At 40.4% G+C, this 144,179-nt stretch overlaps 4 protein-coding genes across 8 annotated transcripts; 2 read left to right on the top strand and 2 right to left on the bottom strand.

Moving 5' to 3' along the window:
* Window positions 1-44,608: 44,608 nt before the first annotated feature.
* gpm6ab (glycoprotein M6Ab) lies at window positions 44,609-98,301 on the bottom strand. 3 transcript variants are annotated; one of them, XM_079461888.1, is made up of 7 exons: window positions 98,226-98,301; window positions 51,430-51,622; window positions 49,660-49,816; window positions 48,966-49,119; window positions 48,803-48,879; window positions 48,577-48,642; window positions 44,609-46,708 (listed from the first exon to the last, which is right to left on the bottom strand). In XM_079461888.1, the coding sequence occupies exons 1-7, from the start codon at window positions 98,227-98,229 to the stop codon at window positions 46,556-46,558; spliced, it is 804 nt and encodes a 267-aa protein (XP_079318014.1). In that variant the 5' UTR covers window positions 98,230-98,301; the 3' UTR covers window positions 44,609-46,555. The 3 variants fall into 3 exon arrangements, with proteins under 3 accessions (XP_079318014.1, XP_079318015.1, XP_079318013.1); XM_079461889.1 differs by having other exon boundaries at window positions 44,609-47,242; window positions 98,226-98,294; XM_079461887.1 differs by lacking the exon at window positions 98,226-98,301 and adding an exon at window positions 70,561-70,968.
* A 994-nt stretch (window positions 98,302-99,295) lies between these two features.
* On the top strand, window positions 99,296-117,792 carry wdr17 (WD repeat domain 17). The gene is made up of 29 exons (XM_079462689.1): window positions 99,296-99,335; window positions 104,100-104,228; window positions 104,318-104,501; window positions 104,580-104,810; window positions 104,890-105,141; window positions 105,545-105,667; window positions 105,776-105,963; window positions 106,874-107,042; window positions 107,133-107,224; window positions 107,345-107,427; window positions 107,509-107,595; window positions 107,686-107,850; window positions 107,944-108,146; window positions 108,351-108,500; window positions 108,618-108,748; window positions 108,832-108,957; window positions 110,138-110,293; window positions 110,398-110,462; window positions 110,549-110,681; window positions 110,775-110,866; window positions 110,954-111,053; window positions 111,332-111,471; window positions 112,456-112,591; window positions 112,850-112,991; window positions 113,289-113,391; window positions 113,639-113,740; window positions 114,232-114,327; window positions 115,766-115,949; window positions 116,037-117,792. The coding sequence occupies exons 2-29, from the start codon at window positions 104,106-104,108 to the stop codon at window positions 116,154-116,156; spliced, it is 3,876 nt and encodes a 1,291-aa protein (XP_079318815.1). The 5' UTR covers window positions 99,296-99,335; window positions 104,100-104,105; the 3' UTR covers window positions 116,157-117,792.
* asb5b (ankyrin repeat and SOCS box containing 5b) lies at window positions 117,111-124,694 on the bottom strand. Of its 3 annotated transcripts, none has more exons than XM_079462691.1 (7): window positions 123,101-123,431; window positions 120,093-120,172; window positions 119,881-119,988; window positions 119,174-119,324; window positions 118,955-119,089; window positions 118,619-118,810; window positions 117,111-118,208 (listed from the first exon to the last, which is right to left on the bottom strand). In XM_079462691.1, the coding sequence occupies exons 1-7, from the start codon at window positions 123,222-123,224 to the stop codon at window positions 118,081-118,083; spliced, it is 918 nt and encodes a 305-aa protein (XP_079318817.1). In that variant the 5' UTR covers window positions 123,225-123,431; the 3' UTR covers window positions 117,111-118,080. The 3 variants fall into 3 exon arrangements, with proteins under 3 accessions (XP_079318817.1, XP_079318816.1, XP_079318818.1); XM_079462690.1 differs by lacking the exon at window positions 123,101-123,431 and adding an exon at window positions 124,356-124,694 and having other exon boundaries at window positions 117,581-118,208; XM_079462692.1 differs by lacking the exon at window positions 123,101-123,431 and adding an exon at window positions 121,612-121,807 and having other exon boundaries at window positions 117,581-118,208.
* A 759-nt stretch (window positions 124,695-125,453) lies between these two features.
* On the top strand, window positions 125,454-127,541 carry spcs3 (signal peptidase complex subunit 3). Its single transcript, XM_079462567.1, has 5 exons — window positions 125,454-125,702; window positions 126,001-126,076; window positions 126,162-126,236; window positions 126,830-126,945; window positions 127,309-127,541. Exons 1-5 carry the CDS (start codon window positions 125,560-125,562, stop codon window positions 127,439-127,441), a joined length of 543 nt encoding a protein of 180 aa, XP_079318693.1. The 5' UTR covers window positions 125,454-125,559; the 3' UTR covers window positions 127,442-127,541.
* Window positions 127,542-144,179: the final 16,638 nt, after the last annotated feature.

The raw sequence follows: 144,179 nt of genomic DNA, 5'->3' as shown, positions 1-144,179 counted from the left end.
GTACCCGCCAGATCCCTACGCTCTGCAAACGAACAAAGTCTTGTGGTGCCATACTAAAAATGTATAAAATCGCTCTCATGTACCTTCTCTGGATCACATTTGTGATGTTGGGTTCCGCCGATCGTCATCTGCTGGTTTCTGTGGGTAACCGATACGAGTCAACGCTTTAGCCTAATGCATATGGAGACCAAGCTCACCCTTTCCTTCTTTTTCCGCTTATATCGGGTTGGCGTTATGGGAATCAGGTGCTGACGATTGGCAGGTGTGCCGGGCTGATTCCTCAGTTTCCATGGCGATACTGATTGAGCATTGGGAGACTCGCCACAGTGCCTAGTCCGGTCGCAGTGAACGAGAGATAGTATGCTGGCTGAGATTATTGCTCACTTCACTCCACCTGTCTGCTGCAAGTGCTGCTGGTCTACACGCTATAGAGATTGCCTTTGCCTCCTGATTTTCTTCCAGCTCTGCACCAGCCTGCTCTGACCGAAAGGCAGACTGCCTTGGTTTCCTTTCAATAAACTGTTGCATTCATCTGCTGTTGCTTTTGGGTTCTCCTTTATTAAATTATTCACATGTATAGAAATACATGTTATAAAATATTCACTCTATTTCCAGAATGACTCTTCAATGTCTAAGCTAATGTCTTGGTGTCTGACAGTTCAACCATCAAGTAAGTACGATGTATCAGAGTCAGGTAAAATAGAAGTGGCCTACTCTGGGACTCTATAAGTGTTGAGCTGTTATTAGAGATTTAGACTCATTAGTCAAGATGAGGTGCCTTGTGATTTGGATGTGTTCTTTCTCCATCCTCAACCATCCAGATACCCCCAATCTATATAATCAATACTTTTTCTCTCAATGGCTCGACTCATTGGTGGGTGCCCTTTGTGGGTTCTGAATTGGTTAGGTCACAAAATAAATGTAAATGAAATGTTCAGATATTTATTAAAAACAATCCAAAGCTTTGTAATGCTTTTTTGATCAAACATGCATTATACAATAAACATGCATTGTAACTGTTCTACTTTTAGATGGAACATTTAAAATTAAAGATCATGATTAAATGCATGATTAAACAGACCCATCATGGTTTACTTTAAGCTATTTAAATAATTTCACATTCTATTAACAGTTTTTTTCAGCAAAATCTAACATTCTGAGACATAAAGTGTGGCATTTCTTCCTGAACAGAATGCTCCATTCATCGCTGTGAGAGATAAAAAATCCAGCAAAAATCCTGGCTCATGCAGGCAATCTGTACAAGAAACAACAGGTTTTGTCAGCCCGGTAAAATAAGATTGGCAGCCAACTGGGCCCCTGATATTTCAAAGGGAAGTAGGTCGAGGAAAAACAGGTGAGAATAAGAGATCGTGGGGCAGTTGTTTATCATATATGTTCATAGATATACTAAAGATGAGCTGTGGAAGTAAAGCTGTAACAGTTTCAAGTCGCACGCTGGCAGCCAGGCTAAAAGGGATACTGATAGCAACAAATGCTTGATGATCACCAATAATTGCTGGTGCTTTGGCAGTGGGGGACAACAACATCAGAATGGATTGGCTCTAAGCAGCCTGTTACCTTGGGGTCATCGTGGCTGCTCAGATCTGTCATGGCAATTTATGGCCTCTTCTGATTACCAGCATCTGCCTCCCAGCTCATCGTAGCTCCCACCAGTAGCCCAATCAATCTCAACCCCCACCTGCACTCAGATCAGCTAGACTTTAGGAGAAAATGGGAGTATGTTGTGAAATCGTGGAGGTGCCAGGAGCATTGAGGCTGTAATTGAAGGTCTGAAGCTTTTCAATGCTGTAATTTGAGAGAAAAGGTTTTCAATGTGATTTCACAGGCATGCAAGGGAGGTCCGGGGTAGTCCTTACAATGGCTTAATACACTGAACAATAAATCTTCAAGACACTGGGAGACTTTATGGGGAAACTGGGAATCATATTAATGGGAATCTTATTAATATTTTGTGTGTTTGTGTGTGTGTGTGTGTGTGTGTGTGTAGGTGTGTGTGTCAGTCTCTCATCTATGCTGATGACTGCATAATTCTAGCACATAGTCCAGAATCCATGCAGCACGCCCTCAACACAATAACCTGTCTCTACCAATTCTTTGGTCTTCAGGTTAACATTAAAAAAACTGAATTTATTTCCCAAGTCTTCTCTCAAACCTCTTCACCCCCCAGCTTCCATATAAACGGCATTCCACTTAAAAATGTAGATCAGTTCACCTATCTCGGTTCAACTCTGTCCTCTTGCTGCTCCCTTGATATGGAAATACATACCCGTGTCAAAAAAGCCTCTTCATCATTCGGTCGCCTTCGTAGTAGGGTTTTTGAAAATCGAAATCTGAGGGTCAGCACCAAGGTTGCTGTTTATAATGCTGTGTGTTTCTCCACCCTGCTTTATGGGGCAAAAACATGGACTCCATACAGCCGACACATCACCCTCTTGCAATCCTTCCACATCAGAAGATCCTCGGCCTCTCCTGGATGCACCGAGTCCAAAATGCGGAAATCCTACAGAGCACCAATTCTATCTGCTTGGAAGCCGCAGTGGCTAAGAAACACCTAAGATGGATAGGGCATACCATCCGTATGCCGGACCACCGCTTGCCCCGCCAAGTCCTCTATGGCCAACTACAAGGCGCCAAACGAGCAGCTGGCGGACAAAAGAAGCGCTATAAGGACTACACCAAGGGACTTTTAAAGTATTCCAACATCAATCGCATGCAGCTTGAAGCTCAGGCACATGACAGATCAGCCTGGCAGGTTACCTGTACCGAGTAGTTTCACAAATCCACGACAAAGACCAACAGCAGAGAGCCGCGAGACGCAGACGAAGATACCAGAGAGCAGCTGGGGCTCCTCTGTCCTTCGGTTTCCCCTGTTCCACCTGTGGACGAGTGTGCGGCCTCAACGCCCACGAGAAGTGGCACCAACGGCAATGTCGTTGATCCCCTCCCCAACCCCGAAGCAAGCGTCATCATCGGAAACGATGGACAGCTATGATGTGTGTGTAATTGTGTCACTGACTGCCATGGGCTAAAAGGTCTGTTGTTTCATTTGGAATGGTGGACATCCCATCTTCTAAGGTTCATCAGGCTTTGGGACAGTCTGTTTGAAGATACTGGCATCAGACTAATTCACTCCGATATAGTATACTGGAGGATGCGCTCTGTGACTTGGCTGTGGGTGAGAATGTCAAGATTAATCTTTTACATGGTGGAATGAATACTTCACTTTTATTTTTACGCACAGTGCTACTTGCTTCAAATACAGCGTCCCTTTTCAGGTAGGTTCATTATAACCATGTGATGTGCTGCCCTGTACCAAAGATAATATATATTGACAAGATGCGCCACTTCAATTACAATGAATGGAGATGAATGCAATGCTCAATGCGGCCATATTTCAGAAATATTAAATTAAATTAAATTTTATTTATATAGCGCTTTTCACAATTTGCATTGTTCCAAAGCAGCTTTACAGCTGAAAATAAGAAAAACACAAAAAAGGTAAAACACAGTACATGAATAGTTTAACTTGTTATATAAACACCTAGTAAATAATATCTAATGTCAGCGGTCTCCCGGTGGTTTATTTAGCATATTTTGCATTAAGTGAATGGTTGGCTGAAAAGATGCGTCTTTAATCTAGATTTAAATTGGGCGAGTGTGTCTGATCCTGGAAAAGTATCAGGAAGGCTATTCCAGAGTTTAGGTGCTACTTATGAGAAAGCTCGACCCCCTTTGGTGGATTTAGTTATTCTAGGTATTATCAAAAGTCCTGAGTTTTGAGATTTTAGAGAGCGTGAGGGTGTGTGGTGTGATAGAAGCTCTGTTAGCTAGTAATGGGCTAAACCCTTTAAGGCTTTATAAGTGATTAAAAGAACTTTAAAGTCAATACGATACTTAATGGGTAGCCAGTGAAGGGTTGATAAAATCGGGGTTATGTGATCATATTTTCTGGTCCTGGTTAGAACTCTGGCAGCTGCATTCTGAACTAACTGTAGTTAGTTTTTTAATGATGCAGGACAACCACTAAGTAGTGCATAACAGTAGTCAAGTCTTGAGGTCATAAATGCATGAATAAGCTTCTCCGCGTCAGCAACACATAGAATGTTTTGTAATTTAGCAACATTTCTAAGGTGGAAAAAGGCTGTTTTTGTGACATTTGAGATGTGATTTCGAAATGACAGGTTGCTGTCTAATATAACACCTAAGTCTTTTACAGTATTTGTTGGAGTAACAGTACATCCTTCAACTTGCAGTTTATAATCAGAAATTTTCGAGTTGCGTGTCTTTGGTCCTATAAGTAATATTTCTGTTTTATTACAATTTAAAAGAAGAAAATTACAGGTCATCCAATGTTTTATATCTTCAATGCACTCTGCCAATTTGGATAGCTGGGAGGAATCATCTGGTCTTGATGAGATATATAGCTGAGTATCATCTGCATAGCAATGGAAGCTATTTTCATGTTTTTAATAATGTTTCCGAGGGCCAACATGTATATGGAGAACAGCACGGGCCTCAGAACCGATCCATTGTAAGATCTGAACCATTGTAGTGCCTGTCCCTCAATACCGGTATAATTGTGTAAGCGATCTAGAAGTATGTTATGGTCTACAGTATCGAACGCAGCACTAAGGTCAAGCAGGACTAGGAGTTAGATGTTACCTTTATCTGATGCTAAAAGCAGGTCGTTTGTAATTTTAATGAGCGCAGTTTCAGTGCAATGATGTATGTCATTATTTTGTAAGTAAGAGCACAACTAAGTGGACACTACTTTTTCTAGTATTTTAGACAGGTATGGGAGATTTGAAATCGGTCTTAGTTCATTTGGATCTAAGTTTGCTTTCTTGATTATGGGCTTAATGACGGCCATCTTAAAGGGTCCTGGGACATGGCCTAGATTAATTGATAAGTTGATAATGTAATAAATGGGCTCAATTGCAACAGGTAGTAACTCTTTTAATAATTTAGTTGGTTTTGGGTCTAATAAGTTGTAGGTTTAGATGTTGCAATAAGTTTAATTAAATCTTACTGTTTAATAGGTGAAAAACGCTGTAGCCTTTCTTTTGGAGCGATGGTTGGTTCTAATTCATAGGACAGACTTGGAGGTTGAGTTTTTACTATTTTGTCGCAAATGTTTTCGATTTTCTCTGTAAAAAATATCATGAATTTATTGCTACCGAGGTGCGGCGGAATAGCCAGGTCAGTTGATGTCTGTTTATTTGTTAATTTAGCAACTGTGCTAAATAAATACCTTGGATTGTTTTTGTTGGTTTCTATCAGGTTACGGAGGTGCTCAGCCTTTGCAGCTTTTAGTGCCTTTTTATAACAATTTGCACTCTCTTTCCACGCCATTTTAAAGACCTCTAATTGCGCGGGTGGTGCTATTGTACCATTATGCTATATTTTTCTCATTCATCTTTTTTGACTTCATAGGTGCGACAGCTTCTAATGTATTAGAGAAAATAGTACCCAATTTGCTGGTCATGTCATCGAGCGATTCTTTATTTATTGGTATGGTTATTAACGGAGTCAGATCTGGCAAGCTCTTTGCGAAACTAGTAGTCGAGGTAATTTTTCTACCCTGTCGATAACAAGTTAAAGGGCTGATTCCTGCTGTGCGCAATGAGTGATCGGTGACATCGTCGCTTTGAGGCATAATATCTATATTGGTTAGATCGGCTCCGTGAGATATAATCAGGTCTAGTGTATGATTAAATCGATGAGTGGGTAATGTGTTTTATTACTTTAATGTGTTGTATTACTCCAAAAGAGTGTAGTAGTTCTGTAAACGCCACAGCTAATGCATCGTTAGCGCTATCTAAGTGGATATTAAAATCTCCGACAATAAGTACTTTATCAATGTTAACCAATAGGTCCGATAGGAAGTCCGCGAAATCTTTCAGAAAATCAGTATAGGGAACAGGGGTCTATACACCGTAGCCAATGTAAAAGAAAGCAATGGTTTTTTACTTTTGTTAGGAATAATTATGTTCAACGCAAGCACTTCAAATTATTTAAATTTATGCTCTGTTCGCTGAGTTACAGTAAGAAAGTTTCTAAATATTGTAGCGACACAGTCCCCCCAAACAACAGGACGTGGCCCATGCATATAACAGTAACTTGGTGGGGTACACTCATTTAGACCGAAATAATCATTTGGTTTAAGCCATGTCTCGGTAAAACAGAGTATATAAAAACTGTTGTCCATGATCATTTCATTTTCAATAACTGCCTTTGAATTTAGTGATCATATATTAAGTAGGCCGAACTTTATGAATTGGTTTTGGTTGTTTATTACATTGTCTTCAGGTTTCATCACGATCAGATTTTTTCTCTGACTTTTGCCAAAATAATTACTTTGTAGTATTATTACGGGGACACATACGGTTTCTATATATTTGGAAACAGTAACATTTATAGCAGTGGAGGAGCACAGACTATGGTTACATTTTTGACTTACCTGAGGAAGACTTACCAGAGGGAGACATAGTCAACAGGTGCGTAGCGCATTCGAGATGTTGTCGGACAGGAGAGCCGCTCCGATGCTGCTGGGTTGCAGGCCGTCGGGGCGGATGAGCCTAGGTCGCTCCCAGAACAGATCAAAATTATTAACAAAGAGCAGCTCCTGTTCAATACACCATGACATCAACCATTGATTAAGCGAAAAAAGTCTACTGAACTTTTCATTCCCTGGTAGGTAGGTAGGAAGCGGTCCTGATACGACGATCCTCGCTGCGGGTGTTACCCACTTCAGGGCTAGGAAGCCTGTAAGGGTGACGTGAATTAATCAATTTTGCCGGATCTGTAGAAAGATGAATAAAATGCTGTGAGACAGAAATACTGGCTGCTGCAAGCTCGGGCAAAGTTTAATTAACTCTCCAGCTCCTGTTGTATTCACAACATTACCATGTATAACTTTACAGAACAACAATTATTTGTTTCTTTGTAACACATTATAATCAATCACAACACATTGACCTGCGACTGGTTTCACATGTTTTCACATCCTCATGAACACTAATTCCATTCTCACAGTCACATAAATTAATCTTGCCATTCGCTTCACATTAACCTCATGTTCCCCTTCAGTCGGTCTCTCGACGTTGTGAGAGACTGACTGGGGTTTGATCTTGAGAACCTACCTTCTCCGAGATAATCAATTACAAAACGCCAATGGGCTTGGCGAATGGCACGCGCACGCCAGTCTCCGCCCCGTACATACGGGTATAAAGGAAGATGGCGGCGGTCATTCACTCATCCTTTGTTCTTCGGAACCTGTGTGTGCTACATGCTACACGCGATACTCGACTTCGAGATTGATTTTAAACCTGCTGGATTTACAACGCGGAGCAGCGGACTTCTCCTTTCGTGGACTTCCCCTGGGCGTTTCGGCAGAAGGCTACAGACCTTAAGAGGTAAGTCCCTCCGGCTACGAGCATGTCTCGTAGCTGTGTCCTCAGATGAGACAGACTCATCCCGGAGTCTGACGGCCATGATACCTGCGTCACTTGCTTGGGGCTCAAGCATGCTGAGGCAGGTTTCACTGATTCGGCATGTCCCGTGTGTGCGGACATGGCAATCAGGGTGTTGCGGTCACGGTTGGCTACGTTCTTTTCGAGCGCTGCCACCACCCCGTCTGCTTCCCAGGCGTCTTCAGCTGCTGTTTCGGCGCGGTTGATCGCTTTGGTCGAGCGGCGGGGGTGATTCGGGGACTCCTATAGATTTCGCTCCGTCAGCTACATGCTCGCGGACCATCCATACCCCTGCACGCTCACCTGGTTCGTCCCCTACGAGCGGCAGACAGCCGTCTCATAGTGGAAAGACTGCGTATAGGGATGATGACACCATTTCTGTTGCTGCATCGGACAGCTGCCTGCTGGCATCTGATGTGGAAGACTCCTCTGATCTCCTGTCGTCAGGCAGTCGAGTGCCAGATGAGACGGACGCAGAGATGTCGGCTATGCTCTCTCGGGCAGCCGCGTGCATCGGGTTGCAGTGTGTGGCTCCACCCTCCCCGAAACGCTCGCAGCTGGATGCATGGTTTCTGGGGGGGGCGTGGCCAAAAACTGCGCCCGCCCCGGTGCCATTCTTCCCGGAGGTGCATGAAGAGCTCTCCAAGTCCTGTAATGCGCCCTTTTCGACGCGTATCAGGCAGGAGGGTTCGGCGGCTGTGGCTTCCCTGGATGGAGGAGCGGCTAGAGGCTACGTTGACGTTCCCCGGGTGGAGTGTGCGGTCGCGGGCCACTTGTGCCCGCAGACAGCTGCCACTTGGATGGGTCGACCTAGACTCCCGTCCAGAGCATGTAAGCTCTCTTCGACACTAGTGTCGAAGGCTTACAGTGCTGCTGGACATGCCGCTTCTGCTCTCGATGCTATGGCGGTCCTCCAGGTCCTGAAGGATTTGGACGGCGGGAAGCCCGACCCAACTCGCATGAGTGAGTTGCGCACTGCCACAGACCTCGCGCTACGGGCGATGAAGGCCACGGCGGGTGCCCTGGGTCGGTCGATGTCCACAATGGTGGTCCAGGAAAGGCATCTGTGGCTTAACCTTGCGCAGATGAGCGACGCCCAGAAGGCTCGCCTTCTAGACGCGCCCATCTCGCAAGCCGGGCTGTTTGGTGATACCGTGGAGGACATAGCTGATTGTCCCTCTGGTCCCGTTGTCGCGGTTCTTGGGCGCTTGGCAGCGCACCAGCCCGTCACACTCGATAGAGAGGACAGTCCGTCTCGGTTACTCGATCCAATTCGCCAGCCCCCCCCCAAGTTTCGGGGCATTCTGTACACCTCGGTGCGAGGAGAGAATGCTTCCGTGCTTCGGCAGGAGGTCGCCGCCCTTCTGGCGAAGGGTGCGGTCGAACCCGTCCCTATAACCGAGATGTCGTCCGGGTTTTACAGCCCGTACTTCATCGTGCCCAAAAAGGGCGGGGGGCTGCGGCCCATTTTGGATCTGCATCCTGGGCTTGGTACGTCACCAGGATTGGTTCGTGGCAATCGACCTGAAGGACGCGTACTTTCATGTCTCTATTCTCCCCCGACACCGGCCGTTCCTACTGTTCGCGTTCGAGGGAAGGGCTTATCAGTACAGGGTCCTGCCATTCGGTCTGGCCCTGTCTCCACGGGTTTTTTTCCAAACTAGTGGAGGCTGCCTCAGCTCCTGTCAGGGAGCAAGGCTTGCGAGTGCTAAACTATCTCGACAACTGGCTTATCTTGGCACACTCGCGAGATGTGTTGTGCACGCACAGGGACCTTGTGCTTCGGCACCTAGACCGTCTAGGCCTCCGGGTCAACCAGGAGAAGAGCAAGCTCTCCCCCACGCAGAGCACCTCTTACCTGGGGATGGAACTAGGCTCTGTCCGTATGACAGCACGTCTCACCAACGAGCGTGCACAGTCAGTGCTGCGCTGTCTGAGGTTGATCAGTCAGAATCCCTCGACGCCGCTGAAGAACTTTCAGAGGCTCCTGGGGCACATGGCGTCCTTGACGGGGGTAATCCCTCTCGGGTTGATGCACATGCGGCCGCTTTAGCACTGGCTACAGAGTCGGGTTCCCTGGACGGCGTGGCACGCCGGCACCAGGCGGATTACGATAACGCCTCAGTGCCTTCGCACTCTTTCACCCTGGTCACACTTGACCTTTCTCCGACCGGGGGTTCCACTCGGACAGGTTTCGAGGCATGTTGTGGAAACGACAGACGCCTCCCTGCAAGGGTGGGGTGCGGTGTGCAACGGGCACGCAGTCTCGGGTCACTGGACGGGTCCCCGACTGCGGTGTCATATCAACTGCCTAGAGTTGCTAGCAGTCCATCTGGCACTGAGGAGGCTCCAGCCCCTCGTGCGGGACAAACACGCGCTAGTCCGGTCGGACAGCACGACTGCTGTGGCGTACATCAATCACCAGGGCGGCATTCGCTCACGGCAGTTGTCGCAACTCGCCCGACGCCTCCTCCTCTGGAGTCAGCAGGTGACAAAGTCCCTGCGGGCCACGTTTCTCCCGGGCTACCTGAACCAGACAGCCGATGCGCTCTCTCGTCAAGGCACTCCCCGCAGAGAGTGGTGGCTCCATCCCCGCGCAGTCCAGCTCATATGGGAGCAGTTCGGTCAAGCACAGGTGGACCTGTTTGCCTGCCCGTACTCCACCCATTGCCCGCTCTGGTACTCCCTGACCGAGGGTCCCCTCTGCACGGATGCCCTAGCACACAGCTGGCCGCGGGACAAGCGGAAGTACGCCTTCCCCCCAGTGAGCCTCCTTGCACAGGTCCTGTGCAAAGTCAGGGAAGAGGGGCATCAGGTTCTGGTAGTGGCGCCATACTGGCCCAACCAGACCTGGCTCTCGGATCTGGTAGATCTGACGACGGCCCCCCCCTGGCCCATTCCCCTGTCGAAGGACCTGTTGTCGCAGGGGAAGGGCACGGTTTGGCACCCCAACCCAGGCCTCTGGAAACTCCATGACTGGCCCCTGGACGGGACGAGGAGACCCTAAGGGGCTTGTCGGTAGAGGTCCGGGAGACCGTTCTGCAGGCTAGAGCCCCTGCCACTAGGCGGTTGTACGCCTATAAGTGGCGCCTCTTTTCGTCCTGGTGTTCTCCCCGGGAGGAGAACCCACGGAATTGCCCGATCGGGTCGGTGCTGGCCTTTTTACAGCAGAGACTTGAGAGTAATCTCTCCCCTTCCACTCTGAGAGTGTATGTTGCGGCCATTGCCACACATCACGATCTCGTGGAGGGTAAGTCTCTCGGTCAGCACGACTTGGTCACCAGGTTCCTCAAGGGCGCAAGAAGGGTGAATCCACGTCGACCGCGCTCTGTACCCTCTTGGGACCTTAACGTGGTCCTACAGGGCCTTGGTACGGCCCCGTTTGAGCCCCTCGGATTTGCCAGTCTCCCTCATCTGTCGATGAAAGCTGCACTCCTGACGGCGCTCGCCTCTATCAAGAGGGTGGGGGACCTACAGGCATTTTCCGTGTCCCAAGGGTGCCTAGAGTTCGGGCCCGGCGATTCTCACCTTGTCTTGAGACCCCGGCCCGGTTACGTGCCCAAGGTTCCCACCACTCCCTTCGGGGACCAGGTGGTGAGCCTGCAGGCGCTCCCCTCAGGGGAGAAAGACCCAACCTCTAATGTGTTGTGTCCAGTACGCGCGCTGCGCCTCTATCTGGACCGCACACGGAGCCTAAGAAGCTCCGAGCAGCTCTTTGTCTGTTACGGAGGACAGCACCCGGGGGAGCCTGTCTCCTAACAGAGATTGGCGCACTGGATTGTGGATGCCATCACGGTGGCATACCAGTCCCAAGATCGCCCGTGCCCGCTTGCAGTGAGGGCCCACTCCACTCGGAGTGTGGCCTCCTCGTGGGCACTGGCACAAGGCGCCTCTCTGGCAGACATCTGCAGTGCTGCGGGTTGGGCTACGCCCAGTACCTTCGCAAGGTTTTACAATCTTCGCGTGGAACCAGTGGCAGCCCATGTCCTCAATGCCCCCGGCGTGTAGGACGGACTCCTGTTCTGGGCGTACGCCTGCGAAAGCGCCTTCTCCCCTTACCAGGTGAGACTAGTGCGTTATTGTAGCCTCCCTACTTTCCCCTCTCGGGCGAGGTATAGGCATTCCATCCATCACTAAGCATTGCACTTGGTAACAGACTGAGCCGAGCCGTCTGTTAGAACCAGGTCCGTTATAGGTAGAGTCATCCCTGCTCAGGCAGACCCCTGTAGTAGGACTAGTGCCCCATACGTAGTGACTCCCCTCTGGGTCGTCCCGTGTGTTGAATTCCTCACTCAGGATTTTCCGATTGGTGAATCTGTGACCTCCCCGCCGGTGGTATCCCACCTGGATTATCCCCCTATTCGGGCTAACACCTTTCCGCATGATGTTCTCCCCGCCGGGGAGACCATGTTAGTGTCTTCACATGTAGGATGTGGCCTCCGTAACACACTCTTCTAAGAGGAGAGCAGTGTTTCCCAGTGTTCGGCTCCGGACAGCTCCTCGCTACTAGAGGCTTACGCCACTGTCCGTGAGGCAGTCAGTTGAGGCTTCTCAGTATGACCAATACTATGTGGCTGGAAGATTACGTCTCGCGGTAGCACTCTTGTGACTCGCTAGCCCAGTCAGGGTCGCTCCGCTAGAGGTCGTGATATTGGTGCAAGCGCTGTGGCGTTTAAGATTGATCCCCAGTCAGTCTCTCACAACGTCGAGAGACCGACTGAAGGGGAACGTCTCGGTTACGTCTGTAACTGAGTGACTTCAGTTACTGATGGTGACTTCATGCCACAACGCTGCACCGAATCACTGCAGTGAACGGGAGTGCCCTCTCAGGTTCCTCAGTACAAAGGGTGAGTGAATAACCGCCGCCATCTTCCTTTATACCCGTATGTACGGGGCGGAGACTGGCGTGCGCGTGCCATTCGCCAAGCCCATTGGCGTTTTGTAATTGATTATCTCGGAGAAGGTAGGTTCTCAAGATCAAACCCCAGTCAGTCTCTCACAACGTCTCGTTCCCTCCATCAGGGAACGGAGGTTACAGACGTAACCGAGACGTTTTACATGCAAGACGCCGTTTTGGCTCTAGTTCACTCGTACAGGCACCGCCATTTTGGATCGAAATAACTCCAGTAACAAATGTACATTTAACTCGCTAAAACTTCATCATCAAATTACAATCAACATATAAAACACGTTGGAAACATTCCTTAACTCTTTTCACATTAGCATCTTCTCTCATTTCACCTCAAATTCACATATTTGTCAATCGAGTGTAATCTGATAATTTGACTCATTACTACTGCATGTGTATTAACAACACTAAAATTCTCAGTAATTTACCAACAATCAACATATACATGTTTGAAACACAGTTTTTAACATTAGTTTGACCATATTTAAATCGTCTTGCTCACCTGTAGAAAGATGAATAAAACGCTGTGAGACAGAAATACTGGCTGCTGCAAGCTCGGGCAAAGTTTAATTAACTCTCAAGCTCCCGGCGCAGGAACTTCGTTCAACAGCGTTAAACCCCCTCTACAGGCGACAATAACAACAGCAACATTTTCTGTACCCACAACAAAGATGTCCTGATGAATTTACCCCTCAATAGACAAAGGTCAAAGGCACATGAATTTATGAATAATACAAAATTTTAAAGGGGTATCCTATTTTCCTATTTTATTTTAAGATTTATATCTACATATTTTCCAACCTACTACACAGGCGATGTGTTGCGTACCGTCTCGATCAGACTCCTGAAGTCCCTCTTCAGGATCTCTGACTGCCGCATCCTGACGTCGTTCACTCCCACGTGCAGCACGACAGCTCCGACGTTAGCATCGTCCTTCAGGATCGCAGGTACCTGTGCAGACACATCAAGAACACGAGCGCCAGGAAAACAATGAGTGCGCACCTTACCTTTATTGGAGGAGGCGCGTACATTACGGACGATCGAGTCTTCGATGATCACAGCGTTGCATTCGGTCTCGCAGAGGGCGGCAAAGCGGTTCCTGGTCGGGATCTCGAAGACCGGTGGCGGCAGCTGAGTCATCTCACTGGTCCTGGTTTGCGCCTTTCGTGGGTGTGCCGGTGCAGGAGTGAAGTTCATTCGGGCTGATCGTGTTCTCGAAACCTGGGCTCTGTGCAGAGAAATACACAGAGTAGAAGTGGTAGAAGTATTATAATCGCGATGAAAACTTACCGCGTATTTGCGTGCTTCAGCAAGGGATGTTTCCAGCGCCGTTTTACATTCCAGTCAGCATTGTCTGCTTCTTAAGTAAATCATGGATCTGCTTCTCCACAGCCTCCACTTCCGAGTGAAATGCAAGCGTTTCCTCATCTGCACTCAAATGTATGCAGTGAGAGCAGTGAGTTAAGCAGTATCCAGGCTGGTAATGCTAACAGCCTTAGGGCTAACACAGAAGGATCCGATACAAATTATTTATCAGTACGTTTAACAAAGATTTTTGTTTATGATATACTTAAGGATAGGTTTCACCCTCGATGAATAACAATTTAAAACACAATTCTTCAAGATTTAACAAGAATAGACGATGTATTAGATTTGAAAGAGCTCCCGCTCAAACCACGCGCTCTCAGTAAACTCTCAGCAAACAGGCCTTCCTGTATCTGCGTTCCACCATTCAAATACATAGGACTGTTGACTTGCTATGACGTAATTATCTGCCCAGAGCCATTGCAAACATGGCCACTGAATGGCACGACTTCTTTAAACAGACTTTGCCTCTTCGTTATACTCAATTTACATATTTCTTTACTTTTTTAATCATTTGCCATGATTATTAACTCAATTACTCAGCTAATGGTCCGTCTAGTAGACAATGTAGTAAGGTCATTAAAGAACACTACACTCATGACTCACTCCCTGCTCTTTGTTTATTTATTAGAAAATAATGGAGTTTACAAGTACAAATGTTGCTTTAAAATGTCTACGTGGTTACTCAGTGGTTGTATGTTTCACAACACTTAAATGAACATGGCTTCATTTTCAATTAATCTTTATGCTTAGCACATTTCAAATTTTCTTTTAATTTTCATCCATTGATGACAGCAATAATTCACATAGTATAGGCAAACGCACCTGATTGTACTCAACGATAAGTTTAGCTTAGCCTAAATCATATCTGTTTATGTTTCATGACATTGCCCATCTGCACTCCCCATATATATTCAGACTGCCAGAGCCATTTAAATTTACCCATGATTCCATTCTTTTCCCATCACCTAGCATGCACCCGATTATACCAGAAGGTTGGAGAATGTTTTTCGCTGACAGCAAGCTTAATCTGTAAAAAGAGGTCAGTAGAGACAAATCATCTCCCTGGAATGTCGACAATGACAAAAGTTTCAGTCTCTGAGATACAATATACAACCACCACTGCAGATATCTGGATTGCTCTAGAGAGGATTACAGTGCAGCATCTGCTAAAATTATGGATCCATGTGGGAAAGTTACAGTATATGCCTATAGTGTGAATGTCAGCAGAAAGAAATGTTCAGTATTATTTGTGCAAAAATATGCTAAATATGTTTGGGTGAAGAACAATACAACGAAACAGCAGTGCAGTCTAAACATATTTTGAAGTAATGCCACAAATGCAGGAATGTGTTTTACGATCAAACATAAAATATTTTGCTATGTTCTTTCAATTTTGGTACGTTCTTTTCGCATTTTAAAAAAAACTGTTTTAGACACAAGTATCATAAATGTTTAAAAGTTCAGCTCTCCTGTTGTCTAACACAATTTTGAATGACAAACAATGCTAATAATTAAAATTCTTAATCCATGTATAACATGACCTCAAGCCTCCTTCCCATTCACATAGCTTATCCAAAACACTCGTTACTAGCCTGGAAAAGCACAAACCTCCATTGCAAATACATAATGTATTATGTAATATTATCAGAACATTTGGAACAATTTATGAAAATGTATAATGTCAGATTATGAGAAAAGTCTAAATCGAATAGTCATTTTGTTGAACTATATATCGTGTAATTACTTTTTTATAATACCCTGAAGAAACAGATGTTTCAGTTTAATCAAATTGCTAAAGCGGTTTGCTCCAAAAGTCCTAATTTTCACATTACCACTAAACAACCAGAGTGATATACTGTATTTATTACAGTATATGATAGCAAATATTATTAACCTTTGTCTAAGGTTATTTAGCATAATAAGGCTCATAAAAATCATCGAAATCATCAAATACATCTTAATCCTCTCAGATATTCACATTATCAATCTAAGATGCGTTCCATTTCCAAAATCACATGCAATTTATAACATATCACACAGATTAGTGCAAATAGAGGAGAGATACAGCCAAACTCTGCTTTCTACAGCCACGGAGATTGTCAGGGTACATATCATAGATATTCCAAAATAATGTGCTTTTATATTGCAAGGCAGTGTTTTGTGTTGAATTAATAGTCTTGCAGTCAATACAAATACAAGAGGTGTTTCATTTACACCTGTAATGTAATTTTATAGTGTGGATTTACCAAACACAAAACAGAATAGCTTGACTAGAGCTATTATGAACTCAGATCTTGACACAAACCCTGTTAACAACAAACCTGTTAAAGGAGAAGTTCACTTTAAAATAAGCCACTATTGACTTTCCATATAGTCATTTTTATTCCTACTATGGAAAGTCAATGGGGGTTATTTTAAAGTTAACTACTTCTTTAATAAATAAAATCCACCTACCTTCCAGGAATCAAGAGACTTTACAAAATACTATGCAAATCTAAATAAAGACATGATGAACATAACTACAGGTATGCCATAGTTTACCCTAACTTTGCAGCCATCACATTACGTTTCTAGAATCTAGGATATCACACCAGCTGTCGGGAGTTAATTTGGTAATACAACTATGCAAAAATGAGTCATCATGTCATGGGTCTTTGACAAACATCAAAGACCCATGACACCTATAGAGCAGAGGAGTTTCATTAGGAGCTTTAGTTCAAAGTTCTCACAAATGCCTCAGGCGGTGCAAATGGGAAGAACAACTATGTGTTCTCATTCCTGTGTTCTATTTTTACTTTCGCTTCCATCTCCTGTGAACAACTCCAGAACTTCTGTGTCGTCTATGAATTTTAATAGCTCTTGTTTAGTATGCTAAAGCTGGTAATATGAAGAGAGTGATCTTTATGATGCCCAACCAATAGGGCGTGAATAAATATGCCTTTTCTTTATTAATACCAACAGTGCAACAACAGTCACCTAATTGTGGGTGGATGAATTCAGATTAACACATTGCGTGCCATTTCAGAGTGCAACAAATGGAGTGAACACTCCTTTTCATCACCTAAAATAGTCTTCATGCCAGCCATTCCATAAAATGGTTAAACATATACAAGTTCCCTTTAATTATACGTGCCTGGAGAGGAAATTAAGCAGTTTAATGAAGATCAATCTATTTCACTTTTATTATCAGCCGAGCCCCTTATGTGGCCTCAACCACAGAGCGTGGCTACAAACAATGAAAGCTCATGAAAAAAGTATGAGATTTCTTGCAATCAAGCTCATGTTTGTGAGCATGTGAGAATTCATGAAGGTTTCTTTTTCGTAAAAAAAATACTGTGGTGGTATACTAGACAGATGCTATACCTTGAAAATGTGTGTTTTTAGTTATTAACCAGGAACCTTTAGAATAACATGCTACATTGCATAGTGCTGTCATGGTTTTTTAGACCAAATTTTATTCCAACTGAATTTGTATCCAAAGCGACTGTATGATAAAACTAATATAATGATACAATGTATGAACTGTGTGTGTGTTGCAGGTGGTCTTTACCGCACAATTGCTCCTTAAAAAGACGCTCTTAAAAAGTGAGATGAAAAATAAAAGGGAAAACAATCTCATGACCTGGTTATCTACTGTATATAGGTTGGAACCTAAGTTATCCTATTGGTTCCACGGATTTAAGAGGCCTTATTCTTTTGTTTGCAGCATTTTGGACAGAAAACGTCTCGGTTACGTATGTAACCTCTGTTCCCTGATGGAGGGAACAAGACGTTGTGTCGAAGCCGACAGATGGGGTTCGCCCTTGAGAACCAATCATCTCTGACTATTTTGAAAAGGCCAATGAAATTGGCGAATGAAATTTGCATGCCGGGCTCCGCCCCCGGATATCCGGGTATTAAAGGGGAGCCGGCGTGCTCATTCATTCACCTTTTGTGCTGAGGAGCCTGAGAGCATCTCGTGACTGCTGCAGCGGACGGCTATTGTCGTGGCATGAAGGACACAACGTCTTGTTCCCTCCATCAGGGAACAGAGGTTACATACGTAACCGAGACGTTCCCTTTCTGTCGGTCTCTCGACGTTGTGTCGAAGCCGACAGATGGGGTTCCTATTGAAAACGCCACGGCACTAGCCGCGTCACAATCTCCAGCGAAGCGACGTTGACCGGCCTAGGCGAGTCAGACGTAAGCGCTCTGGCGAAATTGTAACCTTCCAGTGGGCAGGCCACCACAGACGGAGGCCTTGTTCTCTAAACGAGAAGCCGTCCGGTACCGTAGGGCTACTGGGTAAGCGCTGTTCCCTCAATGTGGACGTGCGCTACGGAGACCACTTCCCACCATAGGGGGGAATACAGTGGAGACACCAACATGGTCTCACCAAATAGGGGAGACCTCATGAGAGGTATGTGCGGAATGCCGCAAGGTGGATGTCCACCTGGGGGAGGTCATGGGTTGCCACGCGGGGAACCATCTCATGACGACATCTCAGACGGAACCACCCTAGTGGGGGGTTACTACGTGTGGGGCACTAGGTCCGGTTAGAGCTATATGTAATAACTCAGCTTGATACCCGGCCATAGGCGGCAGGGCTGCTCCGCCGAGCTCGCCGCCCTGAGTGCTTATTGATGGATGGACGGACTGCCTATTCTTCACCCTTGGGGAAAGAAGGGAGGCAGCCCATAGCGCACTGATCCACCTAAGAAGGGGAATGGCGCTATGCGCAGGCGTACGCCCCACGACTGCTGGTCTCACCTGTTGGCAAGACTCGAGCTGCCGACTCCCCACGGAGGTTGCAAGCCTCTGCGAGGTATAGCGTAGCCCAACCCGCAACTCTACAGATGTCTGCCAGAGAGGCGCACTGAGCCGATGCCCACGAGGAGGCCACACCCCGAGCGGAGTGTACCGTCACTCAAATGGGCACGGGCTAGGATCGGCAAGCCGTAGTGACGGCGTGTGCGATCCAGCGCGACAACTCTCCTCGGAGACAGCACTCCCGTTGCTGACCTCCATAACAGACAAGAGCTGCTCAGGGCCTTGAAGCCCTCCGTGTGGTTCGAGTAGAGGCGCAATGCGCTTACTGGACACCCCACGTACAGGTTGGGTCTTTCTCCCGGTGTGGGAGCGCCTGCAAGTTCACCACCTAGTTCCCAAAGGGGGGCGGCGGAACTTTGGGCACGTAAGTCGGCCGGGGTCTCAGGATCACGTGAGAGTCACCGGGCCTGAATTTTGGCAATCGGTGGATACGGAATGCTTGCAGGTGCCTCACCCTCTGGATGGACTCGAGCCCCAGCAGGAGAGCCAACCCCCCTCGCAGAACGAGGAAGGGGGCTCTCCGCAGGGCCCGAAAAAAGGGGACCCAAAGGTCCACCTTAAGGTCTCAAGAGGGTATGGGGCGCGGACGAGGCCTTAGCCCCTCGCGCCCTAGAGGAACCTAATAATCAGGTCATGCCGTCCCAGAGGCTCACCAGCAACTGGTACGTGATAACCGCGACAGCGGGTACCCACGCTCCAATGTGGAAGGGGAGATTACTCCCCAGCCTCTCCTGCAATAGGACAGCACGTTCCTGAGCGAGCAATTCCGCAGGTCTTCTCCTCGAGAAGAGCACCAGGACGAGAAGGGGCGCCACTCAAAGGCATCCAGCCTTGTGGGCATGGCCCTTGCCTGAGTGACAGTCTCCACCACTGTGGGGGGTAGATCATACAGGAACTCCTCGTCCCATCCAGGAGCCAGACCCATGGGGCCAGTATGCTGGCTCTGCACGAGAGGCCGGAGCCTCATCAGTGCAAGCAGGACAGCTAGCAACTTGAAGGCAGTGATCTGCCAACGCAGGCGGGGGCCCGTCCAGCGACCCGACACTGCGCGCCCGTTGCACACCGCACCCGCACCCCGTAGGGGGGCGTCGGCCTCACGACCTGCTCGGGGTTAGGATGCGACGGCAGCCGGCGTAATGACGATACGCCTACTGCCAGTGCGCCACGCTCTCCAGGGAACTCATCTCTGTAGTCAGTGCTGTCGCGGTCCCATGTGCGTCTACCCGAGGGGGACAGGCCACCCCCGAGGACACCATGCCCAGGAGCCTCTGAAACTGATTTCAGGGGACCGCTGGCTGCTGCCTGAAAGTTCAAGCAGCTCAGCACTGACTGTGCGTGCTCGTGAGTGAGCACGCCGTCATGGAGACAGTGTTGAGTTCTCTATCAGGAAAAAGGGGAGCTCCGCGCCAGGTAGAGCTGCCCTCTTTTTCCCAGCTGACCCGTTACTGACATGCCAGCCCCTCGACAGCGCCGAGGGAACTGTACATGAGAGTATGCGGTCAGTTGTCATGAACCACTCCTGGCGTCTGACAGACACCGGAGGGCCAGTCGGCGGCGGCACTACTTGGGTCGGTCTTACCCTGTGGGGCTCTCTTTAGCGCCCTGGCCTGCAGGATGGCCATGGCGTAAGAGTGGAGGCAGCTTGGTCCACGGCACTGCCAGCCTCAACACCAGAGATGTCGAGACCTTACATGCCCTGGACGGTGAGTCTAGGTCAAGCTCCCCAGGTGGCCGCCGTCTGCGGATATCCGCGACTGCATGCTCCACCCAGGGTGCATTGACATAGTCCCTAGCTGCCTCCCCGCCCTGAGGGAAGAGAGGGCGATAGAGTCAGCTAGACGAAAGCGCGCCGAAGGGGACGCTCCAGGTCTTACTGAACTCCTTATGCAGCTCGGTAAAGCTTGGCACTTTAGGTCGCGCTCCGATGTTGCAAGAGACACCTCATCTCCACGGCTCGTGTCCGAGCGCATGGCTGAGGAATAAGATGGCTTAGGACCATCCTTGGGGAACTGCTAAACCAGCGAGACGGGGCGCGAGCGGTCCGCGAGCCGGCCGGCTGACGGATTAACGCTCACGATAATTCCCACATCACCCTCGCTGCTCGCCACCGCTGACGGCAGGGCCGTAGCCGCTGCGGTCACAGAACGGGAAGCAAACGAGGTGGTGGCTTGCTCTTGACAGAACATAGCCACCGTGACGCAACGTCTGAATAGCCATCCGCCCGCAGTGACGCAACGTCTGACTAGCCATCCGCGCGCAGTGATGCAACGTCTGAATAGCCATCCGCGCGCAGTGCGGGCAGGACGAATCCACGAGGCTGCCACAGTGGTCGGACTCCCGAACACTTGCGGCAACCACCGTGTCCGTCCCCGTCCTCGATGAGTGTACTGCACCCAAGAGATCAGCGGGCAATGCCACGCTGAGGAAATTGCTCTTTTAGAAAAATACCTCAGGAACTGCCAGGACGCCCAGGGGAATCTCCGCTGCACCGCGTCGTAGAAATCGGCAATTCGAAGAATGTCATCAGATGCGAAGGCTCCGAAGAACAAAAGGTGAATGAATGAGCACGCCGGCTCCCCTTTTATACCCGGATATCCGGGGGCAGAGCCCGGCATGCAAATTTAATTCGCCAATTTCATTGGCCTTTTCAAAATAGTCAGAGATGATTGGTTCTCAAGGGCGAACCCCATCTGTCGGCTTCGACACAACGTCGAGAGACCGACAGAAAGGGAACAGCCTGTGCATCCCTATGATAAATCCTCATTAACAGACCAAGGCTGTAAATGTGCCTTTCACCTCCCTCTAATTTCACTTTGTTTTTCAAATCTATTCAGTGGCATTTCAATCCCTGATCTGTCACCATTCTCCAGTCAAATTTGCTTTAAAAAATGTTTAAGATATTAAGAAAAAGTACCTGGCTGTTTTCTCCATGGTGGTGCATCTAAAAATGTACTCGGTTACTAATGTAACCTCGGTTCCCTGAGATACGGGAGCGAGTACTGCGTAGTATTCCGTGCAGTGAATACTGCACGGCCACAGCGAAGCTGCACTGACCTATGGTGGTGGAGCCCGCCAAACTCAGCCCATTAAGCAGAGAGGACCCGAGCCTGCAAGGATGGGACGTCCAGACAATAGAATCTTGTAAAAGTGGAAAGCGAAGCCCAGCAGGCTTCCAAAATCTCCACTATGGACTAGAAAAAGCCCAGGAAGAGGTGATAACTCTAGTAGAGTGGGTTCTAACTCCCGTGGGGCATTGAAGGCCCAAGGAAGAATATGCTAGCATAATAGCCTCAACTATCCATGTATATAGTACCCTAAGGTGCGGTCACTGAAGCAAACAAAGAGCTGTTTCAACCACCTTATGGGGCCACAACGCTTAATGTAAACCTTCAGTGCACTGACCCTTATCCAACAGTTCCTGCAAGAAGGAAAGTGTTGACAATATGTCTGTGCCGCGGGTTTCACTCCAGACGAAGAAGACTGACCAATTGAGGGGACAGAGCCGTCTTGTGGAAAGTGTGATAGTGTTCATGACACTCTCTGGGAGGACCGTCAAGAGGCCAGGGGTGCAGAGCCCACAGCTCGGGCTGGGGGGGGGTCAAATCGTGTTGCCTGCCTGAGAGTTGAGGTCCCAGGGCTGCTATGAGCAGCTGAGACAGTTACGCAACCCAAGTCAGATTTTTCCAGATGTGGGCTACGAACAGCACCATGCCTGTTCTCTGATCCATCTGATCACCTCTGGTATGGAGAAGCATAGAGAAGCTGGTTGGGTCAGTTGTGGGCCAAGGCGTGTGGGCCCTGCCCTTCGAAAAGTAAGTTGGGCAATGAGCGTTGTTTTGTGAGGCAAAAAGATAGACTTCCGCCTTTCCGAAGATCCCCAGGTTTTCCGAACTGACAAAAGGTGGAGCGTCCATTCTTCTGAATGGACATTGCTCCGGCTAACATATTCGCTCCCCGGTTCAGCCTGCCTGGCAAGTGTTGTTGTCCTCAGCCGGCGCAGGTTGAACTGGGCCCATTCCAAGAGACGAAGTACCAAGCTAAAAAGTCGCCTCGAAGAGAGGCCTCCCTGGCGATTTATGTAGGACACCACTGTCATGCTGTCCTACCGGACTAAGGAAGTTTTAAAAGGGCAGCGATACTACCTGCATCTCCAGGTAGTTGATGTGCAGGCTTCTTTCCCGATCCGGCCAGATCAGAAACAAAAGCACTGACGGCTCTCTGCTTTCGCCGCAGTCTGTGTAGCATGGGTCATGGTTTTCACTGGCTGCTGCGTCGGTAATGGTTTCGGTCGAGTCGATGAGGACCTGAAGCCGGGTAGACCTGGAGCACAGCCATGGAGTGAAGCGCTGAAGCATCTTGGCCGGCGGATTTGAATGTGAGTCCAGCGAGGGCCGAAGTCATCTTACACGTCTTAGATGGCTGGTTCACCGAAGCCATCCATCCAATGGCCGTGGGCGGACATAGCTGTGCGGCCACAGACTCATTGAGGGGAGGCAGCCTCTCATAACCCTTGTCTGTTGCACCGTCGACCGTGGTGAGAGCGGAGGAAAAAGAGGGTTGTAGATGAGCCGAGTAGGGGGCGTGCCATGTCTTTTGTGAGTTCCTTGTGAATTTACGTAAAGAATGGTGAAGTCCGCTGACGAGAGGCCCGGCAGTGCCCAGGCAGGATCCACTCATCAAGCTGGCTGCGAGCGGATTCTTCTAGCGAAGACCACCCTGAGCCCAGTTCCTCCACAGCCTTGGTGAGTACCCGAAACAGCAATTTTTTCTCCAAGATTTGAATGCTTTAACGCAAACAAAACCATAAACAGGCAGGTACCAAAACAATAACACTAGCAGTTGAGCATGACCTTAGCATTCTCTATGGGGTCAGGTGCCTTCAATTGCTGGTGATACATTTATAAGTAGAGGTCATCACTTGTGTATACTTGTGTGATATGTGACATGAATGAACACAATGTGCTTTAAAAACCTTTGAGAAGCTATATGTACGAAAGAAACTACAGGCATAGTCAGCAACATGTCTCTTGGCAGCAGCTGTCAATCATTGAAGTGGGTGAATACACTGAAGAAATAGGTAAACACACAAATCAGACTTTTTCAGTTTTGGCATATGTTGTACGTTTTTTAGGCGAAACAATTTAGAAACATAAATATTAGAAAGTTTTCAATCTTAAAGCATTTTTTTCCTTTTAAGGTTACAGTGTTTCATAGGACCTATGACAGAAATGCGAAATAATATACATAACTATGTCTTCAGAGGTCTTTAAAGACATTCAATTACCTCAGAATGAGCTATTTCTATCTACATATTGCCATGTTGTTTCTACAGTAGCCCTAAATTCTTCGACAAAGAAATGAAAAGGTAACAGCTGTGGCCTAGTAGTTAGAGTGTTGGCCATGTGATCAGGAGGTTGCAGGTTGCAATCTCAGTGCCAGCAGGTCATGACTGAAGTGCCCTTGAGCAAGGCACCTTACCCCTGATTGCTCTGCAGTAATGTGCCACTGTAGAAAACTACTTTTAAGTCGCTTTGGATAAAAGCGTCTGCCAAATGAATAAATGTAAATGTAACAACTCCCTATTTCTGTGCAGCCATCATAGTGCTTTGTAAGAGGGAGGGGTGGAGTGAGATGTTGGTTACAATTCGCAACCTCACCGCTAGATGTCACTAATTTTCATTCACTGGAACTTGACTTGTGCTCTTTATGCCAGCAAAAGTAAGTCATATTAAAAGACAACTTGTGCAAATGTGTCACTCTGTTTGATAAGTGAAAATATGTTTGGACACATTTACAATTTCATCTCTGTTTCTCCTTTTTATCTCTGAATAGAGGAAACGGTGTTCCTATCTAGTGTAGATCAATCGTACTCAAAATCAATATTTTCAATCCCACTAGAATAACTTGATTCCAAAAAAATTATAACCTCAAATTACTTATGGTGCACATTGTTCTCTTCAGTCAGACAGTTATTCAAAAGAACGATGAATTTAATTAAAAACAGAGAAAGTGCTTTTAGGGTTTGCTATCTGCATAAGATTACAACTATTATTCAAATATGGATATTTCTAAGGTGATTCACTTCTAAAGTTCAACTGTTCTTATCATCAAAAGTAACACCCTTCATTCCTATTTCATACACACAATCCACACAATGCACTTCTTTTAAACGGAAAATGCAGGTTGAGAAAGTGTCAAAAGTGAAACAAGCTGATTATGTTGACAATGCAACTGATTTAAGCAAAAATGACAATATAAAAGAAATTAACACCATATACTTCCACATCAAAAATCTGATCACTAAAGGTTTATACTAGTAAATGTACCGTGGTCCATAACTAATTTATAGCATTTATAGCTTGGTAACACAAGTCTTGCATTTACACAGTGCTTGCAAGAAGATAAAAACGACACACTCAGAACTCTGGTGTGACAAGAACATTGCAAAAGGTAGAGGCAGAATGTAGATACACTGGAAATTTGATGCACTCAAAATAAAACTGGTTTCCTCATTAGTCACAGTGATGCTCAACACATTAAAATTGACAAAGTAAACTATGATTAAAATAATAATTAATTGTGTGTATGATATGAATGTTGTTCTCCTTCTCCGTACAAGCAAACGGTGATAGGCATAAAAAGCACAAACTTGCCTCTTTTTGACAAGTATGTCAACAAGTAGTGTCCGAGATAAGAAGAACATCAGTATAGCTGTGAAGAAGTGAGTTCCAGCTGCTACACCAATTAAAACCAGTGTGTGGGGATGTACAGGCTTTTTCTGAGGCCTATAAATAAATAAAACATTCAAACCTTTGCACAATTATCACAGTTTCAAAACAGCAGGAAGAAAAGTGTAAGCGACTGGGTATGAGAGGCTTATCTGAATAATCATATTCATAGTTATATATTTTTTTAAGTTTACCAGATGGATCATTTTATTGAAAAGTGTATTATGTGTCTAGATCAATTAGCCTTTTTTTCTACATATTTGGGACGCAGGTTAAAATAAAATGTAAGCTTTAACATCTTTAAAATTACATCCAATCAGTTTTTATATATTTATTAATTTTAAGGCTGGTGGATCTAATAGTGCCAATATAGGCTAAGGCTAGGATTTTAATGCATCATGTTTTGACATCATACAAACGGTTGGTGTATTCTTTTTCCAAAACACTGAATTCTAAAATAATAATCATATCAAAAGTGCCACAAGGTTTTGACAAGGGCACCTTTTGTGTATGTGTAAAACATATAATCAATTACTAGAGCACTGGGAGTCCCATAGGCACTTCCTCCATCGTGTTGATACGACCCTGATGGATCAGGCCACCCAAGACCATTATAAACTGTCAAGCAAGAGTGATTAACAACACACCATACATAACACAGACATCCACTAGATACAACCTCAAAAATATAATGGGATTATAAATCATCACATTGTAAAAACATCATGGTCAAGAAGTTAAACCATTATATAAATAATCACACTGAAAACATTTTATGCATGGAAAGAATCACTGTCTGCTACATCTACAGCATGTTTACTGGTTTTGTGAGGACTGCATGTTTTTTAAAGATCCTCACAAGTATATTTCAGTCATGACAACTCTCGGAGAGATAAGTTCAACCAGCATTTATTGGCATAGACATGAGATGTAAGTGAGCTTGAATTTGGCGGACAAGATCTGCTACGCTGCTGCTGCTGCAATTATACAAAAATATTTCAGCTTAATCCAAAATAACAAAGGAAGGCTGCTGCAAGATGTAGATCCCTGTTGCACGAGTGGAGCTGGTGAAGAGGAGGGATAAAAACATGTTTTCATGACCGTGCGGCAAGCTGAGCAAAGTTAGAATTATATATACACACACACACACACATATATATATATATATATATACACACATATATAAAAATGTATGTGTATATATATGTATGTGTATATTACTTAACCATTTTATATATATAGAAATGGTTACGTAAATAGGGAAGCATTTCTGATTGGCTCTGGACACGTTTGAATGAGCCAATTAGAGATTGGTTTAGAGTTTCAAATGCCTGAACTACATACTGTAGATATATATTATAATATGTTGAATCGTTGTTTTCCAAACCAACTTACAGAGAGTTCAGGGAGCAATTAAGCGATATGTCATACAGAAGCAATAATACATTAGGTGCTAATAACAAGTTAATAGTTTCTACAAAAGCTAGAACAATACATATTGAGAGAAACAGTTGTTTTCAAGTATTCACAGAAGAGATGAGTTAAAAGTAGTTTTTTTATTATGTAGGAGATGTGGTTGACCGGACTAAGTTAGGAAGATTGTTCCACCAGGAAGGAGTTGTGAAGGATAATGAGCGGGAAAGCGATTTACTGTCCTTTTGAGAAGGCAATACAAGACACAGCAGGTTCGCTGAACGCAGGGTTCTTGATGGGGTGTAGGAGGGTGTGAAAATATGCCAGTGCAGATCCAGTGATTGTCCTGTAGGCGAGCATTAGTGACTTGAATCTGATGCAGGCTTCAACCGGTAGCCAGTGGAGAGAGATGAAAAGGGGTGTCACATGAGCCCCTTTGGGATGTTGGAAAACTAAGTGTGCTGCTGCATTCTGAACCAGCTGGATTGGTTTGATAGTCTTTGCAGGAAGACCAGCAAGGAGAGCATTGCAGTAGTCCAACCTTGAGATTACAAGGGCCTGTACAAGGAGTTATGCGGGATGCTCAGTGAGATAGTGTCGGCATGGCCGTGTTGTCATTGAAATGTGATCATTGAAGGACAGCTGTTCATCAAATATGACTCCGCGCTACCTGGTAGTTTTGGAAGGAGTGATTGTGGTATTGCCAAGTTGGCTGGTGAGATTGTTATCAACAATAACTATTATTATATATTATAAAATTCACAAACCTGAAACCTTCTACCTTCCAAAAGCTGGCTTAATTTATAAAAAAATTATTACACTCATATTACAACACCACAAAAAGGTGAAAGTCTATGCATACCAATGTAAAGAAGACTAATGCCATTGGAAACATACATATGACACTTCACACACTTTAGGCAAAGGGACACCTCTTGCTAAAGCCATAGAAGATGAAACCCCCCTTGTTGAATGAGTTCTGACACCTAGAGGTAAAGCTTGGACCTCAAAGGCCAGAGCAATAGCATCCCTCACCCAATGTGACATTGTTTGCCTGGTGGCAGCCGCCCCTTTGTTGCGGTCCCCATAACATATGAAAAGCTTCTCCGATTTACGCCACTGGCTAGTGCAGTGGATGTAATTCTGAAGACCACGTACTGGACACAGTAGGTGTAATCGTTCCTGCTCCGAAGACGTGAATGGCAGAGGACAGAAGGCCTCAAGAACAAGGGGATGCACGGTGGAGAACGGAACTTTAGGCAGATAACTCGGCTGAGGATGCAGAATAGCTTTGACCAGCCCAGGGGCAAAAATTAAACAGGACAGTGAGGTCGAGAGCGCCTGCAAATCTCCAATTATCTTAAGAGAGGTGATTGCCATTAGAATTTTTTTAAATGTCAGAAGCCTGATAGGTGCTGACTCCATAGGTTCAAAAGGGGCGCTAACCAGAACCTCGAGCACTATTGCCAAGTCCCATGACGGAACAGTCTGTCTAGAAGGAGGCATCAGCTGCCTTGCTCCACGAATAAAGCGGGCGACCAAAGGGTGTTTTTCCACAGAAACCCCATCAATCAGGGCGTGGCAAGCCGAAATGGCAGCCACATAAACCCTGAGAGTACTGGGGCTTGTTCCTGAGGACAGTTTCTCTTGCAGAAACTCCAACACTGAAACAATCTGAGAGTGAATTGGGTCTGAATGGTGTACCATGCACCTTCTGTCAAAAACGCTCCATCTAAGGGCGTAGCTCCTTCTAGTGGAGGGAGCTCTAGCACTTAGAATAGTCTCTACTACTTTGGGCAGAAGCCCAGCACCTCTCAGCTGGTCCCCTTCAGGGGCCAAGCATGGTGATTCCAAAGCTCTGGACATGGGTAAAGTATCGCCCCGTCTGCTTGAGACAGGAGAGGGGACATTGTGCTTTCTCCTGTGTAGCACAAAGGTCCACCTCTGCTTCGTAAAATCTTTCCAAGTTTTGTCTGATTATCTCGGGGTGGAGTTTCCATTCCCCGTTCATCGCAGCTTGTCTGGACTGCAAGTCTTCTCCCACATTCATATGCCTTTTAAAGAAGAAACGCTGAGCACAGAGAACTCGAATGTCAAATACATCGCAGAGTTCACACTCTCCCTCTAGCCCAAGGATAGCATCAACCCCCAAGCACTCAAAACAGAATGGATGCCTGTCCAGCGTTTTTTTAAGGAACCTCTGACAAGAAGGCACACATTTACGCTCTGGACAAGACATTACTCTCTTTATATATACCCTCACCTACAGGATTATTAGGAACACCTGTTCAATTTCTCATTAATGCAATTATCTAATCAACCAATCACATGGAAGTTGCTTCAATGCATTTAGGGGTGTGGTCCTGGTCAAGACAATCTCCTGAACTCCAAACTGAATGTCAAAATGGGAAGAAAGGTGATATAAGCAATTTTGAGAGTGGCATGGTTGTTGGTGCCAGACGGGCCGTTCTGAGTATTTCACAATCTGCTCAGTTACTGGGATTTTCACGCACAACCATTTCTAGGGTTTACAAAGAATGGTGTGAAAAGGGAAAAACATCCAGTATGCGGCAGTCCTGTGGGCGAAAATGCCTTTTTGATGCTAGAGGTCAGAGGAGAATGGGCCGACTGATTCAAGCTGATAGAAGAGCAACTTTGACTGAAATATCCACTCGTTACAACCGAGGTATGCAGCAAAGCATTTGTGAAGCCACAACATGCACAACCTTGAGGTGGATGGGCTACAACAGCAGAAGACCCCACCGGGTACCACTCATCTCCACTACAAATAGGAAAAGAGGCTACAATTTGCGATGTGGGGTGTGGTGGAACAGGAGCTTCGTGCCCTGGATGTGCATCCCACAAATATCCATCAACTGCAAGATGCTATCCTATCAATATGGGCCAACATTTCTAAAGAATGCTTTCAGCACCTTGTTGAATCAATGCCACGTAGAATTAAGGCAGTTCTGAAGGCGAAAGTGGGTCAAACACAGAATTAGTATGGTGTTCCTAATAATCCTTTAGGTGAGTGCATATATATTTTTTCTCTTTTTGTTATATAAGGCTAAGTAGCCGTAGTGCTTAGAACCTATATAAAACGAGCCCTACTTTGCGTTACACTATGTCTAAACGCTTTCACTATGTAAAAAACACATGCACACAAAGCGTTGCTTGATGAGAAAAGAACCTGAAGATGTGTTCGCGTCAAGCGTATTTATAACCTGCAGGTGCTGGTGTAATTAGCCACATCACCTGCCGAGGTTATTTAAAAGTATGTTGGCGTGTTTGACACACGTGCTTCACAACCGGTCGAACAAAGATGTTCTCCCATAGCGTTTGAAACGCAGCATCGAGAGTAGCTTTTGATAGGGAACTGCCATGTGGAATTATACTCATGAAAATCTGTGGCCTGACAAGACATCAGGGCTTCAGTGCAGGAAAAAAGGTAGCATGGCCAGGAATAAAAGGAGATGCTCAGACTGTCAAGACAAAGAAACGTACATTCTGCAGTAGGCTTTTGACAGGGACCTTGAGACCAAAGAAAAGTGTCAACACAAAGCTATTGACAGCAACTGACAGAGACTGAGTCCCTATCTCCTCATGCTTTTCTTCATGCTGAAGATCAATGAAAACATTATCTTAACATTTTGTAACCATTAAAGATAATTTTGCCTTCATAATTTAATCAGTTTAACTGCTGTAAAGGTATTAATGGAAAAGCAATTTTGTTCTAAACCCTACATTATTAAATAACTCTAGCGCATGAATAATTTACATTTAAATTTATACCTGCAGGTATTACATTTAACAACTTAAAACAGAAAAAAATAAAATTTTCATGAGTATTAATTTTTAAACTTCATATCAAAGAGTATATTTAAAAAAATATTAATTTGAAATGTGTAATGGCTTAAGCAGAGACTTATAGAATACAAAATATAGTATGTTGAGAAATGCAAAAATCAAGTGTTGTATAATTTTAATCCAACATCATAATGGCGTGGGAAATAATTTTCAAAACAAAGCGAGGTTAGATGTTTTCCTAAGTATATGTATATATTTTTTTTCATTTAGGCATTGAAACGTAGCCAGGGACATTTATTTCCAAACTGATGAAAATCAAGATTAATAAACAAGAGAATATGTAAGGTACAGATCAACAACAAGGAATTACAACAGCGACTAGACAAAGGACAGATGAACAGTAAGTATATCTAGAGTTTATCTAGAAAACAGATATAGGGACAGAACTAGACTTTTTGGGGCCTTTTTGCCTTGTTGTTTACAGTCTTTAAAATAAGGGTGCTCAAAAGGTTCTTCGTAGCGATGATACATTTTTGGTTTCACTAAGAACCATTCAGTCAAAGGTTTTTTAATGAACCATGACTTTCTTGCCTTTTTTATAATCTGAAGAACCATTTTCTACACAAACAACCTTCTGTGAAGCAAAGGATCTTCATGGAACCATTTAGACAGAAAAGGATATTCTTTGGCATCGTTAAGCACCTTTATTTTTAAAAGTATAAGAGTAATTAATGTAGGATGGACAGGAGGTTATGAGTGGAGAGAGGTCAGGAGGATAGGGAAACGACTAGAATTTGAACTCAGGTCACCCAAAGGCCGTGGGGTTTGACCGTGGGGTGTGCCGGAAACACGAGTAGTTCTGTCTTTGCCGGGTTCAGCTGGAGTTGATGCTCATTCATCCAAGCTAAGATGTCATCTAGGTAGCCTGTTATGCGAGCTGCTACAGTGGTATTGTCTGGGTGAAATGAGATGTAGATCTGGGTGTCTTCAGCATAACAGTGATACGAGAAGCCGTGTGCCCGTATGATGGGTCCTCAGGATGTCATGTAGATGGAAAAAAGCAGCGGTCCAAGCACCGATCCCTGAGGGACCCCAGTGATCATGTGGTGAGCAGTGGACAGCAAGCCCCTCGATGACACCTTGAAGGATCTGCCAAAGAGGCAGGATTGGAACCAGCAGAGAGGGGAGCCTGAGATTCCTAAAGATGACAGGGTTGCTAGCAGTATCTGCTGATTGACCGTGTCAAACACTGCAGATAGGTCCAGCAGAAACGGGACCGAGGATTTGGATTCGCTTTGGCTACCCGCAGTGCTTCTGTGACCGATAGCAGTGCAGTGGGTTGTTTTGAAGCCAGACTGCTTGTCATCCAGAAGTTTGAGAAGTCGGGTAACTTTGGTGTCAGTCGGTGGTGCGAAAGAGGAGAGTTTGAAGTTTGAATTGAGGGTAGTGTGTACCGAGGTCTGCAGTGCTGAGAATTTTTTGCTGATGGATGATGTTTTCTCAGTGAAAATACAGCAGCCCTGAGTGTACTCCGCTGTTCATGGAGGATGTCAGACAGTCAAGGGCAGGAGGGGGTAAGTTTAGAGCATAAGGTGTCGGTGGCAGTGTCAGCACCTAGAGTTACAAAGTTGGAGGGAAGAGATGATGTCACTTTAGCGGAGAGGGTGCTAGGGGAGAGAGAGCGAAGGTTCCATCTAAAATAAACAGGTGGTGGTGTTGGTGTAGTGCATGTAGCATGTTGAAAGTGATGAAGAAGTGGCCAGAAGTGTAAAGAGGTGTGACTTTAATGTTGTCTGTGGTGCAGGTCGAACGAGGCAGTGAGAGTGTGGAAGTCAGAAGCATAGGGTTTGTCCAGGTGGATGTCGAAGTCCCCCAAGACTACGAGCCACCATCCTCCTGACGAGAGCAGCACATCTAATTCTTCAATGAAGTTGTGCATAGGACCTGGGGCGCGGTAAAGTATGACAATACTGAGCTGAGAAGGAGAAATTATATTGACAGTGTGGTATTCAAATGAATAGTTGTTGCATAGGGAAAATGGTGTGGAATATTTCCAATTATTGTTGATAAGCAAACCTGTGCCTCCTCCTCTTCCAGTTTGGCGGGGAGAGTGAGAGGATGATTAGTTAGTGGAGAAGGAGTAGTTAGTTTTATCAGATATATGCTGCTATGATCCATATCAGTTTCAAGACACCTCGGGTGCTGCTTTGTTTCTGTTTAAACTAAACAAGTTATTAGTGTAAAACTATGTTTTCAACATTTACATTATTTATTTTTTATAATTTATTTAATCGACCTACATTTAGAAGTTAATTATACATTTTATCTCTAATCAGCAATCCTAGGATTTATTTATTTATAATTTGATGCCAGGTCAGGGACCCCCTAATGTAGTCTTGGCGCCACTCTGGCTACCCCATGTATAAAACTGTAGTTCCGCCACTGCTATGAGGAGGCCTGAAAATGTCACCTAAACATCTTTATCTATGCTCCGAAGACCCCGGGAGGTCACAAAACATGTTTCATGTCATATGGGTGAGTAAAATATAAGACAAATTAGATTTTTGGATGAACGTACCCTTAAAGGACAATGAAACCATTAAAAGTGTATTTTATTACTATAAAGTGGTGCATTGAAACTGTTCTCATACAAAACCTCTTGCTTGAGAGTACTTCTTGAGCCGTAATGATTTAACAGCTGTTGTAAAGGTTAAAAACAGCATCCTTCTTTGATCCAATTAGTAATGACAGGAACAGAAATAGCAGAGCATAACAGACTGCTCTTATATGATTCAGTGGATCCACATAGAAACAAAAAAGAGTGAAGAAAAATGTTTGGGCTAATCCTATACTGCAGAAAATAAAACTGTGAGTTTATTAGCGATAAGGATTCCCTGTCTATATTTATTTGTCAGACATGTTTGTCATTGCACTCTGTTGTCTCTCTTTAGTTTAGAGTACATTAATGTTGACTTCTTCATCAGCATTCCAGGAAGAGCTGCAAGTCAATACAAAATTCAGGGGGCAATTCTAGAATAGTCTCTCGGTGAGAGCAAATGTGTCTACATGAAATGTCAATGATTCAGGACTCTTCAATTTAACCTGTGTGGAGAAAACACATATTGGCATTTTGTTATCTGACACAGTCGCCTCTGGCTTGCTCACTGTGGTTTTATTGACATCTATTAACACACATTTATTCTGTTAATGTCACTGAGAATGCAACGTTTCAACTAGAATGCTATAGACACCTAAATATTTACACAGTTTGTAACAGTTACAGTATATTTGTTAAGGTACAGTTTATCATGGCTACAGTATTATACCAATTTTATAAGAACATAACTAGCAATGTCACTATATGCACACTGTGTAGACAGAAGAGAATTAACCTGTTTAACTGAGCCTGAGTTAGCTCACTGGGTGGATACAGATAAAATGTTTTGTTTAATTTAGCTTTTCTTGTACTAAAATGTTTTCTGCAAAGCTGCTATGAAGGGATGCATATAGAAATAAAATTGAATTTCTGTTTGCTAGTTACAGTCTGATTTAAATCATCAGCATTGTATTTTGTTCCATTTCCACACATGAAAGCAAGAAACTATCTTCAATTCAACAGATTTATTAAACAATCAAACAATTAATTTCGGAGACTTTGTTTTGAGTGCATCAATAAATATTCTCTGCATGTCTCTGGAATGGTAAATGCAATTTAAGCTTGATTAGCGTTCATACGGCACGTTAGAAGTAGTACCTCCTGGTGCTATATGGAACAAGTGCCTGATGGCACTATCAGTGTTTATTTTAACACCTCACAAATCCTGCTTTTCTCTCTGCGCTGGGATCTAGTGTAGGAGTCTCGTTCACACTGGGCTAATAATAAAAGGTATTTCTGAAATAACGTCAGCGTTCGTCTGAAGCTCAGAAATCAATGTCATTGTTTACTCACCCTCTTGTAATTTCAAACCTGTATGACTTTCTTTCTTCCGCAGAACACAAAAGAAGACATTTTAAGATATGCTGTTAACTGGTCTCCGTTCACTTGCATTTGCCTTGTGTCCAAACAATAGAAGTGAATGGGGGCCATTGCTGTTCGATTACCAACTTTCTTAAAAATATCAATTGCATTCACTAGTTTCACTATAGGCTTTGATCACTCAGATGTAAAGTCAGCTAATTGCTAAAATGGATCACAGTGACACATTTTGGCCTGTAATTCTGTAGTGTTACTGTTACTGACATACAACACCTGATTCAGGACCATTGGGACCAATGTATGTCTATGATGTGTATTGTACAGTTGATGCCTGATAGAGTGGCTTTTTAATTTTGGTTACTGGAAAACAAGACAAAAATACTGATTTTGATCATTTTTAATCGGGATACATTTAGAAAAGCATGACAGCTTTTTATCTAGAATCCTAGGAGCATCTTGCAAATATTAATATATTTCCCCAAGTCCATGCCTGCAGAACTGTCAACAGAAGACCAAAGGTTTGAACAGTTACAATCCAATTTTTTTAAGCATTCCTTGTAAACGAAGCCAAATGTTCCCTGTAAAGCAAATGCAAACAAATCTGTGATGTGCCGAACATCTGCCCCAGAGAATTTAACAGTCTATGCACATGCAACACAATCAGAAGGCTCAAACACACTTGTAATGATATGTAAATCTGCTCTGTGGCCCTCAGAGGAAGAGGTTAGAATAATGTCAAACCTTCCGCATCAGAACACCTACAGCCATTCACACGACTGGAACTAATATGCCCCATCATTTTTTGGAGTCCAAAAACTGTCCTTGCATTTTGCAAAAGTAAAATCTAAACATACGTCCATTGACATTTTCTTGTCTTAACGGCCAATGGGAATGAATTTTAGACCTGTGGACATTGAAGAGTCATCTCAGCTGACGTGATTCCATCTGTCACTTGACTACTGCAAATGGTAAATGTAATATAACATAAGGGTCAGTGCACCTGTCAATCAGTGCAACTGTGCTTAGGGTCTACAATCCCTACACTTTTTTCTTTCAAAATCCTTTATTTTAAGGTTTTGCATCCACAGGGTAAAGTGTGGATTACTGTTTGTTCGAGGGGTGCACATCTGTTCTTGAAATACCCTCTGTGGCATTCATTTGCTATACATCTATACAAAATGGTTGGTTGTATTCCGGGTTCATTTAATATATCCTAAGGGCAAAACAATGTGTGCTGGCAACTGAAACGTTACAAATCTTTATCGATTCACTGCATCCTCTTATACACATGCCCTCTTTTCTCATAAGAACACATGTAGGCCTGTACATACTAAACAACATGGGACTTGTACTATAGCATCCAGGGGTGTATCATTCAGGATGTATTTGACGGCCTTCCCTATAATCACCATGTTATAAAAACCACATGAATGAAACACAATAAGAAACTATTGGGTTATTTGTATATGCATGCAGCCTTAATTATTTTAAGTAGTAAAAAAAATCAATCAAAGCTGTTGATTCTTTGTGAGTTAGCCTTTTGTGCAATATCATACTCTAATTTGAACTATAAGAGTCGTCACTAAAATCCCCAGAAGTGCAAGTAATCACACATTTATCACATGTCTGGCAATAACTTGTGTGTATGTTCTAATGCATGCCAGTCAACTCACAGAGGTGTACATGTGAACGGGATGCTGTAGTTTCCCTCCTAGCATTTTTCCTCATCCTCATTAAGTCCAGTATGACTTAAGTCCCCTGCATGCCGCTCTACAATGAATGAGGAAAACAAGGACGTAACATGATACGAACAGAAGACCTTCTTTAATGAATGTCTAAGCCCCAAGCTTTGTGCCTTCCAGCTTTTCTTCGAGAAAATACATTTTGAAGAATTATGACAATTCATGACCACTGGGAATTGGGAAAGTAATGAACATCATAAAACTTTAATGTCTACATGTTGACATGACTAGGAGCAGATTGTAAATATGTCCAAATAAGCCATTAAACATTGTGTCATAGTTGCTCATCGGTTCGGGGGTTAGTAACGATTATTTGCGTATGGTCACCATAACCTTTTTTGAAAGGGCTTCTATAACCACGTCGTTTGAAATCACGGATTTGAACATGAATTGCAACATATGCTGTGCGTTAGCTTTTTCTGTCCAGCTGGCTGGAATTCAAGGATACAGATTTGAAATATTCTGTTTTGTTGCACTTTTCTCCACTTTCCCAATTTCCACAGTCTCCCTTATGCTCTCTTTACCTCTGTAGGCTTTGTGAGCCGAATTCAGTTTGTGGTGAAGTCTGGCAGCTAATTGCTGGGTTGAGGTGTGTGCCCATCCGTTCTGTCGGTCTGCATGATAATCCTACAATCACACATACTCTGACCTGAGTCCACTATTAGCATTTCTGTCAGTCTTCAGCTAGCCTCATATAAACCCATCTCATCCTCAGCGCAGGTAGTTTGTAACTTACATCAGTTAAAGCATATTTGATTTTTGCTTTTCCGCAGGGGACATTTTGGCCCACTACGAAAGATCTCAGTTGTTGAGCTGTGACTACAGCTCGGCCTGATGTTCTTGGCAGGAATCCCATCTGGGACGAGGCTTGTGGCTTGTTATGGGGCAGTTTATTCAGCTGTTGAAGCGAGCTGGAAGACGCTTTCAGAGACAATATCAACAACAGCTGATTAATGTGATCTGTGACAGCGTTTCCCAATATGCCACCACAGGCCCAGCAGTAAAGTAAGTGTTCTTTACTAAAGGACCTAAACTTGTTTGTCCTTCTCAAGCCAGATTCCCAAAAGGGGGGTAGCAACCATATATACAATCCCTAAAGAACTGCGTAAGTAAACCTACATTTATGGTGTAAGTTTTGGTAATTATAGTGTACCTAGGTGTGGTATAAAGGAACAATATCTTAAGTTCTGGTAATAAAGTGGTAGCAACCATATACAACTCCGCAAAGAACGGCATAAGTAAACCTACATTTACGGTGTGAGTTTTGGTAATTATAGTGTACCTATATGTGTAACAATATTTTAAGTTAGGGTAATAAAGCGATAGCAACCACAAGTGGCGACTGTAATTGTTCCACGAAGTTACAGGGTAAGAACAATAAATATACACACAATCTGATATCCTTGACTTTGAAACCTTTATTTAAAAATTATATATCACATAATTAACTAATTGTAACAATAATTTACATCTACAATTGGTTAAGGGGAACAATATGAGTAGTTTGAAGAATAAAGTGGGTAAGTATAATACATTTATACTGTATTTGTATATTACGTGGTATGCATGACCTACAGTATGCTAGACAACAATGGGAGAAAGTTAACATTAGCACGCGTTCCATATTGGTCTGGGCTGTCTGTCAGCTAATTTAGACTAGGATACATTTTTATTTGATTGATTTTAGGATTTGTGGACACAAAAAAATAATCATGCTAAATATGAATTATTAATTTTGATTGAAGTTTTAATGTGTAAAATATGTGAAATCAATGTTGACCTTTTAAGTGTCCCCGAATAAAAAAGTTCCCTGCTTAATTGGCCTGGAAGGTCATGGATTGGGTTCAATTATCTTTAAAACGCATTCAACATTTTCGAGTGAAATGCAATTTCTAATGAGAAAAATAGTGGGCGTGGCTTTTGTCTCTTTCTACAATTTGATTGGATCTATAAAAAAACAGTTGTTGCATTTTGAAAAGCACCTGGCAGCAGTGTGACAGTTAAAGGGGTGGAGTTAACGGATGCTCAACACAAGCCATCTAACATACGTCATTTGGACCCTGCGTTCCTAAGAGTATGTACTGTTTTTGTGATGGAATAGTATGGGTACTTTTGACTGCATGGCAAAATAGACTGCACAAACTGGGACATACTAAGAGGAAGTGGAAGTGACCGTTGTTGCCTGGACAACATTGTGGCCAATAACTGTCACACACATCAAAATACACCTCTTCTTTCCATTAATGTATTTATTCATTCGTATTTTTATATGTACCGTTTACTGATTACCTACATTGTTCATTTAGTGACGCATCAGTTATATAATATAATAATGCAGTGGAGCGTCACTAAACTATGCCTACTAGTGGTGAGTTGTGGGTAATATCAGCCGTCAGAGTGTCCATCATTTCGCCCTTGGAATTTCTACCAGAAGTAGTAGACCATCCGGGAATCTTTGGAATACTATTTTCAGCATACTACGATTTGGGACATACTAATTCTACTTTTGAATACTACTAGGACGGATATTATGCAGATTGGATAGTCATTATAGGAAAGAAGTGCATTTTCCGATATTAACTAAAGATTATGACACAATTTTAAGATGAAAATGACCCACATTAATAAACTATTTACAATAAACACTGCAATATTTCATGAAAAAATAGGCATTGTATTCTTTTATTTCACTGGGACATTATGGGCAATGCACAGTGCACACGCACGGGCGCGCCCACACACACAAAAGTGTCCTGTCACATATAATAAACATAGATGCTCACCATAGCAGGAAAGGAAGAGTCTAGCTACTCTCTCTTTCTTTGGCTCACTCCTGGATATCCTCCTCTTATTTCCTTGTTCCGTGATGTAGCATTTGTCAGACCATGTGGCCTGTGGCAGCTACCTGCAGAGTGTCTGTGTTCCATCCTGTCAGAACACATTCTCTCTCTCACTTTCTCTGGAATCTGCACACCTCTAAAACACTCACGGCTGAGCTACAGTGACAAAAACTGTTTGCTGTATATACAGTCCTGTATATTACAGCTGCTTCAGCATTGAATATTTACATTTATTGTATAAGATGCTACAATGATACATTTATAAATGTTTTCATCTATGTTGTTATAATTGCTTCCAAGTTTCCTTATCTGTAAGTCGCTTTGGATAAAAGCGTCTGCTAAATGACTAAATGTAAATGTAAATGTTTTCCACTACGTTTTGCTCGCTGTGGCGTAATCCACCTATTCCGACCATTTAGTTTGACGGTAACGTAGCCAAGAGATTATGGGGTTTACCATAATATCATTTTTTTAAGTGACTAGCACAAAAACCATTATGGAGAGCACATTTAATCTGAACTGTTGAGCTTTGATTAACAATCATGATGGAAAATCTGTCTAACTCCTTTTCATTCTCTTTAAATGTGGCCGTTGTCATTAGAATTAACGTGGCCACTTTATCCTCAATTTCCTATCCTGCAACTCAAGCAGAACAAAAATATAGCAATGCATACAGCCTTTGCCTAGCAACAGACAGGGAATTAAAAATAACAGTTTCCCTTCTATAAACCAAGCTGCTAATCAAAAAGAAGAGCTGGCCTTTGAAATGTATTAAAAAAAATTGGAGACGGGGGAGAGATGTGTGAAGCCTGGCTGTGGTTAAACATTAAGCTTCAATAAGACGGGCAACTGGCCGCAATTAAACGACACTCTCGGTCTGAAGGCTTGGACTCAGAAGTGGGCAACGATATGCCGAGAGAGGTCTCTCCCCTCAGAAAGCCAATTATTGTTCAAAATGAAAAACCAGATTCATATTCTGTTATGTTTTATGCATGACAACCCTGAGGCAGAAATGTAAAATACAAATACAAAATTGTATATCACTAGCCTCACAGCAATTGTGTTTATCATAGATACATATTCATGCACACACATTTTTTTCAATAAAAGATTTTCAATATGGACATATTAGATGATGAATAATATACTGTATTTATGAGTCAACAGCCAGATGCAATTGGGGGTGCCAATAGCTCAAACGTCACCACAGGGTTGTGATGCAAGGCAGACATCCTTATCCATTGCTTTCCCTTGTGAGGAAAATGGCTCGACCAGCCACGTGGCAGGCAGCAAATTGCTGACATCCTGGCTCTTCCCCGGAGGCACACGGCCACACTGCTAGACCACAACAGGAGAACTATCATCCTACAGATAATTCCTCAAAGCCCACAGAATCAATACAAATATATGTTGACTACCACTGTGCGAACATTACATTGTACACCACATGTTTTCTAATTAAGAGCTCTCTCATTCATTATTCAACTCTTTGTTGGGCTTTTGAAAGTCCATGTTTGCTTCACAAGGGAGTTTAAAAAGCTTAAGGTTTGCTTTGAAAAAATCATAACATCCAGTGATTCTCAGCATTCTCTCTCTGACACAGACTGAGAAATCTCAGGTAACCAGAGGAGCTCATTGGGAAGTTTTCTGTATTCTTAAAGATTGATGTTTAATCGGGAGTGCTGCTTATTGGTGATCTATTGGAAAACTCCACACGTCCTCTCCTCTGGCTCAGAATATATACATGTCTTCCTCAAGGGTCTGAGGCGTGAATGGCCAATCTAAACACTGATGAAGCATAATGCACAGAAGAGACACCAGCTACCTTGACACCTTACAACAGTCTGATTACATTTCCTCATTCAATACTTAATCCCATCTGATTATTCACTGGACTGTGAAGAAATTTCAGACAAATTGAATTTCAGAGAGTGCGCTTGCCCCTCGGTGAGGAAACAAGGAATGGTTAGAAATCTACAAGTTTAATGACCTCTAAACTCGGACATGCTCAAAGGTGAGTGAATTATAAAAGAGCAGAGAGGAATTCAAGGACTGTTGAAGTTTGTGTTTTACAAAAAATGTAAGATTACAACCCCCATTTCTGCATTATGCATCACACGTTAAAGAAAAATCGTATTAAATATATATAGAAAAGATGAAAGCAAGTCTTGTTTTATAGTTCTGGCTTAAAGATGAAGCATGAAGTCTCATATGGGAATGAACTACAGGCCAAGTAAACAGTTTGCTTTAAAGAGTAAGTAAAAAAATGTCATGCAGTGTGTTATGTTGCCGTGTTTGAAAGTAAGCAGTCTGAAAAGTTGTAAATCCAAAGGTAAATGAATAACAAAGTTATTGGTAAAAAGGGAGTCAACTCGTATCTACGTCACTAGAAATAGTCCCCGCCTACGTTTTGCTGGAACTGCCGCAAAATCTTCACTCTCCTTCCCCAAACACTGTGGCTCGTTCATGATGCTTGTGCATCAGGTCTATAACCTGTGTTCTACGTTGTGAAAACAAGACCGTCTAATTTATCTACCAAAGGAAGAACTTCTGAGGAAATCCAAAGTTTTGATGACAAAAGTTGTCAGTTGCCACTGAGAAACACCGTGCTCCAGTCGTGCTGGAGTTTCTTGTTGATTGGCGTCTTCGGCTGTTTCTTAGTCAGACTCAAACTGCTATCTGAACACTGTATATAATATCCAGCCATCTGTAAACCGTAATCCAGTAATGATGATGGGCGTTCCATTTGCTACACATGATGAATGCGTTTGACCAATCACAACAGACTACACCATCTGACCAATCACATGACACTAGGCTCGTGGAAAGGAGGAGATTAGATGGATGAATCAAGGAAAGAATTATTTGAGAGTCAGTCAAGAAGTAGGAATAACTGCCTATTATTACGACATAATAGTGTTTTTAGACCTTGTATGTACATAAACTTGTTGTTGGACATTCCATAAGACAAAGTAGGACCTTAAAAATCCAATGTTACGTACTCTCTCTCGCGAGATTGGGGATGTGGCTGTAAGTTCCCTTTCTGTCGGTCTCTCAATGTTCTCAATCTACCCGACAGATGGGGTTTGATCTAGAAAACCTATCAACTCTGATTGTACTTTTAAAAGGCCAATGAAATTGGCGAATTGCCACTTCAGTCTCCTGTCGGAGGGATGAGACGTTGTGTCCTTTATGCTACAACACTTCGCCCGCTGCAGCGACCCGGGTATCCTTCCCAGGTTCCTCAGCCCAAAAGGTGAATGAATAGGCAAGACAAAGCCAAAACACGTGCCGCGCCATTCACCAATTTCATTGGCCTTTTAAAAAGTACAGTCAGAGTTGATAGGTTTTCATCATCAAACCCCATCTGACGTCTCGTTCCCTCCAACAGGGAACTGAGGTTACATCCATAACCAAATCCCTATTTGTCAGCATAGGGCGTTAACAGTTTATCTAAATGTTTATAAACTTGCTCCAATCCCAACTTCCTTTGCACTTTTTTATTAATGTTTATTGACTGATGACCATTTGTAATATCTTTTAACCATGGCAATACCAATCACCTTCAAAAATGACCCAGATAGCAAATTATATTGATTAATGATGAATCAATGTTGAGAATAACCACCAATTCAATCAATTTTAAATCAATTGTCTTTGCTATTTGAGTAACCATGGTTTTACTGCCAAAAAACAATTGGGTTTTATAATTTTCCTAAGGAAAGTGTAAAGTTTGGTCTACAACAACTCATAAATATGATTAATCAGACTGACACATATTTGTACTAACCATCACAAGAGGCCATCTTCTTACCGTAATATGACATATTGGCTCTGCAATATAAACAATTTTTTAATTCTCTAGTACTGCAGTAAAAGTGCTTATCTGACAGGCTAGGCACATTCACAATCAATATTGCTTTATTCACTCAGGATTGTGTTTTGTTCATCAGGGAGCTCCAGCTGGCTTCAGTCGCCCAAAGACACTAACAGACAGTAATCTCCTGTTTAGTGATTGAAAACTCATCTCCCTCTTGTTGCCATAATGGCCATAAAATGGTTGCTGTAAAAGTGAAGGCCATTGGGACCAGTGCACCAGATCGAGGGACTTGTCATGTTCAGTCATTAAGTTACTCATGTCACATTTTGGATAGTGATGGGTACTAACCCATTCACTTTACTGTACTCAGTTTTCTTGTATAGATGGTTTCATCGAACCCACACGGCTGGCCCAAAGTTAACTTCTGGTCTGTGTTTGTTGATCAGTCTGGCTAGAGGGTAATAATAAAACGATTTGTTTTATTTTTTATTAATATAAATATGTAACTTTGTCACATGTAAATTTAGCCAAGTAACGGTTCTTCTACTGGTAACCCAAAATAATATTGGGTAGACACTTGCTTATACTCTGCAGGGACTATATTCTTTGCTATTCTTTGCATTTTAAAATGCCTCATTATTATTCATAAATTTAAGATTACACTCTTTTGTGACAATACAAGAGGAAAAACGTTTGGTTTGATGTTAACATGATTTTCTTGGTGTCAGCCATGTCAAACATTAAAAGCAAAATGTCAGAGATAAATGTCAATTCTGCTGTGAATGTCATATCTGATCGGCATTCATCTGCTGAAGGCCAGGTCAAGGTCACACGAATGACTGTTTTTAACAGCTTCACTTCCACCTTCTGGCAAACAATGACACTGCAGGAGATGTGAACAATTATTAAGCTTTATAAGGTTTTGAAACAATGTGGCTCTGTGCAATAATTTTTTTGTCTGCATCTTCGTCCTTTCTTTGATATGACATTTTCAAATGTTTAATGTGGTTGGTATGGAACAGGTGAATAATAGCACATGGACAAGTGTCTATGTTTCCTCTAGACCAGTCCCACCTTGATATGAAAGAGTGTTATTTTCATAATTTATAATAAAAATCACACATTAATAATATATTAATGAGAAAGAAATATATAATTCCAAATGACAGACATTAAAATGTGCCAACCAGATAATGATTGGCTCCCCCTGCTGGATATTTGCTGGTTTTATATGAAGGGTGCTACATAAATTGGCTTTTCATGAGAAAAATCAAAGATAGATAGTATCTCATTAATATCTCAGTTATTTCTCCAAGGCGTCTATGAGATAAAGTTAAAGGCAAATGTAAAGTTTGCTTAAAGTGATAGTTCACCCATAAATGAAGAACTAAAAATATTCAAGTTTTCATAACAACGGCGAGCCAACCATTTACAGTAGGATGGTTTTTAAATTACTCGCCTGGTTTCATGCCTTCTCAGAGACTTTTTGACAGGTTTCCTTTATGCGTAAGTTGATATTTGAGCATTTCCTTGTGTTGTCTTTACATACTACTTACATTCATGGGAAATGCCACTGATCCTTACAGCCCCTGGTAAAATGGAAATACAGTATATTCGCAATGCCTTTAAAAGGTTATGTAAGGGCACTGACACAACTTGGAGAATTAAGAACATACACATGAACAATACAACAGCAAGTTATTAACAAGTACACAAGTGTCTTTATTTACGCAAGCGTGTCTCTACAGTTCAAAAAGAAAAAAGCCACTGTCAAGCTGTTGGCACATGTATGTACAAAACCAGTTAATTTTACTGCCTGCCACAAGCATTCTCAGTGAAAATACAAAAAGCTAGTACAAGGATAGAGCTGAAAGCAATTTCAGGGTAATACTGAATACGCAACATCATAACAAGTATAGGTTTAAGACGTGGTTTGGAAAATCATCACGAACTATAAAGGACAAAACTCAAACACTACAATATAATAAGATATTTAGCTTAATATTGTTAGCGTAGCAACTTTAATACTGCACATTTAGAAAAAAATTCAGTTGACCCCAGCAAGACAAGTCAGAAGTGTAAAAATGGAAATCAAAATATAGGATATTTTTTTTCTTTTGTTTTCTCTTCTTTCAAGTTAGATGCATAACCATGCCACAAGTAACAACTAGAATTAAGTTTTTTCCTAATACAAGTTTCTTTTTGTGTTTTTTTTTTGGAAAGCTGCATGACTAGCAAGAGTACAGCCACTCCGAATGTACTGATTCCAAATTCACTCTCACCAAATGCTCACAATGGCCCATAAGTGCACAAATACTAGCTTTTTTTGTTGTTTGTTTATGAGACACTGACCAAAAGCACTGTCCGAAAACAAATGATGAGACACGTTACTGCAAAACTAGGGCAACTGAAGTAGGCAAGACAAAGCCAAAACACAAAATTTGGTCCGTAATGGAGTAATACATGCCTAGGCATCATTCTTGTTCTTTTTTAAATCAAAAGTCATATTCAATTTCCCCAGTGTTTGGCAGAGTCATTGCAATCTAGTTTTCCTTCTGGTAGCCTACGCACAAGCATGTTTAGAACATCACCCATCATTGACGTGTTATCGTTATGAAATATGTATACATTTATAGATATATGTACAGTTCAGAGAAATGACAAAAGAAACATCCGCTTAACTGCATTTAAAAAGTTAAAGCTAAAACTAAGCAATAAAAGACCTGAAAATGTTATTTGCATGTGACAGTATGGCTTGCAATGGATGAGTGAAAACAAATAGCCACAGAGTCTCCCAAGGCAAATCTTACTTGACTGCTAGAGCTGGTTTGAGGCGATTTCTCACAGCCTTTCTTTCCGATATCTTCCCTTTCATCAAAGCTTAACAACCGGATACTGAGCACCAATGTCACACCTTTCATTAATACTGAGCACAGCTAGCGTATACGGTTCGGCCAAGCTACAGTATAGCAGTAGAAGTCACTTTAAGGTACTATTTGAATCCCTGGCACTCCAAAACTGATAGAGAAATTGAAAAAGAATCTGTACATTTTTTGTGCTGTTGCCGCTTTAAGTCTGGCAGCTTAACCTGTAAATCATAAGTTACAAGTTTGGTCACATTTTTTGTTTTTAAGAGTAAAAAAAATCGGTGAATCTATACCACGACCAAATGTTTAGGGTGACTTCGGGAGATGCAAATACAAAAACGTGTGCTGTAATCCCTTTAGCTGAACCCGAAACCCAATCTATCCCAATGGGATGTTAAAAAAGAGAACTTTGTGTGCTATCAGGGTGTGCTGTCTCAAACACAAGGGTTGAACAGGGAGGTAGAGGAGAAATGGAACAGGACAATGCAATGAGGATGAAGAAACTAAATCTAAATGCTAGAGGATCATGGGTAGTCAGAGACGTTGCCATGGAGACGATAAGCGAGCTCCCTGACCAACATTCTATGTCACACCCGTTCGTAACAGGTGTTATTTACCTCCCCACCCCATCCCAACCCCATCACCCGGCCATCCCTTACCCCTGGAAACCGATGATATCAGACATAGTTTAGTTTATATGTGTGTCTTCAGGGAGGGAAAGAACATGCTTGTGTGTGTGTGTATACATATTTATATGTGTATGCTTGCGCCGGACCGCATGTTTTATGTGTACGCGTTCAGACGCTCTTTAGAGCGAGTGGAGTGGATATCGTGAAGCTCCTGTTCCTCCTTGGACTTGATGTCTTCGTATTTCTGCATCCTGCAGGCATCCTTCACGTAAGCCCAGTTAGCCGACAGCACCATCAGGTAGTGAACCTACAGCAACACAGTAGTTAGAGGGGAGGGTCGGTGTTAGTCATCTTAAATCATAAAAAGGTTATGCTGGAGAAGACTTAGGGGGGACATTTAGTCATAGAAAGTGGCTCAGTTATGTCCCCTGTCAGTCAATGTGGTGAACGGCTCCAGCTGAATTAGTCCTGAATTACTCCAGCTGAATCCAGCCAGGTTAGTTTTTTTTCCTTTGTGTGTTTATACATGTTAAAAGACTGGAGGATTAACTTGTCGTAAGGCTTAACGTAGCTGAGGGGAGGTAGTGAAAGGAGGGGAACTCAAAGTTGCAAAAGGCTTGGGTGTGATTTTAATGAAGCCGATTTAGGAACGTAGTTTATAAAAAGTCGCTGTCATGGTGGATGGTGGTAGGGCCCTAGGTAAATGTACAGTAGAGTGCGAGTTGGGAGATCGGGAGGGCAATCCCACACCGGAGCCGCTTCAGAAGCGCGTGCAGTACCTCCCTGTGTTCTTAGACGTCAGAGTGACGTGGTTATGGATGAGGACAGATACGGCCATCACCTATTACAGTAGCCATATCATTGGACAGCAAAAAAAGAGAAAGAAAAAGGGTTACTAGCTGACACCGAACAACCCAAAATGATGAGTTCTTCAGGTGATTCAAGAAGATATTGACTCCGTATATGAGGCTTTTTTTCTCCTTTTCTGTTCTGAATCTGGTTTAGAAAGCCACATTGGCTATAAAAATAATGATATCTATGCATATTTAGTTTCGGGGTAAAAAAACATTATCAAAATTGCAATAATAGCTTTTCAACCAAAGTCACTTTCCTTAATAATTAAGTATAGAAGGACAGTTACTTAAGTTACTTTAGATATTATGCGGAAAAATACACATTTGGAGGCCTACAAAGCCGTTGCTCTGACCTTTATAGAGGGTAAAATGATCAAACTTGCACAATTCTAACATCATTTTGGACATTTTTCAGTGATTTACTGAATGCGTTTTTCTCATGGGTGTAACTTGCGGGGGTCCGTGGGGTCCTGAGATGCTCCAATTACTTTTGCTGTAATTCCTCTGTTGGCCAGTGGGTGACGTAATTGCTTCACACTTCAGCAAAGCTGCAAGTATGCAGCAATATTCTCCACAAGCTATGATGTAATTATATAATCAAAAGAGCAAAATTCAGCGGCCCCATTGTTCGTGAGTATTTAATGTCCATGCTGTTTTCTCATTTGCGAAATGCGTGGAATGTAATTAACTCATACAAATAAGGCCAGTCTTTTGCCTTGCTAGAAAATAAATGCATTGTGATTTTCACACAAACACACACACATTGCATTGAAGCTTATACAGGAGAAAATGCACAATACAGAGCAAAATACTATTTCCGACAAAGGGTTTAAACTGCATCAATGTCATTTTAATGCGATTTAATTTACCTTTAACATAAGATCTTATATCAACCCAAAAAAACAACCAAGAGGGGGAAAAGCTGCCTTGCAGAAAATGGTGTCTCACAATCACTTATCGCTGTTCCAAACAAGCTACACTCCTTCCTTCCCTCTTCTCTTCTGTTTCCATGGCAACAACACCTCCTGCATTTTCAATGATGAGCATTTCTCTTCCCTTTCTACCCTTTTCTCTTTGCTCGCTAGCTATTTTACAATAGGCCTTGAATGTATATTCCATTCAAGACAGAAATTATTTGCAATATATTGTCTAAAAAATTTCTGGGTTCCATGTAACATAACCTGTTACCAAAGCCAAAGGATTAATGCCACACAAATCAATCCCCATGTCTTAAATGGAAATTCAAAATCAAGGAAACTGTATGCAGAACAAACCAATAAATGATAAAAGAAAATTTAAAGGAAGCAGTGTGAATACTCACCATGGCAATAACGGCTGCTCCAGCCCCCGCAAGTGCACAGACGAACAAGTGGAATGTCAGGTCCAGCTAGAGGAAGAGACCAAAAAGAAAACGCAGATGTTTCTCGTCGACAAGAATAATCTTATCTTTTCTTGATTTTATGATTTCATATGGTTCAATGGATATTGTGCGAGAAGGCAGGTTGAAACAAGGAACAAGGAATTTCAATTTAAAAGCGCCAACTGACCTCATTAGATTCACACATCTTGATTAAGTTAGCATCCTTAGGGCAGATTTTTTTATCCTCATTGATGGACACAATTCCTGAAATTCAAATGAACAGTGAGATCTGGATTTATTCGCTGGAAACATTATCACTGTTACTAATCTAGAGGAAGAGAGCTACACACCAAACTGACGCAGATCAAAGCACATGGTGGGGTTCTCTAAGAATGTCATATTCTGACAGGTGTTCCATATGTTGAAATACACGAATACTGGAAGAGAGGTGAAGGCTGTGATGCCCAGCCAAGCCAACAGGAAGATATATGTAAGCATGATGAACTGAGGGAGAGAAAGAGTAAGATATTATATCAAATACAAAAGGTAATGACTACCACCTTTGATTACTTAATTTACTTTACAGTCTGCTATCCTTCATTTCAGATTTACCATTTAAACTGAAAGTTAAGAAATTCAATGTGCAATTTAATTCCTTGATTTGGATTAAGGAAGCAAATAGGATGCAGAACTTTAAATCAAAATAATAAACACAAGGGGTATTATCATAAACACTGAACATAAATGTTCATTTTTAAATATACAACATAAAGCTTATTAATCATCGCTCATGTTAATTTCAGCATTTACAAATGTTTTTATAATCAGACAGTTTTGGTGACACATTGAACAACTGGTAACACATTGAACTAACATGAATAATTGTATTGACATTAACTAACATTAACAAAGACATTTTGAAAACTTTTGCTCATTGTTAGTTCATGTTAGTTAATTGATTTACTAATGTTAATGCATCATTACTCTAAAAGTGTTACCAAATGTGTTAAAAGCTAATTCTTTTAGATGGATGGTTGGTCTCACCCAAGCGCTGACACAGCGCCCACAGGTGGTGATCTTAAAGTCTCCGTAGAGGTCCCGGATAGCCCCAGTTGTGAAAAAGCCCTCGACCATCAGTAGAATACCATAAACAAAGAAGGCTGCTGCAACTCCATAGATCACATACTTTAAGATGTCAATTCTGAAATTAAAAAAATATACTATTATTAAATGTATCTATTATTTTTTGTTCTTATTGGGAACTATTGGGGCCACAATTTACAGAGGGGTGCCAAGTATAGTGCACAATTCATTTTTCAATTGCTGCTGGCACTACCAGATTTCTGAACAAAACACTGGCGATAAATTAGAGAATGATGCAGGTTTATTAATGATAAACAGAGATGTATTGTGGATTAGGCTTAAATCTAGATTAAATCAAGGTATATTTAATAATTCTATTGCCCCTAACTGTTTAAAAGGCCTTGAGGGGACAGGGGCACTTCAGGGGCCAATAAGATTTAAACTGCCCCTCTGGCCCCACCCCTAGATCCGCCAGTGGTTGGACGTATGACAGAGAGTGGGAGAAAGAGCCACCCATCAATGTGCTCCTTCATTCGCTAAATTCAGCTATGTTTGTTTGTTCACTGCATTTCAGTGAGGAATGTTACATGAATGGTGGGTACAACACTGGATTTGGAGATCGTTTGAATCTGATAGATGGATCAGTCCCAGTGTTAAAGGATGCCGAACATGAACCACACACAGTAAGGGAAACTGAGTCATATGTCTGTGTTTTGTTGCTAATAGGTACACCACATGAACTGCGTGTGCTACAGTACATCCATTAATTGTTGTTGGCTCATCTGCAGCTGTAGCAGTCTCTTAACCAAACAATTTCGGCATGCAAACATAGTTTTACATTTTCAGGGAACATAAAATGCAAGGATGCAATTCATCCTTTGCAAAACAAAAAATTCTACCATTTCATCCAAAAATATAAAAAAATACATAAAAGACTATTAGCCCAAACACAAAACATATCTTTAGATCATTTTTAGAAATTAAACTGTGTATCCACTGTTGAATAATCGTGAGTGGGCATACAAATAAATGAGTGTATTTTAGGGAAGGAGAGGAAGAGGAACCTCAGAAAGTGCCAATACTAAAAAACACCCAGATTAAAACTCTCAACAGCCTTATTTTCTTATATTAAAACCTTTAACGTGTACTGAGTATGATAAAGCAATCAAATAACGTCAAGACAAAATGAAAAGCTGAAAAACTGTGACCAAACACTGATTCTTTCCTCCACCCACTCAATTCTCTCTTTCTCTTCATCCATGCCGCTCAGACTCCCACTAGTGAAGATCCGGTGAGCAGGTGTTGCGTTGATGATCTGGTGCCATTTCACAACGCTTAATTCTCTAAATGGAACAGGTGCCAAAACCTAACATGGCAGCTCAGAAAATTCCATAAAAGTGTTTCTGTGTGTTTGTGCGTCAATGTGTCCGGGAAATCTGCACATGCACTGTATTCTTAAAGAATATCTGTGGCACCCTCCTCAATATCCTGGTATGGCTAAACTATGCCAAAGGTGCATTAAATATCCATAAATAACACTATCCTATACAGTAAGTTAGGGATAATAAAACAGAGTCCTAGTGTGGTCCTTTTAGGGTGCATTAAATGCTTTTATCACTTTTGAGTATTCAGATATTCATGCAACATGATATAAAGAATAAGTTTGGAATAAACACATCTATTTCTAAGCACATGCACATTATCACATCATGTTGGTACTGTGCGACTCACATAGTAAAGATGTCCAGGGCATCGACGGGCGACCGTACAACATCAAAGTAGGTCTGCAGGATGGTAACGGTGCCAGAAAGAGCCTCATGACCACATCCACAAAACAGTGCCACCCCAGCGTACAGCAGGATGGTTGCAATCAGAGAGGCGTAGGGTATCCCACTCAGACATTTAAGGCAGCATTCAGAGCACCCTGGAAAGACAAGTAAAAGTCAAATTTATAAACTTATACAACGGTGAATTCATAATAACCATGGTGATGTTTTGGTGTGTATAGTAATGCTGTTTATGAAGCCCTATAAATGAAACCTGTCATGGCAGTAACATAATTCATTCAGTTGTATAAAGTTAATATAGATTTGATGAAAAAGCAGTTTAAGATGCCAAATGATTAGTACAGTCAATCCACTACCTAATACTTAAGTAAAGAGTGAAAACAAGAAGAAAACAGCAAAGAAAATTCCATTTGAATGGACCAACACAACATCCATCTCAGACACGTCCCACAAGGGAGGATGTTTACCGTCACCCTTACCAATCATAACCACCACAGCCCCAGTGATTCATGAAAGCGACTGGACGGCACGCAAACAATATTGCTAAATGAGAGCAGCACCAGCACTGGCTATTACGCAGCTCACGGTAGCAATGATAAATCATGGCAGATCAGGCCTTCAGAGGATGTGAGCAATCAGCACCTTAGAAAAGAAGTATGATCTTATTTTGGAACTCGGGTTATGATGGGGGGAATAACTAAAGCGTGGTAAACATTCACAGCGTATCTTAGTTGTTGCTGTTGGTGCATTGGCATTGTATCTGCATTCTCCTTACTGCTTGTAGCTGTGCCCCAAAACCTGCTGTTTACAGGAGTGTGGATAATGTGTGTTTTTCAGCAGTGGCCCAGCTGTCACAGGGTAAACAGACTTACAGCTACATTACACCTTGAGAACGGCCTTGCAGGTCTGAGCAAAATCCTTTGGTGAGCAGGAGAATATTACTATATGTAACTGCCTCATTAATTTATATAAATTTTTAAATCATACTGTATAGTTTTAAGTTCAAAATGTATTTCCATTGCACCTTTCACATTGTGCATTGTTGCACAGCAGCTTTGCATAACTTCAGTATTACGAAAAACAGTATTTAAAAAAAATTATAAGTTATAATAATAAGTTGGTTTCCATGCCAATAAACAGCATCATAATGACTTTCCTGATCTTAAAGGGACAGTTCACCCAAAACATTTACTCACCTTCGAGTTGTTCCAAATCTGTATACATTTCTTTGTTATGATGAACACGGCAAAAGATAATTGGAAGAATGCCTATAACTTTGCTTATTATAATGCTTGGCCACGATTGACCACCATAGTAGGAAAACCTTTTTTTCTGTTGAACACAAAAGAAGATACTTTGAAGAATGTAGGACAGCAAACAGTTCTGGGGCACTTTTGACTACCATTGTAACCTTGCCTACTATGCTGGTCAAAGGGGTCCCAGAACAGTTTTTTACAAGCATTTGTCCAAATATCTTTCTCTGTGTTCAACCCAACAAAGATATTTACACAGTTTTGGAACAAAATGAGTAATTCATGTCAGAATTTTCATTCTTGGGTGAACTATCCCTTTAAGATAAAATCTTAAGTCTTGGAAGTGATTAATGAGCGAGCCAAAGTCTGTGTGCTTTGATCGCAGTGGGATGAGACTTGAGATCAATACTTTGCTAGAGTAGACTGTCAGCGAGAAACGCAAGCTTAAGCCTGGCTCATCAAGCCCATCCCTCTCTTGCCAAATGCACCTGCAAGTAAAAATAATGTTGCATTTCTGTAGCTCAAACTGCAGTGTATTGCGCTGAGATCATAGATTCGATTTGGAAATCCCAGAACAAGGAACAATGTGTGATTTTGTAGCTGTTCGTAGCGGGTTGGGAAACAAAATAAGGTTGCAGGAATTTAGTTCAAAAAATTATCTTAAAGCGGCGCTGAAACAGTGTTTCATGCATTCTGACTTATTTACAATGTTAAACGTGTTGTCTTCTCGTGCACGACATGCCAAACCTGTCAAAAGACGATATGGACGTATGACGTAGTAATTCTGTGCTCGATAAACTACCCCAGTGTTCGTACAGGTACACTATGTTCGCGAATTCAGCTGTGTTTGTCTGTTCACTGCATTTGGATGATGAATGTTATATAAATGGTGGATATAACGCTGGATTTGGAGATCGTTTGAAACTAATAGACGGTGCCGGACATGAACCGTAAGCAGTAAGTGAAACTGTCTGTGCAATGTGTGCAAATGTGTTTTAGTTCAACCCCCCACACGCGTTGCATGTTTTCGGAAATGGTCGTACAACTGTATCTATCTTTTATAAATGTGATCAAACTAAACGCTCTAAGGATATTTAAAGGGTGGATACTGGATATTATTCTGTAAATACTCAAGATTAACATGAGATATGCAGAAACTGTCTGCGTTATGACCGCTTTAAAGGAATAGTTCACCCAAAAATAAAAATTCTGTCATCATTTACTCACCCTTAATATACATGTCTTTATTCTGTAGAACACAAAATAAGATATTTGAAGAATCGTGGAAACCAATCAGTTCTGGAGCACCATTGACTCCAGTAGTTTCTCTTCTTACTATGGTAGTCAGAAGAGCCCCAGATCTATATTTGCGTTCAGCACAATAAGAAATTTTTTAAAGGTTTGGAACCACTTCTGGGAGAGTAAATGATGACCCAATATTTCCTTTTCAGAACTATAACTTTAATTATAATTTGCAACATGTTTTTCAATTAAAAAGCAAAAAGAAACATTGATTAAATTTACTTTGAAACAAAATATTTAGATAATAAATGTTTTTCACCTGTATTAGTGTTTAATGTGAATGTTAATGTTGGGTTTAAAAAATGAACAAGATCTGTTATATACAATTCACACAGAACCACCAAACCACAAAGGGTTTTCACACTGAACCCATTTGACGGTGTTTGTTGGAGCAGTGTACGGAATCCTCATGTAACTTTGTCTTGAGTTACGGGTGTTTGTGTATTTTTACTGGAAAACAATAATACTGATTATTTGCAGTGAGATCAATTGAGCAAGACTGTGTCTGCCCAGCATAATAAAATAATTATTAAAACCCAGAGAAAATCATAACAAATCTACAAAAAGAGTCTTAAAGATGAGCCACTCACTCCACAAAATGATGTGACATTAACAGACAGCTCCAAACAAAAGCTCAAATTCATTATAGCTCATAACTCATTACAACTACATTTCAAATAACAAATGAAGCACTAATACAGACATTGTATAATTAGCTGACACTTTCAAGGGAACACTAATGGAAGAAAACAAGAACCCTACATATACTGACACTATTAAGGCTTAGAGAGAATTTATTTTATAGCAGGTATAAAGCAGCTCGTCCCTCACTCAGATGAATAGCTCCCTGCTCTCAGTAGTATATCAGCCAGCTATGGTTTCTGCCTGCTTGTCCACCGGCCCAGACGCTCTTAATCACGGCCCATTAAAATGCTTTCCACCTCCCTTTTCTCATAGAGACTTTTTTAAATAAATATGGTGAGTGAAACTGTTCATGAATTTTAAGAAGCTGTCAACATTTTATGGACATACAGTATCTTATGGTTAATGATAAACACTAACCAAAAGGAAAATAAAATCATATGGTGGGTATAGGTATGCCTACGTTTCATTCCAGATGACACGTCGGTTTATCCACATGCAGCACTGCTGGAGTAATTTAGGTTTACAACTGGAACAACTGTCTTATTCCCTCTCTAGCCAGTGTGTGTAATCCCTTGTCTGTGTAGTGAGTGGGTCATATTTAACAACTGGGCAGATGTGAAAGCTTACAGCTGTGGCATCTCTCTACTTTTCATCTGGCAACTTTGGCATTGTAAAAGCATCTGCACCTTCAGCCAACATTCCAAAGCATAACATCGTGTCTACACCGGACAAAAGACAATAGAACGCATTAGAACTGATTATACTGTTTCATTTTGCCCACACTAAATGCGGCGTATCGGTGTAGACACGGTGTAAGAATCTTGGAATACCTGGCACTTATAGTTGGATGAAAACAAACCCACGGCTTCTGAGGAAAAGCCAAATGACCTCTATTATTGACTGTGTGATGAAGCATACTTGCAATAATTGCACATTTTTGTGGCATGGTTTTCCAGACAGGTCTTAGCTTAAGCCAGGACTAGGCCTTAGTTAAATGTATATATTTAAATAGCTTCTTTAGAAAATGCCATAGTATAGCACACATATTATTAAAATGTCATATAAGCTCCGAGCATCTCTGTTAGCTGCAGTCAACTGCTGGCCTGACTGGAATATGAAGCTGCTCCCTAGTGTGCTTCTAATGGCACGCTGAGTGACCGCAGATCAACCAGAAACAGGAGGAGGAGCTGAGCATCACATCTGTGTAAGTGAGAACCTGTGCACTGCACATCATAACTGCCATCAATTACATTTTCATACGAGACATTTGACAGAGATCGTTTATAATTGAACTCCCATAATCATAATTGATCTTTTACTTTGAGCTGTGTGCGTTTGACAGATTGCACTGGATTGCATTTGCTCAATTAGCACTGACCAGTTCGAAAGAGTTCTTTTTGGATTGGCATGACCATCTTTGATGGATTACAAAGGACACCGATGGCATTTCAATTCGCCATATGGATCCTGAACACCTGGGCAGCTTGGTTAGATATTATAATATAGTGTGCGTATAGTGATTATACAGTTATGGTTATACTTATGGGTATACTTGCTAGTGTTTATACACTAAAGTCTTTCCGGATGCGAGGGGATGGCATCCTCCTTGTTGAAGATGATGTCAAAAAGCATCCCCTCTGTAAAACAGCCATCTCGCATAACAATCCTAATTATCATTATATTATAATTATAATAACATCAATTTATAATGCAAATCGTCTGTGTCAGGCGAAAGCCTTTTTTGATAAATCATTACTATCAGTCATCCTTAACGCCTGTGGGTTTTGCGAATGTTTAACCAAAAAGAGCTTGTGACTAAACTGTCAAACATCCTAAATCCACTCAGCGTGAAAAATATGAAAGACCTGTGATTAAGGTTGGCAGTGTCACACCATTCCAAGCCCACAATCATGGAATTAACTTGTAATGTTTGTAATAAATTTCATGTAATTTGAAGACATGAGAAAAAATTTAACAACATAGAAATAATAATTAAGTCACATTAGGCTGAACATGAACAACATCAACATCAACTTTCCAATTACCCGGCAATCTCTTGCGGTCTTGAATCATAATACAGACCTTTACGGACATGATTAAGTAATGTCTGTAATTTGGATTCGTCTGAATACATTTTATCTTAAAAGAGAGAAATTGGAGGACTAAGCAGCCTTTGCACATGTGATCTGTGTGATATGTTTGCACTTAATGCCCAAAGCCTTGCCTTTAATCACCAAAGAATAAAACTGAAATAATAAAAAAATGCTTAAAATGTGAATTGAAAATCTTGTAAAATTGAAAATCGTAAAAGCTTACAAAGGCCATATTGAATCGGGGACCAAGTGTTTAGTCGCTCGAGAATACCCAAAACAATATGGCGGTCTACAGAAGGCAAACGTTGTGTTTGAGCTTTTTATCGATATATGTTTTAACGTTTCTCCAGCAAAAAGTGGTTTTACTGCAGCACTAAGACCAGCAGAGACACATTATTTAAATTCGCCGGACTTTAAGCACACGTCGACCAAGTGTATGTAAATGCACTTTTGGCTTATAACTGTGAATGTGCTCAGACACATTTTGTTTCTTTACGAAGCAACATCGCCATACAATGGCCTGGCATGCATAATGCAACTTTTGTATTCGTTTTACATGGATCTGTGTAAATGCACATCGTTATGACAATGCTGTCATGTGTATGTACAGGAACATTTTAAAAAAGTGCAAAGGAAATACTTTTTTTGTTGTGTAAACGTGGTCTAAGTATAAGACTGCTTGCAGGCATACAGCATGTTCGGTATTGTCAATGGAAATAATATAAAGGTTGTGCAACAGTGAGACCAGCAAGCAAAATGAGACCCTGAGATTCTCTTAACATGCCCCATCATTCTTTTGGGCTTGACAGGCAAGGACAGCCAAAAATTGCACGCTTTCATTAAAACCTGTGAATTAGCATGAAGTCTTTATGTTGATTGCATAGTTTGCTTCTCAGTTTCACACCAAAGTCTTAATTGGACAGCTTCTTAAGTGAAGGTTGAATACAGCCTATGAGATTACATGGATTAATGAAATATATTTAACAAGCTGCTGTTGACCAGCGGCAGAAATGCATTTGTATAAGAGCAGCTAAAATTGCAAAATATTCTATCGGTCTGTTCCTGGATGAGCCTACTTTAATTGCATGCATTATAAGCATTATGACAGGCATTTAATTTTATGACCCGAGTTTCAAAGCAGTGCTTGACAAACAGTAGTCAACAACTTACAGACACTAAAAGTTCTGATATAACAAGCTATAAACGCTGATGATGACTATACTTCACAGGCAATTTACTCATGTTTACAAGTATACTAAGTGAATTGTGAGATATTTACTGCTGCTTTAAGGGCAGATGAGCTGAACATTGTTTTCTCCTTCAGTGGAGATGACAGGCCAGCTGTCAGCCGTCACAGGCAAGAGTTTCACTCAGAAGACGTTGGGTCACAAACCGCTCTACTAAACTGACCTCTGTTGATGTTACCTCAGCGGACACAGTCCTCTTTGTTTTAGTGTCTCCTGCATTCAAATCTTCATCCATTCAATACATTGATGAATATGTCTAGTGATTACATTGTTTATTGTACATATTATGTTGGAGGTTTATACACAAGTGTCCAAAAGCGATGTCCAAAATTACATGTCGCTTTATTTGAATTCATATAAACTGCCTATCCAAACAAAGTCACCACCTGGGTGCTATGATCTGGGGTTGCTGCAGTTGGTCAGGTCTAGGTTTAGCAAAGTTATGTGCCTAAAGAATGAGGTCAGCTAACTACCTGAATTTACTGAATGACCAAGTTATTCCATCAATGGATTTTTTTCTTCCCTGATGGCAAGGGCATATTCCAAGACAATGCCAGGATTCATATGGCTCAAAGTGGTTCAGGGAGCATGGACCTTAACCCATTGAGAATCTTCGGGATGTGCTGCAAGACTTTGCTCTGCGGTCCGACTCTCCCATCATCAAAACATGATCATGGCCTAAAATGTATGCAACTCCGGACATGAACTACGAATGAGTGCCGTAATCAAAGCTAAAGGCGGTCCAACAAAATATTATTGTGAGTGACTTTTTTGGGGGGATGGGCACTGGGCGGTATAGATTATAAAAGATATTTTAAAAACGTTTCATGCATGTTCACTTGGAGTGTACACTGAAGCTCAGCTTTGGGAAGATCTTATGGAAGCATGGCAAAATCTAGACTAGAGGATCAACAAATATTAATAACAAATGAAACCGTGGCCCGTGTATGCTTTATTTACTTTTGAGTTTTTCTAATAAAACCCATATTTGTCATGATTCTGCCGCATCATGTCAAGTTTCTCTTGTTTTGGTGGCAGGATCATGACAGAGTCTCATGTTTTGTGTGGAGAGAGGCATTTATGGCCCGTATGGCCTTCAATAAACTCTCTCCGGTCTCGTCTCTGTTCCCGCCCTCTCGTCTCCTCGTTATTGATTCATGCCCTTCACCTGTTCCCTTCTTGATTCGGTCCCTTATTTAATGCTCGTGTGTCTTCTCTTGTGCTGGTTCATTGTGATTTGTTTGGTGCTTGTGCATGTCAGCTTAGTCATGTGTAGTTTATGTCAAAAGTTAATTTAAGTTTTGTATCACTGTAGCGAGTCTTAGTCCTGTCTTATTATATTTCCTTGTTTTGTTATGTTACCCCCTCGTGGGTGTTTGTTTTAAATTTATTTATAAATTGAAAATATATACATTTCATTGTCTTTTATTAGTCTGTGTCTTTTATTTTAGTGTTTTTAATTAGTGCCCAATATTTAAAAACATATTTACTAGCTACACTAACCACTATTGTTTTACTATTACTGCAGAGGTGCTAAACCCACAACTAGTATTTTAAAATAGAAATATAACAAATTGATAACAAATGTAAAAAAATTATTTACTTAATTTCTTGCCGTTTATTAAACATCTTTAGCATTTTTTTCCTTTTTCAGTGGCATTTCTGCGCTAGGCCCTTGTTAAATTTGAAAGGGATACATTAAAGGGTAAAACTGTATTATATTTGGGGAGCAGCTGCTACAGTCAAATTGAGTGACTGTAACAACAGAATCCCCAACTAACAGGCTAACTGGATAAAACAAAGAGACAACGTTTGATAGTGGTTCAGCAAGGAAATCTCCATTGTGTCTGTTTTCAAGAATGGTCTGTTTATTTTTGCCCATTTTAGACTTTTGTGACCACACTCATTTGTTCTGCACATTAATGTTGGGCCACAAAACCCAAAGTCTGCTCACAACTGCTTGCTTATTCCTGCTGGCTAAACTTAAATACTTAGGTGAACTAAGTAGTTTGGAACTGTCACCTGTCCAGTGTTTCCTTCAGATTCACACTAATCACCACTCTGCTCCTGTCATTCAGTGACCATGTGTTGATTCTTTCGCTCTGTGTTTCATTTTCCCATCAATGGGCTTGGTTGAGCATACTTTACAGCAGCTAGACAAATGGGCGAGCGAGTCAAGCACATGCAGGAGGCAGCATCCATTATTCAAAAACAGTGCAGCGCGACGCGAAGAGGGGCCTGCCATCACTATCAATAATTCAACTCTCCCACCACAAACCCCCTCCATTTCCCTGTCTTTCCTTTTTTCTCTTTGTCTATTTCTTTCTTGGGTCTCCTCTAAATGAACAGTGTGAGCCGTGCAAAAGAAGTCTATTAGTACTTCTGGCAGGGTCAGTCTGAAAGCACTGTGACAGGTATAAAGCAATCTCAACTTGTGGGTCGTGACCTAAAAATGGGCTTTAGGGTCTGAGAGGGTTTATGACAACAATACAATATGCAAAAAATAAGAAGTAACTAAGCATGAAGCAATCATGAAGCATCATTTGGCAGGACACAATAAACATACCATCACTAATCTTTATCTTGAAATGAATAGGTACAATTATTATACATAGTATTTATCTATTATAAAATAATGATGTAAATGTTAATCTGTATATGCGTGATGAATATGAATATAGCGTGTACAACAACAAAAGGCAGTCCCTTTGACCCAGCCATCCCATCCATATCACTCTCGTTCATTTGCTCCATCTGCCAGACTCTTGTCAAACAGTCATGAGGGGATTATGCCCCCCGCCCACTGCCCAATGAGGTCAAAGGTCATAATTATCTAATGGTTACTTTAGCTCTCAGAAAAAGAGCAGAGCAGAGCAGCCGTGGCTGTAAAGTGCTGCACGGGTGGCTAATTAAAATACTGAGCAACTTCTCCCATTAACCCCATTAGGACCAATTCGGGTTAAATGTGAAAACTGGGGGCATGTAAAGTATTGAAACACAAAAGCCAAATAGCATTACTGTCCAGAGCTCAGTTAAACAAAACCTCAATGATAGAAACAAATGTCTCACTGCATTAATGCAAATGAGTTGCTCGTGCATTCATGTATATGTTATAATTAAAATGCATATTATATTTGCATTGAGCATCCGGTAGATTTATGAACCGACTCATCTACACATTTAATCTGCCAGTGATGTTGCCATGCCAACCCAAAGCAAATTATGCTCAAGTGCAATGACCTACTTACCGCACATAAACAAAATCAGTGGGACAATGGAGAATCTGACACAACTCACACAGATCGAACTTAAAGTGAGAGTAAAGTGACATTAAAATATGTGTTCTGAGTTTGTCATACAACAGAAAATTGTGTTATTAACCACCCAGCCAAATCTGAATGGCGAAAAAAACAAAAACATAAAAGTTATCAAAATCTTGGAAAAATAAGCAGGACTCTCTGTTCTCAAACACTGGGGGATGGGGGCGTATCCGCTGTTGGCGCTGAAGTCATGCCCACTCGTGTCGCTCAACCTGAATCCCCAGTAGTGAAGAAAAGAATTTTATGGGAGGATTTGAATTCAAACACATGCGAATCGATGCGCGCAGTAGAAAATAGTGAAAAACTGTTTAGCGGCTTAACTCCAAAGTTCAGCACAACATACTTCTGTGTCTTTGTAATGTGTTTCAGCAAAACATTTCAAACATCTACAATATGTTCATAAACAATTCTCAGAATTAATTTTTACCCGGACTTTAAGGGTTAATGGGGAATAAAAGGAAGGAAGCTCAGGAAGTCAAACTTCGGCTGTGGGTTTTGACTAATATGAAAGCATTTCACTATGTCTAACTAGTTTTTTTACAGATCGGCAACGTCAGATCAGCACTAGTAAAAAAGGTCAAATAATCTGTGGTTCCACATGAGGCCAGTTAAGTACTAGAGAAGGAAATAAGGCAAGTGGAGAAATCTGATATTATATGTCCATATATTCATGTACAGTACTGTAACTGTATGAATTACTTTCATATGTTTATATGTTGATATTTGTGTAAAAAGTTTATTTCTAATTTTACTGCCGTATTTATTTTAGTTGCAAACAGGATTTTTTAAACTTTTTAACTTTAATGCGCATAGTATGCTTTTAAGGCCAACTCTTGGAGATCCACATAGGCAAATGTATAAATACACATATGCTAACAAGTACCTTTCAATGTCCCAGAAACAACTTCGTTCACAGATCAACCTATCTTGACCTGTCACATAAAAAAAAGATAATTTCCAATCTTTTAATTTTATTTGAACAATAGCCCATTTGGCATCCGTCACTATAGCTTGGTTTTTGGCATTAGATGAATACAGTCTCAGCCATTGACAGAGTGAATCGGAAGCCAGTTTCTTTAATTTGGTGAAGCACTCTCATCCCGTTTAGTGGTGAATGATTATCTAAAACCTGGCAGACTGTTTATATGTGTATGAGTGGGCAGGGATTAAAATTATGTATGGTCTTTCTTTAAAAGGGCTTCAGGATGTTGAACATCCACAAATGAATTCCAACATCGACTATTTACTGTAGTATGGCTGAATTATTACATCTCTAAAGACAGCAGAACAAAAGAAGGAAAATGTTGAGTTGGAAAGCATAATGGCTGTAGCAGATTTCACTCAAGATTTCAGAAACACATGACCCTTAGCAATTGGTAAAAACAACGTCCCGGCATGGTATGCAGGTACTGGTGTCCATCAGGGTTTATTACAAAAACCATAACATAACTATAATATAAACTTGGAACAGCATTAAAATTCATGCCAATCTTTTTTATTTTTTTTTATTTTTATCAGCATGCTATTTCAAAATCATCACCACAAACGCCAGAACTTTCAACATTCAGCATAGAATGATGATTAAACTGTGTGTGTGTGTTTGTCCCATCATCCCAGAGGTTCTGAGGCAATCGGATCAACTCTCAGCTGAGCTGCCCCAGCCAGACAGCAAGGAGGGGGATTACGCTATTGCGGTGGGGGAAGGGTGCCCAACAAAGAGAAAGTGGCACGTACTCCCTCCTGCATTACCATACAATGGACCTGGGACACCCGTCTCATCACACCACCTCCCGTGTATAGCAGTGCTTTGTGTTAGGGCTGAGCACAATGTGAAAAGATCACACGTGCACAGTGTGTTCACACTGACTTATCATTAGCTAATTACTGAGCATCACAACAACATATCTGAGAATACATTCTGAGGTAAACAAACATCCCTGCCCCCTGCTATGTGGTAATTGTGTTTTTTTTTTAATATATTAATTAATTACTACGCTTACGTATAAGATAGATGGCTGAATTCGTACACTTTCGAACGGAAACTCGCAATTGAACAGTCCTTATTTGTGCATGAGCATGTTGTACTAGAACAATATTAAATGGCTCGTCATATAGACACAATGAGGACTAATGCACTGTATGGCTTGGCCAAAAGGGAGGGCAATATCAAGTCAAGTGCAAGGAGGTCTGTCTCTGAATAAACAATAACAGCACAGTAAATTGTTAAACTATACATTTTCCATTTGATTTCCATTTTACTTACATTAAAGTTATGAAATGTTTTCACTCAGTACATTTTTTTGTATCTGTAGTCTACATTATCAGATATTTCAATAAATACATCCCGACCTTAAATAAGTACAGTAAATAAAAACTTATTTATTTAAGTACTTTTACTTAAGTAATTTTTGGCAAAAATATTATTGTCCACCTTAAGTTGCTTTGTCTAGTAAATGAACCAATGTAGGTCAGATTTTGCTTTGGTAGATACCTAATACATCATTGTCATTAAAGGTCCAGTGTATTTAGCAGCACCTAGCAGCGGTGAGGTTGCGAATCGCAACCAATGGCTCAATCCACTCCCGTTGGAAGCAATACGGTGGTTGACACAGGACTAACCGCCACAAGAGATCGCCTATTCTCCGCATACGGACATCATGCATAAACATTATGAGATGCGCGCTAGCCAGACAGGATTTAAACTATGCCGGCTAAAGACTTAAAAGTTTGGTTGGAAGATGTAAAACGTACCAAGCAGAATACAGTGCTCAGAGAAGACATGTATTTGAAATAAGTATTTAATTACTTTTGAATATTTTGTAATGTGTATTTTTCTTAACATTAAGTTCAAATGTAATTTGTAGTTAAATACTTTGTGAGACTGTATTTTGTATTTTAAAATACTTAAATACTTCAAATATATCGATTTAATTCTTTATAACAGTTTGGTTTCAACGCTGTAAAAACAATACATTTTGTGTATTGCGTGTTCATTTAAGGACAACACATTAATGTTGTTCCTGTGAATGCTAGCAATAATGAATGGATGATCATAGCGCATCTGGATGAGTCAATGCACGGGTAACCCACCCCCTAGCTGACGTACAACATTAACATTTAGCGAGAGTGTTTCCAAAGCAACTTTTTCCAATCGCTTTCGCTATACGTTGATTTACTGTAAGTAAAGAATGAAAAGAAACTGCTTTTGTGCTCAAAGTGCTTTAAGGTAAAGTATCTAGTAATATACTACTGAAAGTCATAGGAGAAAAGTTTTGCGCAAATGAGAGTATCTTGTGTTGTCTAGTGATGCCGGATCGCAGTAATACTTGTGGTCAGGTGGTTCAAGTAATAAAAAAACAACATTCTGATCAATTGCTGGTAGGTCACAGGAGAATGAGATAAATCAATAAAGATGATAATAATAAAATTACGTGAAGGCCTACATGTGTCTGTAAGTGTGTGATTGGAGTGGTTGATGGATTGCTGATTAGAAAACCTTTCTCTCTTTCTATTGTGTATCTAACTCCACTGTTACTATCGCCTTCAAATGATTGCTTGTAAAAAATATTTTATTTTTGTATTTTCAAATGACAAGTTTTAAAATATTTTTTCACAGCAGTATTTTGAATTATATTTACCAATACACTTCCCCAGATTGGGTAAATGTGTATGCTTTTCTTGAAGAAATCGTGACAGAAGTGGTCAAAAGTGGACCAAATAGATGGATTACAGCAGCAGGTGTAAACGGGTGTGTGCCTCTTTCGTCCACTTGTGATAGAATGGACCAAAGGGCCTTATAAAGACGGGAGCTGCAGCAGGGGGGCAGAAGACCCACATGCTCTAGTTTAGGGCTTTTTCAGAAACAACATGGCAAATTTCATGCAAGGGGACCTGCGCTGTATGTAGATATGTAATAAAAACATAACCCTTCATTATGAAAGGTCTTTATACACCTCTGAACACATAGTTATGTATATTAATATTATACTGCCTTTCTGTAATAGATCCTCCAAAAAATGATACATTGGAAAGAAAATATAACAAGTTATTATTATTATCATAAACTGCATACTTGGTCTCACTTTTTAATTATAATGATCCTCCAACATGGGAAAAAGTTCATTGGCCATTTCAAAGTATAATCGGAGATATCAGAGACACACAGGCGGTGGCCATGTTACTCTAGAGGCGAGTAGGCCGTCCAACACAGTAAGGGGCACTGGGAAGCGCTACCCCCTCGCTGGAGGGTGGAAGCTACGGAGACCACCTACACGGTCTCACCAGTGGGGAGAACTCATGGTAGTAGTGCTGTGGCCCAACCAGGGGTGCACAGAAGCAGTGAAGTCCACCGTGGGGAGGTCACAGGTTTGCTGACAGGGGAACCAAGAGTGAGAAACTGTCAGACAGGACTACCCAAGGAGGGGAGTTACTACATGTGGAGCACTAGCCCAAATACAAGGGTTCACCTCGTGAAGGTAACTCCTATATACTGGGCTTGAATACGAGCTGCACCGCCGGGCTTGTAAACCGGAAGTGCTTAGTGATGGATGGAATGCCCATATTTCCTCCAGTGGAGGAAATAGGGAGGCTGGAGTAGCGCACTTACTCTCCTGAAGAAGGTTTATGACATCTGCTGTGAACGTAAGTCACCTGACGGTTGATGTACGCTATGGCATGAATGCCACTGGAGGTGGGGGCCCGTCCGGCGCCCCGACACTGCCTGCCCATTGCACTCCACACCTCAGCCGAGCAGGGAGGCATCTGCCATACCACGGCATGCCTGGCCACCTGATCTAACGGGACTCCAGCCCGGAGACAGACATGTTTGTGCAAGGGTCCAGGGTGCGCCGGCAGCAAGACGTGATGGGAACACGTCTTGTGCCGGTGTCCCACGCTCTCCAGGGAACCCGACTCTGAAGTCAATGCTTGAGCGGTCTCATATGCATCAACCCATGCAGCATGGCTGCCGACGAGGACACCATATGCCCCCGGAGCCTCTGAGTGTTTCAGGGGGACCGCTGACTGCCGCATAGTCGAGACGGATCATCCTCACTAGCCAGAGTGACATGCTGGGGAGCTGTGACCAGGCCCCTATACATAGTGACGGAGGAACTAGCGGGGAGATCTGCTTCATTGCCTCTGTGGAGGGAGGTTCTGTGGTGGGCAGCATGGCTGTCTCACCAGGGGCGGAGCCCTGGAGAGACGAGCGGGTCTTCTGACTTACCTGCCTTAGTTCCTCACTGCTGGATGCACCGTCGCATGGAGAGTGTCGAGGGCTGCGGAAGTGGCATGTCGCGACGTTGAGTTGAGGCTGCTACATGCTGTGGCCACCCAGGGAGAAGGAAGCTCTCGTAGAGCCAATTGGGCATCAGGCCCTGAGAGGGGCCCGGCTGGAGGTGGGATGTGGCAAGGACAGACCCAGTGCGGCTTGACAGCGATAGCATGGCTGGAGCTGTGCCCGATGTCCTGGGTCTCTTCTTAGAGGGCTGCTGAGTTGATGCCCTCCATTGAGATCTCTGTCCCCGGGGGTCACCTGAGGAGGGGCGGAGGTACAAAGGGGCGGGGCTGCTGGGATGCTGACACCGTCCAGGACCTCAACACCCTGGCAGGGGCTGGGTCGCAGCAAGGAAGGGCCTGAAAACTTGAAAGTCTTTGGCGATGTCGCATCGAGAAAGCAGACTCTGGCAGGATTGAGCCCAAGGTGTGAGCCTTAGCCTGGTGGATCTGCAGGATGGCCATGGCGTGAAGGGCGGAGGCAGCTTGACCCACCACAGTGTAAGCCCTAAGCATCAGTGATGGCGAGGATTAACAAGCTTTGGAAGGGAGCCTTGGTCATTTAAAAATATTCTCTTTGAAGACACCTCCGACCAGCTACTGAAACGCCCAGGGGAAGTCGCAAAACGCCAGAATAAGGTCCGCTGCTCTGCGTCATAGATCCAGTACGAAGATCGAAGATCGCTCAGCATATGCCTCGGAGGTTCCAAAGAACAAAAAGGTGAATGAATGGGCACCATCTCCCTTTTATACCGGTATGTAAAGGGCAGAGTCACCAAGTTCATTGGCTTTTTCAAAGTATAATCGGAGATGATAGGTTCTCAAGTCAAATCCCATTCGAGAGACCGGCAGAAAGGGAACACCCTTTTATTCAAGCAATATTTGTTTCTACTTCATAGCACATGGCATGAACTCATATCTTTTCATCTCTTGCTAAGGATGTACCTAGTTTGCACCCATAAATTCAGATAAAATTCAGATCAGTCGCAGGTATCATGGTGTATCTTTTTTGCTGAGTGGTTTAAATACGAAGATATTACATATTAAATAAATGTTAAATTCCCCTCAGAAAGGATTCATATATGTTTAAAATGGTCCACTATCTACATTTTTGCTGTATTGTATGTAACATCAATGAAATCATAATAATCACTGTCGCCTGGAGCAACAAACACTCTACCCAGTTCCATACCATTTTCTATAAATGCCCTATTTCTTTCGCTACAGTCAAAGACGGGGTTCACAAATCCTCTAATATCTTGTCTAACCATGTTAACCCTTATTCCTTCCTGTGTCTGTTTATTTTACAGTAAAGCTAGTGAGACTTTGAAACAAAAGCCTGACATTCTTAATATTGTAAAGTCTACTGTATAACTCTGCATTCTCTTCCAGCAGAAAGATTTGTTTTTCAGCGTGTTTGAAATAATTTTATTCTCGAGTTCTTATTGTTTGGAAATGTCTAAAGGCCTGTGGTGTGACAGCTCACTGATTTTAATTGGGTGTTGGCATTGTTGTGAGAGAGGGTGATTACAGCTGACAGCGTCTCCACCAGGTCTTTTGAAGACATCTACAGCAAGCTGAGATGTCTACAGGTTGTGCAAGATCTGTGGCTCTGCAATGCGAGGATCAGAACACCAGATAGACTAAATCAACTTAATGAGAGGTGAAAAGTCCTAGTCGTGACAACTGATAGATATAAACTGTTCATATAGAGATGAATGATCTAAACCTAATAAGTAATGTATTGTTCTTCAATGTCTGTTTTGTTAAAGGCCTGAAATATTTTTTTAAATGTATTTTTTTTTTTGATGAACACAGAGAAAGATTTTTGGAAGACTGCTTATAACCAAACAGATCTTGCCCCCCATTGACTCCCATAGTAATTCCAAATTGTATAAAATCTGATTGAGCACTATCAACATTAAAGTGACAACATTAAATACGTCATGAAAGACCTTTAAGCTCAAATAAAAAACAATTATGTGAAACACAAACCACTTTACTCATGACCACAGACCTAAAAAGGAGGCTATTGCTTCATGATTAATAAATACATTTTCGACTGTGTTAAAACAAAGCTGTCACACAAAGACACAAAGACACAAATTGCTTTTGTATGTATCGAAAGGCCATCGCTTCTATGACAGAAGCTTATCTCCCTGCTTATCCACTTATCAACGGTAAAGATGAGAATTAATCCAGAGCATTTTGCCATCTGCTGAAGATGAATGATTTATCTATCTTAACCAGAACAACCAGCCAGTTTCATCCAAGGCTACAGGCGTGTCAGAATCCCACTGTTGGAAGTATTGAGCAAAATCAGCAGCTAAAATATTGTTCCTATTTAAATAATGTAATCTACAGCAAGATCAATGTTTTTATGTGACTGAACATTCTGTAATCATCTTCGCATGCCATCCTACAAACTTCTACTCTAATTATTTTACACTAATGTCTTCATTTCCATGCAGAACAAGACAGTCGGCACTGAAAACTAGAAAGCTAGAGCTGATATTCATTGAGAGGAAATGAGTGAGTAAGAGAGAGAACGACAAAAATGGAGAACTCGGTCTGAGAGTATCTCTCACTACACATCCCCCTGGGCGCTCTTTAAGCACAGCTATTGCAAAGTCTTTCCTCACATGACTGAAGTGGAAATAATTGATTTTCTCAGGAAACGCTGAACGATTGCGGATCTGTTGAATGGCTTTTGTAGGCTGTGCACAAGAAGTCTTGTCGTGGGTGTTCGCACTTACAACTATCAGCAGTTACCAACGCATATTCTATTTACAGTGGCGGATTCCAACTCTCCTCCAAACTGAATACCAACTAGCTCATTTCAACCTCTTATACTGTATACAGTTTCCATCCTCAGCTTGTTAGATATCCACATCTAAAACTATAACAATTCCTTTAAGGATGCATATGTGTTTTTTAAATATAATTCAGGCGTCCTGGTTTGCTCTCTACCGTGATCTCTCTCTTTCTCAATCACAAGTGGGTCAGCAGTGCCATAACTCAAAGAGCCTCAGTTGCTCATAAGCACCATTTTGATGACACACATCCACTCATACCATGGCAACTGACATTAGTCTCAGTTCACCCACAGCCCCACCTTATATTTGTCCTCCATTGTTCTCCAACTCCTTCAACTATGGCAATTATTCAGAAACGAAAGCAGGGGGTGTGGGCGTGTGAGTAGGAGAGAGACATCCTTGCGGGCACATTTAGGAGTAAACAAACCATCAGCAGGAGATAAATTTAACATCATCCATTTACAGTATTTAAATTAACTTCAGTAGTCTTTAGGAAGTTGAATGATTTTTAAATCTGAGAGTTTAAAAGAAAAAACAGGGTGAAATTCTATATACCACATTCTCTATATGTGCGGCAATAGACACCCTCTCACTGCACACAACCCGTAAGCAAAATACACATCACATCACACACAAAGATTTTAATCAGATGTGTGATCTCATAGAACCTACACTTTGAGAGACAAAGGCAACCACGGTAATCTAATCTGACCTGGTGACTGTTTTCAATGGCTGCATTGTGGTGATAACCAAAGCAGCCTAATGATCGAAATAAAGAATGAGAGGGAAAATGAAAGAGAACCCTTATTATCAATTTAGACAAGCGTAAAAAGACACATATGCGCACTCTAAAAAAGCTTTTCGCACAGACTGACTGCTTCACTTGAAGCCGCATCAGCATCAATTACAAAAAACAAAGATCTTTATCAACGCCGCTAGAACATGTGCGGCACCTATAACAATAAGATCATTTGCGCAAAATAAATCAAGTACACGCAATTATTGGCGGTATCCGTCAACGGCTTCAGATTGAGATGATGGACACGTCCGCATTAACGCAAAGATAAACGTGCATGATAAAAAATGGGGAAAGGAAAAACTGCACGAAATTATGTAACACGTTACCTTTTTGCGTCTGTCCCTCTTCCATGTTTTCTTCCATCGCGGATTATAAAAGTGGATAAAATGCAACAAAGCGTTCAAGCCGATGAGCGTCTGTGAACGCGGTTGAGAGATGGAGCGCGCGTGTGTGTGCGTGCGCGCTTGCGGTGGATCGGGGAAAGAGGCGCTCAGATCCGCTGTGGTACCGCAGCTATCACTCAACACAACATGCACCTGTCTTTCAAAAGCTGTCCATCGCAAGAAAGTGTGTCTTCTTATAAGTGCCTTCACGGTGCTTTATACCAGAAGGTTTGATATTGGTAAGGAAATAGCTTTGGACCTTGGCAATGCAAAGAATGAAGAATCTGAGTTTTTTTTAACGCACCGCATTGAAAACAACTCCTCGCACTAACAGATGGATGGGTGTATCCTAGTAACCAGCAGAGCCCCCTCCCTCCTACATGCAGCCTCCAATATACACGCATTTGTTACCCTGCTCTTTACAGTGTCAGATAATATTGTGAGCATTTTGGAAATTTCGAATATTTTTCGAACAATGCTATCAGAGAGTAGACTAGGGCTCGTCATACACCACATGTAACGGTGCACCTCTTTCTCTGGGTTTAGAGAAAGTGATAGGATTATTGATGAGGCGCTAACAGGTGTCTGTGTGATAAAGTCATCTGGCACTCAGCGAGTCTTTAGTACAGCGCTATACGATACAGGCATTAGTTAACATTCAATAACCTTCTCTGGAGTTTAAACAAACGAGTTGTTAATAAAATACAAGCATAAAGAATTTGTATGTGCCAAGTTGAATGATTTTATTTGCTTGTGTTTCATGAATGAGAACCTAAACATATTAAATATAGGACCTACTGTATTCATGTTGCTAAAATGAATAAGGACAGCAGGAATCTGAAAGCTGCTGATTTCATTTTGACATCACGGAAAACCATGATAAAAATGTAGTCGGTACGATCTCCTGTTAGAGGCCCCTGTCACCTCCAGCGGTTCAAAAGAAGGCTTTGCTTTTATCAGTGTCAGTGCACTAGCTCTCGGCTTGAAAATTGAACAATTGTTGTCACACTTCTGTCAACAGCTCTAAGAACCAAGCAACAAGAAAGAGCTATGAGTTTGCAATGAAGAAAATGGCCACGCCCACAAAGAACTGGAAATCTTAAGCAACATAAGAATATTATTTTGTTATGTTACCTCCATTAACATGCATGTGTTAACGTAAGCAAATGAGCATAAATAATTGGAGATTTTAATTAATTACTAACATATCAATTGAAATCAGGCAAAAAAATCATAAATGCTTAATAAATGTAAATTTCCTATTAGAGGAATTGAGATTCTCAGATCTTTGTATAAGCGCGTTTGTGTTTCTGGCCTCATGTTGCTGAGTTTAAGACCGCTGTGTGTTTTTTGTCCTTGTAGTGGATGTAATCACTGTGGTAAAATTCTGCTTTACCTCCCAACCTGCCATTTGCTTTCTGATTGGCTGAAATGCTCATGAGGGGTGACTCATACAAGCTGCACACTGAAACAGACAGCTGAATGTTGGCTGCTGTTTCTGATCTCATCTCCACACCTTGATGTTTCTTCAGGTGTAGTTTGTTGTGGGCTTTCTTCCTTCAGCACAGGAGGAGTTTTCAACACAGGAGACACGGGTTATTCAGCTCAAAGACACTATCTGTTACTTTCTTCACACCCATTGTGAGTAGGATACAATATCATAGAGTCCCTCATTACAGACATTCCTGGTTATGATTCACATTTCTGAAAGCTGTCTTAGATTTCCAAATTACAGGGGAAACCCCACCCCTGCAAGAACAACACTGTGTACCTCAGCACTGGTTTTTACATCACAATGACACAACATATGTTTCTGCCACACAGTGACATCATATAGATGAGTGTGTGTCTTTGCAGGAAGGAATAGGTTTCATAGCACTTCATCTTTAACTGGGCCCTCACAGCACTGACTGCAGAGTGAGGAGGTGGAAATGATAACCCCCACACGCTCTCACTCCCAGGGCCGGCATCCAATCAGAATGCCTGGAGTAGTGAGGAAGTGGCAGAATTGGGCCTCCACATTTATTATAAAGAGCAGTCACCATTTAAAATCAAGTCTGAGCTTTTGAGGAACACAGAGGAATAGGAGTGTGTGATGCTATTTGGGCTTTTGCGTGATGATATCCTGATATGAGGGTCATCGATTCTTAAAATATGGCAGAATTGCTGATTAACATTAACTCAGGTTTGCTGATTACCAAAATGGAAATTAAATGGTGGATTATACGCTCAGCTTCTTTTTCTCTGAAATGTTTTGTAATCATTATTGCCTGCATAATCATTGATGAGCATCCTGATCGGCTTAGAATATCTAATGTCTTGCCCGAGTGTTCGATTGGTGTAGATGCAAACAGCGTTTTGTGTTGTTGTGTTTCCTTGTTGTGTCTGCTTTTCAGCTTTCTACCCCGCTGGGCTGCAGCACGGTAATGATTCAAATTAATCAAACCAAAGCTCAAAAACATTACCCTCTGCAGTTCCTGCAGGTACTTGCATAACACACATCTGTTTCAAGTCTCACTAACTACATCAATCTTGAACATAGTGTCTATTATTGGCTGAATCTCACAAACAGTAAACCTACCTTGCTCATGTTTCACCCAAAATAATAAAAACAAGCTTTTGCAAGACATAAAATAATTTAATATAATGCAAACAAAATGTTGGAAAGTCTATTAACAACACCTAATTTTTTAACATAGACACAAAATACAATTTTTTTTGAGTACACAAATTATAACAGTAATCTATCAAAAAAATATTTTTGGGTGATTTTCTTATGATTCCAATGGATAATAAAAAAGCAACAATTTGGTTTCTGCATTTCTCTTCCCATACAGCACTCAATTAACATCGTAAAGGTTGTTGGTTGGCACACACACTATTACCAAATGCACCCCTTACATGCAAAAAAGCATAAAAAACTTTTAAACAATTTTCTTCTTTTGTTATTGGACTCGGTCTACATTACAATGGGATCATATGGGATTCAAATCACAAAATCAAATTCATTAGTCTCAGTACTCTCTAGACAAGATAGATTTCAATTACTTCATTCAGCAACACAAATCAAATTAGACATACCTCAATAAATTAGCCAAGTGTGCATAATAATATTTACTGACAGATTTATGCCGTGATTCATTCTAGTTTGAGTTAAAGAGAGAGGGTGAAAGGAGAATGGGATTACGTTAGACACTAATCTGTTTTAATATGTCAATGATTAACTCATTAGTTTGTTAGTGCTTTTAATTTTGTCTATATATACTTACAGAGCAATGGGAACAGATTACCTTTACACAACCAATACAACAACAGTTGTCTTGACATCTGTGTGCCTTTTATACAACACTGATTGAAATATGTTTTTAGACAAGAACCAAACCGATGCGCAACAGATGCACTATGCAAGAGCTACAGGACTGTTTCAGGACAACATTTTATATGGTCCCAATGTGTTTAAAGTGTTTTTTTGTTGTTGATTCGGTACAGGAAGGCATAGAAAGGACTGCAATAATCAACAATCATTAAAAAAAATGTTTTCCTTATTATTGATGCAGATTGTTATGCAGGTTGACCTGTGTGGTTGTCACCACAGTTGGCAAAAGTACCATAATTAACAATACATTATATTTATGTTTTATTAAGGTTAAATTAACTTAAGAAAACAATAATCATACAAAAGAATGATAAATGAAAACAATTCAGAGATATTAACCAAAACAGTTTTGTGATACAGAGGATTGGAATTCAGGACTCAAGCCCTGTGTAAGAAGCATTTACAAAACCCAAAGCAAAACTATTCACTGTTTAGTTAGTATTGATTTCACGAAAACAGTCACGCTGCACTTCATATAATCAAAAGGCCAGGAAAATTAAGATTGAATTACCTTTTAGGAGGGTTTATGAGTACGGGGTGCATAATGTAGTGCACTGCTGGCCTATATATTACTCAGGATACAACTATAAGCTTTGAATAAAGTAATATTCTGGGTATATTGCGAATTTAATAACTATGAAAGCGTCTGTGGTATGTATTTGATAACCACTACAGTAACTTAGACATGCCCTTTAGTAAAAGCAGAAACAGATGAATGATTAAGTTTAAATATTTGTTACTTGAGATGTAAGGGCACCTTAATTGCATTTTGAAGTTGGACTACTTTTCGAGCTTTAGCAACATCTGGTTATAATATTAAATATTAACAAGATACGCATCCTGCATCACCCACTGGGACATGCTGACTGTTACGGTTTCCTCTGCTTCTCCCTTTGTTTCCCCGTTCGGAGTCCATTCCCCATGATCCTCCATGCTCCCTCACCTGTTTCGTGTCTGTAATCATCACACCTGCCCGTCATCTGCCTCATAATGGACTTGTATATATTCATTCTATATATAATGTATACTGTATATACATTAATGTGAAAAATTAGACCTGCAGAGATGGATAATATCACCTTCTCTCCAGAGACCATCCTGCTCGACCTGAGGCAGGACGGTCGGCCTCTGGAGAGTTACGTGGAGCAGTTCGTCGGTTTGTGCTATCGGGTGAATTGGAGTGATCCCGTGCCGAACCGAGTGTTTTTCACTGGTCTGGATGACGATCTGCTCATATTCATCATGCTCTCCCAGGCCGATTAGTATCCGCTTGAGGACTTTGTAAATCGAGTACTAATGGGGACTTGAGTGATGGTCATTCAAGTACCGGCCTTTAGCGTGTGGCTCACTCTGACTCATCCCGAGACCACGCCTCACTCCTCCACCACCGAGCAATCCACCAAGCTCTGTCGCCATAGAAAACGGCATAGGTGCCGACGCTCACTCAAGGCATGACGCGGTGGTGGATTGGAAGGCCAAAAGGGACAACTCCCTCAACCTGATTCACCTCTCCCCTCCCAAACTTTCCGGCCCTTCTGTCCCTGAACTCCCAAGACTCTCCACTCCTGAGCTCAGCCTGGTGAAGTGGTAGCTGCTGGAGTTCTCCCAGCCATCAGAGGTGCCCACTCCCAAGCCGAAGGAGCCCGCTTCCAATGTGCCAGAGCCGGAGCCCGCTTCCAATGTGCCAGACCCGGAGCCAGCTTCCAAGCCTTCAGAGCCGGAGCCCTCTTCCAATGTCCCCCGTTCCATGTCTCTGCCGGTCCTGTCTGAAAAGCTGACAATACTAAGCATTTTCTTGCACAATTGTGTTGGTCAAAAATATGTTGTTGAATTGAGATTAACAAGCACTAGTAGAGATTTGTGTTGTGACTGAAATAGCAACCAATAGGCATTGCAAACATTGAGGCAGTGTGCCCCTTCTTCCTTAAAAGGACTTTGGCATTACGAGGTATTTCCTGTGGGCTGAGCGTACAAAACAGAAAGTGCAGGTGTAGTATACAGGTGTGCAAAGTATACTTTGTGTTTAAACCACTGTTGTAGTGTGATTTCTGTATGTTTCCTAATTTGCCCTAACAAACAGTTTGATGGGGTAAAACTTATCTTTAAATTCAAAATAACCTGGATGTTTCCTTAAGATGATGCTGTGAGAAAAGACAGACCCTTCAAAAAAAAAACTCCCCAGTTCTTTCTGTCTTGCGCCTGTGTTGCTACAGCTAAGGATTCCCTTGATACTTAAAATAGCACTTGGAAAATAATTGTATACTCATTCACAACCCCACATTCTTTAACCTCTCTATTATCTTCACTATATCTCTGGTCTCAATTGCCAACTGGCTAAAACCAAACAATGAATGTAGCACACAGTGGGAGGAGTCACATCATCTGCATGCCAGTCATGATGTAGATCTTACTCCCAACGCTATCGCCTAGAGGAGAGAAATCTCTGCAGTGCACTAAATTGATTTTTAATGCTACAATAGATGTGTCAATCATCCATGTTGACTGTTGTCTATTGATTTTTCCTGGATGAGCTCATACAGTAAATACATTTAATGCTGTACTGGTGCTTTGATAATAAACTGTCCCTAGAGTATGTATGAGTGTTTCAACATCTTTGATCATGTTTGTGATTCAATGTGAGCACTGAATATGTTCTTACGGCTGATGGTAAATTCTCTTTGTTTGCCTCAGAATTGAGGATGATCACTGGATGGACTCCCATAGATGTGTGGACTGAAAGAATCCCATTCTATAGATGACCTACAGTATTTCCACATGGTATATACAAATTGGTTCAGCTGTGCACTTTAAACAAGCTCTCCAGGGGATTGTATTCAACACATGGCATTACCATTACACTATACAGCACTGATGTTTAGTCAATCTCCTGCCACAGACACAAATGCACTTACCTTAGAAGATATGATAGTGTGGAGCTCTTTTTCTTCACTTACATTGTTAAGCAAAACGTGATTTGGTGGGTGGATGTAGAAATAAGATATAATTTAAAAAGTTAGGAGACACTTATATCTAGAGCTTTGACAGTGTATGTACATTGTATGTTTTATAGCACAGTTTGTGTGCTCAATGGGGATTGAACCCATGATACATGCACTGTAAATATACTCTATGTCTAAACATGTTAAAAAGGAAAAACAATGTCCTTAGAACAAATTGGGAACCTTTGAACATGATCATCTGTGTAAATTCAGTTATTAAGTCTTGTGTTATTTCATTGACGAAATGCTTGCAATACAGAGGTAATGATATTTACTAAAGCTTTGTAATTTTTCTCACAATTCCTGATCTTCAAAGCTTTAAAATTTAAATTTCTGCAACCACCCCAAAAAATACCTCTTACTGTAATCTAGATGATAATAATTCTAATACCAATTGTCTATGGTATGTCTGTCTTGACGATTATATAGCCAAATGAGGCCTGTGGTTATGGCAGAGGTTATAACAGTCCATCAACTGGCTCACCCTTAACAGTATAATTGGCAAACCATTGCATACAGGAGAAAAGAAGAAGAGATAAAAGCTACTGTAATACATATGCATCGTGAATTGATCCCTGTCTTTTACAAGCCTGTGCTTTTCTCCATTTAATAAAGAGTTCATGCTCTTCGCATTTCATGTTTGATTTGTTGGTTGTACTGTATTTGTCAAAAATATGCTCTAAGCTTACAGTTAAAGTTATAGGAAAGGGAAAAGAAAAGAAAAGGAAGACTTGAGTAATCACGATTGAGATTTTGACCTCAGGCAAGAGAGAGATGTCACCTGAGTTATGAATAATGAGGTCTCTTATTTTAACAAACAGTAACGGCCCCCTGTGAGCTTTGTTCAAAGCTCTGTGACCTGGATACAGGCGAATATGCATGGACAAAGAAAACGTGTGTGTGTATGTGTGTGCGTGCGTGTGCAAGTGTGCGTGAGTGTTACTGGCAAACCTGCTGCAAAATTTACAGTGCATGGCGTAGCGACTAATTCCACACATTTGCTTTTATTCCCATAATGTGCTCCGATATATACTGTATATGGCTTATTTGCTTATAACACAGCACTCTGGAATACTTCATTCTGATTGGCCGATCGCTACATTTCAAGGTATGATATTCCCAGATAGCAACGTCTAAAAAATAAAAAAACATTGTAACCGGGATGCTGAAAATAATTTTTTCAGGCAGTTTCATATTACCTTTAAATTACGTGACTAAATATGTCCTTTAAAAATGCAGTGTATGACATTATATTACAAAAGTTTAAGCCAAATTGCCTGTTCCTGGCAGAGCAGGAACTGAACGTGTTTATTCTCGGCATACAACCAGCTGCCTGTACAAAAGCCTTTACTAAACCGATGTACACTTGCAAATGGTATATTGCCAAAAAAAATGGTATATTGCCAAGCACACACAGTATCTTTATTTAAAAAAATCTGTCGTCATCCATTTACCCTAATATCTTTCCTGTATATCTTCTTCTGTGAAGAATTCTTTTTTCACATAAAGATATTTAGATAAATTACTTTGTTTCCAAGAGAGGTCAATGTGGTTGAACCCTTAGCAAACAAAAATATATGGGAATATACTGTAAAATATAATGCTTAAATAATACATTTCCATATTGGAACAAAGTGTTCACATTTTGTCACTGCTTTATATGAAAAGCGTCCCGTCCTTACATATTATTGCATATGTTTTTATATTTGACAGTATGGAAAATGAGTGAACAAATGGGTGATCATGTGTGACATGTTTCCATACCATGTCACATAATCAGCTGACAATGAGCACTATAAATTATCCTTAGCTTATCACTTGCTCCAGTGTGTTCAGTTTTAGCCTGTAACCATGGCAGCAGACTGCTTCACAGTTCCACACTTACCGATGGAGAGAGATGGAAACGCATGCAAACAAGGAGCAGAGGATATGATTGCACTTCACCACCTTATCGTGTTGCTACCGCAGATAAAAACTGGCACAGAACACAAACCTCGCATTCTCTCTCAGTTTTAGATTAATCAGAATGCCAATGTTTAAAGTAAAGTGAATCCAATTATGAATGGATGGGCTTTAGGGTGAGCTTTAATGTTATATATACTATGACGATGAGCAGAAAAATGGGTCCCAAAAGGAGGCTCAATCTCTGTTATCTTGTTTGCCCAGATCAGCGAGTGCTCTTAAAATGTTGGTAAATTGTGGGAAAAAATTAATATATAATGTGTAAATATGTTTTGGTTTAGGTTTAATGTATGGTTTAATGTCAAACACAGTGGTTTATATGCATCTGTATAACCACATATCGGTTGAGATACATAGGTTTGCGCCAGTATACATTGGTCTCCTCAAGTATACACAAGTTTGTTCAACTGTATATTGGTTTGGATATATTGGTTTGTTCACGTATGTATTGGTCTTTTCAGCTATATATTGGTTTAGATCATGGGTCTCAAACTCAGTTCCTGGAGGGCCACAGCTCTGCACAGTTTAGCTCCAACCCTAACCAAACACACCTGATTCAGCTAATCAACGTCTTCAGGATTACAAGACACTTCCAAACAGATGTGGTTTAGAGCTGGTTGGAGCTAAACTGTGCAGAGCTGTGGCCCTCCAGGAACCGAGTTTGAGACCCATGGTTTAGATACATTGGTTAGTTCAACTATATATTAGTTTGGATACATTGGTGTGTTCAGCTATTTATTGGTTTAGGTACGTTGGTTTGTTCAACCATATATTGGTTTAGATACATGTTTTACAAATATATACTGTATATATTTGTAGATACATTTTGTTGGTTTAGATACAGTTAATTTATACATCAGTTTTTTTTTTATTGTTCAAAGTTGACATTATGTGTTTGCTGGTGAGTTGGTGGAGTTATAGTATGTTTCAAAATATTATTTTGTATTATTTTGTACACTCCTTACTCTAGTGAATAGTATTTCCTACAGTAAGTGGGTTATTTATGGGTATAATTTAATTAACTGTACACAAAAGTAAATAAACACAGAAGTGACATGTTGCACCCCTTACAAATTAACTTTGCATTGTGGATGAGTAGTAAATGTAGACTTTAATGTTGAAAAGTCTCAAAGTTATCCAGAAAAGACAAAAGACAATATTGCTTCCTAAATGTAACATGGAGTCAGAGACGTTCGGACCCATATGCAGTTCTTTATTAATAAGAAGGGTCAAACAGGCAGAGATCAGAGATCAGCGTCAGGTATGTCACGGTATTTCCAAAATCAGAAACAGTAACAAGCAGAGGCCGGGGCAGGCAGCAGAGAATCACAGTCGGTATAAACAATCCAAGAAAAGACAAGGAAGGAACAAACACAGGGAAACCGCTCAGAAATGTCAGACAGGCTAAGCAAGACTTCGCAATCATTGAGAGTCCAAACACTGTATATATAGGGGAGTGGTAATGGGGAACACCTGGTGGTGACACCTGGGTGTCCACATGGAAGTGGATTGACTGTGGACCGTGGCAGACTTGACCTGACTCTGGTGGGTCAGTGGTGACTTGACCCGACTCTGGCGGGTCAGCGGTGACTTGACCCCCTCTAGGAAGTCCTTAAACAAAACGTCATCATAGAGCGGTACTTGATAGGATATCTCACAGAATTGTTGAACATACTCCTCTGTAGATAGGCCTCCTTGACGAAGGTGCAATAGCTGACCTACTGGGTCCAAGATAGAGCTGGATGGTTGACATGCTGACCTGTGGGAACAGACATCTCAGTAACGAGAGGGTACCGGGCTGCTGGATCCTGGTATGGTGAAGTCTTCTGTAACATGGAGTCAGAGACGTTCGGATCCATATGCAGATCTTTATTAATAAGAATGGTCAAACAGGCAGAGACCAGAGAACAGCGTCAGGTACGTCAGGTGTAGAGTATTGGATCATTGAAAAACAGCCATAAAACCCCCCACTCCCTTTTGGTCTGGTTTCCAGCTGCCACCTTAAAAGGGCAAACCCTTTTGCTTGTTTCACGGGGTATTTACGACTCCTAAGCTTCAAAGCATGAAAAAGGAGATATGATAAGACTTCATTTGCATCTGTAGTTTGTCCAGGGGAACTCATCTTCACGACTGTTCTTTGATCTTAATACGTTTTAGGAGAGGACACTAATTACCCAACACATGCAAAGCAAGAGCTGGAAGACAAAGACAATTTACTTTCCCTCCAAAGGTGCCATCGTCTGATTGGGGGAGTCACAGCTATAGGGCGTGACACCCTCACAACTTAAATAAGAGATCACTTGTTTCTCTCTCTCTCTCTTCCTTGTTTCTCGCTTCTTTCACTTTGGACCTGACTTGACCAGAAACCAGTTCTGGGCGTCTCTTCGGAGACCATCTTCAGAACACTTGTAAATATTCCATAGGTAAACAGGTAAATATTTCACAGGTTAAATTAAAAACAACTGGGTCAGCACTAAACAAAACAAATATGACGAGTAGACTTGACAACAAACACGACAAAACACAAAGCATATATAGCAGGGGTCGAAATAAAACTGTCCCACCATCAATGATATCTGGCCCGCCAGCAGCATTCATTATATAATTTTGCCTGCAGTTGGTCACAATCATATCTGTAGTAAATTTGCCTTCAAAATAGAGAACGTTTTTGTAGCATGTTTTATTTTGAAATTGATTGAGAGCTTTTAAATTCAAAATTGTTCTGAAAGATATTCAAAGGAGTCTGTCGATCACAAAACACACTTCTAAAATAGCCGTCATGAAATATGGGGTATGAAAAAACTAACAGTAAAGCATCACCTTGTTTCTCGTTGGTATGAGATGCGTGCCTGCGGTTCACAGAGTTTGTTGTCCAGAGACTGACCGTTAGCCAGCAAAAGGAGGTCAGAGGGGATGGCGTCTTAGTCTGATAAGGACGCCGGCTCTCTTCCCTTATTTCCGGCAGCGTTTCCGTGCGGCCCAGACAAAGGGCTCTGATGCAGTGTCCGTAAAGAAAGCACAGTCAAGAACTCAAAGTCCAGTTTGGGCGAAGGAACCAATATTTAAAAGCGTGTGTCTATCGTAGACAGTTAGACTAACAACATCGAACATGTAAAACAACAGAATAACAAATAAAACTGCAGAGTTTTCTCTGAGCTCGCAACACGGCTGCCATTCTCGGCACCATCTTGTTGTACATTTGACAATCAAAATCAAGCCAGTTACAATCTCAGGAAATCCATCAAACCGGAGTTGAAGATCAATTCAACACCAACAACCCAATAAGCATGTGGCAGGACATCAATAAAATCACAGGTTTAAAGGGAATAAATCAGCTATTGTGAATTCATTGCTACCTCTCTACCGAAAAAGCTTAATTATTTTAATGCTCATTTCGAGGCTCACAACACTGCCCACACAGTGCTCCTGAGGCTGTTGCAGAATAGGTTAGTGCACCCTCCATTTCTGTTATGGATGTATCCCGATCCTTTCGATGGGTGAATATCCACAAGGCTGTGGGTCCTGACGGCATCCCAGGCTGTGTGTTCCGAGCATGTGCATTCCAACTAGAAATTTTCACAGACATTTTCTACCTCTCCCTTTCTCTGTCTGTGGTTCGCTCATTCTTAAAAAATCCACTATTTTGCCCATTACCAACGAAAAATGTTATCACATGCTTCTATGACCCGTTGGCCCGTTGCTCTGACACACATTTTCAGCAAATGTTTTGAGAAACTCATCAGAGACTACATCTGCTCTGTCCTGCCTGCCTCACTGGATCTGCTACAACTTGCATATCACAGCAACCGTTCCACAGACGATGCTACTGCCTTCACCCTGCAAACTGCTCTCTCTCACCTGGAAAACAAGAACACTTATGTGAGAATGTTGTTTGTGGACTACAGCTCCGAATTTAATACCATGGTGCCTGCCACACTGGTTGCGAAGCTCCAGACTCTGGGACTAAACAGATCTCTGTGCAGCTGGATCCTGGACTTCCTGACAGGCAGAAGTCAGGTGGTCAGAATGGGCGACAAAACATCATCCCCGCTGGCCCTCAACATTGGTGCTCATCAGGGTGGCGTCCTCAGCCCACTCCTGTAATCCTTGACGTCCTTGTCAAATCCGCTGACGACACAACGGGGATAGGCCTGATCACTATCAACGATGAGACGGCCTACAGAGAGGAGGTGAGTACCCTGACTAAATGGTGTCAGGAGAACCACCTCTCACTCAACATCGACAAGACCAAGGATCTGGTGGAGGATTTCAGGAGACAGAGCAGAGAACACACACCCATCACTATCGACAAGACACCTGTGGAGCGGGTAAACAGCCTTAAGTTTCTTGCCGTTCACATCACTGAGGAACTCACATGGTCCGCTCAAACAGATGCAGCGCTGAAAAGGGGATAGCTTTTTTCCTTCAGGCTATCAGGTTAAAGAACAGTCAGAACTAATACACCCTACAGCCTACTCCCACTTTATGGTATGCCACACACTGCACTTTAAACTCTAAAACAGTTCAAACTGGACTACACGTACACACGGAACTAATTCAACTATCTATCACACTGCACTAATACAACAATCAATCTGCTACCACTGGACACCATCCAATGCACATCCATGACATTTCTCCCTATTTAATGCCCTTGTGTTTTCTGTCCTGTGCTTTGGTGATTTTGGTGCCTTTTCAGTCTAGTCTTGTGTAGTTAGTGTAGTTAGTCTTAGTCCTGTCTTGTCATGTCATGTTATTATATTCCCCTGTTTGTTAGGTTACCCCCCTCGTGGGTTTTTGTTTTGTTTTTATTAAAAGTCTTGTGTCAACAACTTACCCGCTGTTTGCACGTGGGTCCTCTTTCCATGCTCACCACCCTCATGACATGTACATTGCACATTGTCATCTGTATAAGTGTTACGGTACGGTTTGTGACTGGGTTTTTCCCTACTTTCGATGACGTCATGACTCTTTTACTCTGTGTCTGAGTTGATTGCTAGGTGCGCACCTGCGGGTCATTGTACACCTGCATCTCGTTGGACTTGATGCTGATCCTTTAAAAGGACGCTGAAGTGGAGCAGAGGGAAGAGAGGAGAGACCAGCAAACAAGCTCTCGTTTATTGTTCTCGTTTGTTTAAGTTACCGTCCTGGTTAATGCTTGTCGCCTTTATATTTGTGAAGTATCCGTTTGTTTTTATTTGTATTGGTAGTTGATATTTGTCTTACTTATTTTGCTTATTTGTTTAGATCCGTGTTTTTTGCGTGTATTGAGTTTAAAATAAATGTTGATGCAGCGCACTTAAATTTCATGTGTCTTTTTATGTTATGTAACCCTTACGTAGCCATCTTTAAAGAGGGGTTCGTAACATAAATTGGGGGCTCATCCGGGATTAGGGATTACTTTAATTTTGTTTGGTGAGCTAATAATGATAGTGGGGCAGAGCGATCTCCGGGTAGGTAGAGTAAACCAGGGGGACCGTGTCTAGCGCCGGTTCTCACTACGGTTTACTGATTTATTGTTGTCTTTATTATTTTAGTTTGTTATTTTTGGAGGTATTCCGGGGGGGAGGCTTGCCTCTCAATTGGTACCCTCTGAAGACTAGAGAGGTCTTTAGTTAGGTCTGGGTTAGGTAGGTTTAGGTCCGGAGTCGTTCGTTCGTAGCCTACTAATTTATTATAGCTGTTTTTTGCTCTTCAATTTATTATGGCGACTTTTTGATTTAAATGAGTTTATAAGTCAACCTAGTGTTGCAGTGTTGGAAACGTGTAGGAAGGACGATTTGTTCCTTATTGCTTGACACTTTGAAATACCTGTTTCTAGAGCATTGCTTAAGAAAGACTTAAAAGCTTGTTTGGTAACTGGTTTAATTAATATTAGGGTGTTACATTCAGTGGAGGATGTTCCTGAATCAGCTAAATCTGTTGCAGTTGATATGGAGGAGGAACGAACCCCACTGCATTCTTCTACCTCACTGTGTTCTCTTGCTGGCGATTCGGTCACGCCAGGTGCCGGTGGTGGGGCGAAGGTAGGACCACCACCTCTGTCTTTGCCTAAATTTGAGCCGTTTTCCCTCTCTACCGAAGCATCACCCGCAAATCATGGAGATTTGCGTCTAAAAATACGGTTAGCTCGATTACAGTTCGAGACGCAAGACAAAGCGCAAGCACGAAAGGATGAATTGCAGCATCAGTTGGAATTGTACCGTATTGATGCGGAGATGAGAGTTAAAATGCGGCAGTTAGAATTAGAGTCTGGTCGAGACGATTCAAAAAGATCTAAACCTTTTTCGTTCGCAGATGGACCTAGTTCTGATTCTGACGTTGCTGCATTAGTGTCAAATGATCCGGTGATACCTACAGTTGACTCCCTACCTGGGTTGACAGATTCTTTTGCTCAATCGACTTTGTTTAATGTAGCGAAAAATATTGTAATTGTTCCGCCTTTTCGTGAGAAAGAGGTTGAAGCTTATTTTCAGGCATTTGAGAGAATAGCTTCGGCTTTGAAGTGGCCAACAGAGGTTTGGTCCTTAATGTTGCAATGCAAGTTAACAGGGAAGGCGCAAGAAGTTTGTGCATCTCTTCCTTTAGAAGATAGTGTTCAATATGAGATAGTAAAAAAAGGCCATTCTCCGTGCCTATGAGTTAGTGCCTGAACATTACAGACAACGTTTTCGCTCAACGAAAAAATCTGCTTCTCAGACATATGTCGAATTTGCCCGTGAGAAGGGTATACTTTTCGATCGATGGATAAAGGCGTGTAAAGTCTCGGATTATCAATCTTTGTGTGAACTTTTTCTCATTGAGGAGTTCAAGAATTGTGTTTCGGAACGTACAGCTTTATACTTAAATGAACAGAAGGTTACTACAGTGCAGCAAGCAGCTGTTTTGGCAGATGAGTATGCACTAATTCATAAACCTGTGTTTGTAAAGCGTCCGAGTGATTTGGGATACACTTCACAAAGGGAGAATGAAGTTAATTCTTCTGACTTTAAAATCAGGCCTCATCCATCTAGCCCGAAAACTCGTAAAGAGTGTGTCTATTGTCATAAGGTTGGTCATATTATGGCAGAATGTCGAATTTTAAAATGAAAGCAAGAACGTCAGGATTTTTCACCTCAACCTCGCGGTTCCGTGTTAGTAAAAGTTGTGTCTCAACCGGACATGATTTTCGGTAGCTCCTGACGAGTGTTTTCAGCCTTTTGTGTTTGACGGTTACGTGTCATTGACTGGTCGAGTTGAGGATCAGAAGGCTGTGAAGATTTTGCGTGACACGGGGGGATCTCAGTCCTTTATATTGTCTGACACTTTGCCTTTTTGTGCAGACGCTGAATGTGACACTAGCACTATCGTGCAGGGTATAGAAATGGGTTTCATAACTGTACCTCTTTATCGCGTCTGGGTGTCGTCTGATTTAGTTTCTGGATGTTTTAATGTAGCGGCTCGTTCTTCCCTACCTGTGAAAGGTATTGATTTAATCATGGGAAATGATCTTGCTGGAGGAAAAGTAATGCCAGTTGTGCATGTTACTAGTAATCCAGTTACTGATCAACAACCGGATGCGCTCGCACAACATTTTCCCAATGTTTTTGCTTCTAGTGCAGTCCCGACCCGCGCTCAGGTGAAAAGTCTCACTGAGGAGAATGAAGTGAAGTTGGGTGAGTCTATTTTTGCAGAGATGTTTGAGAAAATGCATTGATTGAGAATGTGGATGTTAACTCTGACCAAAAATCGGTTTGTCCAGATCCTGATGTGTGTTTGCCTATTTCGTGTGATGTTCTTACTGAAGCTCAGAAAAGTGATCATACGTTAGAGAAATGTCGTTCAAGTGCTGACAGTAAAATGTCACCATCGTATAACAATCAGTTCTATTGGAACAACACTGTGTTAATGCGTAGCTGGAATTCTCGGCTATCAAATGTTGAAAATTCGGATGATTGGAATGTGGTCCATCAGATTGTGGTACCAACAAAATTTCGACAGCATATTTTAAATTTGGCACATGATCATCCTTGGTCTGGGCACCTTGGCATAAATAAAACTTACCATCGGGTGCTCCAGCATTTCTTTTGGCCTGGGTTAAAAGCTGATGTTTCTCAATATTGTAAGTCTTGCCATACATGTCAAGTAGTCGGAAAGCCCAATCAGATCGTGCCACCTGCTCCACTTCATCCTATTCCGGCTGTAGGGGAACCTTTTGAGCGTGTCCTGGTAGATTGCGTTGGGCCACTCCCGCGAACTAAATCTGGTTCTCAGTATATTTTAACAATTATGTGCGTGGTCACACGGTTTCCAGAAGCAATTCCGTTACGGAATATAACTGCCAAAACAGTTACCAAAGCTCTAATCTAATTTTTCACAACCTTCGGATTGCCGAAAACCGTTCAAACAGATCAAGGTACTAATTTCTTGTCTAAAATATTCCGAAATTTTCTGAAAGATTTGGGAGTATCACATGTCACATCCAGCGCCTACCATCCTGAATCGCAGGGGGCACTGGAGCGCTGGCATCAGACACTGAAGTCTAGTTTGCGAAAATATTGCCTGGAGGCAGGTAACGAGTGGGATGATGGAGTTCCTTTGGTTGTATTTGCCCTGCGTGAAGCGCGACAAGAATCTCTTGGTTTTAGTCCGTCGGAATTGGTTTTTGGGCATAATGTACGGGGTCCATTAAAAGTACTAAAAGATGAATTTTTCTCTACCGGCGGAATGAGAAACGTAATGTGCTTGATTTTGTTTCGCAAACTCGTGAGCGATTGCGAAATGCTTGTGCTGTTGCAAAAGAAGCTCTTTCTCTCACGCAGAAGAAAATGAAACGCTCTTTTGACAAACGTGCGGTGGTGCGTAATTTTACGCCTGGAGAAAAGGTATTGGTGTTGCTTCCCTTGGCAGGTTCCGCTCTAGCTGCACGATTTGTAGGTCCTTATGTGATTAAGAGTAAGGTGAGTGACACTGATTATATAGTACATACCCCAGAAAGACGGCGGAAGACACGTTTGTGTCATGTTAATATGTTGAAACAATATGTAGCTCGAACTGAGAAGAGAGATGAGGTGAATATATTGTCCGAGTGTGAAGTACAGTCAGTGTCCAATGTAAAACAAGTGTCTTTACTGTCCTACACAATGGGTGCTGAAGATGTAGATGATGGGTTGAAAATGTCCACGGGTGGTCATCTAAAGAATTCAGAGGTCTTAAGACATTTACCATCTCAATTGTCTTATTTATCTAGTGACCAGCGTCAGGATGTGATTGACTTAGTAGAAGGTTATCCTAACTTGTTTAGTGATGTTCCGTCTGGTACCTCTGTCGTCCAACATGATATTGAGGTGGGTAATGCAGTCCCCATAAAACAGCATGCGTATCGCTGTCCAGTAGGTAAGCGAGAGATAATGAAATGTGAAGTGGACTATCTGGTTCAAAATGGTTTCGCCGAAAAAAGCAATAGCCCGTGGAGTTCACCGTGCATTCTAGTACCTAAAGCTGACGGTTCATTCCGTTTCTGCACTGATTTCCGCAAAGTGAATTCTGTTACTGTGCCAGATGCATTTCCGTTGCCTCGAATGGAGGATAGTATTGACAATCTTGGCACTGCTCAGTACATTACAAAATTAGATCTTTTAAAAGGTTATTGGCAGGTGCCATTAACGAAACGTGCTTCTAGGATCTCCGCATTTGTCACTCCCGATTCTTTCTTTCAATATACGAGGATGGCGTTCGGTCTTCGGAACGCACCTGCTACTTTTCAGAGATTAATGTCGGCAGTTCTTGGTGATGTTCCAAACTGTAACATTTATCTCGATGATGTAGTTATTTATTCTTCTACGTGGACTGATCACATGTCTACTTTGCACAACGTTTTTAGCCGGTTAAACGCCGCCTCTTTAACTTTAAATTTATCAAAGTGTGACTTTGCGAAAGCCTCTGTTACATACTTGGGAAAACAGGTTGGAAATGGTCAAGTACGTCCGGTTGACGCAAAAGTGACCGCTATTCTTGTATATCCTGTACCCACTACGAGGAGAGAGTTGCGACGATTTTTAGGGTTGGCTGGCCATTACAGGTGTTTTTGTAAGAATTTTTCGACTGTGGTCGCTCCCTTAACAAAGATGTGCAGCCCTAAAGTTGTTTTTCAGTGGACTGATGGATGTCAAAGTGCATTTCTGTGTGCAAAGTCTCTCCTTTGCAGTGCTCCGGTGTTGTCTGCTCCTGACTTGGCTCGTCCATTCAAGCTCGACGTGGACGCCAGCGCGACGGGAGTTGGAGCCGTCTTGCTTCAGAGTGGTGCTGATGGCATATCCCATCCAGTTTCTTATTTCTCGTCTAAATTCAATCGTCACCAGTTGAGCTATTCCACTATCGAGAAAGAGACTCTAGCTATGTTGCTTGCTTTGCAGCACTTCGATGTGTACGTCGGATACAGCTCTACTCCCGTCATTGTCTATACGTACCACAACCCGTTGGTTTTTTTAAATAAAATGTACAATCATAACCAATGTTTAATGCGCTAGGCTCTTATGGCTCAATGTTATACCCTTGAGATTCATCACAAGAAAGGAGCCGATAATGTGGTTGCAGATGCCCTTTCCCGGGGCTAGGTAAATGTGTAATTTACTCTTTATATACTTCTTATTTTAATTATTGTAATTGGGTGTTATTTGTTCGTGTTTGCTGCTAGCCTATTCTTAGCTTCATCAAGAACCTGTCTAAAGAGGAGACTGGTTCTTTCTTTAAGTGGGGGAGTGTTACGGTACGGTTTGTGACTGGGTTTGGCCTGCGGGTCATTGTACACCTGCATCTCGTTGGACTTGATGCTGATCCTTTAAAAGGACGCTGAAGTGGAGCAGAGGGAAGAGAGGAGAGACCAGCAAACAAGCTCTCGTTTATTGTCCTCTTTTGTTTAAGTTACCGTCCTGGTTAATGCTTGTCGCCTTTATATTAGTGAAGTATCCGTTTGTTTTTATTTGTATTGGTAGTTGATATTTGTCTTACTTATTTTGCTTATTTGTTTAGATCCGTGTTTTTTGCGTGTATTGAGTTTAAAATAAATGTTGACGCAGCGCACTTAAGTTTCATGTGTCTTTTTATGTTATGTAACCCTTACGTAGCCATCTTTAAAGAGGGGTTCGTAACAATAAGTCTGTAAGCATGTAAATGGTACTGTCTATATGTAAATTGCTTCTGCACTTTCTGGAGTACGCTCTCAAGAATTTCACTCCCCAAGGCACTTGTGCTGGGGTGACGTGACGTGACAATAAAAGTGATTTGATTTTATTTGAAACGTTTGCTCATAAGGCCGGGCCGCGGCACCCACATGTGAACAATAATAAAGCAAATTCAGCTTTTTTTGCAGGTGCCATGCTTCGTCTCATGGTGCCGTCTAATATTATATTCTTTGTAAACAGCAACAACTTTGTTGCAGATAAGACACACCGGCTTTGCATTCACAAAACTAGGTAGGATGAATGCATAGTTGTCTTTCCATTCCTCTTTGTATGCCCAATTTTCACTGTCAACTTTCCTCTTTAGAGTCTTTGATAGTGCCATTTTCTCTCACCATCTAACGATAGCTAGCTTAAATGTGAACATCACTCCACACACCGCGTAATAGCGTTCCACCAGCAGGCAAAAAAATGCAGATTAGTATGTTAGGAGTGTAAAAAATTGGTTACGTTAAATAATTATATAACTATTATGTAATTATATGACAAAGTAAGTTCTGTCATGAAACTCTAGATGGCGCAGTCCTAAAATCTACACCAACCTGACATAATAATGACTACACGGTGAAGCTGATTGGTTCCCTCCACATCAGCAGCCAATGAGCTTGCTGCTCTACGTTTATATATTGGCTAGTGTTTGTTATAGCAGTGCAGCGCGTTTCAGAAACCACTTTCCTCCCCAGCTCCATAGATCTGTCACAAGGTGATCACGTAAGCTATGGGGGTTTATTCATATGTTATATGTGCAGCAGCAGCAGCAGCATGCTGTGGATGTAATGGCAATAGCAAGTCTCCGTACTTTCGCCAAGACCAAAACATTTATATGTCATGTACACCTCCATGCCAAACCCTCCGAGAGTTGTCATGACAGAAATATAATTATATAATAAAAGTTGGCTATTCAAGTTGCATTTTTCACCAATTAATTTCTTCATTTATCCTTTGATTATGTTGTGGCCCGCCATCTAGAGGTGAATTTGTTTTGGCCCGATGCCAAACTTACTTGCATGGGGATGAGGGATGAGGTTCAGGTGGATTGTAGTAATGGTGTTCAGGTGCGAGTGTAATCAAGGCTGGTGTGGTGTGCTGTGCTGTGGATTATGGGAAGTGTACGTCATGGTGCTAGGAGTCATGTGATAGAGAACAGGAATTGCCGATAGAATGTACTGATGGGGGGTAATGCGTGGCATACAGCGGTGGAGTTGTTACAACTGAAGCCTATATGTAAGCCTTTACTGTGTAAAACATCATAATAATACTTCAAATTGCACTTCCAATAGACGAAGGAACAAACAATATTATAAAGGTATCAGAACTATAAATGGGGATATCTGCTTTGCTATACATCTCTAACACCAGCTGTATAAAATAATAAATGAATGCGTTTAGATACTTCAAAATAATTAAATACTAGGTAGCAGACTATGAACTAACAGCTGCAAGAATTAAAGCTGCTATTGTGTGACTTAAAAATCCCTCATAGTTGCTAGCGAAACCAATTGTTACATTACATTTTTGCACCTGTTGTGAATACAGCTAGGTGAGAAGAGAGCGACTCATTCTAAAAAGGAACCCCTTTAAATCCACAAAGCAAACACAAAGTAGCCTATATTTAAGCCTATACTGTTTAACATTACAATATTTTAGTTCGTACTCAAGGGGCGAAAGACTGAACGATATTATAAATGTATCAGAACAATTAGGCGAAGGCTTCTGCTTTTTCTGACTCCTGTAAAACAAATAAATAGGTCTATATACGTTATAAAAAAATGCATCCTAAACATACAATTGAATATGAGGACGGGACGGGATATTTGCACGTATAAAAGAGTAGCAGTTCAAAATTCAATTCAAACAATCCTACTTGAGCAAACCAATGTATCCACACCATAATATAGTTGAAATAACCAATATACAGTAGAACAAATCCATGTACAGTGGGGCAAAAAAGTATTTAGTCAGCCACCAATTGTGCAAGTTCTCCCACTTAAAAAGAGGAGAGAAGCGTGTAATTTTCATCATAGGTACACTTCAACTATGAGAGACAGAATAAGAAAAAAATCCAGAAAATCACATTGATTTTTAAAGAATTTATTTGCAAATAATGGTGGAAAATAAGTATTTGGTCACCTACAAAAACGCAAGATTTCTGGCTCTCACAGACCTGTAACTTCTTTAAGAGGCTCCTCTGTCCTCCACTCATTACCTGTATTAATGGCACCTGTTTGAACTCGTTATCAGTATAAAAGACACCTGTCCACAACCTCAAACAGTCAGAATCCAAGCTCCACTATGGCCAAGACCAAAGAGCTGTCAAAGGACACCAGAAACAAAATTCAAGACCTGCACCAGGCTGGGACCAAAGGGACAAAGGCTACCATCAGTAAAATACTACGCCGCCAGTGACTCAAATCCTGCAGTGCCAGACATGTCCCCCCTGCTTACTGTAAGCCAGAACATGTCTGGGTCCGTCTGAAGTTTTCAAGAGAGCATTTGGATGATCCAGAAGAGGATTGGCTGACTAAATACTTTTTTGCCCCACTGTATACTTGAGCAAACCGATGTCTCTGAACCAATATATGTTTGGTTATACCAATGCATATAAACCAATGCGTTTCACATTAAACCATGCATTCAACCTAAACCAATACATATTCACACATTATATATTTATTATTTCCTGAACGGCTTCCCATAGTAAATTATCTAATTTGCTCCTTCCTGTTTTCGGTTTTGTTATATTTGGCTGACAACTGAATCGATCTGAAAGACTAAAGTGATGTAGGTTATAGGCATGTCATGAATAAATCACGTGTGCACTGTCATAATTACATCATAAATCAAAGCCTCTCTCAGTCAAAAGGCAATAACACCTCACTGACTGAATGCAAAGGCTCATATAGACACACATTTACGACTGTTGTGAAGGCTTTCAAAGAAAATGCTGACATCGCTGAATGTTTAAAAAGCATTTTCCTTCATAGTGTGTAGGTCAAATGATTTCTTACACCAATATGTTCAGGACACAAACGTTCTTTACAGCTGTGATTCTCAGTCCATCCCCTGGAGGATCTTTTGGCATTTAAAGGGATAGTTCACCCCACCATCTTAACCACCTTAAAACACGTTACACACTCACGTTGCTTCAAACCAGTTAGATGTTTTTCTATCTTTTTATGAGACTTTATTTGTCATTAATGTTTTCATGATATAAGCATTGTCAATCTTGGTGCACTATCCGTCTAAGCCCATTACTTCTAACAGTTCTAGAGTCAGTCTCGTCTTTGATCAAGTAATGCAACAGGTAGCATTTACTGCACAACAGTTCTGTCAACGTTTCTTCTTTAGATGTTTAATCAAGCAGATCATGAGCATCACGCATGGCAGAGTGTACATTAGAGGGAACAGATATAATAAGAGACATTCTTGCTTATGAATCACCTCTGCTTTACATGAGCATTAGACTAACTGTGTGTTAACACCGCCAGCGACACCAAGCGACTTGTTACTGGTGTTGTACACACAGTTTCAAGTCAGCATGAATTATAGATTGAGTGCTTGATTTATTATGACATCATCACAGATAGATTGGAGAAAAAAATGCTGTGCAAAAGAAATGTTGTGATATAAGTAAATATGAAAATGCTCTTAGTGTGTATGGAAATGAGAAAAAATTAAAAGGCAGAGTAAAAACGTCTATTTTTTTCTGACAAAAAGAAAGAACAAAGACTGTAATTCATGGTACTTCACTGAAAAAGCATGGGAAATAGACAAGGAGTTTGACAAAATACTACTAATAAACCTAGTTATTGTTCTCAATCCCACCTACACATTTCAAGACAAGCCAGTCTCCTAGAGCAGTGAAAGTGTGTGCGTGCGCATGCGTGTGTGTGCCCGGGCGTGTGTGTGCGTGTGTGTGTGTGTGAGAGAGAGAGAGAGAGAGAGAGAGAGAGAGAGAGAGAGAGAGAGAGAGAGAGAGAGAGAGAGAGAGAGAGAGAGAGAGAGAGAGAGAGAGAGAGAGAGAGAGAGAGAGAGAGAGAGAGAGAGAGAGAGAGAGAGAGAGAGAGAAAACATCATGCTGACTGCTTTCTAACCTTCCCCTCAAAAACGTGTAAGCTAAAGTTATCTAAACTCATTCCAAAATACAAGAAGTTAGAAAACAGAATAACCAGCTCACCAGAACATAAACATTGTGTCTACTCACATACTGTTACAAATGGAACACACAACAATAATTTATGAAGCATAAAACCTATATTCCAAAGTCCTCTGAAGCCATAAAATAGCTTTATGTGTGGAACAGATCGAAATTTACAGTACATTTATTAATTTCGCAAACACTTTTATACAAGTGACATTCAGGGTAGGTTCAATTTATCAGTATGTCAGTATATTTACACAATGCACTTCTAGTTGAGCTTCAGACAATTTAAGATGTTATTTTCTAAATCAAATATGGCAGAGGTCGCATTTTCAAAACAATAACACTTGATTATGCTGTGATGGAACGTGGATTGTTGGGAGGTTTTTTACCTTCACTGCTGATGGAGATCAATCCACAGATCATGTTCATGGATGACATTTGGACGTTTTAAATCCATTACACTATAACGTAAGTCAGACTGGCTTGATTTAATTGTGTCGCTGACCTTCAAACCCAATGTTCCACATTTTCAGTGAATAACACTTTACATTGTAATCTGTGTGTCAAGCGAACCTTTGGAAAGATTAATTATCAAATGAGAAAGAAAGTAACAGACTTAGAAATAACTGTTCCTGTATTTCCAATTGTGCCATTGTGTTTGTTACTTTATTGACCCTGAGCGTTGTTACAGTAGCTATTGTACAGGATGAAAGGAAGGCTGTTGCGTCACACTGAATGGATTCCACGGGGGATTAAATAAAGCCCTGGTCTACAAATTTAAGTGGGTTGAACGTGATAAAATTAAGTTGCTTTCACTCAATAATTTATGCAATTAGAATTCTGAGAATTTTTCTATCATTTTAAGTTTACTCAATACGTTTAATGATATCTACTACAACACAGAATATTTTTTACAGTGTACTTTTATAGTATTCTTGAAGCTAAAATCCGTAATCTTGGGTTGTTAAAGTACTTTTTTCTATGATTTAAATGTACTAACACTGGCTCACCCAATACTGTGGAAATAAGACTGTGTGTTATTTTAACCAATGTACCAAATAACCAATTGTAGTTTAAGAACAATCATTCATTGCGCAGTTCTGTTGGGTGAGGCTTTTGTTGCACACTTTGACCTAATTTATTAAACATTTCCAACTTTTAAAATTTTTGATCAGGGACTGTGGTACTGCAATACTGCTGAGGAAAACAGAGACCCCCACGTTTTTATTTGTGGCTATATGCCCAAACTACACCAGCGGGTTGACTTCAGGTCCTCACTCCACTATGGAGAAATTGCTCACTGCTGTGACTGCAAGATTTGTTTTCAACCAGAATAAATGAAAACCTCAGTCTCTGTAGGTGGAATGAAAAACAAGGAAAAGCTAAGGTGGATCAGACCAACCAAACTAATCTCTTCTGAGGACTGTTTATTATTTCTTAGGAAACATTCAACGGCACATACTGTATCAGAAAAGGGTCAAGAAAGGAAAATATGTGGGATACAGGCCAGTTTTGACATGTCTGGCCAGCATTGAAGATACTTTGTCTGTTTTTGACATTTTCACTTTGTCATTCCATACAGGAAATGGTGGAAGCATGAGAAAAGAAAGCAAATCCACACAGTCACTTCTTCCATGATAGAACAATGGGTTCACTTGGTCTTACTAAACGCAGTGCATTTTCCTTAAGCATTTTGTGCACCAGACCATTTTCTAGCAAAGTTTGTAATAATAATATAATAGTTGTAATAATTAAAACAAAAAATAATAAAAAGCATGATAATTATTGTTAATATTATTTTTATAATAACCAAACAACAAAAATAGACATTTTCATGATCCTGTCCTTCCTGTCATTAGTTTACTGGTTCTGTGGACATGGTCGTGACAGTACCATTTCTTTTTTGCTTGCTGTGTTTTCTTTTGAAGCGCATGGTTATTGTTTGTTATGATGGCCATGTGCTCTCTTGTCATGTTTTGCCCCATTGTTTAGCTTCCCGCCAGTGTTTCATTTCACACGCCTGCATATTGTATTATCCCTTGTTAGTTTCCCCTATTTATGGCCCTGTTGTCTTCAGACATGTGCTGGTTAATTTTGACTTTTGCCTCATGTCCTAGTCTGCCTTGATCCTGTCCTGTCCCGCCCTGTTCCAGTCCAGCCCCAAAGACGAGAGCTTATCTTGCCTTCGGTTTTGTTTCTTTGTTTCCCCCCCTCGTGGGAAGTGTTGTCTACCGTCGGTTCTGTTTATTTTCCTGTTTTGAACCATCGTGGAGTTTTATTAAAATAAAGCTTTTTCTTCAATGCACAGACTTTTGTGGAAGAGCCCCTGGCCGCAGCAGATGGACAGGGATGTAGTGAGGGGTCCTGCCCCTTCCAGACCTCCCCGCTCCAGAAACCGAGCCCCAGTCCCTCCCAGGTCTCATTTCCCCGTCCCACCCATGCCTAGTTTTCGGGCTACCCATTGCCCCTCCCATAAATGCTATTTTGATTGTCCCAACCCCTTTATTGTTTCCTCTATGTTACACCTCCCTATGTTCTGACTTTTACCTCATGTAATAGACTGCCTTGTTCCAGTCCAGCCCCAAAAAAGTGAGCTTATTTTGCCTTCAGTTTTGTTTCTTTGTTTTGCCCCCTTGTGGGAAGTGTTTTGGAGTTTCTTTTTTTCACCCTTGGTTGTTTATTTTTCCTGTTTTTCCCCATCGTGGGTTTTAATTAAATTAAAGCCTTTTTTATGGGTTCTCTCTCCAAATTTGTGACAAGTAATTGCACCCAGAATAAAATTGTATGTTTACATAATATATTTATATGAACTAGATACAAGATACAAACACTTTCTTCATGTTCCTGATTGTTGTTTTGGACACCACACAAAATCACACGCATATACCAGAGGTGCTCGCTGACCTTTCAAATGGACATCTGTAGCAGAGCATGGCTGTGTGGCCTAGGAAACAACATTCCAGCCTTAAGCCACTGAACCCCGTAAACCCAAACTCATGTTCTGCTCATTAGAACAACCAACAGCCTCTAAAGGAATTGTGAGAACAGGGCAGTAGGAGGGAAGGGCGGTCACAAAAACAGAGACGCTTGTCAGGATTATCAAAGGGCCCCCACACAAGAGGAGAATGTTTGGTGGAGGCTGCAAACAGAGAGACAATAATGTGGCTATTTATCCCTCATGTGACTCTGTGCATATATTACAGAGAAAACAGAGGGGACAAGCCATCAGCAGACACCATGAATGAGAACTTCAACAAAGTCCGTCTTTCTTCAGCACAAACAAGTGTTGTCATTTTTCATTTTCCAAGTAAAACTGGCAAACAGTGCATAGAGTGAGATTGCCAGAACAGCACAGATTTAAGATTCTGTGTATTTTATGGGTTAATGATCTGGGTCTGGGTTCTTAAAATAAGAACAGAACACTGTGTTCCTAGATTGATTTTTTTCTCTGAAGCAAGTCTTGAGTAGTATGAGACAGCATCTCATTACGAGCTTGAACTTATAACCAGTCTACTTAAAAGCAGTGTCAAAAGAGAAAAGCAGTTTCCATTGTTAACACAAACCAGTACAAACCGAAAAGGGTGAAACACTTCACATGATCTCTGTAACATTCCTGCTGCACCTGTATACTTTTGCTGTCTTTGGATAAAAAATAAAAAACACTCAACAGCTTCTCTATGTAGCCTAGGTGTAAATCTTTTGCGTGGTCTAAACACTTGTTGAATCATCCCAGATTTGGATACATAGGCGACAGAAATAAACTTCGGGTCATTCCCATTAGGCTACTGAGTGTTCGCTGTTCTTTTACACTTGACGGATTAGTGAACACAAAAGTGTTAGTGATAGTTTTTGACTTTGCTCTTTTCTTAAATCATTTTAGTTTAAAAAACGACATAGCTATGACTTACCCATGTTTGAGATCAAAAGTCAGCAGCGCTGAAAAGTCCACACTTCAGAAGTTTGCTTCAGTCAGCTGTGAGCGCTACGGTCAGTTGCGATGAATCCACGTCATTATCACTGACGGGCGGGGAAAACTCACCAATGCCAATAAATATATGACATATTCCTGAAATGGTGCAACAGTGTAAGTACGAAAAATATTATTGTTATAATTTGCAGCAGTAGGCTCATCTGCACGAATTGAAATGAAGCAGAAATGTGTACAACAGACAGAGTTAGAAATTTTAACATCGCATATTAATAATGGGACTTTACAATATACAATTACATCGTATATAAATTGATGGAACTGGATATATGATAATGCCGCTACATTCCTGGGTTATCCCTAAAACCTACATGTTCGATACACCTCATCTAAGTATCTTTCACGTGTATTGTGTGAGAGAAGCTTCTTACAATGTAGCTACCCTGACCGAACACACCCTTCTTCAACTTGCGATGGTCCATCAAATAATTTGAATAGGGTTAGCGGCGTCCTCTGCTGGCGAATTAGATGAGTTGCACTCAGTGAGTCACTGGACAAATAATAAATCCTTTTATTTAATCCAATATTCAGCTTGTCATAGAGAGTCACAGGGTAATTTAAGGCGTATGTGAATCAGATACTGCAGTGTTGAATGCATTGTGAAATGCTTTGCTAAGTAATTGTGCAGCAAGCAAACACATGCAATGTCCATGTCCGCTGATGAAATTCAGTCTCAGTGCGAAAACAATGAATAAATGATGCACCACAGCGGAGCGGTTTGCACATATTACAGTCTTGACAACCTGACGTCATAAATGAATGACAATTCCTTTGTTTTATAAACAAAATGTGACCAACCCGCTTTGGACTACAAATACAAGAATTCACCGCTGCACGGCATGTCATTAGGTTGATCGATTGGGAAAATGACCAATCAGCGTTGAAAACAGAAACAGCGTGTCGACGTCAGGTTTAAATTGACCAATCGTAGCAAAAGATTCGGACCAGCGTTGACGAACTACGAAGTGTCTCCCCGTCAGCGATACACCTAATCTCAGCACCAGTTCGCTGTCCACTGACATCGAGAAAGGTAAGCGATCTTCATTGTTTATGGACACATGGTCATTTCAATTTAACGCGGTAATGCAATATATGACATACTTTACCCTCGTACATTTACAATTTAAAACACACGTGGCCTTTTTTATGTATAATACTTTATTGACATTACCGGAACTGTGAACTACTGACATAACAGATTGCAGAAGGGATTCGTATGCATGCTTAACTTTCCTCGTGGGCTGTAACCATGATGTCTATATAATAACCCTGTGTAGAAATAAACGTAATGCAATAGGGCTGCAATTTACACGTAGAACAGTGCTTTGTCTTGTGCATGTTGTGTATCCTAGAGGATTACTGTTCAAATGCATTCAAAGAGAGCCAAGATATGTTGTCCTTAAAACTGTTTGACTACAGTTTGTTTTGCAGATTAGCAACGATCTATTTCTATAACTGGATGAACCTTAACTTTTCTTGATGCTAGATTGAGTCTCATCAGATGTGCTAGAACTCCAGGTGCACTGAGGAAAAACACAAGAGGTTAGATGCTGACAATGGTTATAGCCCTATCACAGCACAGCACAGACAAGCAAAACTAATGAACAGCGGCTGTTTTGTGAGACACTGCCATGATCTTACACAAGCAGTTTAGATAGAGGTCTTAATATGACCCACTTTTGGATCAAATGATGAGACTGGATAGTGCATAGTAAAATGCGTTACCTTTACCTTTATGTCTTTGTATGCGCTGCCAATGCTGAAGTTTTCAAATGTATGTTACAAACAGCAAACATTTCTTTAGTTAGTTGTAAATTGAGAGACTGTTTTGTTTTGTTTGTTTGAGAGAAATGCTTGACACAATCACATTTAGATTCATGAGAGTACTGATACTCTCCCTGGGGAAATGTGTACTCGCTCCCTGAGCTGTTTAAAGGAAAAGATTTACAGATTAAGACATTGACAACATGGTCCATGTAAATTGTTAAGTATGCAAATGTGAAGGAAATCTGGGAAAGATGCTGTTGTACACGGCGGATGACAAAATAGTTTTGTATATACCGGGTAGAGGTCTTTATGAAGAGTAGAAGCTTAGATAAGCAGAATCCGTGATACATCACTGTCACTTATGTCATTGATCCTCTTTAGGCCCCATGTAGAGACTCGCATTTTGTGTCAGTGCTTATTTACTTTTTTTTTTCACTCGAAGCAGTGGCCTAGAAAGCAGATCACATTTTATTCATACCATTTTATACAGTTGACATTATTTGTTGCGAATTTATTTGTATGCCATTGCTTATATATTCTTCAGTCATTCCTCAAAGGCAGCTATTAGATCTGTAGTCCTTTATGGATTGTATCTTTGGACGTTGAACGCATGGACATTAATGTTTTTAATTAAAAAAAAATTTGTGGGCACGTGCATTGATAAATCATAAACCATTTATAATAAACACTGCTCTAATCCATAAAAATAAGATTTTTTATGGTGACTTTAATTTAACAGTAGCATTGTCTGAACAGTTTTCTGACCCATGAGCTCAGAGTACAATATGAAGGAGAAAAATCGATCTAACAGGAAATCGATCTTAAATGTTTCAGATTTATGCTGCTCATAATCCCAGAATTTACTTCTTAATTTTCACTCTTGGTAAAGGTGAATAAATCAGCTGTATTTTGGGTAAAAAGCGCCCACGTTTTCATGTTGGCCCACATTTAAAGATCACTCTCTATTTATATTAACATGCTTTTATATATAAATCCAACTGTTAAGAATCGTTCTATTAGTTTCAAAGGCACATTTTCAATAATAATTTTGTCAAATGATCATACATTATAGAAAAACAAAACATCACATTTTACTTTAGGCAGGCTTTTAGCCTCATTGTGCCCTATTGTACAGCAGCATCCTCTTTTCCTGGATCAAGTCCTTTCATTCTAACAAGTGGATCTGTAGCTGTGGCGACAATCTCTAACCCACAGACCCTATTTTTGGGGACAAGGGTCTTTGTTTTATTATCATACTATGATTGCCTGCACATTCTTGTCTATATACAGCTTTATCAGCTAATGTACAGTGTCTGTGTCAGTCTTGCATTGAAAATGTGTTTACAACACGTGTTTTGTGTGATTTGTTAATGTGCTTACTTAGCTACAGTGTTAGAAAGATCAGGGAAAGCAAACAATCTGAATTCCTCCCAAATTATGCTCCAGCCCTATATTTACAAAATGCTGCCTGAAATATGCAACAAGTGATTTGTTCTGAAGGAGAAAATGCAGTCTGTCTGTTAGTTGTAGTTTTTGCAGATGCCCTGACCTTCCTCTCATTGGACTTATAGACCGATATTAGCATGTAAGTATCCCCTCATTGCTGATGAAAGAAATGTACTTACTGAGCGATCTGAATTATGCAAATGTCATCAGAGATAACCTGGCGCAATTTGTATGGAAATATTTTGTCTGGGTGAGGAACTGCAATGAGGCGATTTAACTAGTAATTTTACTCTCTGTGTTATACAAAATGTTCTTTTTATTATTTAAATCCTCATGTTTAATTCTCATGTTTCAAATGAATATCAAGAATGGATGAATGGGTCATGCATGAATCACAGAAGTTCTGATAAATGAATGACTCATGGGAAGTGTATGAGGCGATGCAGTAATTTGTGTTGTAGGTGGTGGGAATAGATGTGGGTTATATGTAGGTGGGGTGCGTAAGAAAACAATATGAGCAGGTGTAGGATGTTTGATGCTGGATGAAACTTGGGCCCTCTCCAGTTGAGCCCCTTCCACTTCATCACAACCGCCTCTTAGAGTTAAAGTCTTCATCGCCTTGGAAACCGTTTCATGAGTGTCCTCTGTGTATGTGTGTTTTACTCAGGCTACATTTCACTCACGCTCACCCCCACAGTACAGCCGAAGGGGTGGGAGGTGAAGTGGTGCTGATGACATTTGTAACAGGGACAAATTTCTTCTGATCACGATCTTTGTGGTATTTGGCGACCTGATGACAGCCAATAAAAGCTTCCATCTGACTAGATGATTTTCAGCCAATTCTGATCTAGAAATTCAGTACCCCAAACAGAAAAACTTCACCGACTGTCATAATTACAGACATAAAAATTTAATTATCTTTGCATTAAATTACATTTACATATTATCAAGCATTCAGGTACTTCTATTCAAAGCAACTTAAAAATAACATTTAACGTCTAGTACACAGTTTTTTAAATAACAGACTGTATAAAAGTTCACAGTTGATAGTTAGAGACAAACTAACATGGAATATGAAATGCAATATATATAGCAAATTGGAAAGATAATAAAGAGACAGTTTAAGTACTCTACCACTGGCTTGCCATAAAAATACAACTGGTCAAATTTGAAAATGTCATTCAGTCACGAATGTGGGCTTGTGGTGCTGAGAAAAAAACGGACAAAATATTGTTCTTCGCGGATCTGATCCAAACTTTCTACTCTGCAAATGTTAAGGCAATTATCAGGTTTTTTAGGTTAAACTGAAATAGATTGAGAAAACAGTAGCTCAACATTCTCTTTTTATTATAATAAATCATTTATCAGTCGCTATAGTCGCACACAAACATAGTATTTTATCCAGAAAGAAAGAAAGATATAATTATACACATCCAAAGAGTAAAGGTCTTTGCACATATAGTCTGAAATGTTTGTCTGCGTTTTTTCGTATTTGACGCTCCTTTATACGACAACATCATGAGAAGGGAGGATAAACACCTTCGAGAAGGCTATGCAGGGGTGAGGTGTGTGCTGTGTTGGGGAGGGTGGATGGATAAGTGAGGGAGTTTAAATGAAGGGATCTTGCTGTTGCCTGGCTACCGGCGGGAGCTGTTTCGTCTCCAGCCACCTCTCCCACACGCGCAGCCTACACCAGTCAATGAGTGCTCAATGTGTTCTCGCGCTCCCTGTCTTTCTACATGTACATGCGCTTTCACAGAGAAGGGGTCACACGTACGCGGCTACATGCTCTGCTGTTGCAGCAACCTTTCTTATACTCGCTAACGCACAGCACGCACAGCCCCGGTCGGCTTTGCATTCGTGAAGAGAAGAACAGACATGGAAAGCGTATGCTGGTTTAGCAGGTATCACAATGAACCAAAGGTAGGAACTGCGTAGTTGGGATTTACCCCTCTGATTTAACATGTAAGAGAGATGATACATCAATAGACATGGGGATGGTTTCCTTCACTGTCACACAAGACGTGTTCTTAAATCTTGATATCAAATACAGATTGACGCAGCGCAGCGGTGCTGAACAGAACGTGTGAGTCACGATACACGCTTTTAAAAGTTGAAGTGTTTTTAACTTGACACACAATGTCTACTGCAAGACACTGGGAAAAAAGGGCAAGGTGCTTTGCAAAGACATCAGACTTGTTAAATTTTTATATAGAAAAACATTTACAAACGGCATTGATGGACGCAAGAACGAGTCCTGTCTGTGTGAACATTCCCACACCAACGAGCCTGTCTGCATGTGTGATGTTTACATGAAGTTGCTTTTGGATGTACGGCAGTTGGTATTGCATTTGCAGCACAAAGGTCATGGGTTTGAATCCAAAAGAACACATACTGATGTGTATCTTCTTGAATGCACTATAGGTTGCTTTGAATAGAAGAAAGCAACAAATATGAAATGGAATGAATGCTGTAACACCTTTTTTTCTATTTTGTCATCTGAACCCTGAGACTAGTGGACACGGAATAATTTCATTGGTGTCATAATCTTCATTGGCATCACTGACATCACTGTGTCCAGGTAAAGATGTCCCAGGTGAAGCAGGTCGGCCTTTTGGCTGCTGGATGTCAGCCCTGGAACAAAGATGTGTGTGCTGCCAGTGGGGATAGGTTTGCGTATTGTGCCACGCTCGCCATATATGTGTACCAAGTAAGTGCTGTGTGAACGTTCTCCTCTATAACTTTTCGATTGTGTGTCAAATATTTTCAATTTGCACTCATTGAAGCCTCTCCTTGTAGCTTGATCACAGATATAATGAGTTTAAACTGCGAGCGATCATGTCTGAACACAAGAAGACCATCACGGCCATATCGTGGTGTCCACACAATCCTGATGTGTTTGCCAGTGCCAGCGCAGATAATCTGCTAATCATCTGGAATGTGGCTGAACAGAAGTCTGTTGCACGCCTGGATAACACTAAAGGTACTCTGAATAGAATCAGATCTCTGCATCTTTAATAAATGTTGTGTCTAAATAATCACGTGCTAACATGCCACTCAGGTATTCCCGCCTCTCTAAGCTGGTGCTGGAATGCAGGTGACAGTGTAGCGTTCGTATCCCATCGGGGTCCTCTGTACATATGGACCATCTCTGGGCCTGACTCAGGCGTCACAGTGCACAAGGAGGCCCACAGTTTCCTTTCGGACATCTGCTTGTTCCGCTGGCATCCACAGAAGAAGGGAAAAGTGGTGTTTGGACACACTGATGGGAGTCTGTCTATCTTTCAACCAGGTACTGTCACCAATGAGGCAGGTACTGATCAGTGACATTGCCTGCTTTTGTTATTACCTTCATGTTTTAATAATCTCAGGCTCAAAGAATCAAAAGCATGTGCTGCGGCCCGAGTCATTAGAGGGCACAGATGAAGAAGACCCTGTAACAGCTCTAGAGTGGGACCCCCTCAGCACGGACTACCTGTTAGTGGCCAACATGCACAATGGCATCAGACTGCTGGACTCTGAGTCTCTATCCTGCATCACTACATTTAGTTTCCCCAGCGCTGCTGCTTCTGTACAGTGCTTGGCCTGGGTGCCCAGCGCCCCTGGCATGTTTATCACAGGAGGTAAAATTAATACACACAGAGAGAAATCATAGTTTTTGTTTAGTAGGACAGCTTAGGTCTATTATTGGAATATAATCTTTACAATAAAATTTAGAACAGAAGGATTTTGAAATGAGACTTTTAAATGAACATATTCATCAGTAAAAAAAAGATACTTCGTAAAGGTACAGTACATCTGCGGCTTCAGTTATTGTGCTCATAGCCAGCTGAGTAGACTAGTAGAAGGCTTTAAAATGTATAGTATCATTTTTTATTATATATGATTTTTTTGTATTAAACGTTTTTTTCTAGTTAATAATTATGTTAGTCTTTATAAGTCTTTATCACTTGCATCCCACATAGCACAAAGGCAATTTACAACAATAACCCATGATATTTTGTTTTTACTTTTTCAAAACGAAAGACTCTCAAGTTGGCGTGTTGAGAATATGGAACGTATCAAGGGCGACACCTCTGGATAACTTCAAGCTGAAGAAAACCGGCTTCCATGCGCTTCATGTACTAAACTCCCCACCGGCAAAAAAATGTATGTATTTCATGACCACCAATAAACATTTATGTCTGTGTTTTTGTGTACTGTATGTCATCACAATGACTCATTTACCAATTGATTTTGATGTCCTGTTCCTCTTAGCATTTAGCTCCAATTCTCCTTCCAAGAATCACTACACCTCCTCCACCAGTGAGGCTGTGCCTCCACCTACTCTTTCACAAAACCAGGCCTTCTCCCTCCCTCCGGGCCACGCTGTCTGCTGTTTCATGGATGGAGGGGTTGGATTGTATGATATGGGGGCTAAAAAATGGGACTTCCTGCGTGATCTGGTGAGAATACTTTTTTAATGTTATCTTTTGTACGTACATTTTGTGAACAATGAAGGTAACAGACAGAGTTAATGCTAAGCTTTGTTGTTATTTAACAATAGATTGGCTCAAGCACCTATGGCTCATAAAGAATATATTTGTATTAGCCTTCCCACATTATATTAGTCTTCCCATGTTTAAAGAGGTGCTTTGTATAGCACTAGTGCTGGTTTAAAGGTCACCTGTTAGCTTCCCCCAAGAGTGCATGTTGTTCTGTCAGACAAAAAGCTCTTGCTGTTGCCTTGATTGTTATTTGTGAAAATGGAAATGCAATTTAACCTATTCACCTGTGATTAAGTGAGGAATATTTGTAGGACCTTTGGATTCGTAGAAAAGCACAATCGAGGTGGTAATGTGGCCATGGGTGTACAGACCTTAAGAGTGTGTTATTTTTTAAAGTTAACCTTTGGTCAGCAAACCTTTTGGGTCAGCAAACGTTTACGCTTAAACTATGGTTACTACATGAAGAGTGAAAGCATTTTGAGAGAGACAAGTAATAAAATATACAAATAGTAAAGTACATGTCTATTTTAGTACTTTTTATTTCTAAAAAACTTGTGTGGGATAGTGTAGGAATGTGAAAGAGAGAGTCTTGGTTTTGGCTAAACAGTTCCCGTTTAGCTTTTATTCACTCCAATATTTGCTATAATATGATTTAGAAAATAAAACTCAGGAAAATAATTTTGTCAGGAAAGGTCACGTAAAGAATGTTGCAAAGTGACCCAAAGTGAACTGTAATGTGTTTAACAGACTACAAAAGACATATTTCACAGCTATGCAGTTGAAACCAGCATGAAAAGTCTGTCAGCCAATCGAAATCAACCGTGGTGTGGTATATTATCGTACAAAATCGTTCGCATATTCATTGCAGGGTCATGTTGAAACCATCTTTGACTGCAAGTTCAAGCCAGATGACCCAAACCTTCTAGCAACAGCTTCATTTGATGGTACAATAAAGGTGTGGGACATAAACACTTTAACTGCTGTATACACATCACCTGGCAACGAGGGAGTGGTTTATTCACTGTCCTGGGCCCCTGGTAAGAATGATACACAGCAATAGCTCAGAATTCCATGCCATATTACCACTGTAGTAACAAGAAAGATGTATTTTTCACTTTAACCAAAAGGAGACTTGAACTGCATAGCAGGAGCCACGTCCAGGAATGGCGCCTTTATTTGGGATGTAAAGAAGGGTAAAATGATCACAAGATTTAATGAGGCAAGACAACATTCTGGTCTCTCATTTGCATATACAAACACATTTGATACTGTATCAAAATAGAGTATTTGTATCGGTTTTTCAATTTTCATTTACAATCTGACTGGAATTGTGTTGCAGCATGGCAAGAACGGTATTTTTTGTGTCGCTTGGAGCCACAAAGATTCCAAAAGAATAGCCACATGCGGTGGAGATGGATTTTGGTGAGTTTGTTATTTCATTTAAACATCCCTTAAACATCAGACTTTCACAGTCTTACAGTCGTAAATGGAAACTGATTTCAGCATAATTCGAACCATTGATGGGAAAGTCTTGCACAAATACAAACATCCAGCGGCAGTGTTTGGTTGTGACTGGAGTCAAAATAACAAGTATGTCTATTAATCGTAGCGATAAATTCTTTCTATACATCTCAGATAAAATACAATGGATAATCATCTCTTTCTTTCTTACACATATAGAGATATGATTGCCACTGGGTGTGAAGATAAGAATGTCAGAGTCTATTATCTGGCCACCAGCTCAGACCAGCCACTAAAAGTCTTTGCAGGTCACACGGCCAAAGTTTTCCATGTGAGATGGTCGTCCCTCAGAGAGGGCATACTCTGTAGTGGATCAGATGATGGGTAATTACATTCAAATATCCATTCACACATCATCATTTCATTCTTGATCCTTACAACTGGTACAGCAGGTGTTTTTGTGTATATGTTGAACAGAACTGTGAGGATTTGGGACTATACCCAAGACGCCTGCATTAATGTGCTGAGTGGCCACACGGCTCCGGTTCGAGGTCTGATGTGGAACACAGAGGTCCCGTACCTTTTGACGTCAGGGAGCTGGGACTACACCATTCGTGTGTGGGACACCAGAGATGGCACCTGTCTAGACACTGTATATGACCATGGAGCCGATGTCTATGGTAGTGTATAAAATGCATGAAGCTGTCATTTTTGATACAGCAGTTGTTGGATAAATATCTTATAATTATTGGTCCATCATGTAGTGTGGACACGCAGCCTTTTTCATTAATGTAGAACCGTAGGACAAGCACTCATGATTTTGTGTTATTCCAAGGTTTTGGAACATTATTCATGCAGGCTTTTCAAATATATCAAATCCCCAGGTCTGACATGTCACCCCAGTCGTCCGTTCACCATGGCTTCCTGCTCCAGAGACTCAACTGTCAGACTGTGGTCACTCACTCCTCTAATTGCTCCCTTAGTGGTCAACATCCTTTCTGACCGCAGTTGGGATGACATCATTGGCAACACTGGTAAAATAATTTAGTAGAACTTAGTAGAATTCATACTTTCCACTTACAACCTAAATGTTTTTTTTAAATCACTTCATTTTTAAAGCTTGTAAAGACACATTTTGTTTTGGAGTGTAGATCGTGCCATGGTGCCCGGGGCTCCTCCCCTCTTGTGTGGAAAGGTTTCCAGAGATATCAAACAGGAGCTGGATAAACTCTCCAATGATGCTTGCATGAAGAAGCTCAGATGGTTCTCTGAATGTTTTTCTGTAAGTGTCTCTCAATTTACTGAGTAAATCAAAATTTTCATTTCTCTATGAGTTCTGTAAATAGATTTGCTCTCACTTTGTAGCCACCAGGTGGGAGTCATAACCTGTGGGACCTGGTCGCCGTGATCAACGGGCAAGATGATAGTCTCCTCCCACAGAACTATGGGCAGGGCATTATGCATATGAAACACCTGGTCCGCTTTAAAACGGTGAGTGTATTAAAGGAACAGTTCACCCAAAAATGAAAATTCTGTCATCATTTACTCACCCTCGAGTTGTTCCAATAAATAAAACTATGTCACCGGAGGGTGAAGCAACTTCCCCTACAGATTATATCCCATTGTAATAATATGCGCTTTTTCATTTAAAGCTATATCTGCACTGTCTTGTTTTGCAACTTGAATCTATATTTAACATAAAAATAAATATCTCTCTAATATTAATTTAAGTGTTTTGAGTTTATACACCCATAGCTTGCTTGTTATTTAAACGTGATCACGACACTGTATTATAAGAAATTACTTTAAAATGCTGGTACACTGTTAACATAGAGTGTAACTCATTAATATTTGCGTTTAAATAAATATTTTTGATAATGTCAGAAGCACTGGTATTTTCTGAAACAGAAAGTGTGATGCGAGTCTGACGGAAGGGATTGGGTGATGTATTTCCAGCACGACGCACTGCCTTTCCTGTAACATTTATTTAATCGATATAATGCAGAACCAAACCAGACAGACATGAAGAATAAAATGAGACAGAGAACATCATCACTGGGTTTATTGTATGCAGTGCAGTAGTTAAAATCAGCAAGTACCTGCCTCAGGTTGCTGTCCTGTAAACAGTACAAACCTTATATCAGTGGTTCTTAACCTCGTTTAAGGCTTAGATAAAGAAACAGTAGTTCTAGAGCCCCCTTTTCGCTGCGATGTGTTTTTAAATTAAGAACTTAACTTTAAACAATGGGTAATAAAGTATTAAGATCGTTTACGTTATTTATACAAAGACATTTAATCCAGACACCGTTGTTAGACTTGGATACTGCTGTAACCGGCACATCTTTTACCAAGTTACCTAAGTCAACAACCCGGAAGCGTGAAAAAGGACTATTTCTTTGGTGTAATGAACCAAGAGAAAGATTTTTGAAAGAATGCTTGTAACCAAACTGTTCTTGGTCCCCATTGACTGCAATAGTAGGAAAAATAACAATGGTAATTAAAGGTGCCTCAGAACAGTTTGCTTTCACACGTTCTTCCAAATATCTTCTTTTGTGTTCAACAGAACATAGCTTTATTTTCATAAAGCAATTTTTTTAGTTTTCTATTGCTGTAACTCTTTGAATCTTTGGAATCAATTTTGAGTTTTTCACTCTATGTCTCTTCCCTGTAGTCTGAAGCACAAGAGCTAACGATAGTAAAGATGTCAAAGTTTGGAGGTGGTATTGGAGCACCCAGCAAAGAGGAGAGATTAAAGAATGCAGCAGAAATTCATATAAGATTGGGTCAAATCCAGAGATACTGCGAGCTTATGGTGGAACTGGGAGAGGTAAAATCTAAAACTTTATTTGTTTGTTATTTTATTAATATCCACAGTCAAATATTTGGACTTTTGGAATTGGACGATTTTACATATTTGTGGTTGTGCTTTAGTGGGAAAAGGCTCTTTCTGTGGCTCCTGGCGTATCCATGAAATACTGGAAAAAGCTCATGCAAAGGTATTTCATAAAATCCTCTGTAATTCAGATGAATTCTTATGTGTGACTCACCTAGGTTAATTTCTCATTTACTCATTCCTTTGCAGGAGAGCAGACCAGCTCATGCAGGAAGGCAATGATGACGTCATCCCATACTGCATCGCCACTGGCGAGGTGAAAAAACTGGTGAATTTCTTCACATCTAGAGGTCAACTGAAAGAAGCAGTTCTTGTGGCTCAGGTATGAGACACCATGTTCTTTGTACCCATTTTAGGATCTTTGAGCAGAGTCTAATGTGATGTAGGGTGTTTCTAACATGCTTTTTTCAATCAGGGTGCTTGTGAGGGTAACATCCACGGACCTCAGAATGCTTCAACAAATCATGCTGCGAACTCAGACAATGACAACATAGAGAAATTCTGCGGGTAAAAAATGCAAAGTTATCCATGCAATTTTGGACATACAGTATACAATCTGTTTACACTACTTTCTTTTCTTTTTTTTGTGAGCAGCCTGTTGCATCAAGTTTGTAAAGAGCTGGCAGAGTGGTATTTCCAAGATGGCCGCGCTGTGTTGGCAGCCTGCTGTCACCTGGCTGTAGACAACTCTGAAGTATGTATATTTTAGTCTATAATTTAGTTATACAACTTTAAATAATAAGTGATTATGCAATAATTTTAATGTTTCTAAAGGTAAAGTTCAGTGATTTAATACTTAATTATCATGAAAGCATAATATCAAAAGTGTTTTAATGCGAAAAATCTTAATGGTGTTAAAATAAGAGTGTGACCTGAAAGAATGATTTTGACCTAAAAACGTTAACAGGGTAAACATGTAATGTGATTGTTTAAAAAAAGGTTAATTCCAGTTTTGTATCGTACTTGTGTCAGCTGGCGATGGCCTCTCTGATCAGAGGCAATGAGTTGGAACTAGCAGTGTGCGTGGGCACAGTCCTGGGAGAATCGGCCAGTAAAGCCACCCACTACGTTCTTGAGCTCCTGGCCAGGAAATACATGACCACTGCCACGTGGTGAGCATAAAATCTGACTGATCAGATCAGTGCAGCCTTTTTGATGTTACCACTTCTCAAAAGTGGGATCTAAACCAGATATGAATATGACACATCAAGTCACATTTTATTTTAAAAATAGCTTGCACACTTCTCTAAATAAAACCCACTTCTTATGATTAAAATGATCCTTATCATGCTAATCATCATCTGTTACATTTGTCATTTTCCACCTCTCTTAAGCTTTCCATCTGTGGCATGCAGGTATTTTTCTGCCTTCCTTGAACATCATTCATAACGTTTTGTTTTCTCGACAAAAATCGGTTTATACCCAATGGGGCCAGATTTACGAAACATTGTTAGGAAGTCAATTCTTTAATTAATTTAAGAAAATGTTAGGAAATGAAAAACTTCTTGAAAGGATAGTTCACCCAAAAATAACCAAACAGATCTCACTCCCATTTACTGCCATAGTAGTAAAAATAAGTACTATGGGAGTCAATGGGTGATAAAATTTGTTTGGTTACTGAGATTCTTCAAAGTATCTTCCTTTGTGTTTAGCAGAAGAAAGAAATGTATACAGGTTTGGAACAATCTCAGTGTGAGTCAATGATCACAGAATTGTCCTTTTTGAGTGAACTATCTCTAAGTCGGTTCTTACATTTTTAGTTCAAGATTGATATACAAAGCATACGTCATTTTTATTCTTATGAAGATTTTCTTAAGAAAATATTTGAGAATTATTAAGAAGGAAAATTCTTACGAACTTCCTATAATTGATCTGAAGAACAATCGTGGATTATGTCTTAAGAACAATTTCCTGAATCTGACCCCAGATGCATGCATTCATTTAGTCGACTTTAACCATTGTTCAACTAACCTAATTTCCTATTAAAAAATATAAATGTATTACATATCCAAATCACTACTGACATGTGCATGCTCATGCTGTCACATCAATTTCTGTTAGTTGTCTACTATTGCTCTACATTCTTCAGTTCATAGTGCATTTGGTGTTGTACTCTCTAGGGATCTTGCTGCCAGATTACTTCAGATGATCCCTGATAATGAGATCCTGTTAGCCAAATTATGTGCCTTCTACCCTGGCAGCTCAGCTGAAATCAACGACTTGCATGAAAAGGTAATGACCTAATACGTTCATGTGCCGCACAGTAAAAGCTTTTGCAACACTTTCATACTTTCCGATATTTGCTTGAAATTACATTTTAACTGTCTTTATACAATCTATATCAAAACAGTGGTAATGGAATCATGAAACAATAATCAAATTATAATTATTAATTAAACACTACATCCTCAATATCCGTGCCATTAAACCCGTCCTCCAAGATGGTGCATTTGTTTTCAACAGTCATTTTTGTTGTTTATTTTCTTTCAGTGTGGTCTACCAACTTTGGAAGAATGTAAAGAGCTTGCTGAGAATGCACATGCTGAAGGGGAAATCTTTCAAGCAGTGAAGTATTACCTCTTGAGTCCAGAACCAGAAAAGGCTCTTCCCATTGGGATCTCAAATGTCAAAGGTGTGTGTCAGAGAGACAGGGAAAATGTCTGAAAGTCTCTAAATCATTAAATATCTCAACGCAAAGCACCACAAAGCATACATTTGTCCCAACCTAGTCCAGAATTCTGCATTGTTTAATGAAGAAGGCACCAGTACTGTAACTTCGGTGCTGGACAACTATTATTTAACCACCGTTATTTTTATCAATTTAGCTATTGCATACATATATATTTGGTGCATAAAATATTATTTAACAACTCTGAACTCACAAAACTTTTTGTTCTCTTGTTTGATTGAACTCTGTATCCCCTCACAGAGCAGCTGAGCGCTCCTGACTGGGCTGTGGACCCTGTATACCACATCCTAGACCTGCTGAGCTATATCAGAACAGATTGTCTTATTCTCTCAAAGTGTAGTGAGTAAGTCAATGACCTTACCTTAAAAACTGCTGTCACCAGTGTCATTTAACTTTAGGTTCTGTGATCTCACTTTCTCTCTCTCTCTCTCTCTCTCTCTCTCTCTCTCTCTCTCTCTCTCTCTCTCCCTGTCTCTCTCTCTCTCTCTCTCTCTCTCTCTCCCTGTCTCTCTCTCTCTCTCTCTCGCTCTCTCTCTCTCTCTCTCTCTCTCTCTCTCTCTCTCTCTCTCTCTCTCTGTGTCTTTGGCTAGAGAGCGGAATGAGTTGCTCATTCTCTGTGGGTATATTGGTGCACTGTTAGCCATTGGGAGACAGTATTCAAGTATAGTGCCAGCGATGTATGAATACACAAGGTAAGTTGTGGAAAACAATAATAATACGTTTGAAGAATCCACATAAAATCTCAAAGTTAAATATCAGTTACACAGTTTAACACACACTATTATTATTTTGATGTACTTTTTTTGCAGAACACAAAAGACAATATTTTGAGGAATGTTGAAAACCAAACATTAGTCTCCATTGACTTCCATTGTATGGACACAAAAAACACTTTCTCAACATTTATCAAAATATCTTTTTTTAATGACATTGATTCATTTTATTAGGTAAACTGTTTAAGTCACAGTGGCAATTGACTGGGCAATGGACTTAATACTTTTTAATAAGGTGTATTTTCTATTAATTTGATTATTTTCGTTTCTAGGTTTCATAATCTGTATACATTATATTCATACAAAAGCCACTTTTGGTTTTTCAGGATTAGTTTTGAACTTTGATATAAAGCAATCCAACATTTATATAGTTGTGTAAGGTGACAAAATGTGCTCTGTCTCTCTCCTAGTCAGCTGCTGAAGAGGCGGGAGGTGGCTGTGCCTTTACAGATAGAGCAGTTGTCCGGAGAGCTGGAAGCCTGGAGAGTGTGCACTCAATCTTTTAAGTGTGTACAGCAATACAGGACTTGTTCATGTTACACAACATGTCTGTTACAAAACCTGCCAGCCTAGACAGCATTTTAAGACATCAAATACTATACTAGACAGCACAATAATGCTGTATTGCAAACAAACATTTAATCTAACTAGACTGTATTTTGCTGCATTTTAAGATTGCAATTTCTTAAAATGCTAACAGTAGTTACCACAGTTGTGTGAAGACTCTTGTGCTTTTTACATGACTATTTGTATAGTGTAGGGCCATTCAAGGTCTTTTCATTTTGTCCTGGCCTTATCCAGACATTGAATAAAATGAAGAAACCAGGTTAACAATTTCCTTATACATAACTGCACGCACAATATGTGCCAAAATGAAACATAAAATCAAATAATTTTATTTCCATTTTACACTGGCAGTGCGCTGTCCCTGTCTAACTGAAACAAAATGCAATTGAGGATTTTACATTTCCTTTTCACTAGAACGCCGAGGCATGACTGCCATTATAAAAAAGGCAAAATTGAAAAAGAAACAATGCTCACGCAATAATACTGACACAATTTAAATTATAATGAAAAGTTTTCATTATAAAAAGTTAATCAATCTTCGTTTTCATTTTCAAAGGCATAACAATTACATGTTAATCAGTGGGTGTGGATGAGCATCTGCATTACTGGGAACGCCCCAATAAATTGTCATATTCATCGATGCCGTGGGGGTAAACAAGCCATTCGAATGAACTCGTGTAGACGGGGTTAGGCGCTTGGTCTTAGCTCTTTGTAATGATTACGGCTGACTTGTGCTCACTGCAAAACCGAAAAGTTGCTGTGTGCTGTTCTGCATCTCTGATAAGTTAACAGACATCTGAACATACGAACATACTAAAGCAATCAAGTGTCCTTTATCTATAGCGTCCCGACTCCCCCGCTGGCCTGTGCTCAAGCTGAACATTACCATCCACACCCGAGCACGCATTCATCATTACGATGTGACTGCTTTAAAGTAAACATAAACTAAATGAACTTTCTCAGCACAATGGAATTCATCGTAATGATCGGTTTTTGATCGAGGTTTATAAGACCATAAATAAGACAAATCTGCTTACGATATCATAGCCATACGAGAGCGATATGAGAGGAAATGGCTCAGCATGCTTTTAAATCAGCCGATTATTATATGGTTAGTTCTGGGCGCGGTGACACAAGCCTGCACGTAATAGCGCTGTGCGTATTAGATGTTTTTTTACGATGACAGCTGAATTTCAGGGAGGAATTTATAGAGGCGCATCATTTACAACATTCATTCATAACATAATGCAGCGTTTTTCTTTTGATAATGTCTGTCTTTGAAGGAATTTCACTAGGTTTCAGATCCAACAAATAAACTTGTTAACTCACTTCTTTTTATTATTTTCTTTCATGCACACCTGTGAAACATGAACACAGAGCTCCAGATGAAAGCTCGTACGCCTCACCATCTGAGGCCCAGAAGCTGGAGTACAGCCAGCTGTTGAGTCGGATGAGAGAGGAGCCCATCAAGGGTCTAGAGGGTCCCGACTATGTCACTGGCTCTAACTTGCCTAGCCACTCTGATGTCCAGATTTCCTGCTTCACTGGCCTCCGGATACAGGTGCGTCTCTCTTTGTTTCTCTTGCGTCTTAGCACTCTAAATTAAATGTTGTTTAACTCATCTTTTTATTTTCGTTTGGACCGCCAGGGTCCTGTGTTCTTCCTGGAGGATGGCAAATCTGCCATTTCTCTAAACGATGCCCTGATGTGGGCGAAGGTGAACCCTTTCTCTCCACTGGGGACAGGTATACGCCTAAACCCCTTCTGAGCAGAAATGAATGTGAACAGTATTCCCTCTGGTCCGGATCTGGAAATTTAGCATCTGGTAGCAGAACAACATTCTCATTGTCTAACAGAAGCTTGTTGTGGTGGAACAACAGAAGTTCGTAAATTGTTGGAAGCAACATTTTTAAGGTTTGATCCATGAGGCCATGATCCTTCACCTCAGTGTAATTCATGATGTGCTTTTTACTGTGAGACTTGCAGAGCATACGCAAAAAATCTGATTAACCATGTGTATCGCCATTTGGAACATCTAATAACATTTTAGGTAAAAAGCGAGACTGCTGTGATGAATAGTATGAAGCAGAACGAATAAGGATGCATATTTTATGGTTAGGTATTAAGGTTGCAGTCAATATAATAATGTTAAAACAATCATGTTTTTATTACAAGACTTGAGTACAGGGTATTCATCTGTACATTTCTGTTTGTTCTTTTATGTACTTATTCATTTATTTACATATTTGTTTGACGTCATAAGAGATGATGAGTTAAGTTTGCAGCACTGACAATGAACAATTAGGACATCATTTCTGTTGCTTGTTATGTAATGAATGTACTTATTGACTATTGAGAATATGTTACTTAATAAGAACCAAACACAAGTACTGACAGCCTAAACATTGTTGATTTAAAAGCAAATTGTAATAATCACAATTTATGTTACAGGGTAGTTTTAAGCTATGCTTTTTCGTCCAATATGTGTGTCGAGATGAACTTAGGCAATACATTTGTGAAAAACGCACATACTGTATGGAATGAGGGACATTTTACTGCTAGAAAGCCTGTATAACAGTAGTACATTAGTACTAATATCAGTTATTCAGACTGGTACAATTTAAAATAGCTAGAATTGTCATACTTAGATGAGAATATAAAAGGGTTTGGAGAAATAATTGTATGGACATTTGCTAAGAAATCCACATACAGAGACTATTTTCATCAGATTGCACTGTGAAATGTATTTATTTGTATATATTTTGTTGTAGAGTTTAAACATCAAGCTGAAATGTGTGTACATAACATTATTCAGATGATCACTGTCTATACACAAAAGAGAAAATGTCTTATATTTATTCTAGTGTTGAATCAGACATCAGATTGAGACAGGATCCTTCCAAAATCTGCCGACTCTGCATGCAACAAGTGCCCAGCTGTCTCATCTGCTACCTATTTCTTTAGAATAATAGTCTATCATAAAAGTAAAAGATTAGATTTGTAAGAATAGGCAAAACTGTCAAATAGATTTTTTGTGATAACGACTAATAAAATCAATGTACAGTTAGATTAGATTTTTGCTCATGAGTATATTGCACACCACTGCTTGTTCAAATAATTATACACAACATTATTCAAATATTTATAAATGTTTGGTGTTCCCCTTAAGAAGAAAAAACAAAGCAAAGCCATCAAGTTTTTAATATTTGCATTTATTTGTTATGTTTCTTACCATGATGTGTTTTGGCAAAAATGTTTAGTGACAATCTTATCCAGACAATTCTTTGTTATAGTGTTATAGGATCAATATGATACTGTAAAAACCACAACAGCATAATTTTTGTGCTTTCTGCTGTAATTTTTTCCTTGTTAAAGATTAGAATGATTAAAAATATATAATTTGCCTTATTGCTTGCATTGCACATCAAGGCATGACAGTAGCAATTCAATTTCCTGGTAAAATGGTATCATAGTAGACAAAGACATGCACATTGATGCACATATTGAAAATATTTCATTAACCAAAATAGAACTAATGTTTATCAGTTGCACAAAAATATATCAGTGCTTTTTAAACTTAACTGAGCTTAAATAAATGGCAAGTTGTGTGACCTATCATTGACATATATTAATGAACTTAATAAAAGAAAATAGAGAGAAATAGTGGGATAGTTTTGTGGTGAGGTAGAGGTCTATCTGTACTGAAGGAAACTCTTCAGAAGATTCGGAAGTTTGAGATGAGGGATCAGGTGCAGTCTGGATCGGCCCATGTAGTTTCGAATGCTTAGTCTACACAACTGACACAGAGACCTCGGTGTGGCTGTCCAGGAAAGAATCAGCATTATTCCACATAGATACACATCCTTAAAGCCATGCATTCAAATGACAGGAAATATTAGGGATTGTCAAGGGGATTGTCATGCAAAATAGGTGCCATGCCCCTGTTCTTTAGGGGCAGCAGTGGTGGTCATGGACAAAACATGACCAAAAAGTCACAATATAAATCAACATAGTATTTAAACTAACTATATTATGTTAAATAAGTATACTGTATATGATTATGGTATATAAGGACGTATTGTGACAGTTAAAATTGTGTTCAGAGTTCACATTTTTATAATGATTATTTCCATGTTCGTATTAATCCAATATCTAAATGTTGATTATGAAATGTAGAAGAAACAAACATAAAATATAATACCACAAGAGTAAAATAAATGTAAGCATTACCCTCATGAAGCAGAAACATGCTCTCTGCTGTACTGCTGGGTGGCGCTGTCTCCACTGGCCTCTGTAGCTCCACGTTGCGAGCGCTGATGTTAGCTCCAAAGTCTAGTAGCAGTCTTATGATTTCCGGGCAGTCCTTCTGTGCTGCGGCGTGAAGGGGTGTGTCCAAAAAACGTCCCTTCTGTACATTGGCACCTAAGATAAACATCCTTTTGTGGGTAAAAACACAAGACCATGGTGCCAGCAACACCAAGTGCTCATGGTTTGCAATTTGGTATGATAACCTTTTTAACTACACTTACCAAAGAAAAATATTTCACTGTACTTGTACACACGTACCTCCGTCCAGAAGTTTCTGTGTACACTGGAGTTCCCGGGAGATACAGGCAATGTAGAGCGGCGTTCCTAAATGAGGGATGTCATAATCTACATCCGCTCCCCATGAGATGAGAGCCTCCACACATGCTGCCCTGCCTGAGAAACAACTTGTAGGTTTGTAAATTAATGCTTATAATCTGATAAATATTGAGTTATTTTGTAGTTAGCAGAATCCCTTACCTTTGCTGGAGGCCTCATGAATAGGTGAAGGTCGGTATTCTTCCGCTTGTGGTTTTGCTCCATGTTCCAATAGTACTTCAGTGCAAGTGACACTTCCTACAGAGCAGGCGTTGAACAGCGGGGTCACGCCATCAATGGTGGTGGCATTTATCTACCACACACAACACTGTCAACCGATCGATCTGTGCAAAAGTCTACAAATGACCATCATTGTGACCATTTCTATACTAACCTTAGCATCAACCAACTGAGACAGCATTTTTCTTGTACTATAAATGGAATGAATCTGTTGTTGAATGCACACTTGACTCCCCTGAATATCTCTTGTGTGTACAGAATAATATTAAATAATTATAGGAAGAGCAACAACTATATTTAGCTTCACAATTGTGTAAAATGAACTTCCTTTTCCTAGTGGGGATGTGAAATAGCTGTCAGCTGAGTCATGTGCTTTTTCATGGAAGTGTCATAGAAATGTTCTGAATCATGCTGTTGACAAACACAATGACATCGCAGGGTACAGCGTGTTCCTGACTGAGGAAGATCTACAATAAACCCATTAAACTGTGGCTTGATCATAGTTGTTTCTTAAGATGAATTTAACCCAATAGCTTTCAATATAAATTAGTCCTACAAGCCAGTATAGCTTTTGCTTCAAATAATTATATTAAAAATAATATTTCACATAACCTTAGTTATTAACTCACATTGGCACCGGCCTCTATGAGAGCCCTGGCACACGCTACATGATCTCCGAGACAAGCTTCGTGCAGTGGAGTCACATGATCAATGGTGATGATATTTGCATTGTAACCCTGGGAAAGAGAATAAGGAATATATATACCGCAAAATGTAATTCACGTGATCAGATTTATGATATTATAAAACATATTGATGATGAAGTATTATGTGTGTAAACCTGTGAGAGAAGGGTCTTAAGTGCCAGTAGTCGACCCTGACACGCAGCTTCGTGGAGTGGGGATCGATCCGCCCATGAACCTATGACACACACGTAGAAATATACCGAATCGGGTTTTCATCTCAGATGTACAAACCAAACACAAGTTGAATTATCAAACAATACATTAAAAACTAAACATCATTTGCTGAATTAGCCGATTAGTTTTTTGAGCTCTGGCCTGATTCAAGAGCCTGGAATATAACCACTCAATCTGGTTTGATATTTGGAGCACATTTTAAAGTGAGAGTGGTGTGTGCAGGTGATTTTGACAAAGCCATTTACAGCTGTTGAGAGAAGAGCTTGTAAGTGGAAATAGTAAGCCATTATCTGCTACTGTGAGAGTGGATCAGCTCTCTATAACACAATAAAGGTCGATTTAATTCAACAGTTTAGCTGTTTGAATATGTTCTCATGTCCTGTTGCAATAAAGAAAATTATTACATTGAAAAAATAATTAAATTGAACTTGGCTGAATTTTATTAGAAGAACATGAACAAACTATTTTATATACATGACACTTGAAGGTCTTATGTAATGCATGACCCGGGACGACATTCTCTGTTGTTCCTTTGACAACTGCCACTGACAACCAGCATTTTCAGGCTACTGGTCAACACAGGTTGTTTTTATCTCCCCAGGTTTTTGTTGATCAGCTGCCATTTTTTAAAGACTTAAAAAGGGCTTTTTACGTTTAAATATAGTACAGTAGGAGAAAGGACAGACTCAAACTCGGGTCGCCTAAAGTAAAACTGTGGCACATATGCCGGAGCACTGTCCACAAGGCCATTGGCTCAGATATCAAATGTAATTTTTAATGTAAGATTGCCATTACAATATGACTACACTGACTCTAAAGAAAAGATTCTGTGTCAGGCATAACAGTGACTATAAATTTGTAGGAGTGGCACACTTTACATTTTGCTATCTGGCCTGTGGTCATTGGGCTAGTTATGCAGATCTGGCAACCCTGCACCTGCCACAAATGGAATTTCAGTAAGGACTACGTTTGTCAAATGGAGGTTAAACTCCCCCGCCAAAATACAGAAGGATTAGTATTTCAAATCTGAATGAATGGATTGGTTCTCTCATCAGAAACCGCTACTGTAATAGTCAGGATGGAAGCGATTTTTTCCCAAAGAACCTTAAGCTAGCAACAATAACGCTTACATTACAGAAACAATTGCATCAACACAGGCTGACCACACCGGCAAAAACAAATCTACCAACAACCTTCAGCCATCCTCTATTGCCGCGCACAAAGGCAACAGAATCCGTATTGTTTAATTTCGAATTGATGTCTAAACAGTGCACACACAAGGGGATCCCTGGGTGTCAGCAGTTCCTAACCTCCGATATGTAGACCTATATATAGCATGAACTTAATCTAGCCACAACGTCATATGACAACAGCCTTCTGCAACTGTAGATCCTCACACAAAACAAGGCCTGAGAGTAGGAGGTTACGCTCTATACGTACCCATGTCTCCGTCGCCCCATGGCACATCTAGCCACTCATACAAATATGCCATTGCCTGTGAATGAGAGGACGTCGGTCATCATGGGAAGGACTAGCAGACCCCTTTACGTTGTAGCTTAGTTAAGCGAGGGAGATGGGTCAAGATTCCAGTTTGACATGTTGATTTTTAGGTCACTGCTGTGCTTCAGTCACTTCACTACATTATTTCATGTTACTAGAGTTTACAGTGGAGCCCAGGCGTCTGAGACCAGTAGTTGCTACTATTTGCCTCTATTTTGCATTATTCTAATGAAATATAAGTCAAATAAATATAACTAAATACATTAAACAAAACCTGTAATTTAAAATGTCTCCTCTTTTGTGTTAATGGCAACATTATAATGGATGGTTTTATGTCCGGGTTTAAAACTGATTTTAAATCAAAGAGTGGCCGTTTTATTTCAGAGTTGTATGATTTAAAATGAGTATGTCACATATGTAATCCTGTTTTTTGCTTTATGGCTGCCATGTACAGTATATATGGCGGTGACTGCTTAACAGCAAATCTGAGAGTGTACTTATGAATATTGCAGATCGTGTTCTGTTCGTGCGACTGCAGCTGGGCTCTGTGGATACTAGAACCTACTCTTGATAAGAAGAAACGTCTTATTTAACTAGTCTGTGGGGAATTGTAATAACATAAGGAACAATAAAATGTAATACTATCACTGGATGCCTTAAGCTTTTCTGAAAATTACATATGTACATGATAGGCCAAAGGACAATGTCTACAGCATGCGGTTTTATGAGTGAACACATATGTGGAACACTGTGTTCTCTCGTGGCCTTGCTTAGTGGGAAAATACAGCATCAGACAATACACACAGTGCAACAGCGCCTGCTGTTGTTTATATGCTATGATCGCAGTACTACGACTGTTGCGTAAGCCAATGTGTGATTGAGGTTTTAATACTGTTTTTCATGATGTTTTATTAACATATGGAAATGAAATATTAAAAGATAACAATGTGAATGGCTGAGTGTCGATTGTTGACATATGAAATATCGTATGTAATTTTCTCTTATCAAACTATTTCTGTCATATGTATGTTACAGTGTAATTATACATTTAAGTACTGAGTAATAATAATTAACTCCTTACTATACTCACTGTAGGGTATTAGTTACATATAATTATGCAACATTTATAGTACAAACTATATTAAATACACGGACGCTGTAAAATAAAGCGTAACTTACCCAAGTATATTATAGCCCAATGTAGGCTCATATACGTATTTTCCACATTATCCGATTTATTAATAAAAATATTCATAGTACCGACCATGTAGTACTTAATACAGAAAATTTCATTTAATGTGGTAATACAAATATGGATACTCAGATTTTTCATTTGATATTAACATGATGCCATTTTTGATGGAAGGTCCGCACCTAAGCAACGCTATACTATAATATAAAGGCACGTGTACGCGTTTTGCTAACTCACCTTGACTGGTCAAAATACCCCAGCGCGATTTCTTTTTTGGGGAAAAATCGTCGATGTCCTCTCTCTTTCTTTTCTTTGGAGTATTATCTGAGTACTCGGGGTCCCTGCGGGGAACTTCAGGCATGTTTGCGTGAGCTACAGTGCCGTCATGAGTCCTCTTTGTACAGGGAGCTAGTGCCTCTCTCTGATTGGCTGTTCGGCTTGTTGTTTTTGCACCGGAGTCGTGTTGGTGTCAAGAAAATCCTTATTTCCAACTATGGCGAAGTCTTAACTCATAAATATTAAAAGCGGTTAGACACCGCCTTCGCCATTAGATTTGTTTTTTGTCTGCAGAGTGGCGTCAAATCAGCGTGCGTACTTTGTGCACTTCGCGTAACGTAATTCATATTCATGACGAGGTAATCCTTCGCCGTAGTGCGTTTTCCTCCACTCGCGCGCGCATAAATCAGCACTGACTATAGTATTTATATCTCGGGTTAAAATTAGAACGGTGCCACTGTTATACGAAGCAAGTGGCTAGTTCATCATATTTGATGAAAAGATTCATCATATTTATTCCTTTTACATTTATTTTAATAGTGTTTTATTTACTTTCAAATGTATGACTTTTTAATAAAAAATGTTTTCAAATGCGTTATTTGAGCACGATATTGCTGCGTTGTTAAGAGTTACCTCATGTTTTGGTCATTCTGAGCTTAGTCTGACAATCAAAACATTGCATATGGTCTGTTGTTGATAAAAGGCTACTGGGACACATTTAGACAAACAATGGGTCAATGGATAATGGTAGTTTGCCGTTAGAAAGTGTTTTAGATAGTAATATAAAATGCATTGTGCTAGTGAATATATAGCTGCCTATGATATGGTATTGCATGCACTTTAAGCTTAATCGAATTTAAATCAGTTTAAAGCCAAAATAATGCACCTCTTTGGATGTGAAGTGCCTGGAGTATGATTGCTCCAAACATTTCATTATAAAATAAGGCTATTGTTCTTTCAACATGCATCTTTTGCATAATATCCAAATGTAATAAACATAAACTGCTGGGAAACTCTGTGATAAGAATACTCAATGACCCAGTTTTGTTGGTGTTTAAAACTGGGCCACGCAAAAGAACTGTACTCTGTCACCTCCCAACAACTTGTGCCAGTTTAGTTTACAAACATTGTACACAGACGTGATTACAATGGCAAAACTCAACCCACGTGCAATATATAGTCATGTATCCCATGCATGTACAGTATGCCAACTTACTGCGCCCTTGTCCAAAATCGTAGAACTCTGCTGCAATCCGGGCCGCCTCCTTACGGTTTCCTTTAACCGCGTAGAAGTGGGTCAGTATGTTTAAGCTGATCTTGACAAAGAGCTTGAAGAAAAAGAGAACGAAAATTGAGAGATAGACGTTAGGAAAATGCGAGCCGAAAGGCCTCTCCTCCACAATCTCAGTCATTGCTGCTGCTCAGTGACTGAATGTTATGGAACGAGATCCAGGGATGTTTTGATGGGGATCATATGCCAGGCTGGCCCATTTATTCCCTAAGGCAGCTGGACCCAGAGTAGGTATTAGATTAGGCAGCTGTACTTTCAGCAAGTGGAAAATGGGCAACTTGACCGAGGCATAGCAATGAGTTTTGTCATTGTGGAGGGGTGCGTTGGAATGTTTGTCTCATGACATTATTACTGCTGTATATTTGATTTTACTATCATTGATTGTGTTTTATTAGATGCTTAAGGATTCGACCCTATGCTCTTATTTGTCAAGTGCTAAAGCATTTGATGCTATTCAAGATTCAAGGTGTTTTTTGTCATATGCCCGGTGAGCAATGAGATTCTTACTTTTCTGTCCACAATTAATACCAAGACGGCAAAAGCCTTATACACACATACACAAACTATACACACATACATACATACAATGTGAGAAACCTAATAATAAAAGCTATGCTGAAACATTATAATAGTAAAGACTATGTATATGAAATATGTATGTATATATATATATATATATATATATATATATATATATATATATATATATATATATATATATGCATGCGAGTGAACAGTATTAACTTATGAGCAAAAAAATAGTGCAGCAACATGTGCATGTTGGGAGAACATGTTATCCCAATAAATTAGAGACTATATTATGTTATAATTTAGATATATTGATTTATTGCTCATGTTGTTTGTCAGTTGATGCTTCCTGCTTGACTGTTGTTGCAATGCCACGGCCCGACCACCGGGTGGCACTATAACCACTTTTCCAAATGAAACTAATTTCACCAACACAGTAGGTGGCGATAACGCGCCTTTAAAGTTGGTGCTGCTCTCCATTAACCAAGAAAGAAGAAGAAGCGACATACTTCCTGCTTTAAAACCCTTTCGTACATTTTCTTACACTGTTTCTCTCTTTTGCAATTTCTTTTATTTACTTTGATCGGAACCAGACGGGATCATGAACACGGTGTTATCGAGGGCGAACTCGCTCTTCGCCTTCTCGCTCAGTGTAATGGCAGCTCTCACATTCGGATGCTTTATTACCACGGCGTTTAAAGACAGAAGTGTTCCGGTGGATATACACGTATCCAAAGTCATGATGTAAGTTAACGTATCTCTTTCTGATTCTGCGAGCAAAACAACTACGATTAGACAATAAGAAAAATGTTCGAGAAGGGATAAGGCATCCTAGATCAATTATAAGGGGTTTCTCTTTGGGAGCATATGGCGGTTGAAGATGCAGAGCTGACGTCCAATAACAGTGCAGCACGTCAACTGTGCAAATAGAAAGTAGCGCGAAATATTGTGTATGCATGGAGAATAATAACCGGTCATATACATTGTGGCACATTTAAAGATGTTTGAGTGATCATTTAATAATATCCCCTTTCCTCTTTAGTAAAAACGTGGACGACTTCACAGGACCACGAGAGAGGAGTGACTTGGGTTTTGTAACATTTGACATTTCTGCTGATATCCTTTTGACAGACACGATTATGAAAATGTTTTCAGTTTAGCCACAACATATGTGCATTGTTTGCCTTAATCGCTGTATTACATCTTAAGCCAATATTCGACTGGAATGTAAAGGAGCTCTTTCTGTACATGTCTGCTGAATATTCAACCAAAAGCAATGTAAGTCTTGACTTACTATTCAGTTTATCCACAGAGATTGTGACCATGAAAAAAACTAATGTCAAATATTTCATTTAAAGGGATACTTCACCCAAAAATGGAAAATCTGTCATCTTTTACTCACCTTCGAGTTGTTCCAAATCTACAAATGTCTGTATACATTTCGTTGTTCTGATGAATGTAGAGAAAGATATTTGGAATACATGCTTATAGCCTGACAGATTTTGCACTACCATAGTAGGAAAATTACAATGGTACAAAAGTTCCCCAGAACTGTTTGCTGTCCTACAATCTTCAGAAAAAGTGATGAAGTATTTTTTCCAACTACGGCAGTCAATGGGGGCAAGATCTGTTTGGTTAGAAGCATTCTTCCAAATATCTTTCCGTGTTCATCGGAACAAAGACATTTATACAGATTTGGAACAACTCGAAGGTGAATAAATTGTGACAGAATTTTCATTTTTGGTGAAGTGTACCTTTAAGTAAATCTTACTGTTTGAATGAATGTTGTACATTTGTTGCATTGTGTATTTTCATATGTCATACTAGGTTATTGTGCTTTTATAATAAGTCATTGATTTTTTTGTTTCCAGGCACTGAACCAGGTGGTGCTATGGGATAAAATTATATTGAGAGGTGACAATACCAAACTGAACTTGAGGGATATTAAATCCAAGTACTTCTTCTTTGATGATGGGAATGGTCTGAGGTAAGCTTCTTTATTCAGATTATTTTTACAGTTATAACATTTTGTTTGGTGACATGTTAAAGTTTGAAATGGATTGAGAAAACACAACATGAACATGTTACCAAATTAAATCCTTCATTGGTAAAATATGTATATTTTTACCACAGCATAAATTACAGTTGCCGTTCTTTAGTTTTCTGAAAATTCATAAAGGTAGCTCAAAAAGGCCCACATTTGTCTCTCCAGTTCATGTACTGCAGCTGTTATAGAAGAAAAACATTCTTTGAATGTTCCCAAACTAGGAATAATATTTAACATAATGGAATTGAAAGGGACACATGGGTTCTTGTCTCTGTGAATATATAAATATTTTTCCAAATACAGGGCAAATAAGAACATCACTCTCACTCTTTCATGGAATGTGGTGCCAAATGCCGGAATCTTGCCATTGGTCATGGGATCAGGACACAAATCTCTCGCCTTCCCCGAGACATACGAAAATGCAAAGACCTACTAAACCGTTCTAGTTTATCCCAAACTGTGTGTAAATGTTGTGAGTACGGGTTTTAATAAAAGCTGGAAAAGTATTTTAACGAGTGACATTTTTGTGTATGGAGTTCTTGTTTGTTACAAACTAAAAATGTAAAACAATATGCGTGTTATAATTTTGGACAACATTTTGTTCTAAATGTATAGTCACAATGATAGTTTTCCTCAATTGCTTTAGCTCCTTTCTCGAATTAGACTTTTTTTCTCAAAACAATAAGTTCGGGTCTCTGAACAGTTCGTTTTTTTGGTTACATCAGACTTGAATTTCCTATTTATTTAGGCATATTGCATGTGTTTTGGCACATGTGTGCAAAAGTTTACGTAGAATTTCTCAACAATATGCACAATATCTAAAAGCATATAGCTTGTTGATCGAAAGTGATCAGCTGATTCTCAGCGAAAATTTCATCAAAACCTCTGAACATTCTTTCATCAAAATGATCCTTTCAGTTAACAAAACATCAGAAAAATCAGGCATGCATGTATATTCTACGAATATCTATGACATGGTTAGTTTGTAATATCTGCTGCATTGGCAAATTGTCGGTTTACTGCAATAAATCACTAAAAACAATCAGCCGACCAATCATTCCAGATTTGGAAGCATATAGTATACAGTATATGGAGTTTGCCAACAGCACAATCACTTATATTAGAGTATTTTGAGAATTGTTTTCAGCATGGAGGTGGAGAGTATAGGACCATTGGCCACAAAATCTGATGTCTCTCTTAGATGCCATGAATGCTGCTGCTGCAGAGATTGTAACAGTTTTTTCTCGGTGCATTGCAAGAAAAAACATATGATGTGATGTGGACAGCATAAATGAAATTTGTATATGACAATAATTTTCACATGTCTGCCGTTGTGAAAAATAATCTAAGCGTTTTGATTAGTACGGCTCACACAATGAAAAAAAAATTCTATACACTATTTTCTGACAAAATAGCTAGATAGATAACTTTTTAAGCAAGAATTAAATGTTTTGAATCAGTTACCAGAGTTCTGATGTTCCAGCAAACAGTTGTGACCATTGAACTTACAGTTTAGGGAATGTTAAGTCTCATGCGAGAAATGAACCAAGACAAATTGTAAAACAAGGTTTACAGCACAGGCATGTATGTGTTAACCCTTGGTCAAGCTGGCAAGGCTTAGCTTTAGCTTCAAAATGAGCCAGTTTTGATGATTAAACTGGGAAACGCTGCTGGATTGTGGCCCTTGAAGTGTGCATACACTCAGTCAAGAGTATCCGTAGGGTGTGTGTGTGTGTATAAAGTTGTGTACAGAAACAAATCTTGGAATATTGATCACGAGTAATGTAAATACATTTTATGGAATGTACTTACAATTAATTGCTACTCACAGTTCCAAGATTCAGTCACTAGATGGCAGCACTTGACTAGACTCGGAATGCGCGTTTATGGACAAGCACACTTGCCAACAGAAGCTTCCAGAAAATCAGCTAGACAGAAAAACACTTTTAAGAACATTTAAACATAATGTAGTCTGCAGATATAGTGCATTTTTGCATATTTGCAAAGGACAATGAGCGTGTGCTGAAAGTTCATTTTTGTACAAATACAGTAGCTAAGCGTTTGCAGGTAGTATGAACATGTTTATTCCGCTATAATGATTTTTTAACGTTACTGCAAGAATACTTTATCTGAGAATGGTCCCGTTAAGTTCACGATTTCCCCCTGACAATGGTCCCGCCGGGTTCTAATGGGGGAAAATAGCTAATTATATCATTTATTGAACACCTTCAAGTCAATATAAAATCTGTACATATTCGTACACTGGCAAAGGAAATATTAAATGCATTAGCATTACTTAAGGTTGTTTTTGTGTATGTTTACCCATACATCTAAATAGCCCCAGATAGCAAATTGGTTATGGGCCTTATCTGGTTCAATTTGGCAAGTTTTTATGGCTCACATACCACCACAGACCAGTTTCCCCGAATGGCCCTTAAGCAACTTGCCTAAAAAATACAAGAACCATGCCGAAAGCAGACCAAAACTCACCCCAACTTCACTCGTGTCCCTGGAATCAGCCCTTACTGTCCCATAATGCCTCATGTATCCACATCTGTAACCCAAAAAAGAGACAAAGTGCCACCGCAATTACCTAGAACTAAACCACAATTGGCCCAATATATAATAATATATTGAATAATTGGAAAAAAACACAGAAACCAAGCAAATGCAAGTATAGTGTTTCATTGATGCCGACAATACAATCTAGCCAAATACAGCAAAAATAACTACAATGCCAAAAATGACAAAAAAACAATAACACTTACATTTAGACGACAGAAAAAATCTACAAAACAACGTGACACAATACAAGAGAAACAGAAAAATACAATTCAAACTACGCAACAAATAATGTCAAACAATAAACTAAAAGCAGCACATAAATAGAAAGACCATACAAATAAACACAGCGACAATAAACAAAGCACTAAACTCAAATGTTTTAAACATAAAGGATTAAATTAAAACAATATAAAAGATTTAGTACATAAACATTTAAAAACAAACCAGTAAGAACCAAAAAAGGGAAATGGAAGACAAAAACTATATTTACAGATGTGCAAATATGTTACAAACAACACTGTAAAAGATGAAACCAGTTAGAGCATACAAATACAGAGTTAAAAATATGCTTAAATAAAATGCATTATAATTGGAGACATTGAACACTAATACACCATCAGGCTTAAGAGTTTTACATTTAATATGTGATATTTTTATAGATTTCAGAGTTCCATGCTGCTTAATGTAAGCACTTACCAATCACAACAAAATTGGGAATCCTATTTTTCCATTTACACATCTCCGGTTCACCGTTTTGGCTTGTGTTTTTTATTGCTAGCTTCATTCAGCTTTTACTGATTGCAATTGTACAATCGGTAATAGGTCTACCATGTTAAAATCGAACGATTCTGTGTGAATGCACACAATTCCCATTTTCATGACAACGTAACTTTGAATCTGAAAAAATAGTAAAATAGGCAAGGATTTTGTTGGCTGGCATTGAAATACGGGGAAATGTTAAACTAAGTAAGCTGGATAGCAGTTAATTTATCAATGTGTGTGTGTGCAGATAACATTCCCCTAACAGTGCCAGAAGGGTCCCTGCTGATTCTAATTATGAAGAATCTTTTAATAAGATGGTTAACTGAGTTCTTATTTTTAAAGAGGCAATTCAACTATTTATATTTATATATCTGCTAAAATATCCTCTCAGAGATTCCATTCTCAGTTCCCAATGGGTCAGTGTGTTGTCCCCTGAAAGTGCAGTGACAGAGTTCATGGCCTTACAGGCTGTTATCACTGAGACATCTTCTAATGTGAACCGAAGAATCCCATACTGAGACAAGCCAACAGAACAACACTTTATTTAGCTACTGTGGGAAGTAAAATCATTAAGCAAAAGACTACTTATGGTATGGCCTGAGAAAGTGAGAGATAAGAGGAGAGTATATTTTGGATGCCCCAGAACCTTAATATACAGCACAAAGGCATAATTTATTACATAAATGGCACATGGAATGTCATGGTTTCCAGGCCACAAACAGATGCCGTAAAACAGTATTTTACAGCCGTTTACATGGAAGTAAAAGTTAACATCCATCATGCCCAGCATCATTATGCATGACACAATGTCTGGAATTTGACCTCCGTAGTATAACGGCACAGGCACCAGTGACTGGCCTCCATGTGAGACGCGAAATCATCACCTATGCCCATCACCTTTTATCCATAATGCAGAGCAGAAATCACAGCTTGTTCATCCTAAATGCCCTGTGTTCTGTTAGCAGCTGTGTTGAATTTTTCAAAACAACAGCGCATCGAATCCATTTTCGTACTGTGAGATACCGACCTGATATTAAAGGTCATTTACACAATCAAAAATTTTCCGCAGCAAGTTTTGAATTATACACAGTGATATTGGGTTTCACTGGAAACACTGTTGTCTCCATTATGATTGCAGTGTCTAGACTAAACATGTCACAAATGTATTAGGAATATTTGGAATGTTAAAAGAACCTGAGTTCCAAATAATACAAAATAAATAAATACACACAAAAAAATGCAAAATAAAAATGATATAATTTACTCACCCTCGTGTTTTTTTAAAACCTTAAAGGGATTATTTCACCACAAAATTAAAATCCAGTCATCATTTTCTCCCCCTCTTGTCATTTTAAACCTGTATGACGCAAAAGAAGATCATTTTAAACATGTTGGTAACCGAACAACGGTGGTACCGATTGATTTGCATTGGTCTTATGTTCGGTTACCAACATTCTTCAAAATATCTTCTTTCATGTGATGCAGAAGAAAGTAAGCCACACAGGTTTAAAATGAGAAGTGGCTATGTAAATGATGACAGAATTTTCATTTTTGGGTGAACTATCCCTTTTATGACCTTCACGACTTTCTCCAAGAACAGTAAATGGTGACTGAGGTTGTCATACCCGAAAAATATGCCTACCATCGTCCTTATATTTGCAATTATGTTATAGACGAAAGACAGTCAAACAGGTTTGTGAACGTGAGGATGTGTAAATGATGACCATATTTACATGTTTGCATTTGTGTGTGCATGACTATTAAAAGTAACATTACAAATAGCATCAGGTTTATTTTGAGAACATGATATAGAAAAAGGGCAGCTATAGTCGAAAAATATACAAAACAATAATTCAAAGAGCATCAGTTACATAATCTATACAGAGGTAAAACTGTCATCAAGGCCATTTGAGCATTTTAAATGTGCAGAGAGAGGTTTCAGACTTTACGACTCAGACAAATAAACAAAAGCATTGCTGAGAAGCAGGATGCTGACATATTGTTTTTTAGAAACAACGGACATATCTTTTGAGTAACAATCAGGTCTAAAGAAAGAAAGAACAGTCACGGTCATGAGAGCAATGTTACTCCCTTGGTTCTTGAGGAAGCCTATGGTGAGAAACAGCATTCCTGTTTTTTTTAACAAACTGTACCTAGACACAAAATACAGTAGAAGTGTTTTGTGTTACAGTATTATATACAGTTGAAAAAAATATTTTGATAATTATGAGGGAAATTCACATGTTTTCATGACTATTGTTTAATTGCAATGAAATCTCCACATACAGTATATCTATTTATACATTTAACCTTTTGTTTCACAGATTGCTTAATGCCTTTGAGATTTAAAAACCTTCAGACACACAAAACACAGAAATATGTTGATTTGGGGCCTTCAGGAAATCCGGTCATCATTTAAAAATCCCAGGCATTTAGGACTGAAAACGAATTCAGTTTGTTGACCTTGAGCAGCAACCATGCTTTCATTAAATTCTTCTTTGAGTTAGAGGAATTTGTTTGTTCTGTATTCAAAACAAGTTTTGGAAGACAAAGCAGACCTTGTACTCCATTAAAGGCATATAAATAAACTTTAAAACATGTCCCCTTTTGTGAAGTGCTTCCTGTAAGAGCCGCTGAACTCTCTTACTCTTATTACTTGCTGACCTCTACAGAGCTGACTGATTTTGACATTTAAAAAAATGTAATGATAAGACCTTAAGTTCTCTGCTGGGGTCTGGCTTGTGTTATAATAGAGAGGTGAAACAGGCAAATTTGGCTGTGGTTGCCATAGAGATGACTGCGTCATATCTGAGTGAGTGGTAGAGATGCTGAAAGATGGGATGCTGGTCAGACGTCTGTTTTGATCAGCCAAAATTGGCCAAACTAAATATTACATTATAACTTCTTGTTAGACTCCAAATAATGTATAATGATCTACTGTATCGCAGAAAGTTTCCCAAAAAACATAAATTTTAGGATTTTTTATTGTATTCTTCTAAATGAAAGTCATTAGGTGTCGTAAATTTTATTAACTATGCCAAACATTTTTGAGATATGCACAAAAACAACATTCAAAACGAAACGAATGTTCTCGCTTGAATGTTCCGAACTAATGTAGTAGCCAACATCATGTCCATCAGCTGCTACATAATTGTAAAATATTAAGGGTTATGGGAAATCTTTAAACATAATATACACATTTAAGCCCTCATTTTAACATGATGCAAATTGCGCATTGCATATTTACATAATATACAGATTAATATTTAAATCTGAATGTGTGTTTTCTGGCGATCGAATCCATGACCTTGTGTTGCAATGCTCATTGAGTTACAGTAGAAGTTGTTTATTTTTTATGTAAAGTACCAAATATAATGTTGTACTCAACAACAAATCAGCCGTGTTTTCAAGCATGGCTGTAATTCAGTACAAAATCACAATAGATGAGGATTTTTTGACTTCCAATAGTAGGCATTGTAAGCACTCACTTACAGGTATGTTTCTAGTTATATTGGCCAAATATCTAAAAGAGATGTGAAAAATATGACGTTTTGCATCCCTATCAACTAAAGTATGTTACATACCACATATCTCCACAAGGGGGAAACAACATAAATTGTTATGTCCTGAAGTAATCTTTTTTGTTAGATGCAGTCAAGCAAATGAAGGCAATAAAAGTGTGCTTTTCCATCAACTTCCATCAAAAACACGTATCTCGTAAATAGCATATAGATTTCACAGCTGTTAAAAGTGATGTGGAGGACACATAATATAATCTGCCTAGAACATATGTTCAATTAATTGTTAACACTGTGTCTCAAAACTTTGTCCATTTAGAATTTCACTTAAGAATAAATAGATATAAAAATACATCACAATATTTCAGTATGGTGGTCTAGAATAAACATTATTAAATCATTTATTATAGGAGTTATTAAAGAATTTCTATCTAATGGAGATACATCAGATAAAATCATGATTGACTGATTCATTATTATTCATGTTTTTTTTAATAAATTAAATGAAGACCATCACTGGAACTGTTGGTCTCAAGAATGTGCAGAGGACACCTAAGTTTTCTGCAGGTAATAAAGTCTGACACTTATTTGTAGTTTTTAGATTTTTTAGTTCTTAATGCTGTTAAAAGAAGATTGCCAATGCTGGATAGAAGCATTATAAATGTAGCAGTACAACTGTATGACTTTAAAGGGAAAAAAAGCGATGAGAGTAGACTCGTCATAACACTCGTGCTATTGATCTGAACATTTTTCTTGCATGCAGACAAAAGTGCATTTCCAGTGTTTGATTCCCGCTCAGCTTTCAAGAACATGTGTCGTTCTTTATCAAAAACAGTAAACAGCATTGCTTCTCGGTTGAGTTTGCCCAAAACGCCATCATTTGACCTTTGCTGTCTTCATTGGACTGATATTTGAAATGTTTGGGAGGAATATTAGTAATCTTATATCCAACAAACCAATTAAATGGAGATTCAAGATGTAACCAAAAACCAAGACATGTGGTTTATTGCACAGATTGATTGAAAAGAAACACAAGAAGGTCTACAATAGCAAGAGAAATGTATCCATTAGAATTCCCATCAATCTCAATGGCGGTTACTTAGCCGAGAAAAGCTGTAGCTAAAGGGGTGAAATTCAGGAATGATACTGTAGGCCCACAGGTGGGGGGCTTCACAAATCAAGTTATATTGATGGAAGGGGTCAGATGGAAAATACAGTCAGGGGATCCAGAAGTTAGCTGTATACGTATCCAGAAGTGCATGATTCATTATCTGCCATCTTTGCACATGGGTGTACAATTCTACTGCCAGGTTGTTGTTTTTCCAGTCTAAGATGTTGGTTCTACGAATCCTTCAAAATCACATAGTGGTATACACTTTATTATAATGAATATTTGAGATTTATATGTTGCTTAAAAATTTGACTTTAGATCATCATTGGAAAAGAGCTTTGTGGCCAGATTTTGTAGTTCTGGCATCTAGCGTCATGAAGCCCTTAACTTTTACAGAAAGGCACACATCACAAATAAGCAAACCACCAGTGCTTTAAAAATATTGCAAACAATTTTTGTTATTAAGATTTTAAAACACCCTTCGTTTCTATGCAAACCTGGCATTTCTAGGGTCGAAAGACTTAAGCCAACGCAGACAGAAACGTTCTTTTTATGTCTCCTTGTGTTATAAAGTGTGTGTGTGAATATTAAATCTAAAACGTCGCATACACCCCTTACATTACTGAAGCAATATAGTCTATCTACACGAGGCAACATCAAACTTAAATATAAGAGTATCACGCAGGACACAAATCAAAAGGAGTGTTCACCCTTGTTTGAGCAAAAACACAGCAGTTTCTGATGCCAAAAATATAAGCTTTTATAAGTTAAAGGATGAGGTATTCTTGTTACAGTATGTATAATAAAGGTTGGCATTTTACTGCAGTGTTTTCCAAAACATACAACATACTGTACAAAATAATGAATCATTTTAGTCCAACACTTATTAATCATCCCTTATCTGCTTCAGAGATATTTATATTATTTACCATATTACTGGCAGTTGATGAATCACATATATGTGTGAACAGCTTGGACACATAGTGAAATTAGAAATATATAAATGTCTAGATATATTGTGTATGGCAATGTACCAGATTTCTCAATAGGAAAACTCTAAAAGAACTTAAATATGAAAGTGTGTTGAAATGCAGTGTACTATGTTATGTTTGGTACTTAAAGCAATGGTTCACCCAAAACATAATTTACCCTCTTGTCATTTCAAACTTGCACAACGTTCTACGATATTTTGAAGATAGTAACAATTAGTAATAAGCAACATGCTTTATGCTAATGATGCAATATTATAATGTGTTGAACTGAGATTTCCTGTGCACCATCCATTGACCACCACAGTATATATGTTTCTGTAGTGAGGTGGGCGGGACGAGAGCCGGGATTCGAAGGCCAGTGCGTGAGTGATTACGAGTGTCAGCTGTACGCTACTGGTCTCGTATCACGGAGGAGATTGGGAGCATAAGAGGACGAGTGACCGGACCGTCAGTGAGAGAGGACCAGGCCTGGATTTTATGTTGTGTTCTATTGTTCATTGTTTTATTGTTTGTTATTATTGTTTTATTAATTTTTGGATGGAGTATGCCTTTTTACATTTTGAATGTGTATTCACAGTTTTAACGGCAGAAACCTGATGAAAATATGCGCTGATGATTGACTAGACTTGGAGAATAAAGTGAGAGGCTTCTGTGAGTATAAAAGCTGATTTTACCTGCTGGCCTGTGGTTTCTGCTCTGTGGCCTCCCATAAAACTCAAGTCTTGACAGAAATCAAATCTGAAAAGCCTTTACACAAGCGTAGCTCCAAGCTGTCATCGGTGAGGTGATGATAAATCACTCATCTCTCCCCCATCACCACAGCAGATTATTAATGAACACTGTTTATGTTAAAAACATACACACCACACATGCAGGACCTCAGCGGAAAGTTTCAAGGTTTGGGACCAGTGTAGCAGGAGGCTACTATATTTATGATACTCATAGGTTTTAAAGTAACAATACAAACAAGCGTTAGTGCACATGCACGCTTTCGTGGCCCAAACCATCTCTGGTACACATCCGCAAAGAATAGAGTTCCTGTAGATTATTTCTCAGAACAAGCTAAATAAATTAATTAAGTCGATGAAGTAAATTAAATTAGCTAGCAAGTTGAAAGTATGTCTAGCCAGTATTATTTTGGGTTACCAGTAGAAGAACCATTACTTGACTAAACTGAAATGCGAAGGTAACACGACACATTCAACAAATATTAAATGACAAAATTAACATACAATAAAACATTAATATAAATTGAAATTAATAAATAAAATACAAATATTAGCCACTAGCCAGACCGATCAACAAACACAGACTGGAAGTTAACTTCGGGTCAGGCACATGCGTCCGATGAAACCGTCTATAGAAAAGCTTATGGAGATTGAAGTTTTCCTGGATCAGCTATAAGCATTAAGCATTTGAAGTTACAATGTGACATGTTGAAGTGTGTGAATGTAATACTAGATAGCAGTACATGTGTTGCATGTCATCATGAACTTGCCAAAGTCATAGGTTCTATTCCCTGATAAAATCTATTGTTTGAATTCACTGTAAGTTACGTTGAATAAAAACATCTAGTCCATAGGAAAAATGTAAACATGGCTCGATAGATATATCACGGTTATGCCTCATTGCATCTGGCATAAACCATATGTCTCCAAAACCGCAACTTTTCAGGAAAATCAAATGGAAAAACAAAATGTTTCAAATAGTTAAACACTATTTATTATTTATACAAAGTTCTTTTAAATAAATGTAATTTGTTAAATATTTATTAAACCCTCAGATAAAACATAAAGGTGACCAATAGTAAAATACAAATCATGAAATATAGAGAGAACAAATACATTTAAATTGCTACCATTTTAGCATATGTTTACATACAGCCATGGAAAAATATGTTTGCACCATGAACACCTCCTGTCGCCAAATTCAAATCCTTGTGTGTGTAAACATACTTGATAATAAAGATCCTTCTGATTCTGATTTCTAGATGTATTGTGGCCCTTCCAGTCCAGTGTCTGATGAATTTAAATAAAAATCATCCAACAGCAGTGTGAAAGACTGATACCATGACAAGACACATGAAAACTGTGAAAAAAATGGAGATTATCGTTTTAAACTTTTCCTAAATACATGCACAAATTTATTAAAATAAACTTGTTTACTTTGCAATATTTGAGGTCTTAAAATATACTGCACATCTTTTCTGTTCATGTGAGAAATCCAGTTCATTTGTTCAATATTTGTATTTGAAATTTGTTAAAAAATATTTGTACGATCATTATACATAACACATACAAATAACCAGTAAATTTTAACATTTTAAAAAAGGTGTCTGAAATGGTAACTTAATTTTTTCTAATGAGACAGAGCTTCCTGTCACTATTTCATGTGTGGTAAATCAAAACAAAGCAATGTACTCAATGTTAATGTTAAATCACATTTATTTCACATGAAACCTGTGTTATTTGTACTAATCTCAGAGAGTACATCCTAACTCTGAGTAAGCCATATGTTTCATGTAAAATCAATGTCACTCATGTAGACCTTCTGTAGAATAACATTCACCCTGCAATTGATAAATAGACAAGCATGAAACGGCAGAGGTCTTCTACATGTGGTATGCTGTACAGTAAATAAAAAACAGTCTGTATGGATGACTTCATTTGTTTGGAATATTAAAAGTAGCAGTATTGAAGATGACTGTGTCTCATTACGCAACAGATTCACGTCCAAGCGGTAAACCTAGATAATCCTATTTCATGCATCACATGTAAAAAAAAAGTCTAAAAGAAAATCAATGTACACATTTAAAACGAACATAATGCTGTATCAAATAAAATACGGTGAATTGTTAAACCAAACCAAATGAGGTCACAAGAGCTATCACAGTAATGTAGACCGACTGTGACTGTTTTGACAGGCCGTCATTTTGTTTGACTTTCACACATCTTTGTATGTATTTCAGGGATTAGAATTCTTTGAATTTCATTACGTTCATTAGGGGGTCAGACCTGTTCAAATGATGGATCTTGCAGGATGAACTGATCCCTACGGACAAGCCAGAGGTTGTTGTCAGGCCAAGGACCAATGTGTAACTGTACTAAAGTAATTTATTGGACAGCATATGCAAGATCAGTTGACATCTGAGCAAGATTGATTTATTAGTTGAAAATGTTCAATAATCAACATGCTCAGTAATGTAAAACAGAATACAAAACTGAATAAATCAATCAAACAGATGTATGAAGGACGAATACATATTTAACTGCATTACAATACTGCAACACTTTTATTGCAGGCAGCAGAAACAGAAAATCTGATGTGATTCTTTATTTAAACCTACATTTTGGAGAAATAAATTATGTTGAGAATGGAGATTTTGTACATTTGTGAAAGAATTTTTCAATTTTTTCTTAAAGCCTGTTACACAAATTGTTAATGCTGATATGATTTGTTATCAATACATTTATATTAAATGGCAAAATATGAGCGTTTTCAGTAATGGACCCCATTGTATACCACTAAGAATAGTTAAGAAAAGGGCCAAGCTTATTGGGTCTCAGCGCCAGAATAACTCACAGTTCAGTCTTTACGTGGCTCAAATCCAGATCTAGATGCCTGAATTTGGCTGTTACTAACATGCACTCATCAAAGACTTCTTGTTTGACAAAGACGTATCTGTGTTCACGTAAAATAAATAAGCTCTTTAATTTCTGAAAATTTCGCTTTTCGCATAACCAAGCAGGTTAAGACATCAGTCTCTGACCAGTCTTTAAAAAAAATCGTCCATTCTCTCTTATAAGAGATTGAGGCAAGATTTCCTCATTACTAAACCAAAGCCCCGAAACACACTGGGTTTGTTTCTCCCAGCGGATTAGTCCGTCAGAACCTGGCATACGTTCATGGGAAACATACCTCCTCTGTCTCTCTCTTTCTCTCTCTTGTCTGCTTGTCTGGAGGGGTCATTTTCCTAATTCAAAAGTGATCCGGCCTCAGTCTTTAGAGGAGCAACAGTTGGTTTTGTTGTTTGAATGGCATGTGCTCTAGATGTACCCAGCTCCTGTATGATAATATGATGCTCTCACCACATGAACCATGGGTGGTCCATATCCACCTTTATTGCACTTTTGCATTTGGTGTAATACTATACACACATACTGTATCTGCTCATGAATTGGGAACAGAATCTTCCTATTTTGTACACTTTCCTGAGCCATCCAAACACTGTTAGATTGTGGGTAATTTTAGCTATGAACCTCTGGTGAAATATGTCACACCGTATTAGTATTAGAAGTGATGCCATGCTGATACAGGTGCATGTATCCCAGCTGAATGTAAAGCATTATATAGTTTGATAGCTCACACTTAGCCTACAGGAAACTTTGTGCCAAAATCATCTAGCCGGTTTCACTGGCATTTCTGTCCTGGAAACTTTTTTCACCCCTTCAAATGATTTTCTTTGGCAGGACTGTATTTGATTTCATACAATATTCTCCTCGTATTTCTAAACTGCGGTTACACAACTTTAATGTGAAGTGATGTGTTTCATTTCACCAAGAGACGATTCTATGAACAAAAAAAATACATTCCTGAAGGAAAGATCTCATTCGTATCTCAATTGTTAAACAAAAATTGCATTAAATGGATGTTGTCATGTAATGAATGTAAAAAAATATGTGTCTACAATAATTTGTGTCTATTTTGTATTTCAGGAGAAATGTGGGAGGGAGAGATGATACTTGATAACATAAATGAGATTTACATTTACATTTAGTCATTTAGCAGACGCTTTTATCCAAAGCGATTTACAGATGAGGAAACATTGGAAGCAATTATAACAACATAGGCCACAAAATACATAAGTGCATCAAACTAGTCCATTAAAGCCTAGCACAGTATACAAAGCTAAGAAGAGTGAGGTTAGTTTTTTTTTATTATAAAGAAGGAAAGGGAAGAGAATTAGGAAAAATCAATCGGAGATGCGTTTTTAGGCGTTTTTTAAAGATGGCAACCGAGTCTGCTGATCTTGTAGCAGCTGGTAGATTGTTCCACCAATGTGGAACAGATCCAGAGAAGGTACGGGAGAATGACTTTTTTCCTTTTTGGGATGGTACCACTAGTCGTTGTTCCTTTGCAGACCGCAGTGATCTGGCAGGAACATAGATCTGCATTAGCGAGTGGAGATACAATGGTGCAGACCCGGTGTTGGTCTTGTAGGCCAGGAGCATAGCTTTGAACTTTATGCGGGCGGCAACAGGGAGCCAGTGTAACCTGAAGAAGAGCGGAGTTACATGCGCTCTCTTCGGTTCATTGAAGACCACTCTTGCCGCCGCATTCTGGATCAGAGAGGTTTGATTGTGCAAGCAAGTCCAGCCAGAAGCGCATTGCAATAATCCAGTTTAGACAGGACAAGAGCCTGGACTAGGACTTGCGAAGAGTGCTCCGATAGGAAAGGTCTAATTTTCCTAATGTTGGTGCTGGCAACATGACTTGTGAGGTTAAGCCGATCATCGATTACCACTCCCAGGTTTCTGGCTGTGCTGGACGGTGTAATCGTTGATGAGCCTAGTTGAATGGCAAGGTTGTGTTGAATCTTTGGGTTGGCTGGGATCACAAGCAGTTCCGTTTTTGCAAGGTTTAGCTGCAGGTGATGATCCTTCATCCAAAGCGAGATGTCACTCAGGCATGCCGCGATGCGAGCAGCGACCGTCGGATCGTCCGGTTGAAATGACAAGTAGAGTTGTGTGTCGTCGGCATAGCAGTGATTGACCGAGCCAAGGGATGTAATGTAAATGGAGAAGAGTAGCGGTCCAAGCACTGAGCCCTGTGGCACCCCCGTGTTGAGCTGTTGGGACGCGGAGACCTCATCTCTCCAGGAAACTCTGAATGACCTACCCGAGAGGTAGGACTCAAACCATTGCAACGCCATTCCAAAGACACCCATAGCACTGAGAGAAGCCAGGAGGATGTGATGATTGACAGTGTCAAAGGCAGCAGACAGATCCAGTAGGATGAGCACAGATGACATGGATGATGCTTTTGCCAGTCTCAGGGCTTCGATGACTGAGAGCAGTGCAGTCTCTGTGGAATGACCGGTCTTGAACCCAGACTGATTGCTGTCTAGCAGGTTGTTACATTTATTCATTTGCAGACGCTTTTATCCAAAGCGACTTACAAGTAGTTTTTTTTTTTTTACAGTGGCACATTACTGCAGAGCAATCAGGGGTAAGGTGCCTTGCTCCAGGGCACTTCAGTCATGACCTGCTGGCACTGAGATTTGAACCAGCCCAACTAGCTAACCACCAGGCCACAGCTGACTTGTTTTGCATGAGAAAGGAGGAGAGCTGGTTGAACACAACTCGCTCCAGGGCTTTGGCGATGAAGGGAAGAAGGGACACAGGCCTTTAGTTTTCTAGCAGTGTAGGGTCCAGGGTGGGTTTCTTTAGAAGCGGTGTGATGTGAATGCTGTGGGAAATGTCCCAGTGGTGAGCAAAGAGTTGATGATGTGGGTCAGAGCAGGCACAACCGTTGGAGAGATGGCCTGGAGGAGATGGGTGGGGATGGGATCCAGTGGGCAGGTGGTAGGGTGGTTGGAGCCAATGACCTTAGAGACATCAGCTTCAGAGAGAGGAGAAAAGGTGGGGAGCACACACGTGTCAGGGATGTGGGCGGGTTCGACAGGTGGTGGCGTAGAGAACTGGCTGCTGATGGCAGTAGTTTTCTTTACGAAGAACGATGCAAAATCAGCAGCTGTTAACTCTGATGAAGGTGCGGGAGCAGGCGGACAGAGGAGAGCAGAGAAGGTTTTGAAAAGCGTTCGAGAGTCCGGAGAGTTGCAGATCCTCGAGTGGTAGTAATCTGTTTTTGCAGAGGTGACATCTACAGAGAAAGAAGAGAGAAGAGATTGTTAGAGAGAGAGGTCTGCAGGGTCTTTTGACTTGCGCCATTTTCTTTCAGCTGACCGGAGGCTGGCGCGATGCTCACGCAGTACATCCGATAACCAGGGAGCCGACGGGGATGCACGGGCTGGTCCAGATTCAAGAGGGCATAGGTTGTCCAAGCAGGATGAAAGCGTGGAACACAGAGTGTCTGTGGCATTGTCTGTATTCAAAAGAGAGAGCTCATCAGAGGGGGGGGGGGGTGCAGAGAAGACAGCAGAGGAAAAACAGGAGGGAGGGAGAGACCGCAGGTTGCGCCGGAAGGTGACAATCGGGAAGACATCTGCGATATCCGGAGCAGTGAGATCTCAAGGATGCTCTCTGACTGATAAAAGAGCAACCACTGAGCAATACAAATTTCCTATACATCACTCAATTACTGTACTAGATTTTGGAGCGTCACTAAACTTTGTAATCTGCATCCGAGTAGTTGTTATCAAATTCCACATTCAGCATTTTTTTGCCCTCAAGTCATATCACTCTGACATCCAGCTCAATCTGCTTCCTCTAAAAAACTGTGAGTCATGTTTTGAGGAAGAAAACATATAAAAGTTACCAACCTTCTTCAAAATATCTTTGTGTATTGCGAAAGAAGTCATACAGGTTTGAAATGACATCAGGGTGAGTAAATGATGACAGAAATTTAATTTTTTGGGTGAACTACCCCTTTAACCTGTTAATAGACATACACTGTGCACTAAACATACACTATGTTGACCAACAAGGTCAAATTATTAAACAAAGAGAAAAAAAGAGAAACATAGAGATCATAATCAGACTATTATGACCATGGTAACGGTTCAAACATACAGTAAATATCTGGTACATCAGCACTAGAAAAACATGTTTGATTATAAACATTGCACATTACACTGAAATAAACAGTTCACTGTATATGACCAGCGAAGCTGAAGGGGCTAGTTTGGACAAATCTGTGTGATAAAAAGATTACACACTATCTTCCATAGAAGGCATCATTCCACCACACACAGCGTGATATGTGCTGGTGTCAGTATTTACAAGTTTAGGCTAGAGGTCCCCTAAGCAGTTTTAAGTTTATTTGCCCTTTATACCTAAGATAAAGTAAATCAGTTAATACCTTCATTATCCATAATGTAAAGTAAATAACAGTGAACGCCAGTGGACAGTGGTCTCATTATGGGCATAGATTTCACAATAACCCACTGACATGTATACAAGTAGGTTATCAAGGGTTAGTTTATTTCCGCATTTTTTTAGCAGCTGCCATCTTTATTATTATAAAGGTTACACACATTAAGTTGTT

Source organism: Barbatula barbatula (assembly GCF_947034865.1).
Source record: "Barbatula barbatula genome assembly, chromosome: 8".
NCBI lineage: Eukaryota > Metazoa > Chordata > Actinopteri > Cypriniformes > Nemacheilidae > Barbatula > Barbatula barbatula.
The sequence above is the reverse complement of the archived record's forward strand: the minus strand, read 5'-3'. Positions and strand labels throughout refer to the sequence as shown.

Excerpts from the sequence above, each read along its gene's own strand:
- gpm6ab (XM_079461887.1), bottom strand. The coding sequence starts at position 70,597 with ATGGAAGAAAACATGGAAGAGGGACAGACGCAAAAAG. Across the intron at positions 49,120-49,659 it reads GGCGCTGTGTCAGCGCTTGG|TTCATCATGCTTACATATAT; the intron begins GTGAGACCAACC and ends TCTCTCCCTCAG. Across the intron at positions 48,643-48,802 it reads AGATGTGTGAATCTAATGAG|CTGGACCTGACATTCCACTT; the intron begins GTCAGTTGGCGC and ends CTCTTCCTCTAG.
- wdr17 (XM_079462689.1), top strand. The coding sequence starts at position 104,106 with ATGTCCCAGGTGAAGCAGGTCGGCCTTTTGGCTGCTGGATGTCAGCCC. Across the intron at positions 104,502-104,579 it reads ACGCCTGGATAACACTAAAG|GTATTCCCGCCTCTCTAAGC; the intron begins GTACTCTGAATA and ends CATGCCACTCAG. Across the intron at positions 108,501-108,617 it reads TGACATCATTGGCAACACTG|ATCGTGCCATGGTGCCCGGG; the intron begins GTAAAATAATTT and ends TTTGGAGTGTAG.
- asb5b (XM_079462690.1), bottom strand. The coding sequence starts at position 124,551 with ATGACTGAGATTGTGGAGGAGAGGCCTTTCGGCTCGCATTTTCCTAAC. Across the intron at positions 118,811-118,954 it reads ACAGAAACTTCTGGACGGAG|GTGCCAATGTACAGAAGGGA; the intron begins GTACGTGTGTAC and ends TGTTTATCTTAG. Across the intron at positions 118,209-118,618 it reads CATGTTTCTGCTTCATGAGG|CCACACCGAGGTCTCTGTGT; the intron begins GTAATGCTTACA and ends TTTCCTGGACAG.
- spcs3 (XM_079462567.1), top strand. The coding sequence starts at position 125,560 with ATGAACACGGTGTTATCGAGGGCGAACTCGCTCTTCGCCTTCTCGCTC. Across the intron at positions 126,077-126,161 it reads CATTTGACATTTCTGCTGAT|CTTAAGCCAATATTCGACTG; the intron begins ATCCTTTTGACA and ends GCTGTATTACAT. Across the intron at positions 126,237-126,829 it reads AATATTCAACCAAAAGCAAT|GCACTGAACCAGGTGGTGCT; the intron begins GTAAGTCTTGAC and ends TTTTGTTTCCAG.